This window comes from Manis javanica, unplaced genomic scaffold (genome assembly GCF_040802235.1).
Source record: "Manis javanica isolate MJ-LG unplaced genomic scaffold, MJ_LKY HiC_scaffold_25, whole genome shotgun sequence".
NCBI classification, from domain to species: Eukaryota; Metazoa; Chordata; class Mammalia; order Pholidota; family Manidae; genus Manis; species Manis javanica.
In genome coordinates this window covers 578,413-700,308 of record NW_027332171.1, presented here as the reverse complement: position 1 = coordinate 700,308, position 121,896 = coordinate 578,413, and the positions used below count along the sequence as shown (strand labels likewise).

The 121,896-nt window shown below is 39.9% G+C and overlaps 3 protein-coding genes and 1 long non-coding RNA gene across 5 annotated transcripts; all 4 read left to right on the top strand.

The window, feature by feature from the left end:
• The first annotated feature begins 2,588 nt into the window (after nt 1–2,588).
• LOC140847609 (uncharacterized) lies at nt 2,589–6,888 on the top strand. Its single transcript, XR_012127648.1, has 3 exons — nt 2,589–2,690; nt 5,903–6,089; nt 6,757–6,888. It is a non-coding gene; the product is annotated as an uncharacterized lncRNA (long non-coding RNA).
• Nucleotides 6,889–7,862: 974 nt separating this feature from the next.
• On the top strand, nt 7,863–14,225 carry LOC108384725 (membrane-spanning 4-domains subfamily A member 3-like). Its single transcript, XM_073228341.1, has 5 exons — nt 7,863–7,877; nt 9,303–9,425; nt 11,699–11,857; nt 13,128–13,222; nt 13,732–14,225. The coding sequence occupies exons 1-5, from the start codon at nt 7,863–7,865 to the stop codon at nt 13,775–13,777; spliced, it is 438 nt and encodes a 145-aa protein (XP_073084442.1). The 3' UTR covers nt 13,778–14,225.
• A 16,087-nt stretch (nt 14,226–30,312) lies between these two features.
• On the top strand, nt 30,313–67,662 carry LOC108407330 (membrane-spanning 4-domains subfamily A member 3-like). 2 transcript variants are annotated; one of them, XM_073228322.1, is made up of 8 exons: nt 30,313–30,417; nt 53,606–53,780; nt 56,996–57,062; nt 57,725–57,760; nt 60,346–60,402; nt 62,650–62,808; nt 64,120–64,221; nt 64,731–67,662. In XM_073228322.1, the coding sequence occupies exons 3-8, from the start codon at nt 57,012–57,014 to the stop codon at nt 64,782–64,784; spliced, it is 459 nt and encodes a 152-aa protein (XP_073084423.1). In that variant the 5' UTR covers nt 30,313–30,417; nt 53,606–53,780; nt 56,996–57,011; the 3' UTR covers nt 64,785–67,662. The 2 variants fall into 2 exon arrangements, with proteins under 2 accessions (XP_073084423.1, XP_073084422.1); XM_073228321.1 differs by having other exon boundaries at nt 57,725–57,862.
• LOC140847625 (membrane-spanning 4-domains subfamily A member 3-like) lies at nt 33,646–41,985 on the top strand. Its single transcript, XM_073228340.1, has 6 exons — nt 33,646–33,777; nt 34,436–34,573; nt 37,061–37,117; nt 39,398–39,556; nt 40,811–40,910; nt 41,414–41,985. Exons 1-6 carry the CDS (start codon nt 33,727–33,729, stop codon nt 41,431–41,433), a joined length of 525 nt encoding a protein of 174 aa, XP_073084441.1. The 5' UTR covers nt 33,646–33,726; the 3' UTR covers nt 41,434–41,985.
• Nucleotides 67,663–121,896: the final 54,234 nt, after the last annotated feature.

Here is a 121,896-nt window from a genome sequence, read left to right as displayed (position 1 = left end):
CACAAGCAGTTAGGGCTTTTAGAGGGGACATTGTGGAGAGAGGCTGTGCTGGTCACAGACACATAAAGTAGCAGATTGCAAGGATCTAAGCAGACATTCTTGCATGGATTCGATTGCTTTTTGTTTCTCTTATTGGTTCTTCCTCAGTGCTCTGAAACAGGATGGCTTGGGTTCTGCAAAATCAGCTTTCTGCTTTATCTCTGACCCTGGACTCAGAAAACTGCCACCCAATTTTGTTGCTTTATAGTTATACTAAATAATATCACTTCAGCAGGGTGTGGATTCAAAGCAGTGACTTCAAAACTTGCAAAGTTATAAACTACTAAGCCATGAATCAAACACATTCCATATGTTCCAAAGAGCTTAATGGTTAACTAATTATTTTTCTAAACTAGAATTTATACATATATTAAGCTATATAAATATACTTTCTCAAGGACAGCATGAATGTACAAAGTATGTGCACACATCACTGTGAGCATGAGTGCCGGGGAGAGAGCAACAAGGCAACAATGGCATTTAGTTACTGATGATCCAGATAAGCACTTCTTGACAAATACATCACTTTTCAAATAGTGAATGAACAGCTAGAATATTGACTTCATTCAAAAAAACATATATATTTTTTCCTTCTGGAAATTAGCAAGTTGAATATTGACCTTGATTATTCATTATGGTATTTTAGCACTGAAAGCTATCCAGTCTCCTTGAAAACATTTTGTCTTGTAACTGGGGAATATTGCAACACAACTAGAAGAAATTTCTCTGAATCTTCTCTTGAAAGCAATTTCTCATAATCACTGTCTCCCTGAAGACTTGAAGAGGCTTCCCATCTTATATATTTATTTTGAATGCACATAGAGGTCTTGACTGCTAAGACCTCTACGTGCATTCTATCATATATCTTTACATGCACTATATTCTAAAGTGGGTGCTATGATCTTAATTACAAATGAGAAAACTGAAGTCTTATGTTTAACTTCCTTTCAGAGCTTTTTCCTTCTTTGGCTCTTAATCTACAGCTATGCTGAGAGGGACCGTTCTGCCCACTTCCTCCTTGTTCTTCCTCTTGAGGTGGAGCAGGGACATGGGACAAGCATCATGATTAATTTCTCCTGCCTGTGATAAAAAAAAAGCTGAGATCTAAATAGCATTGTAAGAACAGGAGACTCCATCTTCAGGCTAAGATTCAATTCTAAAAACCAGGGAATTAGGAGGTAAGATTTTTAACGTATTTTATGATAATCATCCAATAACCTTTCCTGTCTATGGCAGAGCAAGTAGTCCTAAATGATAAGTCCCCACTGTTTGTTCTTCTCTACTATATTAGAGAAGAACAGGTTCAAGAAATTCCTTGTGTTGAGTTTATCTTACAGAATATCTAGAGGACAAACTATGGATGGTGACACAATGTCTGTCACCAGAGATAGACATCATGAGACCACAAGTCAAGCCTATGTTCCCTGGCCTTTACCCCATCCTTGAAATCCTTAAAAGACAGAATCCTAAGCCTTTAAGCACATTTCCTCTCTGAGGTTGCCAACACTCCCTTTTTTCGACTGTGTACTTAGCCTTAAACAAAGACTTCTTGCTGCTCAACTTACTATGTGTTGTCTCTGCACTCTTCCAAGCCTGTTGGGAGATGAATAAGAAACCTCCCAGTGGAAAATGTCTTTGTTACTTTGCTATTTCATTCAATTTTCTAGACTTAAGCACAAGTCTTCACTCTTTTTGTCCTACTTCAGGCAAGTAAGGAAGAGCTACTGAGATCTCTGACTTAGGCTTGCAAGTTCCTGCCACTTGGTGACCTGGACAGGACTGCAGCTGTCTGATCATGCTTTTTAGCAGCCTGCCCCCTTTCTTTGCTTTGGGAAGTTCTCAGAACATAATCTCGCTCCATCCAGTGCTCTGCGGCTCCCCCAAATCCTTGGGTAGTGGGGGCTTAGTTCCCATGCTGTGCAGATTCAAGTGGACACTGGACACCAGGTGACCCCGGCTTCAGGAGTTGGCCAAGGATCTGCCCTGTGCCGAGCAGGGATTCAGTGAACTTCCCTTCCTTCCCTCTGCTCGTCCTTGTTCTCTGCTGCCTGCAGGGCTGCTGCCATTCCCTACTGCTCTCACTTTAATGAATTCCTTCCTCACCTACGTTTGTCAGACTTGTTTGAGAATTTTTTCTCAATAAGAATCAAGCTCTCACTGTCAGACTGTCTCTTCCTGAGTACTCCGTTTGCGATGCAAATACTTTTGCCATCATCATTTTAGTCCACCTCTGCCTCTGCTCCATCCAGCACAGACCCTTTCCACCCCTCTGCCCATATTTTCTGTTCTTGGGTCCTGGTGTCTGACCCTGTATGTCTTGTCCACAACTCCACAACCAATGTGTTTGCTCTAGCAATGTCTCAGGGGCAGTTGGATCTCCCTCCCGATGCCAGTCTCCTAATCAGCGCTCAGCCTTCTGGAAGCCCGGGGATATCTGAGGCCTCAGAGGCACGTGTGGTTATCACTGTCCAGGCCACCAGGGGAGCATTTTTGCTCACTCATCCAATGTGCTGCATTGGGAAATGATACTGCAGACCTCAGTGAGAAGAGGCTGCTGTTTCCTGAAGACACTCATGGTCATTACTGGTGTCTCTTACTCAAAACAAGGGGGCTTGAGAGGAAAGAAGACTTCAAGGCCTGAAGCCTGCAAGGTAAACAGGGTAAATTCCCTTTGCACAGAAAGCCCCCTTTATTGTCTGTTAGAGGTGCCTCCCAGTGGGTCACTGAGGCCATTTGCAAACTGTTCCTCTTGGTTGCTATGTAGGGATATGCGACATTAGCTATGAGCATTGCTTCCCCTTAGAATCTGGCTGTTGGTAAAAATGCTAGATGTAATTATATAGTTATTTCTTTGGGTAACGTGGACATGGACACACACATACACAGCTTACACTTATTAAATCTAAGCTGCTGTCTCCATTTGGCTGCCAGGTCTGGTAATGAGGAATGGTGTGGACATCCCTAGGACATGGGGTGGGTAAGTGAGTTCTTCATGGGCTCAGAGGGACAGTAAGGACATCCTGGAACCAGATTACCAGGTTCTGATCCCTAATCCTCAAATCGCTGCCTGTGTGGCCCCGGAAAAGTTACTTAACTCCTCTGATGTTCTGCTTCATCATCTGTAAAATGGAAAGAAAGGATCTTAACAGTAGAACCCATTCATATAGATGTTGTGGGAGCTAAAGTGGGTTAATCTGATTGAAACACTAGAACAATGCCTGACACACACTAAAAGCTGGATAGATGAACTCAGTAGTGCCTTCTTAGGAAATCTGCATTCCTCCCATTAAAAAAAGCTAAGTTGACCAAATTATAGAACATATTTTATTTACCTGAAGGCTAAAAATTCTCCCTAATGGCTATGATTTTTTGAAAAAGCTAAATAATGTAGTTAGAATAGATGTCTTCCTCCCGTAACTGCTCTGGTGTTTCTCTGTATGAGAAGCTCCATGCTTGCAAACACATTTCCCATTATTATCCGTGAGGCATGGCTACATCAGGCTGGACTAAAAGTTCAATAACTTATTTATTAAGTGTGTATTCACTGAGTACCCCACATATGACAGTCACTGAGCCAGGGACCGGTGTTACTACAGTGAGAGACAGCGAGGTGCAGATGGGCATCCAGTCAGCGAGGCTCAGAGTGGTAAGTGGCAGGAAAAGGGAAGTGGAGGGCGACCTGAGGGCCACTAAGGGGGCCTCATCCAGCCTGGTGGGGACTGAGCAAAGGTCCTTCATGGAAGTGGGACCTGTGGGCTGAGATCAAGTCTGGGATAAAGCACAAGTTATCTCAGTGGAGCTTGAGGGGAAAGGGGCTTCAGGAGAGAATAGCGCTGGGAAGGGCTCAAGACTTTTGGGAACTTGACCCTTGGGAGGATTCAGAGAAATGAAACAAGGCTGGACTGAGCTCTGAGACAGGGAGGGGTGAGGAAGGAAGCTGGGGAGGCAGGCGAGTAATTACTGATCTTGAAGGAGCAATGTTCCCACATTTCATACATCCCAGCACATTAGATGTTTTATCTAAAATATGGACATAGTTTCCAAAGAATGGATTTTAAGCCTGGGCTTTGCAAGGTGATGCTCAATATGGAAAATGGGATTTAAAGGAGATTATTCTGCTTTTGACCATCTTGTAATTGTGCGTGTTGATCAGAATTCCATTAGGCCTTCATGAAAATAGAATTTGTTGTAAATGTTTTGATATTTCCTCATTTTTAGTATTGAGAATGGAATGTAAGGGATCCTATTCATTTCCCACTTCTCACTGTTTAAATGGAGCATGTACCTAAATGTTAGCATAAAAATCCATATTGACAGAGTGAAAATGAATTGTAAATCGTCACTGAAATGGCTTCAGGAGGCCAGCAGGGGGAGCTCTCAGGCCCTTCTGGTCTGTCAGTTGCGCCCCAGAGGGAAGGGCTGGACCTTGCAGGACACTAACTGCTTCTCACACCGCTTTCCCACCAGCAGGAGGAGGGGCTGTCTCCTCCTCCCGGGCACCGGCCCAGCCAATGAGAGACTCTCTCAGCTCAGGCAGTGAGCATCCACTGTACTTGAAACTCCGGTTTCCTTCAGGACTATGTATTTTTAAAGAACGCTCTCCAGCTCTGCCCTTTCTCCTGTAAAAGAGTTTTTCTCTGCTTTGTTCCCTGGACATGCCTGTTGTTTCTCAAAGTCTGCTTGTCCTGAACTACAGTTTTCTACTATTATGAATAAACCCATTTTTACTGATAAATTAACTGACAGTTTTATTTTTAAGATCAACAGTAGGGAACTTTTATTAGGAATTAAATAGCAGTTGTCTATGTGATAAAGTGAGAATGTGTTCTGCCCTTCACCTTCATAGTGTTTTACTGATTAAATATGCGTCATATTTACACCCTGGCAATATAGAACTGGGAAAACAAACATTATCTTCAAAGGAAGTGGCATGGATTTCTTTTGCCAAAGTGAGTAAAGTTATTTAAAAAATGGATCTGCCATATAATTTCCAAGAGAATGTAGGAATTAAGATAGTATTCTAAACTCAAAATTAATAGTCTTGGGAGAATTCAGCAGTATTTAATGGGCTTCTGGTTAATCTCATACCATCCACCTCAACATTTGAAAAAGCATGTAACACATTTCATAATCATCTTCTCTTGGAGGACTCTGCACACCAGGGAGCTATAGTGTTTAAGAGTAAACATACTGTGTATATTTTAATGATACATATTGTTTAGCTGTAATGATTGAGGTGGTTGTTTGGTGACACTTACATACAATACTCCAATTCCTCTTTGACACAAGGCAGAGTAAAGTTAAAAGCAAACATTTACCAACTGTTTATCAGGTTAGGGACTTCATACATTATCAAAGTTGCCCCTTGCAATGTTCATGTGAAATTAAAATGATTTACAGAAGTGAAAACTGAGGTTCTCTTTGCTAGATCATAAGCTAGTATGTGGACTAATTTGAATTTGAAATTGGCTATTCTATAGCACTTAAACTATTTGCACTGTGCTGTATTGTTACCCAGAAAGACATCTTCTATACAACACTATATGGTATAATGGCTACAAAATGTTAGACCTTATAATACAACGTCTCTAATAGAATCTGAAGTCACTTCTTAGCTGTTTAAATTTGGGTAAGTTATTCAACCTCTCTATGTCTCAGTTTTCTCATCTTTAGAATGGGTATGATAATATTGTTACATAGATTAGTTGCGAGGACAAATATGTTTACTGTTTGAATAGGTTTAGTCTTTACTGTTCCAAAGTGAAGTGAAGCACCCAGGCCTACTACAGTGATTCAAAGATGTCTGCTACTCCAAGACAAAATGGAATTAAACAATGAAAAATTCCTCATTATTCTACCCCAGGCCCTTATGGAGAGTAATTTTGATGTATGGGAAGAATCGAGCCCTTTTGTTGCACTGAAGATATATTATTAGCTGATGATAAAAGGAAAAACATCAAAGCTTTGTATTTCTCATCTATGAATTTCATTAACAACACCAAATGACCTATGTAACTCTTGGATTAGAGGAGAAACTCCTAGTCTTTGGGGTAAGTCAGCTCCTGGTTAAATATTTGGTTCAAGATGGGAGAAAATGTCATGTAGAAACCTTGTTTATGACCATAAGGAGGAATTTCTGAGTCACTCATCACTGAGTCTGTAACATAGCTCTCTTAAAAAACGAATGGGGCATCTTATAGACCCATGGGTAGAAATGCAGAGGCATAATCTCATGGTAGAAAACATCCTATCATGTAACACTGGAGAATGGACTCCAATTGGACCATGCACCTCAGGAGGCTGAGCTCTAGGAACTCACATTCCACATTTTAATTAAGAAATTGGGTCAAGGGAACGGTGAGTGGAATGCTGGTCACTGCCAGCCTGCCTCCATCATACTATGGCTCCAGAGCATGTGGGAGATAGTTTGACTCAATCTGTGTTATCAGCCTGATCTCCCTTCCGCTTCTGCCACTTCTGAAGGGAGTTGGTGAGAATGGACAGAAGTCCGGGGAGGTGAGATGAGGGGCAGCCATGGAATTGGTGGGAGCAGCATGAGACAAAACCTCCCAGGGAAGCTCTTGTCCCATTAATTTAGGCTTGAGTATTCCACCATTTCAAGCACTGAGAGCTCCTTTCTGAGAAAAATTAAAATGGTCTCTTCTTCAATGTCCACTAGTTTGTGACCATTGTGCTTTTTATTTCCCCTTCTCACAGGCCATCGAGATCCTGAGTGGAGCAATAATTCTGGTTCTGGGTGTTTTTCTGGGTTCCATGCAAGGCATATTTGATTTCTTCGGGTACTTCTCTTTCTTTACCTTCTACTCAGGCTACCCGATATGGGGCCCTTTGTCTGTGAGTATTCCAGTTCCCCTGAACATAGAGCATTTCTTAGTTACCACTGCTGGGAAAGTGCCTGACCATTAAAATGCTGTTCTTAGGATATTTCAAGGTTGCATACTGCATGTTTGATTTATAAATCTTGACACAAACAGGTTTTAAGAACAAAGTGCCATTCTTTCTGATTCAAAGAAATCACATTTGCTGAGTACAAACTAATTCCCAAACATTTCTTAATAACTATATACTAAATTTATTTATGCAGAGAAGACTGAATGAAGAATGAGTATTGGTGAATTGTCTTGTGGTGCAACCAAGAGAGACTTGGTCTGGGAGATAAGAGAGTCTCCTGTTCATTACTGTCTGATAATCAGAGGAGTAATTTTCCCTATTTGGGGTGAAATGCTATCTGTAAAAGTGGGATTTGGATCTAGATGATTTTTAAAATGTATTTATTGTGCTTTGTCATTTCACTATAATTCACCTGAAGGTTAATTTTGTAAAAAGTGGTTAATAGGAACTATTTGTTGATCAGTCACTTTTTTTTTCCTATTTAGTCTGTTATTAGATAGAACTTTGAGAATTTATACATGTTGAGTCTTGGACAAAACATAAAAACAAAATTGCTATCCTGAAATCTAAGATGGAAAAATTTAGTTGAAAATAGAGAATAGAACATTGTCAAATGAAGAAGAAAGAAATCTGTAATGTCTTCCTCTAATTTATTCATGCTTTTGTTTTTCCAAAGTGACTGACCTTCAGATCTCCTTTAAAAAGAAATTGTTCTTAATTTGGCCAAAATCTATTGGCCCAAATATGATTTCATATTCTGACAAAGATTATATTCTTTTTTCTGGATACAGTCCAAATCATGTAATTTGTATTTAACATTTCTGAAATCTTTAGGGAGTTAATATCATTTTGAGGGAATAATTAGATTCTGAATTTTTCTAGAAAACTGGTGTACATATGAACTCCGCATGATGAATCCTGACTACGTAAATGGAAAATCTCCATATTGTAGAAAAGGGAATAATGAAGTGTTTCAATTATTCAATTAATAAACTCTTCTTTTCTCAGGAAGTAAGGTCAATTTTTCAAAAAAAGACTCATGGACAGGGAGCCAGAGTTTATTATCCTCAGTACAAAGATTCCAATCTGGCCATTGGATTCCCTTTGCTGGAACCTTCTCTCTGGCTCTGTATCTCCTACTGAGCAAAGTCTAAGGTCCAGGACACGGCACAAAGCCTTCACGGCTGGCCTGACCTCCAAGGATACCCTCATCTCACCCCTTTCCTCTGATGCACACCCTGCTGTATTCTCACTCTGGGATTCCCCCTGTTTGCCCAATATTTCTCTGATTAATCCTTACTAACAGTATGAGTTTGGGAAAGATATTTGAAATCTCTTCCTTCAGATTCCTCACCAAGGTGGTAGAAATAATCTGAAGATCTTCTCTTGGGGTCACTGTGGAATTAAATTAAAAAAATTACATCAAAACCTTAGCTATGATTAATAATTTGAGTACTTTATGCTGGACACGTATCTAAGTCCCTTCTATATATTATTTCAATTTATCTCCATACAGCTATAAAGCAAGTAATATTAACATGGGCATACCCATGTCTCTAGGCAAAGAGGGTTTGATAATATGGCTTAGAATAAATATGAGCTGAGGATGGGACATTCACACAGAGCATGTGCTCTTAACTGTGAAGCTACTGTGACTCTGGAACTTCCGGTGGTAACCTCTTTGCTATTTGAAATAGATTCAAAGCCTGTTCCTTCTTGTTTAGCCAGAATTCAATAGTTGAATTTTATGTAGCAAGCCTTTGGTCTCCATGATTTGGGCAACTTTTTTCATAAACCATATGGTGGTGTGATAAATTGTTTTGAATTTTATGAGTTAAAAAACAGAATGAAGTTTTGAGAACACTGTGAACATGTAGAGAATTCAGTTTATCAAAATTTGCATCATGGAAAGAATAACATATTAAAATAATAATTTAAAAATTAGTGGATATGTTGATATAGACATTTAGAATTGTAAAAGTTCTTTTAGAACATCTATTCCAACGAATCAAACCTTTAACTAAAGCTAGGGTAAGAATGTCGGAATGATATTAAATATAGGTATAAGTATAAGTCCATTTTATTTACATTTAATATAAATATAAGTAAAATAATTATATTATATTAAGTATATGTATTTTATGTTTTTAAAGTGTGCACATTCACATAAACCTGCAAAAAGCCAGACATAAAACAAAATGAAAATATCATAAACTTACTCAATATTTGAGCTAATTGAAAATTTTATTTATATAAAATGATGAGTACATTGAGTACAATTTTGTGTGTTAGGATATGAATTTAAAAAACAAGTTTTGTTTATATCTGTTGCTAGATGTCTGTTAACCAAGGGAGGACCAAGAAAAACCATTGAGACTTATTATTCCTTTATTTGCTTCATTTTCTATTTCCAACAGTTTATTTTTACAGGATCCTCATCCATTGAAGCTGGAAGAATCCCTGAAAGATTATTGGTAAGATGGCAGTCCTCTTTTTCTATGATCATAGGTGTAAAAATAAGGTATCCATTAAAAGGAGAGTGGATGTTGGTGAATCCATCTGAGACATTGAATCTCATATAATCACAAGAAAATTAATTTTCTTTTCCAAGGCATTCAGGTGGTAGAGATCAAGAACCATAGAGATTGTGAAAATGATTAGTGGATGATTACTGAGTATTTGCTGAATCTGAAGCTTAGCAAAAGGCATCTTGATTTTTATGTGTTGTTAAATTTGACCAGTTCTAATTATTTTGAGTGTACACCCTCCCACCACTAGTTCCACATGGAAAGCCAAACATTCTATCCCTTTAGTGATTCATTAAACAATTACTAAGTCTCTGTTACGTGTGCTCTCTAAATCACCTACCCACTTATACTACGAGTTTATTCACTCCCCTCCTTCCTAGATGGGTATTTCACTTTATAATCTATCCTCACACACAAATTATTTTTCTCACATCTTTGCTCTCTGTTGATGATATTGATTCCTATTCTGAGAAACTCAAGGCATTGAACAGAATTTTCAGACCCCTGCTATAACATCTACTTATGAACTAGATTTGTTCCAATATTTATTTTTCCATTCTCACCTCTTACCACAGGGACCTCTCTGTGATTCTCATCAAAGCCAGACCTAATAAATACCAGACTCCATTCCTTTTTGCATCACTCCCATTCTCTTTCTAATACATCTTTTAAATTAGCCTATAAGCATCCACTTATACTCTCAAAAGGAAAAACTATCTTGACCTTATTTTCTCCTGCTGGCTAAAGGCACCAGGGATTTTCCCTTCTGCTGCTAAACTCCATAAGAAATTATCTATACCCCATCTCTGATTCCTGTCTACCCAGGTTTGACTAAACACACCCCAATAAGGCTTTCTCTCCTATCACTCCTCTGTATCTTTCTTTAAGGTCACTGAAGACTTACACATTGGAACACAGAGGTCAGCTGTCCATCCTCATTTACCTTGACCCACGAGCTGCTGTTAGCACACATCTGGTCACTTCTACCTCCTTCCAGTAATTTCTTCACTTGCCTCCCAGAACACCAAGATTGGCTGGTTTTCATCCTGTCTTTTTAGTTTCTCCTCCTCAACCTCATTTCCTTCTTCTTCTCTCTGGTCTTTCAATGTTCTGGTGCCCCCAACTCAGACTTTGTCAGCTGCTCTGCATGCTCCTTTGGTGAGCTCATTCATTCTCATGGCTTCAAATGACATCTGTAGGCCCGCAGCCCTGAAATAAACAAATGAATAAATAGCATCCTAGGTCTCTCTCCGTAGCATGAGATGGGCATATCGAATTGCTTCCACTTAGAGTTTTAAAAAGTCCAAAGCTCTACTCCCAATCTTCTTCCTCAGGCCTTCTCCAGTCTCTTGTCTTCCCCATGTCAGCTGATGGGAGCTCTGTCCTTCCAGATTCCAGGCCAAAACCCTTCGAGTTACCCCTGATTCTTCTTTGACAATCTTGAATCCAATTTCTCAGCAGATCTGGTTGGCACTATGTTCAAGCTGAATCTGAGTCTGACCTTCATCATCTTTGTGCTCATAGCCCCTCATCCAGTCTACCACTGTCTTTCTGCTTGTTTCCATCCCTGGTCCTCTCTTAACCTAGTCTCATTGAGCCATCAGAGTGTTTCCCTTAAAGACATAAATCTAAGTGTGTCGCCCCTTTGCTCAAAGTCCTCTAGGGGCTCTACATTCTCCTCAGAGTGAGAACCACAGTCCTTCCCGTGACCCGCCAGGCCCCCTGCTCACTCTGCAGCCTCACTTCCTAATACTGGTCCCTGCCCTCCAGCCACCTTACCCCCGCTTCCCTGGGACACCCCTGAACACTCTGGCCTCGGGGCTCTGAACTTAGTTTTGTGACAATAACTTCTCCCAGATGTGGAGTCCCCCAGCTCTTCCCTGACTCTCCCCACATGTCATTCCTATTTAATGTCTCAGGCCTCCCCTCCTCTCCCTGATTTATTCCCAGATCCTCCTCACCCCACTCATTATCCATAGTACTTGATCACCTTCAAAATATGTACAATTTACCCATTAGTGTGCTGAGTTGTTTCCTTTATCTTTGCTCCTGGAATGTAAGCTCCACAGGGGTGGGATCTTTGTTCATTGATGTTGGCCCAGCATCTGGGATATTGTGGGTGTGGAAACAACCTTCACTTGGTATTTATTAAAATGAATTTTAGCCAAAGATGAAGTATGTACTGCCTGTAGTAATTTAAAATTCTTGTTCTTTTTTAGGTAGAAGTCAAAATTGGAAGGTACCTTATCAGTGCTGTAATCACACTAGTTGGGGTTGTTTTGCTCTCAGTAAATTTATTCCTTACTAATGAGTGGTTGAAGAATTGCCCGTTGTCAGGATCGCCAGAGTTATGCCGTTACATGGGCACCTCAAACAACGTATGTTTTTGAAAATTGTATTTTATTATATGTTTAAAAATTATGTTTAATTATAAAATATTTCAAACAATTCAAAGTATACAGAAAATAATATATCAAGTGCCGTGGTGCATGGATTTGATTCTTGGCTTTGCCACTTGTTAGCTCTGTGCTGAAGGGCAAATTAGATAACTTCTCTGGGTTTCTCATCTTTGAAATGAGGAGGGTATAGAACCAAGCTCACAGGGTCGGTGTAAGGATTAAATAAGTTAATATATTGAAATATTGTGTTACATTATTATTAATATTGCTACTACTCCTGCCACTATTACACTCCCAAAAGAGATTCAATTTTTTAAGATTTTATTTCACATCTTGCTTAATAAAATTAATAAGGGAGATTTATAACTTTTCTGTGTTCTGGGATTTTCAAGTAATGATTCACTGAAGTTTGGAATGACTTCAATTTTGAATTTATTTGAGTGTGTGATTTTCAAAGGGAAGATCTTCAATAACCTTTCCAGATTATTTTTGTTGTTGTGTGTATAGGAATTCTCCCTCTTCTGACATCAGCTTAGTAATTAATATCTTCCTTTAACCTTGTCCACTTTCTCCACGATGATTTGAGCTGTTCTTACTGACTCCCTCCTCACCCTTCTGTTTGCTGACACTGCTCATGGAAGCTGCTGTCCTCATTTCTTTACTGTATTTTTAACTGTCTTAGTTTATATTTATATGGCTCTGATGTTTCCCTGGATTTGGGGTTTTTTCTTCCAGAGCCATTTTGTGTTTGCTTCTTCAAGGAGCCTCAGTGATAAGGGAAGGATCACCAGTGTAGTGAATTTGTGTTTAATATCTCAGTTCAGTCTTTTCATTTCCAGGGATATTTAAATGCTCAAGCACCATACAATATACCACTAATGAAATAGTGAGGGGTCATTTTTTTCCATTTTCCTGAACTGCCTACACATCTCCTTAGTTTACTGTTACTCAAATTAGTACATGTTAGTGTAAGGATCAGAATTTTGCTTCTATAGCTTCTTCCCACATGATTACTTCACATGGGTTGATAGAGAAATACAATGCGTCATTCTCTCCATGGACAATGTTTCCATGTTTTTAGATTGACATTGTGTCTCTTATGAAGTGTTGGTCTGTATCTGTATCTTCAACCTAATTTATGGTTCACTTTGCTCATTTTATGGAGAGGAGATATTTTAGTTCAGTTTCCTGGTGACATTTTTTCCTCTGAATTTGCACTGGGTCTGATATAAGGCATCTTATCCCCTAGGGCCTGCTGTCTCTAATGCTGATCTTTACTTTGTTGGAATTCTGCGTAACTATCTCTACAGCAACCACATGGCTGGCACCAACTTTACTGCACAGGTGAGTCTGTTTAAATGACTAACAATTCACACTGAGCCTCTCTCTAGGTTTTGAGGTTGTTTCTGACCCTTATAATTGTAAAAAAAATTTTTTTCTATGGTAATGATTCGTGAAATTTCTGGAATTCAAGATAGTATAAGTGTGAATGATGAAATGAAGACTGGAGAAGAATTCTGGTGTGAAAACACAAGAGGACACAGTGTATTTAATATCTAAGAGCATATATTTTTATACAGAGAGAATTGAGTTTAATTATTTTCTTGTAAGTTGTCACTTCCTACTTGTATACTCATAAAAAATCATGAACTTTGTAGGTAATTTAAAATTGTAGGTAATTTTACTGTAAAATGAGAATATTTTCATTCTCTTCTGATGTTTGCTCTGAGGACTATGTATATAATACTTTGCCACAGTAAGAATCACCAAATGAATATTATTAGTGGTGATCATGATGAAAATAGGAAGGGATCAGTGCTAATCTTGGAAATTGATGTTGTTTTATTTAACAGGGTATTTTGGCTCCGTCAAGCCAGGATATTCAGGGGTATCATCTGAAAGCAAGGAAATTCAACCTCGGATCTGCAATAGGTCGCAGCTCCATCCAAGAACTCAGGAGCCCATGAGCCCATGAAATGCAGTCCTACTCTCAGGGCATGAGAAACTGGGACATTTTACTCAATCCTTTCTCCTCTAACTATGATCCCACCGGTGTGTCCTGATTTGGAAGACAAACATCCTTCTTTAGGCATTATTGGTTTTGTAACTTCTGTATCACACTCCAAGTCTGTTTTGCAAATCAGTTCTCTTGCTTCTTAACCACCTTCTCCACTGCTTTATAAAACTTAAAGAAGGCAGACCGAACAAGCCCTGACCCGTGTGTTCTCTCTTCAATGCAACTTTTACTACCCACTGAGAAAGAAAATGGGTCAGATTTTTTTTCATTACAGAAAAATGCTTCTGGACTTTAGCTGACATCAGCATTGCAAAATCTGTCAAATAAAAATTCACCATTATCATTAAGATACATTTTGACTGTATCTGTGGTAAGAAGATCAAGCCTCAGAGGTTTTATTCCAATCAGCTCCTGAGATTCATGTGCGCCCTTCTTCATAATGATGATCTAGATTTGGGGTTTTAGAGCAGGACATTTTTTTTTCTTCAAAGGATAGTGAGAAGTAGAAGAGAGAAGGAGAGAATGAGGGCTCAGGAATCTCACAGATCTGAGTTTAGATACTGATACTGCCACATTGCCTGTGTGAATTTGAGCAAGTTAATTAACCTCTGACTTAGATGTAATGGGTATAATAATGACAACCTCCTCCTCAGGTGTCATGAGGGGTAAGTAGAGGCACAGTAAATGTGAGGGGCACCCCCCCTGCCTGCTGATGCTGACACTGCTGGTCTTACTGCAGCAGGTGAGGCTAAGGAGGGACATGTCCCGTGTGCAGGGAGGATGGCGGCCCCTCCCGCCTCTGTGGTGGCCCCTTCTACACCCTCCTGTGACGTCAGCGACTGTCTTTTCAAGGTGGTGATTTTGTTAAAGCTCCGTCTGATACATCTGGTTTGGGGTTTATAATTCAACTACTGAAATTCCTGTATTTCTAATTTGTAAGTTAATTTTGCTCTCTTGATACTAAACTGAGTCTCCACAATGTCCATAGTTCATCCCTGTAAATTATTCTTAGCTCCTTGTTGACCACAGAGACAAGATTCTTTCACACTCTTGTTTACTAATTCTTGCCTCTGTTTTTCAGGACACACACACACACACACACACACACACACACACACTCACAGATATTTTGTTTGTTAATCCATTTAGGGAGGGCCTCCTCTGTGCCATGTGATATGTGAGGAGTTGGCATATGACAGAGAATGATGTATAGTCTCTGCTCTCAAACTGCTCCTAGTGGGAGATGTATGTAGACCCACAGAAAACCTGTAATTAATATGGAGTAATAAGGGCTACAATAGAGTATAGGAATCTCTGGAGGCACATAGGAAGGGCTTCTAACACAGGTTACAGGGGATGTCAGTGACAATTTTTTAGAAGACTTTTCTTCTGTACTGACATCTTAAGGTGTGTGGGAGTCAGCACCATGAAGGGGAAAAGAAAAAGGGGAAGACATGCAAGTGTCTAATTGGGGGCTTTGGGGATGTTTGGGAAACTAACTAGAGAGTTTAGTGTGTTTCACTTTGATATATGAGGGGCACATCACAAGATACAAGTTTTGAGAGAGAAGTGTATGCATCACAGAAGATTGAAACAGAAAACTCTGAGAGTTAAGATACAATTGAAAATTTATGAGTGGTATTGACTTATACTAACTTATAAGAGCTGATTCTAAATTTTTAGGGAGCACAAGTCAACATATTCTTGGTCACTTGAAATTGGCTTAGGTGGGGAGTATTTATACCTCAGAGATTGGAAAAAACCACAGATCACATTCCCACCCTTACTCCCTCCCTCAAACTGTGGAAATCCAGTTGTTAAATATTTACCAACATTGCCACTGGAGAAGTATGGACAGGCCCTGTACTTATTTGAAATTTAGAAATATCATTATACTTGCAACATAGAGTGTATTGGAAGGAATAAATGGGGAGAAGGTTGATTAGGAGTCTGATAAAGTAAACCAAGGAAATGATAGATATATATTGACCTCAGGAGAAGAAAATGTATTTATGCTAATATTTGTTATTACCATCTTTCATTATTAAGTTCAAGTTTTCTCATCCTATTATTTTATAAATACATCAATTATTTCTTTGTATTTTTGAAAAGCTAATAGCAAATTTTGATCAAAACATACTGACGGCCTGCAGTAGACACTGTGATTGCCTCTCTAACATCCATTCTTTCTGTCCCCAGATTGATGGCAACCTTGAGTTTTTGGTGGAGTTAACCTCACCCTGTGCTTAGGGAGACACCATGATAGCTTGAAACCCATCAGCATAATTCCATTCATGATCGTGTTCGCCCATGAAATTACCCTTGACCAGGGCTTGACTCAGTTGTAGAGCCCTCCTTATTAAATTGGAGGATTTTTTTGGACAAATATGAAACATGATCTTCCCTTTGATCATATTTGTGAATTAAGATACAAGTAAAACTAGTAGCTATTAGCTACCATGACAAAAACCCACCTAAGTACTAAGCTGAAGGCAACAAAAGACCATTTCAGAAAGTAGAAATCAAACTCTAAGCTAGAGGAACTCAGAGAAATGATGGTGGAACAGGACAGCAAGGTGAAGACTTCCTCCCATATACACACCATGGAACCAACTATGGCAAATATAACTAACCCTTAAAATGACCTGAACACTGCAGAACAGATCATCTACTCCTGGTGAAAAAACAGGACTACATTAAGAAGGATAAGGGGGGAGAGCCATGATTGATCAGGATGTAAACCCTTCCCCTGTCCCCGCCCACAAGCAGGAGGGGGGAGATGATAAATGCTCAGGAATCTGGCACGCCTGGTCCTGGAGATATGCTCTGGGAACAGAAGTCTACACTGAATTGGACTTTGGTCATTAACAGGGCTGGAACCAGGGAGAGTTGCAGCACTCTGTGGGGCCAAGACTCCTGTTGCTCATGGAGGACAGGCACACTCTGTCAGTCCCACTGAGACCCAACACAGAGGTGGCAGTTTGAAAAATTTACCAGCAGTAGGAAGTGTACAGATGGTCGGGGGTCAGAGCGAACCCTCTCTGGAAGAGAAAGGGCAGGGGATGATGCCTTCCCAGCTCTCACTCAGACCAACTGTTCAGGTGCTTATGCGAACCAGCTTTAAATGTTCTATTTCCCTCATTGATGAACTTCACTGCACACCCGCTCCACCTGGTCCACTTGGCCCAGCAATAGTCTGATTTGCTGCCTGGCAAGTGGAGGGCAGAACATGCTTTCCCAGCTTCCTTGGCCCTCCCTAGGTCCACCTGGTCAGGTGCTTGTGGGAACCAGCTCTGAAACTTTCCAGAGTTTCAGAGTCTTCCTTGCTGGTCCTTTCCTGCTTATCCTCCTTGCCTGGTACTCTTGGCCCAGTAGCAGGCTGCCATTGCTGATTGTCAGGCGGAGGACAGCCCCACCCACAATGACTTGAGCAGAAGAACCTCACATCACATGAAGGGCATGCAGAGGGGGTCTGTGGAGATCAGTTACTCCTGACAGACAGAAAGGTGGGCTCCACCACAGCCCACCACCAGCCCCTGTTGCTCAGCTGCAAAGAGCACCAGGCACTGGTGAGCAGCGTCTTGCACTTCTGGGCACCATGGGATGTGCATTTTATAAAGCTATTACTTTCAAGAGTAGGAGGCATAGTTGATACATCTAATAAAAGGAAGAAACACAGGCAAAATGATGAGGCACATAATATGTTCCAAATAAAAGAACAAGATAAAATACCAAGACTAAATGAAGGAGATTAGCAATCTTCCTCATAAATAAGTAACAGTCATAAAGATGCTCGCTCATTCACCTGGGGAAAAGACTCATGATCTCAGCAAGAACTTCAGCAAAGAGAAAACATGAAAAGAGACACTCAGAGATGTAGAATATAATAACTAAAATGAAAAATAGAATAGAGGGAATGAAGAGCAGACTGCAGGAAGCAGAGGAAGGAATCAGTGTGATAGAAAATAAAGAACAGCAGAGTAACCAAGCTGAGAAACAGAGAAAAAATTTCGAAAAATGAGAAGACGTTAAGAGAGCTGTGTGACACCTCCAAGTGAAACAATATTCACATAACAGTGGTGCCAGAAGGAGAAGAGAGAGATAAAGGGGTAGAAAGTCTCTGAAGAAATGATAGCTGGAAACTTCCCATGATATAGACATGCAGGCCTTGGAAGTACAGAGAGCCCCTTAACAAGAGGAACCCCAGGAAGACACCACCAAGACATATGGTATTTCAAATGGCAAAGATCAAAGAAAAAGATAATATTTTTTTTAAGTAAAGTATCATTGATATACAATCTTATGATAGTTTCACATACACAACACAGTGGTTCAAAATTCACGCATATCATCAAGTCCTCACCCCGTCTATAGTGGTCACTGCCCATCAGTGTAGTGCGATGTGATAGCATCATTGGTTGTCTTCTCCGTGCTGTACTGTCTTCCCCGCGACCTACCTATATTGTGATTGTGAATTATAGTGCCCCTTAATCCCCTTCTCCCTCCCTATCCACCAAGCCAACCTCTCCCCTTTGGTAACCACTAGTCCCTTGCTGTCTGAGAGTCTGCTGCTATTTTTTCCTTCAGTTTGACTTTGTTTTTATACTCCACAAATAAGTGAAATCATTTGGTATTTGTGTTTCTCCACATGGCGTATTTCACTGAGCAAAATACCCTCTAGATACATCCATGTTGTTGCAAATGGAAGGATTTCTTTTCTTTTTATGGCTGAAGAATATTCCATTGTGTATATGCATCACATCTTTATCCATTCTTCTTTTGATGGACACTTAGGTTGTTTCCAAATTTTGGATATTGTAAACAATGCAGCAGTAAACATAGGGGTGCATATGTATTTTTAAATCAGGAATCTGTTTTCTTTGGGTAAATTCCTAGGAGTGGAATTACTGTGTCAAGTGGTATTTCCATTTCTGGTTATTTGAGGAGCCTCCATATGCTTTCCACAATGGTTGAACCAATTTACATTCCCAACAACAGTGTTGGAGGGTTCCCCTTTCTCCACATCCTCCCCAGCATTTGTTGTTTCTTGTCTTTTGGATAGTGGCCATCCTAACTGGTATGAAGTGATATCTCATTGTGGTTTTAATTTGCATTTCCCTGATATTTAGCGATTTGGAGCATCTTTTCATATACCTGTTGGCCATCTGAATTTCTTCTTTGGAGAAGTGTCTGTTCAGGTCCTCCCCCCATTTCTTAATTGGGTTATTTGTTTTTTGGGTGTTGAAGAGTATGAGTTATGTGTATGTTTTGAATGTTAAACCCTTATTGGATAAGTCATTTATGAATATATTCTCCCATATTGTAGGATGCCTTTTCATTCTGCTGATGGTGTCCTTGGCTGTACAGAAGTTTTTAGTTTCATTTAGTCCTATTTGTTCATTTTTGCTTTTATTTCCCTTGCCAAGGAGATGTGTTCAGGAAAAAGTTGCTGATGTTTATATCCAAGAGATTTTTACCTTTATTTTCTGCTAAGAGTTCATGGTTTCATGACTTATACCAGGTCTTTGATCCATTTCATGTTTACATTTGTGTATAGAATTAGACAATAATCCAGTTTCATTCCCTTACATGTATTTGTCCAGTTTGCCAACACCAGTTATTAAAGAGGCTGTCTTTTCCAAATTGTGTATTCATGGCTCCTTTTAACATATTAATTGATCATATATGTGTGGGTTTGTATTGGGCTCTCGATTCTGTTCCATTGATCTATTAGTCTATTCTTATGCCAGTATCAAACTGTTTTGATTACTGTGGCTTTGCAGTAGAACTTGAAGTCAGGGAGCGTAATCCCCGCAGTTTTGTTCTTCTCTCTCATCATTGCTTTGGCTGTTCGGGGTCTTTTGTGGTTCCATATGAATTTTAGAACTACTTGCTCTAGTTCATTGAAGAATGCTGTCAGTATTTTGATAGGGATTGCACTGAACTGTAGATTGCTTTAGGCAGAATGGCCATTTTGACAATATTAATTCTTACTATCCATGAGCATGGGATAGATCTCCATTTACTGGTGTCTTCTTTAATTTTTCTCTGAAGTGTCTTGTAGTTTTCAGAGTATAGATCTTTCACCTCCTTGATTAGGATTATTCCAAGGTATTTTATTTTTTTGGTAAAATTGTAAATGGGGTTGTTTTCCTGATTTCTCTTTATGCTAATTCATTGTTAATATATAGGAATGCCATAGATTTCTGTGTATTACTTTTGTATCCTGCAACTTTGCTGAATTCAGTTATTAGTTCTAATAGTTTTTTGGTGGAGTCTTTAAGGTTTTCTATGTATAATATCATGTCATCTGCAAACAGTGACAGCTTAACTTCTTCCTTACCAATCTGGATATCTGGATGTTTGTATTTCTTTGTGTTGCCTGATTGCCATGGCTAGGACCTCTAATACTATGTTGAATAAAAGTGGGGAGAGTGAGCATCCTTGTGTTGTTTCCAACCTAGAGGAAAAGCTTTCAGCTTTTCGCCATTAAGTATCCTGTTGGCTGTGCGTTTGCCATATATAGCCTCTATTATGTTGATGCACATACCCTCTATACCCATTTTGTTGAGATCTTATTTGTCATGAATGGATGTTGAATTGTGTCAAATGCTTTTCAGCATCTATTGAGATCATGTGGTTTTTGTCCTGCTTTTTGTGATGTATGATATTGCTTGATATACAAATATTGTACCATCCTTGCATCCCTGGAATAAATCCCACCTGATCATGATGGATGATCTTTTTAATGTATTTTTGAATTCTGTTTGCTAATATTTTATTGATAATTTTGCATCCATGTTCATCAGGGATATTGGTTTATAATTTTCTTTTTTTTGTGGTGTCTTTGCCTGGTTTTGGTATTAGAGTGATGCTGGCCTCATATAATGAGTTTGGAAGTATTCCCTCCTCTTCTACTTTTTGGAGTATTTTAAGAAGAATGGATATTAACTCTTCTTTAAATGCTTGGTAGAATTCAGCTGTGAAGCCATCTGGAACTGGTGTTCTGTTCTTAGGTAGTTTTTGATTACCAGTTCAATTTCATTGCTGCTAATTGGTGTTTCAGATTTTATGTTTCTTCCTGGGTCAGTCTTAGAAGGTTGTATTTTTCTAGAAAGTTGTCCATTTCTTCTAGGTTGTCCAATTTTTGGCATATAATTTTTCATGGTATTCTCTAATAATTCTTTGTATTTCCATGTTGTCCATTGTGATTATTCCTTTTTCATTTCTTATTCTGTTTATGTGTCTACACTCTCTTTTTTTCTCTGGCAAGGGGTTTATCTATTTTGTTTATTTTCTTAAAGAATGTCCCTCCTTCTACTGACTTTGGGCCTCATTTGTTCTTCTTTTTCTAGTTTCATTAATTGTGAGTTTAGACTGTTCATTTGGGATTGTTCTTCTTTCTTGAGGTTAGCCTGTATTGATATATACTTTGTTCTTAGAACTGCCTTCACTGCATCCCACAGTTTTGGGCTGTGGGGTTGTTGTTTTCATTTGTCTTCATATATTGCTTGATCTCTGTTTTAATTTGGTCATTGATCCATTGATTATTTAGGAGCGTGTTTTTAAGCCTTTTTTTGTTTTCTTTATGTGATTTATTTCTAGATTTATACTATTGTGGCCTGAGAAGCTGCTTGATACAATTTTAATCTTTTTGAATTTATTGAGGCTCTTTTTATGGCCCAGTATGTGGTCTATTCTGGAAAATGTTCCATGTACACTTGAGAAGAATGTGTATCCTGCTGCTTTTGGTTGGAGTGTTCTGTGGATATCTGTTAGGTCCATCTGTTCTAGTGTGTTGTTCAGTACCTCTATCTCCTTACTTATTTTCTGTTTGTTTGACCTGTCCTTTGGAATGAGTGGAGTGTTGAAGTCTCCTAGAATTAATGCATTGCATTCTATTTCCCATTTTAATTGTTTCACATATGTAGGTGCTCCTATGTTGAGTACCTAAATATTTATAATGGCTATATTCTGTTGTTGGATTGAGCCCTTTATCATTATATAATGTTCTTCCTTGTCTCTTGTTACTTTCTTTGTTTTGAAGTCTGTTTTGTATGATTCAAGTACTGCTTTTTTCTCCCTATTATTTGCATGAAATATCTTTTTCTATCCCTTCACTTTTAGTCTGTGTATGTCTTTGAGTTTGAAGTGAGTCTCCTGTAGGCAGCATATAGACATGTCTTGCTTTTTTATCCATTCAGTGACTGTATGCCTTTTGATTGGTGTGCATTCAGGCCATTTTCATTTAGGGTAATTTTCAATAGGTATGTACTTATTGCCATTTCAGGCTTTAGATTCATGGTTACTCAAGCTTCAAGGGTAACTTCCATACTATCTAACAGTGTAATATAACTCACTTAGTAAACTATTACAAACATAATCTAAATGTTGTTTTTTCCCTCCTTTCTCTTTCTCCTCCATTCTTTATATGTTAGGTATCATATTCTGTACTCTTTGTTTATTTGTTGACTGACTTTGGGGTTGGTTGATTTGATTTGCATCTGCTTAGTAATTAATGTAGGGATCCACATCTGGCCACTCTGGGACAATAAGTCATGGAGAGACATGGGCAAGCAGAAGTGGACAACTGATTGTAGGCAATAAACAGGTTTCTTCCACTTTAGTTCTCCCTTTGACTGATTTTGGCTTCAAAGGTAATTTTCCCTGGGCTGGGAATATATTTTCCCCCTGGAGTTACACCAGAGAAATTGACAATTGAGCCTGGACTTAAAATACCAGCCTCAGGAGTTTTCATTTGCTTACTTCTCCCTCAGTGAAAGCTGCTGGGAAAAGGCCTGAAGACACACCCATTTGTGGAGTTTCCTCAGAGTATATACTAGTTCATTGTGTGTGCAGCAAATAATTAGAAATTAGACTTCAGATTTAGATAGTAAACAGATTGAGGATGGTCTTTGGTATTTGGACACTTTGCCATTATTTGAGAATTTTCCATAGAAACATACAAAATACAAATGGGCAACTGAGATGTATGTATGACCTCCAAATTGTTTCATATCTTGTCACAAGCATCTTCATCCTGCCCATCTTTGAGATGCTCACCAGTCTTTCTGTCCACACCTTGTATCCTTAAAAGACATGTTCTTTCATCTTTCTCAATACTGAACATTCAACATATAACAAAATTACTTTTCTTTTGGTTGTAGCAATATAATACAGATGAGTTTAATTGTGCCTCTGCCTGAAAGAAAGAGAAAATGGAGGGACATTTTCTCCCACTGCATCTGTTTCCTCCCTGGCAGTGCATTTGCACATACTTTTCATCCACTCGCCATCCAGCTTCCTCTTTGACAAGGCAAGTGTCTTCTCTCAGTCTATCCACAAACTCAAAAGAAATTTGCTTTCCGAATCCATTTGAACAATTGTTGTTCTCTGAAACTGAATGCTCAGTTTCCTTAACACAATTATACACCTTCACATATTACAAATTAAAAATTGCTATCTCTTAGGGAGTATTTTCTGATACTCCCGAGGGACTCACAGTTGTTCTTTCTCTCTCTCTTTCCCTCTCTCTTTCTCTTTTTCTCTGTATTTCTTTCTTATTTCTACAACCTAGAACCAATATGGGTTCAATAAATACTGTTAAGAAGTTAAAAGAGCCTGAGACTGACATCAAGCTCCAATGTGCCATGGGACAATTGGTCATGGAAGAAATGGGTCTAGCTTCTAAAAGGCCTAGGTCAGAGTGTACACTTGAAGAAAAACCTTTGTCTCTTCATTCATCACTTCAGAAATGAAAAGATAAAGATTTAGACAGATGACCCAGCTGCTTGAAATCTCTCTGAATCCTCTCTGAAATTGGATTTCTCTGCTATTGCAGCCTCAGGCCACTTGACTGCCAAGGCCCAGCTCCTTCTAATTCTTGATCTGCTCACACACCTTCCACTTTCCCAAATGACATTTTTCACTTTTCACATGGAAAATTCTTTATTTATTTTATTAAAAATTTTATTTATTTATTATATATGTATTTGTTCTCTTGTGACCAAGAACATCTGCTCAGTGGGGAAAATTATGGGGCACATAGAATTGTAACTTGTTGAGTTTATTCTCCTCAGTTCTTGTCCCTACCAGGACAAAGAATTGAAAGGCACGCAGGGAAGCAGAGCAAGTTTTATTTGAGTGCACTCCAAGGGAGGAGCAGGCCAGAGTCAAGGGAGACAAAGGCCCTGAACTTTTCATGGAGGGGATATTTATCATGACCTAGCTGGGGAGACACTTCCTTTCATTGACATGGTGAGATAATTTGAAGGAAAACTCCAGTTATACACTCATTCTTCTTAGTGCTCATGTCTTTTTCCAAAATGCAGGTGTGGGGAAGCAACTGCAATTCTTTTTTCAGTTTTTTTATTTTGGTATCATTAATCTACAATTACATGCAGGACATTATGTTTACTAAGCTCCCCCCTTCAACAAGTCCTCCACCATATACCCCTTCACAGTCACTGTCCATCTGCGTAATCAGATGCTGTAGAATCACTACTTGTCTTCTCTGTGATGCACAGCCCTCCCCGTGCCCCCCACACACTATACATGCTGATCATAATGCCCTCTTTCTTTTTCCCCAACCTTATCCCTCCCTTCCCACCCATCCTCCCCAGTCCCTTTCCCTTTGGTAACTGTTAGTCCATTCTTGGGTTCTGTGATTCTGCTGCTGTTTTGTTCCTTCAGTTTTTCTTTGTTCTTATACTCCACATATGAGTGAAATCATTTGGTACTTGTCTTTCTCTGCCTGGCTTATTTCACTGAGCATAATACCCTCTAGCTCCATCCATGTTGTTGCAAATGGTAGGATCTGTTTTTTTCTTATGGCTGCGTGATATTCCATTGTGTATATGTACCACATCTTCTTTATCCATTCATCTATTGATGGACATTTAGGTTGTTTCCATATCTTGGCTATTGTAAATAGTGCAGTGATAAACATAGGGGTGCATCTGTCTTTTTCAAACTGGAGTGCTGAATTCTTAGGGTAAATTCCTAGAAGTGGAATTCCTGGGTCAAACGGTATTTCTATTTTGAGCATTCTGAGGAACCTCCATATTGTTTTCCACAATGGTTGAACTAATTTACATTCCCACCAGCAGTGTAGGAGGGTTCCGCTTTCTCCACAACCTCGCCAACATTTGTTGTTGTTTGTCTTTTGGATGGTGGCGATCCTTACTGGTGTGAGGTGATATCTCATTGTGGTTTTAATTTGCATTTCTCTGATGATTAGCGATGCAGAACATATTTTCATGTGCCTGTTGGCCATCTGAATTTCTTCTTTAGAGAACTGTCTATTCAGCTCCTCTGCCCATTTTTTAATTGGATTATTTGCTTTTTGTTTGTTGAGGTGTGTGAGCTCTTTATATATTTTGGATGTCAATCCTTTATCAGATCTGTCATTTATGAATATATTCTCCCATACTGTAGGATACCTTTTTGTTCTATTGATGGTGTCCTTTGCTGTACAGTAGCTTTTCAGCTTGATATAGTCCCACTTGTTCATTTTTGCCTTTGTTTCCCTTGCCCAGAGAGATATGTTCATGAAGAAGTCACTCATGTTTATGTCCATGACATTTTTGCCTATGTTTTTTTCTAAGAGTTTTATGGTTTCATGACTTACATTAAGGTCTTTGATCCATTTTGAATTTACTTTTGTGTATGGGGTTAGGCAGTGATCCAGTTTCATTCTCTTACATGTAGCTGTCCAGTTTTGCCAGCACCATCTGTTGAAGAGACTGTCATTTCCCCATTGTATGTCCATGGCCCCTTGATCAAATATTAGTTGACCATATACGTTTGGGTTAAAGTTTGGAGTCTCTATTCTGTTCCATTGGTCTGTGGCTCTGTTCTTGTGCCAGTACCAAATTGTCTTGATTACTGTGGCTTTGTAGTAGAGCTTGAAGTTGGGGAGTGAGATCCCCCCCACTTTATTCTTCCTTCTCAGGATTGCTTTAGCTATTCGAGGTCTTTGGTGTTTCCATATGAATTTTTGAACTATTTGTTCCAGTTCATTGAAGAATACTGTTGGTAATTTGATAGGGATTGCATCAAATCTGTATATTGCTTTGGGCAGGATGGCCATTTTGACAATATTAATTCTTCCTAGCCAGGAGCATGGAATGAGTTTCCATTTTTTAGTGACCTCTTTAATTTCTCCCAAGAGTGTCTTGTAGTTTTCAGGGTATAGGACTTTCACTTCCTTGGTTAGGTTCATTCCTAGGTATTGTATTCTTTTTAATGCTATTGTGAATGGAATTGTTTTCCTGATTTCTCTTTCTATTAGTTCATTGTTAGTGTATAGGAAAGCTACAGATTTCTGTGTGTTAATTTTGTATCCTGCAACTTTGCTGAATTCCGATATTAGCTCTGGTAGTTTCAGAGTGGAGTCCTTAGGGTTTTTTATGTACAATATCATGTCATCTGCAAATAGTGACAGTTTGACTTCTTCTTTACCAATCTGGATTCCTTGTATTTCTTTGTTTTGTCTGATTGCCATGGCTAGGATCTCCAGTACTATGTTGAATAACAGTGGGGAGAGTGAGCATCCCTATCTTGTTTCCAATCTCAGAGGAAAAGCTTTCAGCCTCTTGCTATTCAGTATGATGTTAGCTGTGGGTTTATCATATATGGCCTTTATTATGTTGAGGTACTTTCCCTCTAGACCCATTTTTTTTGAGAGTTTTTATCATGAATGAATGTTGAATTTAGTTGAATGCTTTTTCAGCATGTATGGAGATGATCATGTGGTTTTTGTCCTTCTTTTTGTTGATGTGGTGGATGATGGATTTTCGAATGTTATACCATCCTTGCATCCTTGGGATGAATCCCACATGGTCATGGTGCATGATCCTCTTGATGTATTTTTGAATTCAGTTTGCTAATATTTTGTTAAGTATTTTTGCATCTACATTCGTCAGGGATATTGGTCTGTAGTTTTCTTTTTTGGTAGGGTCTTTGCCTGGTTTTGGTATTAGGGTGATGTTGGCTTCATAGAATGAGTTCAGGAGTATTCCCTCTTCTTCTATTTTTGGGAAAACTTTAAGGAGAATGGGTATTATGTCTTCTCTGTATGTCTGATAAAATTCCGAGGTAAATCCATCTGGCCTGGGGGTTTTGTTCTTGGGTAGTTTTTTATATTTCTGATTCACTTTCATTGCTGGTAATTGGTCTGTTTAGATTTTCTGTTTCTTTCTGGGTCAGTCTTGGAAGGTTGTATTTTTCTAGGAAGTTGTCCATTTCTCCTAGGTTTTCCAGCTTGTTAGCACATAGGTTTTCATAGTATTCTCTAATAATTCTTTGTATTTCTGTGGGGTCTGTCGTGATTTTTCCTTTCTCATTTCTGATTCTGTTGATGTGTGTTGACTCTCTTTTTCTTTTAATAAGTCTAGCTAGGGGCTTATTTATTTTGTTTATTTTCTTGAAGTACCAGCTCTTGGTTTCATTGATTTTTTCTATTGTTTTATTCTTCTCAATTTTATTTATTTCTCCTCTGATATTTATTATGTCCCTCTGTCTGCTGACCTTAGGCCTCATTTGTTCTTCTTTTTCCAATTTTGATAACTGTGACATTAGACTATTCATTTGGGATTGTTCTTCTTTCTTTAAATATGCCTGGATTGCTATATATTTTCCTCTTAAGACTGCTTTTGCTGCATCCCACAGAAGTTGGGGCTTTGTGTTGTTGTTGTCATTTGTTTCCATATATTGCTGGATCTCCATTTTAATTTGGTCATTGATCAATTGATTATTTAGGAGCATGTTGTTAAGCCTCCATGTGTTTGTGAGCCTTTTTGCTTTCTTTGTACAATTTATTTCTAGTTTTATACCTTTGTGGTCTGAAAAGTTGGTTTGTAGGATCTCAATCTTTTGGAATTTACTGAGGCTCTTTTTGTGGCCTAGTATGTGGTCTATTCTGGAGAATGTTCCATGCAACTACAATTTTAATGAGATTATGAGGAAGTGTAGTTTGGGTGGTTCTTAGTTTTGTTCAATTGTGCCTGCTTTGGTACCTGGTTGGGACTGGTTTAGATGGATGTTCCCACAACCTCCTCCTTAGGATTGATTAATTTGCTAGAGTGACCCGCAGAACCCAGGAAAACACATTTTCAAGTTTAATAAAGGATATCATAAAGAATACAAGTTAACAGCCAGTTGAAGAGAGACATAGGGCAAGTTCCCAAATAAAGGAGCTTCTATCCTGGAGGGGCTTAGGGCCTGGCCTAGTTACAAATGGAAGCATTCTGGTTCCCCAAGCTTACAAGTTTTCTCCCCAACAGAAAAAACTGGATCCAGGAGAGCGGAGAAAGATAAGCTCTTCTCAAAGATTTTTGTGAGGGCTTCATTGCATAGTCATGACTGACTAAATTATCGGCCATTGGTTGATTCAACCTCTAGCCCCTGCCCCTGGGTGCGGGTCCAAAAGTCTCTCATTAACATGACAAGACACCCATTTAAGACTCTGCAGTGTTTTCAGAAACTGTGGATGAAGACCAAATATACCTGGAAAATAAATATTTGGTCATTCATATGACCAAATATGCATTTCTTATTATATCACAGCTATGTAACCACAATTTTATGAGAAGCCTGAGATTAATAAAAGTTGAAGGAACTGCCCAAGAGACATTTAGCTAATAAAAATTGAACCTAAGCTTTCAGAACCCAATTCCAGAAAAATGTCCCTAACACTGCACATCAATAAAATTATCTCAATGAAGGGAGGAGAAAGAGACTGCTAAGGAGAGGAGGGCAAAGTCAGTAGGCATCTGATGAACTTCCACTAGGCCTTGGAAGATATTGGATGCTCTCTTACTGCATCTCTCTTATTGTGCTGGGTAGAAACTAGGTGACTCGGTGAGGTCCTCAGTCTCTCTGCTCCTTGTCTCCCCATCCTCAAGCAATCACCAGTCTGCTTTCTGTCACTATAGATTAGTTTGCATCTCCTAGAATTTTATATAAGTGGAATTATACATCATGTTCTCTCTACTGTCTGACTCCCTTCATTAAGCAAAATTATTTTTTATTGATCCATGTTGGTGTTTTCATTTTTTACATATATTTCATTCACAAGGACATATTTTAAGTCTAAAAAATATCACATTGGCTTGGTACTCTGCTAGATACTTAGGACTCAGATAACTTGTTCAGGGCTCTCCTTGAACCTCTGCCATGTTATATATCACACGTCTCTCTACCGTCTTTCCATTGCAAACACTAAGCTTATTAGGTGACTCTCAACCCATCACGCAGTCTGAATCACTGAAGTTGTTTCAAATTTGTGCTATCTTTTGCACAATAAATCTTTTTTGATAAATTCAATAAATCTGTAGCCATGTACATTTTCATAATAACTATGTCTATGTGACATTTTTCAGAGTCCAGAAATATACATACATACATGCCATAAACATGTTTCTTGCCCAGTTGGGATTGACATTATCACACAGAATGCAGACAAAGGCAATAGACATAAGAGAATTGACCCTTTCCTGGCTGCTAGGCCCCTGCTCACTGTATATTCCCTGACCCAGAGAGCACAGTTTCTCCTCCCCAGGTATCCTTGGGTCCTGGTATCTGACCCTCTTTCTCCTTTGTGTGACCAGGTCCCCATGGGGGTTCCTGCCAAAGGATTGTAATCTGAATCATCATGTGTGGTCTAGCTCCTTATGCCTGTCTTTTTGGCTCTGATCTCTCCATCACTTAATTCAGGACACTTATTTATTAGGTAGATTATACAATTTATCCCCAAAGCTGGGTCACTTTTTAAGTGGAAGGAGGTGCTGTGACACTCACAGGGGTAAGATCCCTCCCGGATCCTGAGTTGCACACAGCCTGTCCAGTTCTCATGTGGCGCTGGGAAAGCTGGTTCCCGCCTCTACGCTGCAGGTCTGTCCTCTGTGAAACTGGATGACTAGTGTGCCTAGGCCCTGGGTCTGGTGAGGACAGTGAGTGAATGTGAGCAAAGCGTTTAGAACAGTGACCGGCACACAGTCATCACTCAGTGCACATCAACTGTATCTGTGATGTCGGTAAACTACTCACCTGTCTGAGCCTGTGAGACAGAGAGTGACACTGCACGCGGCCACCTGCCTCCTCCAGACATGGCTCTCACTGTCGGACTGTCTCTTCCTCCTGTGCAGATAGCTGTCCACCACCATCCCACAACCCTTTCCTACTAATCTACCCATATTTTCTGCCTGTATGTCTTGTTCCAACATGTGTTCAGTAGTATCTCAGAGGCAACTGCCTCTCCCTCCTGATGCCAGTCTCCTAATCAGCACTCAGCCTTCTGGAAGCCCAGGGAGATCTGAGGCCTCAGAGGCACATGTGGTTATCTCTCTCCAGGCCAAAGTATTTTTGCTGACTCATCTAACAAGTTGCATTGGGCAAAGATACTGTGAGCCTGAGTTAGAGGCTGCTGTTTCCTGAGGACACTCTTGGCCACTGCTGGTTTTCCTACTCACAACAAGGGGGTTTGAGAGGAAAGACGTCTTCAAGGCCTGAAGCCTCCAAGGTAAACCCTATAGATTCTCTCTGCCCAGAAAACCCCCTTTATTGTCTGTTAGAGGTGCTGCCCTGTGGGCCACTGAGGACGTCTGCAGAGTGTTTTGTGTGGTTGCTATGTAGGGATGTAGGACATTAGCTGTGAGGATGGCTTCCCCTTAGAATTTGATTATTAGTCTGGTGCTGTGCTAAAAAAGGTGAGGTATAGTTACATAGTTATTCCTTTGGATAATGTGTACATGGACACACACACACACACACACACACACACACACACACACATACACACACACTGCTTATGTATATTGAATCCAAGTGTATGTCCCCAAATTTCACTCTCAGCTCTGGTGATGAGGGATAGTCTGGTCATACATGGGGTATGGGATTTGGCGGGTGAGTTCTGCATAAGCTCAGAGGGACAATATTGCTTGTGTGGAAACTTAAATTGTTGGCTGTGTGGCCTTGGGGAAATTACTCAAGTTCTCTGATCTCTGCTTCCTCATCTGTAAAATGGAAAGGATCATAGCAGTAGAACCTATTCATATAATTCTGTGAGAGCTACACTGGTTAATCTGAGTAAAACAGGAGAATGATGCCTGACATACACTAAAAGTGAGATTTTTTTCTTAGGAAATCTGTTTTTTCCATTTAAAGAAAAGCAAATTGACCAAATTATGGAAGATAGTTTATTTTACCTGAAGGCTAAATATTCTCCCTGATATTTATGGTTATTTGAAAAAGTCAATTTAATAATGTACTTGGAATTCTTCCATAATTGCCATGGGGTTTCTGTCTGTATTAGAAGCTCCAATAGTTGCAAACACATTTCTCATTTTCTTCTGTTAGGCACAACCATGTCAGGCTGGAGCAAAAGTTCATTTATTTATTACACATATATTCACTGAGTGCCAGCCCATGACAGACACTGAGCCAGGCACTGGTGTTACAAGGATAAGAGGCAGTGAGGTGCAGATGGGCATCCAGTCAGTGAGGCTCAGACCGGTAAGTGGTAGGAGAGGGAAGTGGAGGGCGACCTGAGAGCCACTAAGGGGGCCTCATCCAGCCTGGTGGGGACTGAGCAAGGCTCCTTCATGCAAGTGTGACCTGTGGGCTGAGATCCCGTCTGGAAGAAAAGCAGAACTTACCTGGGTGGAGCTTGAGGGGAAGTGGGTTTCAAAACAGGAGAATAGTACTGGGAAGGGCTCATGACTTTTGAGAGCTTGACCCTTGGGAGGATTCAGAGAAATAAAACAAGGCTGGAATGCGCTCCGAGACAGGGAGGGATGAGGAAGGAAGCTGGATAGGCAGGCGAGTAACTCTCGGATCCTGACGGAGCAATGCTCCCATGTATGTGCGCGTTAACATATCAGATGTTTCTTCTAAAATACAGAGTTCCCAATGGATGAGTTTTAATTCTGCGGTGATATTCAACATGGATATGAGATGGGCTTAAAGGTTATTCTGCTTCGGCCATTCTTATTATTACACATCCTGAAGATTCCACTAGGCATTCATTAAAATAGAGTTCCTTGTAAACATTTTTTATCTTCTCCCTTTATTAGATTTTGTGTAGAGTATTGAGCAGGGGAGGTAATGGCTCCTAGCATTTCCTATTTATTAAATAGAGCATGTACCTTAACGCTAGCATGAAACTGTGTTGACAGAATGAAAATGAACAGGGAGAAGTCACTGGAATAGCGTCAGTATGCCAGCAGGGGGAGCTCTCAGACCCTTCCGCTGTCAACTGCAGCCCCAAAAAGAAGGGCTGGATCTTACAGGACAATATTCCTTCACCTACTGCTTTCCTACCAGCAGGAGGAGCAAGAGTCTCTTCCTCCAGGGAACTGGCCCAGCCAATAAGAGACTCTCTCAGCTCAGCCAGTGGGAAGCCACCGTACTTGGAGCTCCCAGCTTCCTCCAAAGAATTATAAAAGCCTCTATCAAGTACACCACTACCTATTTAAAACAGTGTTCCTCTCATTTGTTTTCTGCACTTCACTGTAGTTTTGTCATAGGCTGCTTGTTACAAATTGTAATTCTCTGCTATTCCTGAATAAACCCATATATGCTTGTAAAACAACTGACAGCTTCATTTTTAAGGTTAATGTTAGGGAACTTTTTTTTTAGGATTTAAATGCCAGTTGCTAATGTGATAAAATTAAAGTTGGAATATGTTCTGACCTTCATTGGCTTAGTGGTTTATTGATTAAATAAGCATGATATAAGCACCCTGCAATAGAGAAACAGAAAGGTAAACATTATTCTCAAAACAAGTGGCATGGATTTATTTGACAAAAGTGAATAAAGTTATTAGAAAAATGGAACTGCCATATAATACCCAACAAAAAGTAGAAATCAAGATACTATTCTAAACTCCAAATCAACAGTTTTGGCAGAAGTCAGCAATGTTTAATGAGTTTATGGTTAATTTAATACTGTCCATTAAATCAGCTGTAAAAGCATAGAAGCATTTGTAATCATTTTGCCTAGAGGACCCTATTTACCAGGAAGTTATATTGTTCAAGAGTGATCATACCATGTATATTTTAGTGATACAAATCTTTTAGCTTTAATGATTGAGGTAGTTGTTTAGTGACATATACAGTACATCAAGTCCTCTTTGACAGAAGGCAGAATATATGTTAAAAGTGAACATTCACCAACTATTTATCAGGTTATGGACTTCATACATTATCAAAGTTGCCTGTGCAATGTTCATATGAAGTTAAAATTATTTTACAGATGTGAAACTGAGGTTCTCATTACTAGATCATACAAGCAGGAAGTGGCCAAATTTGGAGTTGAACTTGGTTTTCCAAATGCATTGCACTGTGTTTTACTGCTAATGAGAAAGATACGTACACACTATCTAGTATATAATGGTTACAAAATGTTGGACCTTACAGTAGAATGTCTCTAATAGAATCTAAACTCCCTTATGAGCTGTATAAATTTGGTAAGTTGCTGAGCTCTTCTATGTCTTGATTTTCTCAGTTTTAAAATGGGAATGATAATATTGCTACATAGACTTGTTGGGAGGATCAATATATTTACTGTTTAAATAGATTTGGTCTTCACTGTTCCAAAGTGAAGTGAAGTGTCCAGGCCTTCTACAATGATCGGATGATGTCTGCTTCTCCAAGACAAAATGGAATTAAACAATGTAAAAACTCTTATTCTTCTTCAGAGCCACCTGCGGAGAGTAATTTTGATGTAGGGCAGAACTGAACTCTTCCATTGGACTCAAGACATATTATTAGCTAAGGACAACTTCAAAGTTTTGGATTTCTCTTTCTATGACAGTCATCAACAACTCCAAATGACCTCTTGGGAAGTTGAAAAATTACAGGAGAGACTACTAGCTCTTGGGGTAAGTCAGCCCTGGTTAAATGTTTGGTTCAAGATGGGAGAAAATACTGTGTAGAAAACATTGTTTAATAAGGAGGAATTTCTGAGTTGCTTATCACCAAGTCAATAATGTTGCTCCTTTAAGAAAAGACTGGAGCATCTTTAGATGGCGGGAGTGGAAATGCAGAGGCATAATCTCAGGGTAGAAAACATCCTACCATGTGACATTGGAGAATGGACTCCAACCTGCCCATGCATCCCAGGAGGCTGAGCTCTAGGACCTCAAATTCTGTATTTTAAATAAAGAAATTGGGTCGAGGGAAGGCTGAGGGGAATGCTGGTCACTGCCTGCCTGCCTCCATCATACTGTGGCCCCAAAGCATGTGGGAGATAGTTTGACTCAATCTGTGTTATCAGCCATATCTCCCTTCCCCTTCTGCCACTTCTGAGAGGAGTTGGTGAGAGTGGACAAATGTCGGGGGAGGTGAAGATGAGGGGTGGCCTCTGGAATTGATGGTAACAGCCTGAAACAAAATCTCCAGTCGCTCTTTTTTCATTAATTTAGGCTTGAAAATTTAACATTTCAAGCCCTGATATCTCCTTTCAGATGAAAATGAAAATAATCTCCTCTCAATGTCCTCTAGTTTATGACCATTGTGCCTTTTTTCCTCTTCTCACAGGCCATCGAGATCCTGAGTGGGGTGATAATTCTGGTTCTGGGTGTTTTTCTGGGTTCCCTACAAGGCATATTTGATTTCTTTGGAGAATTCTCTTTCTTTACCTTCTACTCAGGCTACACTATATGGGGCCCTGTATGTGTGAGTATTCCAATTCCTCTGAATAGAAATAATTTCTTAGATACCTTTGCTAGAAAAATGTTTGATTATTAAAATATTGCTCTTTGGCTATTTGAAGGGTGCATGCTGTAGGTTTGATTTCTAATTCTTGACACAAGTCTTCAGAAAAGAATGCCATTCTTCTGATTAAAAGAAATCACACTTGTTGAGTACAAATTAATTCCCAAACATTACTTAATATTGATGTAAAAATTTATGGATACTAAGAAAATTGAATGAAAAATGAGTACTTGTGAATTGCCTTGTGTGCAATGAAGAGAGTCCTGGTTTGGGATATAAGAGGCTTGCCTTTTGATTACTGCCTTAAAACCAGAATAGCAATTTCCCCTATTTGTGTTGAAATGTCATCAGTAAAAGTGGGATTTGGGTCTAGATGATTTTTAGAATTTATGTATTCAGCTTTATCTTATGATTATCACTTATCTGATGATTCATCATTTAAAAAGTGGTTAATAAGACTGCTTGTTAATCAGCCACTTTTTGTTTGTTCTGGTATTAGATAGATTTTTGAGAATTTAGACATGTTGAGTCTTGGACTGAACCTCAGAACAAAATTTATTCCATGATATATTTATTCCATGAGATGAGAAGGTTTAGTTGGAAATAGTGAATAGAACATAATTGACAAATGAAGAAGAAAGAAATCTACAGTAAGTCTTTGCCTCTAATTTATTCATACTTATATTTTCCCCAAAACACTGACCTTCAGATCTCCTTAAAAAAGAATTTATTTGGCCAAAATCTTTGGTCCAAATCAGATTTCCTATTCTCACAAAAGACTATATTCTGTCTCAGGATGCAGTCCAAAAAATGTAATTTGGATTTAACATTTCTGAATTTTTAGGTAGTTATATCATCCTTTTGAGCAAATAATTAGAATTAGAATTTTTCCAGAAAACTTTGATGCACATTTGCTGTGCATAATGGCTGCCTAAGGTAATCCTATTGTAAAAAAGAGAATAATGAAGTATTTCAATTATTTAATTAGAAAAGAGTTTTGTTTCCTCATAAAGTGAGATCAGTTTGTCAGAAAAAAAGAGCCACGGTCAGGGAGCCAGACCTTAGCATCCTCAACACTAAGATTCAAGTTTAACCATTTGATTCCACTTTCTGGAATCTTCTGGCTCTGTATCACCTACTGAGCAAGGTCTATGGTCCATGACATGGCACAAAAAGCCCTACACACCTGACCTTACCTACGGTGACACCCTCGTCTCCTCCCCCTCCCTCTGTATCCACGCCCTGCTGTATACTGGCTCTGTGACGTCCTCTCTTCGCCCAGTCTTCCTGTGACCGTTCCATATTAACTGTGTGACTTCGGAAAGCAAAGCTCTTGTACTTTGGTTTCTTCACTGAGATGGTCCAAATCATATGAAGACCTTCTCTCTGGGTCACTGTGAAATTAAAGGGGAAAATGTGTAAAAAACCTTAGGTATTGTTAATAATTTGAGTCCTTCCTGAATGCTGGGCACATATCTAAGTCCCATCCTTGTATTATTTCATTGGTTCCCATACGACTATAAGGCAAGTAATGGTAACATGGGGATATGCCCATCTTTATTTTACAAAAAAAGAAACTGAGGCAAACAGAGTTTGATAATATATTTAAAGTTACAGGATCAATATGAGCTGAAGCTGGGTTTAGAATACTGACCATATGCTCTCAACCATGAAGCTACAGGGACTCTGGAACTTCCTGTAATAACCTCTTTGCTATTGGAAGTAGAATTCAAAGCCTGTTCCTCTTGTCCAGCGAAAATTCAATCATTTAATTTTATGTAGCAAGCCTTTGCTCTCCATGCTTTTGGTATATTTTCTCTTAAACCACAGGAATGGCTTGGTAATGGTTTTGAGTTTTGTGAGTTAAAAAAGAAAAATGAAGTTTTGAGAACACTATGAACATTAGAGAATTCAATTAATTGAAATTAGAGTCATGAAAAGAATAGCATATCAAAATGTTTTAAAATTAGTGGATATATTGATATAGACACTTGAATTTGTAAAGTATTTTTTATAACATCTTATGTAATAAATCAAACCCTTATCTGAAGCTTGCATAAGAATATGAGAATGATACTATATATGTATATGTAGATCAGTTTTATTTACATTTAATATAAATACATAAAGGTGTAAGGTAATTATATTACATGAAATATATGCATTTTTTATGATTTGAGAATGTATACATTCACACAAACATATAAACAGCCAGACATAAAACAAACTAAAAATATTATATACTTACTCATTACTTAAACTAATTAAAAATTTTATTTACATGAAGTGGTGATCAACACCAACTAGAATTTTGTGTTCTAAGATGTGAATTTAAAAAAGAAATTTTGTATAAATATTGCTATATGTCTGCTAATCAAGGGAAGACCAAAGAAAACACTGTTGAGAGATAATATTCTTTTATCTGCTTCAATTTCTGCTTTCGAACAGTTCATTTCTACAGGATCTTTATCTATTGCAGTTGGTAGAAGACCCAGAAAGACATTGGTAAGGTGGCCATTCCTGTTTTTCTATGATCATAGGAATAAAAATAAGTTATCTGTTAATAGCGGGAGAGTATGGGTTGGTGAATCCAACTGAGACACTAAGTCTCATTTAATCAAAAGAAAATTAGTTCCTTTTTCTGAGACATTCAATGATAGATCATCAGAAAACCATATATTGGTTACTGGGATGGTGACTCTGAATATTTTCACTGAATGTGAAGTTGATCAAAAGGTTTTTGATTGTTACGTGTTGTTAAATTTGACCGATTTGAATTATTTTGAGTGTATACTCTCCCACCACTAGTTTCACAACTTCAAGCTAAAAATTCTATTCCTTTAGTGATTCATTAAACAGTGACTAAGCCTCTGTTATGTGCATTCTCTAAGTCATCTACCCATTTATACCCACTTTCCTCTTCCCTGGATGGCGATTTCCCCTTTATATTCTATCAAGCACATAGCTCTTTTCCCTCATCTTTCCTCTGTTGATGACCTTGCTTCCTACTCTGAGAAACCAAGCCAATCAGAATAGACTTTTCAGACCCCCTACTGTCACATCGACTTCATGAAAAAGACCTGTTCCAAATAGATTTTTTTCCATTCTGACCTCTAACATAAGTGACCTCTCTGATTACTGTCAAAGCCAGCATCCCTAATGAACACCAGATTCCATCCTTTTTCCTACACAGGTGCATTACTCCCATTCTCTACTAGATCTTATAAATCAGCCTATAAACATCCGGGTCTGCCTCTCAAAAGAAAACAATATCTTGACCTTATTTCTCCTGCTAGCCACAAAAACCATTCATTTCCTGTCTGTAGCTAAACTCCTTATATAAATTATATATATTCTGTCTTTAATACGTATTTCCCCATTTTCAAATAACTACTCCAGTAAGGCTTTTCTTCCCTATCACACCTCCATCTTTAGGTTCACTAAGACTCCCACGCTGGTAGCACAGAGGTCAGCTCTCCATCCGCACCGCCCCTGACCCATGAGCAGCAGTCAGCACACGGGGGTCACTCCTTCCTTCTTCCAGTAATTTCTTTACCTGCCTCCCAGGACACCAGGACTGGCTGGTTTTCCTTCTGTCTTTTCAGTCTCTCTTTCTCAATCTCCTTTCCTAGCTCTTCTCTCTGGACTTTTAATGTTGGGCTGCCCCAAACTCAAATCTTTCTCACCTGCTCTATGTACTCTGAGGACATCACCGATTCTCATGGCTTTGAATGACATCTGTATGCCCATAACCCTGAAATATCTATTTGCAGCCCAGATCTCTCTTTGGAAGTTGAGACAGGCACATCTAATAGCTTCCACTCAGAGTTTTGAAAGGTCCAAACTCTACTCCTAGTTTTCCTCAAGCCTTCTCCATCCACAATCGTCCTCATGTCAGTTGATGGGAGCTCCGTCTTTCCAGATTCCAGGACAAAGGCCTTGGAGTCATCCCTGATTCTTCTATGACAAAATCTTGCATCCAGGTTATCAGCAGATCCTGTGGGCCGTGCATTCAGGCTGAATCTGAGTCCGACCTTTTTCATCTTTGTGCTGATAGCCCCTCATCCCACTTGCCACCATCTTTCTTATTTGCGCTCCTTGCTTCCACCCCGGCCTCCTTAACCTAGTCTCATTGAGCCGTCAGTGTTCCCTTTAAGACATAAAAATCTAAGTGTGTCGCCCCTTTGCTCAGAGTCCTCTAGGGGCTCTACATTTTCCTCAGAGTGAGAAGCACAGTCCTTCCCGTGACCCGCCAGGCCTCCTGCTCACTCTGCAACTTCCTTTCCTAACACTGGTCACTCGGTCCCTGCCCTCCAGCCCCTTTGTCTCCTGCTTCCTTGGGACACCCCAGAACCCTTTGGCCTCGGTGCTCTGAACTGAGTTGTGTGACAGCAAGGACTTCCCCCAGACACCCTCATGGCTGGTCTCCCAGCTCTTCCCTGCCTCTCCCCATGTGTCATTTCTGTTTAATGTCACAAGCGTCCCCTCCTCTCCCTGATTTATTCCCAGATCCTTCTCACTCCACTCAATATCCCATAGCACTTAATCACTTTCAAATACCATACAATTTACCTGTTAGTGTGCTGAACTGTTTCCTTTGTCTTTGCTGCTGGAATGTAAGCTCCACGGGGATGGGCTCGTTGTTTAACGATGTTTGTCCAGTGTCTGGGATATTGTGGGTGTGAAAACAAAACCTTCAATTGATATTTATTTAAATGAATTGTAGCCAAGGATGAAGTATGCGCTAGCAGCCTGTATTAATTTAAAATCCTTTTTGTGTTTTAGGTTGACGTCAACTTTTGGAGGTACCTCTTCAGCGCTGTAATCGCACTGCTTGGGGTTATGGTGCTCTCAGCAAACTTAGCACTTAATAACGTGTGGTTGGAGGATTGCCTATATTCAGAATCACCAGACTTATGCCTCTACATGGGCACCTCAAACAATGTATGTTTTTAAAAATTGTGTTTATAAAATATTTCAAACAATTCAAAATATACAGAGAAAAACATATCAGGTTCCATGGTGCCTGGATGTGAATCTTGGCTTGCCACTTACCAGCTCTGGAATGAAGGGGAAACTAGATAACCTCTCCGGGTTGCAACTTTCTCATCTTTGAAATGAGGATGGTGGAGTACCAAGCTCACAGGGTTGGTGTAAGGACTAAATAAGTTATATTTATGAAGCAATTAAAAGAGTGCAAATTGTGTTACATTATTTTAATGTTACTACTACCACTACTACTATTATACTCCCTGAGAGATTAAAATTTTTAAAGATTTTATTTCACATCCTGCTTAATAAAATTAATGAGGGAGATTTGTAATTTTCTCAGTGTTCTGGGATTTTCAAGTAATGACTCACTGAAGTTTGAAATGACTTCACTTTTGTATTTATTTGAGTGTGTGATTTTCAAAGGGAAGTTCCTCAGTAACCTTCCCAAATTATTGCTGTTGTTGTGTATTCTCCCTCTTCTGAGGTCTACCTAGTAATTAACATCTTCCTTTATATTTGCCCACTTTCTCCACAATGATTTATGAGCTTTTCTTACTGACCCACTCCTAACCCTTCTGTTTGCTGACACTGCTTATGGAAGTTGCAGTCCTCATTTTCTTTATTATATTTGGAATCGTCTTAGTTTATATTTATATGACTCTGACTTTTCCCTGGATTTGGGGTTTTTCCCTCTGGAGAAATTTTGTATTTGCTTCTTCAAGAGGCCTCAGTGATGGAAGGATTACCAGTGTAGTGAATTTGTGTTTAATATCTCAGTTTAGTGTTTCATTTACAGAGATACTTAAATGCCCAAACACCATTCTATCTACTATAAATGAAATGGCAAGGCATCTTTTTCCCCCCATTTTCCCAAATGGCCTACACATTCCCTTAGTTTTTCTAGTACTCAATTTAGTAGATGTTACTGTTATAAAAATAACTTTGCCTCTATACCTTCTTCCCACCTGATTACTTCACATGGGTTAATAGAGAAACACAATGTGTCGTTCTCTCCAGGGACAATGTTCTATGTTTTTAATTTGACATTGGGTCTCTGTGAAGTGTTGGTGTGTATCTGTCTTCAAACTAATTTGTTCACTTTGCTCTGTTCTATAGAAAGGAAATATTGTAGTTTGCTTTTCTTGTGACTTTTTTTTCCCTCAAAGTGTTTCTACTGGGTTTGATATGAGCCGTCATATTCCCTAGGGCCTGATGTCTATAATGTTAATCTTCACCTTGCTGGAACTTTGCATGACCATCTCTATGACAATCAAGAAGTTAACAGCATTTCTAGTATATTGGCGAGGTGGGTTTGTTTAAATGACTAATAATTCACATGGTCTGCAACATCCCTCTTGGGTTTGAGGTTGTATCTGACTCTTAAAATTGTAAAAAAAAAAACCTTTTATGTGGTTATGATTTGTGGTATTCCTAGAATTTGATATGGTATGAGTATGAGAGATGAAATTAAATTTAGAGAAGAACTCTGGTGTGAAAATACAAGAGGAAACAGTGTATTTAATATCTAAGAGCATATTTTTATACACACAGACTGAGTTTAATTGTTTTCTTGTATTGTCACTTCTTAGTTGTGTATTTGAAAAGAAATCACAAACTCTTTCGAGATTGTAGGTAATTTAACAGTAAAATAAGAACACTTCCCTTCTCTTTGGTGTATATAATACCTCAGCACAATAAGAACTGGTGAATGAACATTATTGTTGATGATGCTGGTGATAATAGGAAGGGATAGAAGGTGAGGGAGGCAGTGAGCCTCACCTTGGAGGCTGATGTTGTTTTATTTTCCAGACCTTGTCTTCGCCTTCTAATCTTGGGAATGAGGAATGCCTCCTGAGGAAAGAAAATCTGAAAACCAGGAACTTCAACCTCAGACCTGCATTAGGTCAAAACTCCATCCAAGAACCAGGAGAACATGAGTCCATGAAATGCAGTCCTACCCTCAGGGCATCGGTCATGAAAACCTTGGACACTTGACTCAAGCTTTCTGTTCTAACTGTGAATCCATCAGGTCTCCTGATTTGGAAGGACAAACACACTTCTTTAGGCATTATTGATTGTGAAACTTCTAGGACGACACTCCCAAGTTGTTGCCAGAAATCTGTTCTCTCTCTTCTTCCCCATCTACTCCATTGCATTATAAGGTTTAAAGAGGGCAGGTAGAATATTCCCTATTTTACGTATTTGCTCTTAAATACAACTTCCTACCACCCAATGAACAAGAAAGTGGATCAGATTCTTTTTTATTACACACAAAAAAATGCTTCTTGACTTGTTCTGACATCAGCATTGTAAAATCTGTCAAAAAAGTCATTATCATTCTTAAGATAAATTTTCACTATATTAGAGGTATGAGGGTCAAACTTCACAAGTTTTATTTAAGTCAGCTGCTTAGATACATGCACACCCTGATTTATGATGGTCATCTAGATTGTGGATTTTGGAGCAAGACGAACATTTTTTCTTCAAAGGATGATGAGAAGAAGAGAGACGTAAAGCACAAGGGCTCAGAAATCTCACAGACCTGGGTTTAGATACCGTCACTTAGTACCTGTGTGAATTTGAGCAAGTTACTTAACCTCTGACTTATGTTTCCTCATCTGTAATGGGTGTAATAATGCCAGCCTCCTCCTCAGGTGTCATGAAGGGGTAAGTAGAGGCACAGCGAATGTGAGGGGCACCCTGCCCTGCTCGCTGATGCTGTCCTGCTGGTCCTGCTGCAGCAGGTGAGGCTGAGGCGGGATGTGTCCCCTGTGCAGGGAGGATGGCGGCCCTTTTCAAGGTGGTAATTTGATGTTAAAGCTCCTTCTGATAAATCTGGATTTTTATTTATCCATCTGCTGCTGAAGTTCCTATGTTTCTGATTTATGAGTTAACTTCTCTGTTTTGACACTAAACTGAGTCCTCCACAACCTCCATAGTTTGTCCCCATAAGTTACTCTTAGCTCTTTCTTGGCCATATGAACAAAGATTCTTCCACTGTATTCTCTATTAATTCTTGCCTCTCTTTTTCTTCAGGGCGTGAGTGCGCGCGCGCACACACACACACACACACACACACACACACACACACACACACACATATTTTATTTGTTTGTTGACCCATTTAGGGAGTGCCACCTCTGAGCCTTGTGCTGTGCTGGGCTTTGGCATATGATAAAAAAATCATGTATAGTCTCTGCTCTCAAGTTGTTCCTAGTGGGAAATACAGACCCCTTGAAAACCTGTAATTACAACATGGAGTGCTAAGGGCTCAAATAGGTAGAATAGGAATTTGGGAAGCGTATAGGTAGGGTTTCTAACCCAGGTTCGAGGGGACATCAGTGACAAGTTTTTAGAAGACTTTTCTTCTATACTGAGGTTTTAGAGATGCCTGGGAGTCAGCACCATGAAGGGGAAATGTAAGAAGGGGAAGACATGCAAATGTCCAATTTGGGGTGGGGTTTGGGATGTTCAGGGAACTAACTAGGGAGGTGAGTGTGTCTAAACACTTTGTTGTGTGAGGGGCACATGGCAAGGTAGAAGTTTGGAGGGAGCCAAGTACACACATCACAGGAGATTATATGGCAGAGCAATTCTGTAAGTCTTAAGAAGCTATTGAAAATTCATGCAGTGATGTTGAACTGACGTATACTGACTTGTGAGAGCTGATTTTAGATTTCCAGGAGGTCAATGTATTTTTTTACAAGTCAACATATTTTTGGTAGTCTGAAATTGGCTATGGTGGTAGTATTTACACCTCAGGGATAGGCAATAGCCACAATCACATTCCCAATCTCACCTCCCCCCGGCCCAGCTGTCAAAAGCCAGTTGTTAAGCATTTACCACCATTGCCACTCGATAAGGATGGACAGGCCATGGACTTACTTGAAATTTAGAAATATCATTGTAACTGCAATGTAGACTGTGTTGGAAAGAGTAAATAAAGGCAGAGAGAAGTTGGTTAGGAGTCTGATAGAGGAAACCAAGCAAATGATAGACATACATATAGACTTCAGTAGAAGGAAAAGTATTTACAGTAATATTAGTGTTATCATCTTTCATTATTAAGTTCTACTTTTCCTCTCCTATTATTATATAAATAAATAATTTATTTCTTTTTGTTTTCAAAAGGTATCTACTAACATATTTGATTAAAACATGTTGACAGCCTGTAGTGGACATGAGATTGCTGCCTGGCTTCCATTCCATCCTCAGACTGATGGCAACCTTGAGATTTTGGTTGCATTAACCCCACCCTGTGCCCTAGGGAGACCCCATAGTAGCTCTACATCCATCAGCATAGTTCCATTCATGATTGTGTTAGCCCATGGGGTTACCCTGGGCCAGGGTTCATGCAGTTGTGGAGCAATCCTTATTGGTGGTTTTTTTTTACAAATATGAAACATGACCTTCCCTTTGACCACACATGTAAACTGAGGTACAACTAGAAGTAGAAGCATCAGTGTCCATGACAAAAGTCAACCTAAGTATTAAGCTGAAGGCAACATAAGAGAATTTCTGAAAATGGAAATCAAACTCTAATCTAGCACCTGAAATTTAACCTATATCTGCAACTGGAATTCTCATGAACACATACATTTAGTTTTTATTACTAAAACATTATTTATTGCTAATATCTTCTCCCAGGCTGATTTTGTTTTTATTTTGGTTTGTTTTGGTTAACTTTATTATGCATCCACCCCATCCTGTTGCTATGGTCCTATTTATTTACATTTCATGATGATTTATGCCCTTTGCATTTTGTGCAAGAAATCTCTCCTTACCCCAAGGTCTTAGAGATATTATTATACTTTTTCTTACTGAAGTTTTAAAGGGTTTTTTATATGATGGGCTCTAATACATTCTCACTTTACTTTTTCTTTTGAACATGAAATTCTTTTTCTCTTTTTTGGAAAGCTAATAATTTCAGTAATTTTTATTCACTATCTCATTATTTACCCATTCAAGCTCACATACATGTGTGCATCTATTTAAAGCTTCCTATTCCAGAGACATTTTAGTTTAGAAAATACCACATTGTTTTAGATGCATGATATAACCATTTGGGGTGGTATGGAATGTAACAATATTAATTCTTCCAACCAATGAAAATGAAATTATCTTTCCATTTACTTGTGTCTCCAATTTCTTTCATTAATACCTCACAGTTCTCAATTGTTCTCTTTAATTGTAAAATTTTTCCTTCCAAGAGCTTGCTCATCTTCTGTTATATTAACATCTACCAGTGAAGGTAATTTTCTTTCTTTTTTAAAGATCAATGTCTATCATTAGTCTCTTCTCATCTGTGACAATTTCTCTGACTCGTTGTTTGTCATGGTTTGGGCAATTCTGGAAAGCATTGCTCAGGTATTCTGTAGAGTATCCTCTCAGTCTGGGTCTGTCTGATATTATCCGGTGACTGGCCTGGATTTACGTGTTTGGGGGAGGCTTCCACCCAGCTGAACTGCCCTTCTCATCACCTCGTATCAGGACGCCCAGTCCATCATGACATGAACGTGACATCTTTGGTGAAATTTACCGCGATTGCTTGGTTAAGGTGGTATCTGTGAAGGGGCTCAGAACACATCTCCCCAGAATGTGCCTGTTTGGCATGGGGTGTATTTGGAGTTGAAGTAATCAATACCCTGCAGGCTCAATAGGAACTTTTCCCCTTAACACATGGAAGAGTCTAAACTGGGGGTCTTTCCCACAGTGTTATTACTAGAGATAAATTTTGTCCGAGTGACCCAAATATACAGCAGGTCTAACATCTAGTCAGCAAACATCTGCTCTTCTAATTGCCCTCCTCCCTTGGAGCCCAAGGAGCCCATCCCCTTCCTTAGCTCAGGACGGCATATAGACCTCATTTTACATTTCTGTCTTTGAACCTCTCATGTATGTGGGTCCTATATGTATAAAGTTAAATTTTATTTTCTCCTGTTATTCTGTTTCATGTCAGTTTAAGCTAAGACCAGCTGGAAGAACCTTTGAAGGGTAGAAACATTTCTCCTCCCCAACACCTGCCACGTGTCTCAACTGAAAGTTATCTAGTTCTTCTTTTCTTTTATTCATTAGAAAATTAATAAATCCAGTCTGCATTCAGAGGGAGGAGAAATGCGCTCACTCCAGTTTCTGGAGAGTGGAACATCAAAACAAATGCAGACATTTGTTAAAACCATCACAGTAATAAATAGTTTAGAACAGATATTTTGAGGGTATGCAAATATCCTTTCTCTCCTCAAATCTTCTCCCTCTGATTTCAGCGTTCACATGTAGATTTAGCCTGCATCAACACTACTGTGATATTCAAAAAGTGATTTTCAATTTCCCTCACTTATTTATTTTTTTGAGTTCTTCTGTAACAATTTCTCCTTTGTCTATCACTTATTTATATCAGTATGGATTTATTAACCTTAAAAATAAAGGTCAGATAACATACCTGCAAAAATGCGTTTACTTGGGAATAGCAGAGAATCGCTATCTGAGACAAAGAAGCTACTGCAGAACCATAGGTAAGTCTGGAGAACAACAGAGATAAACAATCTCTTGTAGAAGAAAGGTCCAGTTGGGAGGAGGGTTTCTGTGAACCTGGGAGTCCTGTGTCATAGCTTCTAATTGACTGAGGTATGACAATGTCTTATTGGCTGGGCTTGCTGGGGCCTAAGATGGGATGCTTCTTTTCTTCTGCTGGGAAGTATGGTATCTAGAACAGTGTGCCCACCATGTCTTCAGGTGGAGTCTGAGGTTTAGGAGTGGTGGGCCTGAGAGCTCCCCCTGCTAGCCTCCTGATGCCATGTCAGTGAGTTTTCCTTTTCAGTAATTTTCAGATTCATGGATATTTTACCTTTCTCTTCGGGTTATGACCGATATTTGTTTTATTGCTCAAATTCTTCCTGCTTCAGTCATTGGGAGCTGAGTGGGCTCTTGTCTAGTTTTGTGTGTGTGTTTATTTTTTAATATTTTAAAGTATCATTAGTATACAATCTTAGGTTGGTTTCAAATGTACATCACAGTGGTTCAGTAGTTCCCGTGATCAGCTTATATTGTGACTGTGAATTATTGTGCCACTTTATCCTCCTTCCCTTACCCACCACATCCGCCCCAACCCCTCCCCCTTGGTAACCACTACTCATGTCTCTGAGTCTATGAAACTACTGCTGTTTTGTTCCTTCTGTTTTGCTTTGTTTTTGTATTCCACAAATAAGTGAAATTATATATGTTTGTCTTTTCCCACCTGGCTCGTTTCAATGAGCATAATACCCTCTAGACTATCCATGCGGTTGCAAATGGGAGCATTTCTTCTCTATTCCATCGTGTACATGTACCACATCTTTATCCATTCATCTATTGACAGACATTTAGGTTGCTTCCCTATCTTGGCTATTGAAAACAGTGTGGCAATAAACATAGGGGTGCATATATCTTTTTAAAACAAAGAGGACTTTGTTCTCTTCGGATAAATTCATTGGAGTGGAATTACTGGGTCAAATGGTATTTCTAAATTTAGGTTTTTGAGGAGCCTCCATACTGCTTTCCACAGTAGTTGCACCAATTTACATTCCCACCAACAGTATAGGAGGGTTACTATTTCTCTGCATCCTCTCCAGCATTTGTTGTTTCTTATCTTTTGGATAGTGGCCATTCTAACTGGTGTGAGGTGATATCCCACTATGGTTTTAATTTGTATTTCCCTAATGGTAAGTGATGTGGAGCATCTTTTCATGTGCCTGCTGGCCATTTGTATTTCTTCTTTGGAAAAGTGTCTGTTCAGGTCCTTTACCCATTTTTTAATTGGGTTATTTGTTCTTTCGGGTGTTGAGGCATATGAGTTCTTTATATGTTTTGGATGCTAACCCCTTGTCATATGAATCATTTATGAATATATTCTCCCATAGAATGATTTTTGTTCTGCTGATGTCCTTTGCTGTGCAGAAACTCTTTAATTTGATGTAGTTGCACTTGTTCATTTTTAATTTTGTTTCCCTTGCCTAAGGAGATGTCCAGGAATTGCTCATGCTTATTATACTTAAGAGATTTTTGCTTATGTTCTCTTCTAAGAGTTTTATGGTTTAAAGACTTACATTCAGGTTGTTGATCCATTTCAAGTTTACTTTTGTATATAAGGTTAGACAGTAATCCAGTTTCATTCTCTTACATGTAGCTGTCCAGTTTTGCCAACAGCAGTTGTTGAAAAGGCTGTCTTTTCCCCATTGTATATTCATGGCTTCTGTATCATATATTCGTTGACCATACATGCATGGGTTTATATCTGGGCTCTCTATACTGTTCCATTGATCTGTGGTTCTGTTCTTGTGCCAGTACCAAGCTATTTTGATTACTGTAGCTTTTTAGTAGAGCTTGAAAGCAGGGAATGTAATCCCCCCAGCTTTGTTTTTCTTTCTCAGGATTGTTTTGGCTATTCAGAGTCTTTGTGGATCCATATGAATTTTAGAACTATTTGTTCTGTTCATTGAAGAATGCTGTTGGTATTTTGATAAGCATTGCATTGAATTTGTAAATTGCTTTGAGTTGGATGACCATTTTGACAATATTGATTCTTCCTACCCATAAGTGCACAATAGATTTCCATTTAACTTTAATTCTTTAATTTCTCTCAGCATTTTATAGTTTTCAGAGTAAAGGTCTTTCATCTCCTTGATTAGGTTTATTCCTAGGTATTTTAATTTTTTTGATGAAATTTTAAGTGGAGTTGTTTTCTGGATTTTTCTTTTTGTTAGTTCGTCATTAGTATATAGGAATGCAAAAGATTTCTGTGTATTAATTTTGTATCCTGCAACTCTGCTGAACTCAGTTATTAGTTCTAGTAGTTTTTGGTGGAGTCTTTAGTGTTTTTTATGTACAACATCATGTCATCTGCAAATAGAGGCAGTTTAACTTCTTCCTTACCAATCTGAATGCCTTTTATTTCTTTGTGTTGTCCTATTGCTTGGCTAGGATCTCCAGTACTATGTGGAATAAAAGCGGGGAGAGTGGGCATCCTTGTGATGTTCACACTCTAGAGGAAAAGCTTTCAGCTTTTCACTATTAAGTATGCTGTTGGCTGTGGGCTTGTCATATATGGCCTTTATTATGTTGAGTTATGTACCCTGTATACCCTCTTTTTTGAGAATTTTTATTTTAAATAGATGTTGAATTTTGTCAAATGATTTTTCAGCATTTATTGAGATGATCATTTGGTTTATATCCTTCTTTTTGCTCATGTGACCTATGCTATTGATTGATTTACAAATATTGTACCATCCTTGCATCCCTGGAATAAATCCCACTTTGTCATGATGGATGACCTTTTTGATATGTTGTTCTATTTGGTTTGCTAATATTTTGTTGAGGATTTTTGCATCTATGTTCAATAGGGATATTGGTCTGTAGTTTTCATTTTTTTTTTTTTGTGGTGTCTTTGTCTGGTTTTGGTATTAGAAGATGGTGGTCTCATAGAATGAGTTTGGAAGTATTCCCTCCTCTTCTAGTTTTTGGAATACTTCAGGAAGGATGGATATTAGTTCTTATTTAAATGCTTGGTAAAATTCAGCTGTGAAGACATCTGTACCTGGAGTTTTGTTTTGGAGGAGTTTTATTTTTTATTACCAATTTGGTTTCATTGCTGGTAATTGGTCTGTTTGGATTTTCTGCTTCTTTCTGGGTCAGTCTTAGAAGGTTTTATTTTTCTAGGAAGTCGTCCATTTCTTCTAGGTTATCCAATTTATTGGCATATAATTTTTCATAGATTTTTCTAATGATTCTTTGTATTTCTGTGGTGTCCATAGTGATTATTCCTTCTTCATTTCTCATTCTATTTGTGTGTGTATGTTTTCTTTGCTTCTTTTAAGTCTGGCTAGGGGTTTACCTATTTTGTTTTTTTTCCTCAAAGAATTCATTTGTGGTTTTGTTGATTTTTTTGTTTTATTCTTCTCTATTTGATTTATTTCTGCTCTGATCTTTATTATGTCCCTCCTTCTACTAACTTTGGGCTTCGTTTGTTCTTCTTTTTCTAGTTTATTTAATTGTGATTTGAGTATGTATATTTGGGACTGTTCCTGTTTCTTGAGGTAAGCCTGTATTGCTATGTAATTTCCTCTAAGAACTGTCTTTGCTGCCTCCCACAGATTTTGGGCTGTTGTGTCTTTGTTTTCATTTGTCACCATGTATTGCTTAATTTCTGTTTTAATTTGTTCATTGATCCATTGATATTTTTTAAAAGCATGTTGTTTAGCCTCTGCATGTTTGTGGGGTTTTTTTTTCTGTGTGTGTAATTTAGTTCTAGTTTCATACCATAGAAGCTGCTTGATACAATTTCAATATCTTAAAATTTATGGAGGCTCTTCTTGTGCCTAGTATGTGATCTATTGTGGAGAACATTCCATATACACTTGAGAAAAATGTGTATACTGCTGCTTTTTGGTGGCGTGTTCTGTATATACCTGTTAAGTCCATTTTATCTAATGTATTGTTCAGTGCCTCTGTTTTCTTGTTTATTTACTGTCTGGTTGATCTGTCTATTGATGTGAGTGGTGTGTTAAAGTCTACTAAAAATAATGTGTTGCAATCTGTTTCACCTTTTAATTCTGTTAGCATTTGTTTTACATATTTAGGTGCTTCTGTGTTGGGTGCATAGATATTTGTAATGGTTATATCCTCTTGTTGGACTGACTGCTTTATTATCATGTAATGCCCTTCTTTGTCTCTTGTTACTTTCTTTGTTTTGAAATCAATTTTGTCTGATATAAGTACTGCTAATCCTGCTTTTTTCTCCCTATTATTTGCATGGGATATCTTTGTCCATCCCTTCACTTTTAGTATGTGTATGTTGTTGGGTCTGAGATGAGTCTCTTGTAGGCCGCATATAGATGGGTCTTGTCTTTCTTATCTGTTCTGCCACTCTATGTATTTTTATTGGTGTATTCAGTCCATTTACATTTAAAGTGATTCAATTGGTTTCTGGCTGTGTTTTATAGCTCATCTCTGTTCCTTTCTTCCTATCCTTTATACCTCTCTTGGTATTTATGGTTTTCTTTAGTGTTGTAATTGAATTTCTCTTTATTTATTTATTTGTATGTTTGTTTATTGTAGGCTTTAGTTTTGTGGTTACCAAACGTTCAAGGATAGCTTCCTTACTATATAATAGTCTAATTTATATTTCTGATTTCTCTATTTCAAACACAATCTAAAGGTATTTTTTCCTTCTTCCTCTTATTCCTCCACAGTTTTCATATTAGAGGTCATAATCTGCACTTTTTGTGCATCCCTTGACTGATTTTGTGTATAGTTGATTTGCTTCATTTGTTTTGTTTTAATTTCATACTTGCTTGGTAATTAATTGGTCTACTACCTTTACTGTGGGTTTGTTTTCACCGGTGAAAACTATTTAGCCTTTGGGTCATTTTGATCTACAGTGGTCCCTTTAACAAATTGTGTAAGGCTGTCTTAGTGGTGGTGAATTCCTTCAAATTTTGTTTATCTGGAAATTGTTTAATATCTGCTTCAAATTTAAATGATAATCTTTCCACATAGAGGATTCCTGGTTGGAGTTCTTTCTGTTTCAGTAGATTAAATATATCATGCTGCTAACTTCTGGCCTGTAGAGTTTCTGCTGAGAAGTCTGTTGATAGCCTAATGGGATTTCCTTTATAAGTAATCTTTTTCTTTCTCTGGCTGCTTTCAACACTATCTCCTTGTCCTTGATCTTTGCCATTTTAATTATTTTATGTCTTGTTGTTGTCTTCTTGGGGCTCCTTTTGTTAGGGAATCTCTGTGCTTCCATGACCTGCATATCTATTTCCTTCCCCAGATTGGGGAAGTTTTCAACAGTTATTTCCTTAAAGAGATTTTCTATTCCTTTGCCTTGCTTTTCTTCTGGTACCTGTATTTTGCCAATATTGTTTTTATTTTATTTTTTGGATTGGCCACATAGCATTCTTATCGTTCTTTTATTCCTAGAGATCTTTTTCTCTTATTCAGCTTCAACATTTTCCTGTTCTCTAATTTCCATGTCATTGACTGTCTCTTCCATCTGCACAAATTTACTCTTAAATCCCCCCATAGTACAGTTCATTTCAGACACTGTTTTCTTCAGCTCTGAGTGGCTCTTTTTCAGGTCTTCTACCTCTTTGTTGAAGTCCTTCCTGAGATCTTGAATATGTTTCTGTAAATCTGTGAGCATGTTTATGACTTTTATTTTGAAATCTTTATCAAGAAGATTGGTGATCTCCATTTCATTTAGCCTTCTTTCTGGGGTTCTATCCTACGGCTTTGTTTGGTTCATATTCCTCTGCCCTCTCATTTTGTCAGGATTTCTCTGCTTCTTCCTTTGTATTAGATGGATCTGCTTTGCTTCCTGGCCTATAGAGTAATAGGTTTATGAAGAAGGCTTCCTATGGTGCCCAGAAGCTCAAGATTCTTTACTCTCTAATGCATGATTCTATTTTGCAGGGTGTCCCAGCTGTTGGCATGCAGTGGGAGGGGTGTCTTAGCAATGTGAATTTTGGCCATGATTATTCATTATGATATTTCAACCTCAAAACTAATCACCAACCTTGAAAACGTTTTCACTTGTAATTAGGTGATATTGGAGGCAATTAGAAGAAATTTTTATGAATCTTCTCTTGAAAGCAGTTTCTCATAATCATTCTCACTCTAAAGAACTGAAGAGTCTTCATATTTTTATACATTTATTGGAACGCATGTAAATATTTTGCTTGCTAAGATCTCTGTGTGGATTCTGTTACTTAATCTTTGCAAGTGCTCTTCGCTAAGGAGGGTGCTGTGATCTTATTTACAAATGAGGTGACTGAAGTCTTAGGATTTACGCACCTTCCTTTCAGAGGTCTTCCCTCTACAGTCTGAATTTACAAATAGTTGGAAGTATATTTTCCCCCCACTTCCTCCTATTTCGTCTCCTTCCTCTTCAGTACTCCACGTGGGATGGCTCTGGCTAAGGGAGGCCCGGAGGGCCACAATGTTACCATCGTCCTTTTATCAATCTTCTCCTGGCTTCAGTTTAGTCTCTGCCATCAGCCCCTTGGCGCCTCTGCTCCAGGCTCAGGCGGCAGCCCTGGGCCCAGAGCCCCTGCACATGACCTCTTGCTGGCTGCTGTATATTCCCGCCACAGAGCTCACACTCTCCCCTCCCTGAGCATCCTTGTGCCCTACTATCTGGCCGTCTTTCTCTTCCTAAGACCAAATTCCCCCATGGGCTACAGTTCCCAGAAGTGCGACCTCACCTCTTGTGCTGGAAAACAGCCCTCCTTCCCCCAGATGCCCCACCTGCATTGGGGACTGGGCTCTGCACCGTCACGTGCTCCATCTCCTCACTACTTGGCTCTTGGCTCTGATCTCTCCATCCCCTGTGTCAGGACACATATTTATTAGGATGATTATACAATTTTCCTTGTAAACTGGGACACTTGTCCAGGGAAGGAGGTGTTGTCACAGTCGCAGGGGTAACAGGCACGACTGTGACCCCCTCCTGGATCCTGAGTTGCACACAGCCTGGCCGGTTCCCGTGTGACACTGGGAAAGCTGGCTCCCACCTCTATGCCGCAGGTCTGTCCTCTGTGAAACTGGGTGAGTAGGTGTGCCTAGGCCCTGGGTCTGGTGGGGATGATGAGTGAATGTGAGTGAAGCGTTTAGAACAGTGACCGGCACACAGTCATCACTCAGTGCACATCAACTCTATCTGTGATGTCGGTAAACTACTCACCTGGCTGAGCCTGTGAGAGTGAGTGTGACACTGCACGCGGCCACCTGCCTCCTCCAGATGCGACTCTTCCTACTGTGCAAATACTGTCCACCTCCATCCCACAACCCTTTCCACCCATCTGCCCATATTTTCTGCCTGTATGTCTTGTTCCAACAATCTGTTAAGTGGTATCTCAGAGGCAGCTGCCTTTCCCGCCTAATGCCAGCTTCCTAATCAGCACTCAGCCTTCTGGAAGCCCGGGGAGATCTGAGCGCTAAGAGGCACGTGTGGTTATCACTCTCCAGCCGCCAGGAAAGCATTTTTGCTGACTCATCTAACGTGGATCATGGGGCAAAGATACTGTGAGGCTCAGTGAAAAGATCCTGCCATTTCCCGAGGACACTCATTGTCAGCTGGTTTTTCTACTTGCAACAAGGGGACTTGAGAGGAAAGACGTCTTCAAGGCCTGAAGCCTCCAAGGTAAACCCTGTATATTCCCTCTGCACAGAAAGCCCCCTTTATTGTCTGTTAGAGGTGCCGCCCTGTGGGCCACTGAAGTCTGTATATTGCTCTGCCTGGTTGCTGTGCAGGCATATGGAACATTAGCTATGACGATGGCTTCTCCTTAGAATTTGATTATTATTCTGATGCAATGGTAAAAACGCTAGACTTAATTATATAGTTATTTCTTTGGATAATGTAGACATGGACACACACACTCCTTACATATATTAAATCCAAGTGACTGTCCCCAGATTTGGCTGTCAGCTCTGGCAATGAGGGATTGTATGGACATCCCTGGGACATGGGATTGGGGGAACGAGCTCTGCATGAGCTCAGAGGGACAGAAAGGATATTCTGGAGCAAGATTACCAGGTTCTGATCTCTACTCCTCAAATTGCTGGCTGTGTGGCCTTGCCAGGGTACTTAACTCCTCTGATGCTCTGCATCCTCATTTGCAAAATGGAAAGGACCGTAGCAGCAGTACCTACCTATATGGGTGCTGTGAAGGCTATAGTGGTTGACTTGGGTAATACACTGGAACAATGCCTGACACACACTTAAACCTAGGTAGGTGAACGTAACTGGTGGGTTCTTAGGAAATCTACATGTGTACCATTTTAAAAAAAGCGAAGTTCACTAAATTATAGAATACATTGTATTTTACCAGAAAGGTCAAAATTCTCCCTAATGGCTATGGTTTTTTGAAAAAGCGAAATAATGTAGTTAGAATAGATTTCTTCCTGCCATAACTGCTCTGGTGTTTCTAATATGTGAAGGTCCAACCTCTGCAAAAACATTTACCATTGTGATTCGTAAGGCATGGCTACATCAGGCTGGACTGAAAGTTCATTTATTTATTAAGCATGTATTCACTGAGTGCCTCCATATGACAGACACTGAGCCAGGAGCTGGTGTTACAAGGATGAGAGACAGTGAGGCACAGATAAGCATCCAGTCAGTTGAGGCTCAGACTGGTAAGTGGTGCAAGAGGGGAAGTGAATGGAGACCTGCAGCAGCTAAGGGGGCTTCATTCAGACTGGCCAGAAGTGAACAAGCCTCCTTCATGGAAGTGCGACATGTGCACGGAGATCCCATCTGGAAGAAAAGCAGAACTCATCTGGGTGGAGCTTGAGGGGAAATGAGTGTCAGGAGAGAATAGTACTCGGAAGGGCTCAAGACTTTTGAGAGCTTGACCCTTAGGAGGATTCAGAAAAATAAAATGAGGATAGACTGAGCCCTAAGACAGGGAGTGGTGAGGAATGAAGCTGGGGAAGCAGGCAAGTAAATATTGAAATTGAAGGAGCAATGTTCCTACATATTAATGAATTATATGTTTTATCTAAAATATAGACATAGTTATCAATGGATGAATCTTAAGCTTGGCTTTACAAGGTAATGCTCAACGTGAATAAAGAGGAATTTAAAGGAAACCCTTCTACTTTGTCCATTCTTAATAGTATGCATCTCAAGCAGAATTTCATTAGGGTTGTATGACAACAGAGTTTGTTATAAACTTTTATGATCTTCTCTGATTCTTAGATTTTGTGGACAGTATTGAGCATGGGGGGTGGGGGAGTCGAGAGGCCAGCAGGGGGAGCTCTCAGACCCTTCCACTGTCAGTTGCAGCCCCAAAGGGAAGGGCGGCACCTTGCAGGACAATATTCCTTCACCTACTGCTTTCCTACCAGCAGGAGGAGGAACAGTCTCCTCCTCCAGAGCACTGGCGCAGCCAATGAGAGACTCTCAGCTCAGCCAGTGGGCATCCACCACGCTTGGAACTCTCATTTTCCCCAACAGACTTTTCATTTATAAGAGCCCATTCCAATTCTGACAACTCCTCTACAGAGGAGCATTCCTGTCCTTTGATCTCTGGACTTGCCGGTGGTTTTGCCACAGCTTGCTTCTCCAGATTTGCAATTCTTGGCTGTTTCTGAATGAACCCATCTTTGCTGGTAAAATAACTGACAGTTTTATTTTTAAGGTTAATGGTAGGAAATTTTCATGCAGGGAAAAAAACAGGTGCCAATGTGATAAAGTGAATTTAGAATATGTTCTGACCTTCAGCTTCTTAGTGCTTTACTGATTAAGTGTGATACAAACATCTTGTGTTAGAGAACTAGATTGATTGATTTTATCCTCAAAATCCATGGATTTATTTTGAGAAAAAGAGTGAAGTTATTTAAAAAATGGATCTGTGATATAATTTCTAACAAAAGGTAAGAATTAAGATACTATTTTAAACTTAAAGTCAATAGTTTTGGAAGAATTCATCAGTATTTAATGGGTTTATGATAAATTTAATATTGTCCATAAAATCAGTTATAAAAGCATAAAAGTACTTGTAATCATTTTGTCTTGGACGTCCCTATGTACCAGGAATTTATAATGTTTAAGAGTGAATATGTGTATTTTTTAGTGATAAATAGTTTTTAATTGTAATGATTGAGGTGGTTGTTTGGTGACCCTTGTATATAATACTTAGGCCCCTTTTGACAGGAGACAGAATAAAGCTAAAAGTCAACACTTACCAACTGTTTTTCAGGTTAGGGGCTTCATACCTTATCAAACTTGCCCCTGCAATGTTCATATGAAATTAAAATTATTTTACAGATGTGAAAACTGAGATTCTCATTTTCCACAGACTAGATCATACATATAGGAAGTGGCCAAAATTGTATTTGACTGTGGCTCTGCCACAGTGCTTAAACTCTTTGGACTGCGCTCTACTGCTCCCCAGACAGACATTCCCATACAGTACTTTGTAGTATAATGGTTACAAAATGTTGGTCCTTAAAGCAGAATGTCTCTAAATGAATCTAAACTCTCTAAGGAGCTGTGTAAGTTTGGGTAAGTTGCTGAACCTATGTCTCAATTTTCTCATCTTTAAAATGGAAATTACAATATTACTACATAGATTTGCTGGGAGGGTCAATAGGTTTACTCTTTGAGTAGGTTTACTCTTCAATGTTCCAAAGTGAAGTGAAGCGCCCAGGCCTACCACAATGATCAGATGATGTCTGCTACTCCAAGACAAAATGGAATTAAACAATGTAAAAACTCATTATTCTGCCCCAGAGCCACCTGTGGAGAGTAATTTTGATGTAGGGCAGGACTGAACTCTTCTGTTGAACTCAAGACATATTATTAGCTAAGGACAACTTCAAAGCTTTGGATTTCTCTTTCTATGACAGTCATCAGCAATCCCAAATGACCTCTTGGGAAGTTGATAAATTACAGAAGAGACTACTAGCTCTTGGGGTAAGTCAGCCCTGGTTAAATGTTTGGTTCAAGATGGGAGAAAATACCATGTAGAAAAATTTGTTTATGCCTAAAAGGGGAATTTCTGAGTTGCTTAGCACCAAGTCAATAACGTTGCTCCTTTGAGAAAAGACTGGGGCATCTTTAGACGGCGGGAGTGGAAATGCAGAGGCATAATCTTAGCGTAGAAAACATCCTACCATGTGACACTGGGGAATCGGCTCCAACCTGACCGTGCACCTCAGGAGGCTGGGCTCTAGGAACTCATAGTCCACAGTTTACATAAAAAAATTGGGTCAAGGGAAGGCTGAGGGGAATGCTGGTCACTGCCTGCCTCCATCATACTGTGGCCCCAAAGCATGTGGAAGGTAGTTTGACTCCATCTGTTATCAGCCAGATCTCCCTTCCTCTTCTGCCAGTTCCCAAAGGAGTTGGTGAGAATGGAAAGATGTTGGGGGGAGGCGAAGATGAGGGGTGGCCTCTAGAATTGGTGGGAATAGCGTGAAACAAAACCTCCAGGGAGAGCTCCTGGCCCATAATTTAGGCTTGAAAATATAACTGTTTCAAGCACAAATATCTCCTTTCAGATGAAAATGAAAATAATCTCTTCTCAATGTCCACTCGTATATGACCACTGTGCTTTATTTTTGTCTCTTCTCAAGGCTCTGGAGATCCTGAGTGGAGCAACAATTCTGGTTGTGGGTGTTTTTCTGGGTGCCATACAAGGCATATTCCAACTCTTTGAGCAGTACTCTTACTTCACCTTGTACACAGGCTATCCGATATGGGGCCCTGTGTTCGTGAGTATTCCAGTTCCCCTGAATAGAGACCATTCCTTAGCTACCACTGCTAGAAAAGTGTTTGCTTATTTAAGTATTGTTCTCAGGGTATTTGAAAGTTGCCTGCTAGGGGTTTGATTGGTCATTCTTGACACAAACAAGTTTGAAAAAACGCCCTTCTTTCTGATTAAAAGAAATCACATTTGCTGCACACAGATTAAGTCTCAAACATTACTTAATGTTCATATATTAAATGTATGAATTCCAAGAAGACTGAATGAAAAATGAGCATTGGTGAATTGTCTTGTGGTGCAACCGAGAGTCCTGGTCGGGGAGATACGAGATTCGCCTGTTTTTACCGTCTGAAAATCAGGAGAGTGATTTCCCCTCGGTGGGAAGAAGTGTAGTAAGTTAAACGGGATTTTAGTCTAGGTGCTTTGAGAATATTTTGAGTTCATCTTTGTCATATGATATTACCTAGCTGACAAATCATTTTTTTAAAGTGGTTAATAGGAAGTATTTATTAATCAGACACTTTTTCTTGTTTATTCTGGGATTAGACTCTTGAGATTTTAGTCATGTTGAGTCTTGAACAGAATATGAAAACAAAGTTACTGCTATGAAATCTAAGATCAGGAATTTCAGTTGAAAATAGTGAATAAAACATGTACTGGCAAATGAAGAACGAAATCTATGACAAGTCTTGGGCTCTAATTTTTCAAGATTTTATTTTTCCAAAATCACTGGCCTTCAGATCTCCATGAAAAAGAATTTGCTCCTAATTTGGCCAAAATCTATTAGCCCAAATCAGATTTCATATTCTGATGAAAGATTATATTCCATCCCAGGATAACGCCAAGAATGTGTAATTTGGATTTAATATTTCTGAAATCTTTAGGGAGTTAGTGTCATCATTTTGATGGAATAGTTAGAATCTTCATTTTTCTGGAAAATCTTCAATATATATTTGCTCTGCATGATGAATTCTGACTACCTAAATGGGAAATTTCCATATTATAGAAAAGAATAAAGCAGTGTCTCAGTTATTCTATTTGAAAAGAGTTTTTTTTTCCTCAGAAAGTGAGGTCAATTTGTCAAAAAAGCAGCCATGCTCAGGGAGCTGGAGTTTAGTTTCCTCAACAGTAAAATTCTGATATAACCATTGAATTCCCTTTGCTGGAAGCTTCTCTCTGGCTCTGCATCACCCACTGAGCAAGGTCTAAGGTCCAGGACTGGCACAGAGCCTTCACATCTGGCCTTACCTCCAAGGGTACCCCCATCTCACCACTTCCCTCTGAATGCACGCCCTGCTGTATGCTGACCGGGAGGTTCCCTGTTTGCCCAGTCTTTCTCTGACTAACCCTTACTAACTGTGTGACTTTGGTAAAGATTTTTGAAGTGTCATCCTTCAGTTTCCTCACTGGCATAGTATAAATGATATCAGGACCTTCTCTTTGGGTCACTGTGAAATTAAATGGGATGATGTATATCAAAACCTTAACTATTGTTAATAATTTAAGTGCTTTCTGTATGCTGGGCATATATCTAAGCCCCATCCTTGTATTATTTCATTTTATCCCCATACGGTTACAAGGCAAATAATATTAACAAGGGGATATGCACATCTCTATTTTACAGAAGAAAAAAACCTGAGGCATGGAGGGTTTGATAATCTGTCTGAGGTTACAGAATCAATATGAGCTGAAGACAGGATCAGAACACAGAGCGAATGCTCTCAACCATGAAGTATCATGACTCTAGAGTTTCCTGCAATAAACTCCTTGTTGTTGGAGATAGAATTCAAAGCATGTCCCTTCATGTTTTGCCAGATTCAATAGATTCAATAACTGAATTTTAAGTAGCAAGCTTTTGTACTCCATGATTTTGGAAAATTTCCCCTCAGCCATTGTAGTGGCTTTGTAAATGTTTGTGAGGTTTATGAGGTAAAAAACAATGACATTTTTTAGAACACTGTGAACATGTAAAGAACTCAGCTTATCCAACTGGAGTAATGGAAAGAGTAATGTATCAAAATAATAAACTAAGAAGTAGTTGATATGTCAATGTAGACACTTAGATTTGTAAACTCTCTTTTAGAACGCCTAGTCCAAAAAAATCAAAAGGTTATGAACTATGAGAAGCTTGAGTAAAAATCACTGAATGATATTACATATGCATATATCCTTATGCATATATATATGCATAATAATAGTGCTTTAAAAATATGTGTTTGTTATGTTTTTAACGTATCCACACTCATGCAAACCTGTGAAGAGCCAGACATAAAAAAACTGTTATAAATTTACTAAATATTGAAATTAATTATGAATGTTATTTGCATAAAATCATGAGAAAACATCATGTTTGCAATTTTGTGTCCTAAGACGTGAGTTTTAAAAAGTGGTTTTGTATGATTATTGCTAGATGTCTGCTAATCAAGGAAGGACCAAGAAAAAATGGTTGAGACCTAATATTCCCTCCTCTGTTTCATTTTCTATTTTTAGTTTATTTTTTCCGGATCCTCATCTATTGCAGCTGGGAAACACCGTGAAATAGATTTGGTAAGGAGGCAATTTTTCCAGTTTTTCTATGATCATAGGACTAAAAATAAATTAACCATAAATAGTGGAATAATAGAGGTTGGTGAATCCAACTGAGACTCTGAGACTCATTTAGTCGCAAGAAAATGAACTTTTTTCTACCACATTCTGATAATAGATCATCAGAAAACCATATAGACTATGAAATGATTACTGAGATGGTGACTGTGAGTATTTTCTGAATCTGAAGCTTGCAAAGTCTTCTTGATTTTTATGTGTTGGTAAATTTGACCCACTGTAATTATTTTGAATGTACACTCTCCCACCACTAGTTCCACAACTGAAAGCCATAAATTCTATTTCTCTAGTAATTCATTAAACAATTACAAATTCTCCTTATGGGAGAATTATCTACCCATTCATACGATGAGTCTATTCATTCTCCTCCCGCCTAGACGGCTATTTCACCTTTATATTCTATCAAACACAAATCCCCTTTCTGTTATCTTTACTCTCTGTTGATGACCTTGATTCCCATTCTGAGAGACTCAAGCCACTGGAAGAGAACTTTCAGACCCCCACTATAGCATATACTTCATGAATCAGTTCTGTACCCGTATCTAATTTTGCATTCTGACCTCTTATCATAGGTCACCTCTCTGTGATTAACAACAAAGCCAACTTTCCTAATGAATACTAGATTCCATTCCTTTATGCCCACACAACTCTATCACTCCAATTCTCTTTCTAGTACATCTTTTAATTAGCCTATAAGCCTCCACTTATACTCTCAAACGAAAACCTATCTTGACCTTATTTTCTCCTGCAGGTACAGGCACAATTTGTTTCCCTTCTTTGGCTAAACTCCTTGAAGAAACGATATCTACTCTGATTCCTTTCTACTGAGTTTCAACTAAACCTACTCCAATAAGGCCTTTTCTTCCCTATCACTCCTCTGAATCTCTTTAAGACCCCTGAAGACTCCCACACTGGTGACACAGAGGTCAGCTCTCCATCCTCGTCTCCCCTGACCCATGAGCAGCGGTCAGCACACGGGGGTCACTCCCTCCTCCTTCCAGTAGTTTCTTCACTTGGCCTACAGGACACTCGGATTGGCTTTTTCTCCTGCCTTTGGTCTCTCCTTCTCGATTTCCTTCCTTGTTCTTTCTGGACTTTTAATGGTTGGGTGCTCCAAGGTCAATTCTTTCTCACCTGCTTTGCCTAATCTTTTGGTGATTTCATCCATTTTCATAACTTAAAGTAACATCTGTATGCCCACAACCCTGAATAAATACTTGCAGCCCAGATCTCTCTGCTGAAATGAGACGGGCATCTCTGTTTCCACTTAGAGTTCTAAAAGGTCCAAAGCTCTGCTCCTAGTCTTCGTCAGGCCTTCTCCACCCTCTGTCCTCCTCACGTCCGCTGATGGGAGCTCCGTCCTTCCAGATGCCAGGACAAGGCCTTAGAGTCACCCCTGATTCTTCTTTCTATGACAATCTTGAATCCAATTTGTCAGCAGATCCTGCTGGACAAATGGTCAAGCTAAACATCTTTGTGCTGATAACCCCTCATCCAATCTACCATCATCTTCCTGAATTGGACTCCCCTCTTCTATCCCTGGCCCTCTCTAAACTAGTCTCCCTGGGACCATCAGAGCGCTCCCTTTGAGGTATCTATTTAATCGTGCCACCCCTTTGCTCAGAACCCTCTAGTAAGAACCCCGGTCCTTCCCAGGACCCGCCAGGCCTCCTGCTCCCCTGCAGCTCACTTCCTCATCCTGGCTGTTTGGTCCCCGCCCTCCAGCCCCCTGGCCCCTCCTGCTTCCCGAGCTCTGTGGCCTCATCTCAGGGCTTCGAGCTGCACTGAATGTTTCATGTGACACGGACTTCCCTGCAGACACCCTCCTGGCTAGTCCCCCAGCTCTTCACTGCCTCTCCTCTTTTGCCATTCCCGTTAACAGCACAATCCTCCACCCCTCTCTCCAGATTTAATTCCAGAGCCTCCGCATTTTTCTCTATTATCCTACAGTACTTAATCGCTTGAAAAAATACTGTATAGTTTACCTATTTGCTTGTTTTCTTTGTCTTTACGGGTAGAATGTAAGCTCCATGATGACGGTGGGGATCTTTGTTTATTGATGTTTGCCCAGCATCTAGTATACTGTGGATGTGGAAACAATCTTCAACTGATATTAATTTTAAAAAACTGTAGCCAGAGGAAGGAACTATGTGCTGCCTGTAATAATTGAAAATTTGTATTCTTTTTTAGATCCGCAAGCATGTTTGGATAGACATCGTCAGTGCTATAATGGCAGTAGTTGGGTTTGTTTTGCTCGCAATAAATTTAGCACATAATAACGAGGTACTGAAGAATTGCTCACTCTCAGAATCAGCGGACTTATGCCTTTACATAACCACTTCAAACAATGTATGTTTAAAACTTATGTTTAATTACAAAATATTTCAAATAATCTTTAATGTACAGACAAATAATATATCAAGTGCCATGGTGCCTGGATTTGAATCTTGGCTTTGTTACTTATTAGCACTGTCTTCAAGGGTAGATTAGATAAGCTCTCTGGGTTTTAAATTAATCTTCTTTGAAACGGGGATAGTGTAGCACCAATCTCACAGGGTCAGTGTAAGGATTAAATAAGTTAATACTTGATAAACAATTAAGACAGTAAACATTGTGTTAAATTATTATTAATATTACTGACACTACTACCACTATTACACTCCCCAGACCAAAATATTAAAAAATTTTGTTTCACATATTGCTTAATAGAACTAACAAGGGAGATTTACAGTTTTCTCTGTGGTCTGGGATTGTCAAATAATTACTCACTGAAGTCTTGAATGACTTCAATTTTGAATTTGAGTGTGTTATTTTAAAAGGAAAGTTCTTCAATAACTTTCCCATATTATTTTTGTTGTTGTTTTTGGATAGGGATTCTCCCTTTTCTGAGGTCCAGTTAGAAATTAGTATCTTGTTTCATTCCTCCATTTTCCCCATGATGATTTATGAGCTGTACTTGCTGACTCACTCCTAACCCTTCTGTTTGCTGACTCAGCTGTCTGCTTCTCTAGCATTGAAAGATCTTATGGAATAATGATTTATGGGGTTTCTGGGGTTGGTGTTCTTATGTTCTTCCCCTAATTGTCTTTCTACTTACATGGGTCAAATTTTCCCTTTCTTTTTTTTTGCTGTTTTCCCTCCAGAGCAATTCTGTGCTTGGTTCCTCAAGGGGCCTCAGTGATAATGGAAGGATCACCAGCCTAGTGAATTTGTGTTTAACATCTCAGTTTAGTGTTTCATTTCCAGGGATGTTTAAATGCCCAAACACCTTACGAAGGTCTATTAATGAAATGGTGAGGGATCAATTTTTTCCATTTTCCTGAGATGCCAATTCATCTCCTTAGTTTACTGTTACTCAAATTAGTAGATGCTAGTATTAGGATCAGAATTTTGCCTCTATAGCTTCTTCCCCCATGATTACTTCATATGAGTTCATAGAGAAATACAATGTGTCATTCTGTCCAGGGAAATTGTGTGCATGTTTTTAGGTTGACAGTGTTTCTTCCATAGAGTCTGGTGTATATCAGTGCTTCTACTCAATTTATGGTTCACCTTTGCTCTTCTCTTTTATGGAGGGCAACTACTCTCATTTGGTTTTCTGATGACATTTTTCCTTCGGATTGTTTGCATGGGTTTGATCTGAGGCATCATATTCTCTAGGGCCTGTTGTCTATAATGCTGATCTTTACCTTGATGGAATCCTGTGTGGCCATCTCAATGACAATCATGTGGTGTAAAAGAAAACTATCGGAATCATCACAGGTGTGTTCGCTTAGATAACTAAGGAATCACATGGTCTCCAATCTCCTCTAGGGTTTAGCATTGTTTCTGACTCTTAGAATTGGAAATAAACTTTAATGTGGAAATGATTTGTGGGGTTCCTGGAATTAGAGATGTCACAGGTGTGAGAGATGAAGTCTGGAAAAGACTTCTGATGTGAAAATTCAAGAGGAAACTTAATGTCTAAGAGTATAGTTTTTTAAATATAAATAGAATCAAGGGTAATTACTTTCTTGCAAGTTTTCACTTTCTAGCTGTGTATCCAGGAAAAATCATGAACTCTTTTAGATTTTAGGTAACTTAACTGTAACATGGAAAAGTATTCATTCTCTTCTGATGTTTGCTGTGAGAACTAGGTACATAGTACCTCATCACAGTAAGAATCAGTGAATGAATATTATTGGTGATGATCCTGGTGAAAACAGGAAGGGTTGGAAGGTGAGGGAGGCACTGAGCCTCATCTTGGAGATTGAGGTTGTTTTATTTTCCAGGTGACTTCTTCACCTCCCAATCATGCGGAGTCAGGAACACCTACTGATGAATAGCTGAACGCCAGGAAAATCAATCTCCAACTTCCAGGGAGTAATAACGTCATCCATGAACTCAGGAGAGCATGGCCCAGGAAATGCAATCCTGGCACCAACCTTCAGAAACTTGGACATTTGACTGAATCCTTTCTGTTCTAACTCTTAGTCCCATTATCATGTCCTGGATATGGAAGGACAAACATGCTTCTTTAAGCATTACTGGTTTTGTAACTTCTAGAATCACACTTCAAAGTTGTCCCCAGAAATAGTTTCTCTTTCTTCCTACCCACTTACTTCTTTGTTCCATAAGGTTTAAAGAAGGTAGGCAGAACAATCCGTATCTTGTGTATTCTCCCTAAAATACCACTTCCAAATACCCACTGAGAAAGCAAATGGATCATTTTTCTTCATTAAAGAAAAATGCTTCTTGGCTGTAGCTGACAACAATGTTGCAAATACAGTCAAACAAAAAATCATCACCGTCAAGATGAATTTTCCCTCTATTTGAGGTAGGGGGTCAAGCCTCACAGGAGTGATTTCAATCAACTGCTCAGATTCACATGTGCCATAGATAATGATGTAGTGACGCATATTAATGTGTAGACTGGGGACTTTGGAGCAAGATCAACATTTGTTCTTTGAAGGATGATGAGCAGTAGAGAGAAGTACTGAATAAGGCGTTGGGACTATCACAGATATGGTTTTAGATTCTGATACTGTCACTTATTACCTGTGTGCATTTGAGCAAGTTACCCAACCTCTCTGACCTGTATTTGCTCATCTGCAAAATAGGTGTAATAATGTCAGCGTCCTCCTCAGGTGTCATGAAGGGTAAGTAGAGGCACAGTGAATGTGAGGGGCACCCACCCCACCTGCTCACTGATGCTGTCTTGCTGGTCCTGCTGGGGCAGGTGAGGCTGAGGTGGGACATGCCCGTGAGCAGGCAGAATGACAGCCCCTTCTGCCTCCGCAGTGGCCCCTTCTACACCCTCCTGTGACGTCAGTGGCCATCTTTTCATGGTGGTGATTTGATGTTAAACTCCTTCTGGTACATCCGGATTTATTTATAAATATACTGCTGTAGTTCTTATATTTCTGATTTATAACTCCCCCCTCCTGACACTAAACTGAGTCCTCCACAATGTCTAAAGTTCATCCCATAAGTTACTCTTAGTTCTTTGAGCACAGATTCTTCCACACTTCTCTCTAGTAATTCTTGCCTCTCTTCCTCCAAACACACACACACACACACACACACACACACACACACACACACACACACACACACATTTTATTTGTTTGCTCATCCATTCAGCATCATTCAGGGAGGGCCTCCCCTGTGCCATGGGCTCTGCTGGGAGTTGGCATATGACAGAGAACAAAGCCTCGCCTCTGCTCTCAAGCTGCTCCTTGTGGGAGACACAGACCCCCTGTCTACAGAAGTTACAGAAAACCTATAATAAGGGTTATGATAGGAAGAATAGAAATCTTTGGACACACACAGGAAGGGTTTCTATCCTAATTAGATGGGATGTCAATGAAATCCTTGGTTTTGTAACTTTTTTAGAAGACTTTTCTTCTGTACTGAGAGGTCTCAGAGTAGACTGGGAGTGAGATGATTAAGAAGAAAAGAAAGAAAGGGGGAGACATGCAAGTGTCTAACTAGGGGGTTTGGAATGTTCAGGAACTAATTAGAGAATTTAGTGTGTCTGACTTTGATATGTTGAGGATCAGATGGCAAGATATAATTTTGGAGAGAGAAGTGTACATATTACAGGAGATTATAGAACAGCAACTCAGTGAGTCTTAAGAAGCAATTGAAAATTTATGGAGTGGTGTTGAACTGACATTAGCTTGTGGGAGCTGATTTTAAATTTTACATGGAACACATGTCAATACATTGTTGGGAGCTTGAAATTGGCTATGGGGGGAGTATTTACACCTCAGAGATTGTCAAAAGAAACTATCACATTATCACTTTCTCTCCCTCCCTTCATCTGTGCAAAGTCTATTGTTAATTATCTACCAGCACTGCCACTGGAGAAGTAAGACAGGTCTATACTTTATGAAATTCAGAAATATCATTCCAGTTGCAATGTAGAGTGTGTTGGAAGGAATAAAGGCAAAGAAGAAAGTTAGTTATAAGTAGCATAGTAATATTTGTATTATCATCTTTCACTATTAAGCTCTACTTTTCCTATTATGTTATAAATAAATAAAATATTGCTTTGTATTTAAAAAAAATCTGCTAACAAATTTTGATCAAAACATTGACAGCCTGTAGTGGACACTGTGATCGCCTCTCCAGCATTCATTCTATCCTCAGATCATTGTCAACCATGAGACTCAGGTGGAGTTAACCCCACCCTGTGCTCTAGGGAGACACCGTGGTAGCTCTACATCCATCAGGACAATTCCATGTGTAACTGTGTTAGCCCATGAAATTCCCCTGGTCCAGGGCTTGATTCAGTTGTGGAGCCATCATGAGTAAGTTGGGGATTTTCTTTGACAAATCTGAAATACAGCCTTCCCTCTCACCATATCTGTGAATGGGGATTCACTGGGACAGGTAGCATTAGCAGCCATGACAAAAACCAACCTACTAAGCTGAAGGCAACACAAGAGAATTTCAGGAAATAGAAATCAAACTCCAATCTAACCACACCTGCAATTTAACCTATGTCTGCAATTGGCAGTCTCACTAACACATAAATTTGGTAATTATTATTTAAATAATATTTCTTGCAGTATCTTCTCCCATTCTGATGCTTGGTTTTATTTTGTTGTTTTTTTTCTTAACTCTTGTTATGCTTCTACCTATACTGTTGTTTTAGTCCTATTTATTCAGTTTTCATCATGGTTTGTGCATTTCAACAAGAAAATCATCCTTCTCTCAAGGCTATGGAGACATTATTTTATCTTTTCTTATTGAAGTTTTAAAGCTTTTCTTTTTACATTATGAGTTTAACACATGTGAATTTACTTTTTCTATCAAGCATGATGTCATCATTATTAGCAACAGCAGCCTTTTATAAAGTTAATAATTCTAGAACTTTTCCTTGACTATCCCATCATTTAAAATATCCAAGTTCACATACATGCCTGCACCTAAAGGAACTTCCTAGTCCAGAGATATTGTTATTGTAGATATTACACATTGTTTTAGATGCATAATATAATTTACTTAAATTATTTTGCAGCAATATGGATGAACTAGAGGACAGCATTTATGTACAATTCTTGTTATCTTTAGGCTTAAGATGCACTGTTGGGGAGATAAAAATTTTCCTCTATCCTTCAAGGTTCATCTGGTTGATCTAAGAATCAAATTGACATGAGACAGATAGACAGGAGAAAATGAAATCTAATTACGTACATTTGGGGAATCCACACAGACATGAGACTCCAGACTGTCAGGGATAATGAGGCATATATGTCATCCTGAACTAAGGAGAAGAGGGTAGGAGTCCCAGATTTCAAAGGAAAAGGGAAGCAATTCCCAGGAATATGACAGAGTAAATGTCAGATAAACACATGTTTGAGGAGCCACACAGAAACAGTGGAACACAGAGAGGAACGTTAGGAGACTTTGCCACCCCTCCCTGTCCACCACTACTCGTTCACATTATAATTATCTACGGTGAGAGCTCTCCTCCTGGAGCAGTTCTCAGCCTAGATTCTTTTCACTCAGTTGGTGGGGAGGAGGTCAGAGTTCATTCTGAGTCTTCTGGGCCTTGATTGTTTTCAGCTCACATGTCTCAGTGGCACACCTTGGGGCAGCCTGCCCTTGGCCCTATAAATGCAAGGCTTGTTTTGGGTGACCTCAAGACAAATAGATCTCCCCACCTGCCCATCTAATCTTAAAAGTTTATAAGGAAGCCTTAGCTGGGTTCAGTCACATATACCACCCAGTTGATCTCGATGCCACATCAGTATCTCAAGGCTGTGTCCTTGGGGGACCCTCTGGGAGCAAGGCGGGCGTGTGGAAGGCACATCCCAAGGACGGGGAAGGGAGTGAGGAGCTCTGACTGCTGGGGTCCAGCTCATGGGTCAATTGGCAACCAATCTTTTTGATCACCTTCCCCGACATAGCACCCTAATGACCGGCTCTTAGGTCTCATACGACCCTTCTTCTATAGTGTGCCCTATGTGGACGCAAGGGGTTTCACTAGGACAGAGACGGTTCCCTTGGCTGCTATCTGGCTGCTCTGGAGGCAAATGCCGCAGTAACAATACAGGTACATGTAAGAGAAAACACAGATTAGGACAATGATTTCCAAAATTGGTGGCAACTGTTTTCACCAAGATCCCTGATCCCATCCACTGTTCAAATCCCCTAGGCTGGGGGAGTGGATCACTCAGGGTGTTTACTTGTGTCTTCATGTGACGTTATAATGACACATTAGCAGGCTCACCTGGTATAATCACGTAGCATCCTGTTTGGATAATGGCTCAGGTGTCTCCTTGCAAAGCAGTAATAATGCTCAAGGCCATCCTATTCTGGAGGACAGCAGTTATCATTAGAGACATTTCAGTGTTCAGTAGGCACAGGCTTAGATGCTATCATTTAAGGCTTTGGGTGAATGTAGTAAGGGCTCTGTGTGCATTGCAAGGTCCTCCAGGCCGATGGAGGAGACAAAGAGGGCAGCCAAAAGATCATACCAGTGGAAAACAGAACATGCCCATGTGGCCTTGAGGACAAGAGGTTGGCAGCTTTAGGAACCTGACCTGGTGTGCATCCTGTACATGTTGGCCAGGGAGGCAGCACTGCCAGGTGTGAGGAGATGGACTGGGGGAGGGATATGCCAGACCAGGACCCCCACCTTCTCCCCTCTTTCAGTGGTGCCTGTTCCATTCCAGGCATGTTGTTTTCAATACATCCAGCTTGCAGCAGGACAGTGGGCTCCCGGTGGAGACTGAGTAGTTACTCCTCCCCCAGGGGTGTGAACTTATCCATCATGGAGGACATGACATTGCAAATTCCAGTAGATAACGCTTTTCCTAGGCATAATGGCACTTGGTGTTCTCAGCTGCAGAGCATGTTGATCCACTGTGATGGGGGGCAGTGGCTGTTTCCTGAGACTTCTATACTTCCGTGGTGTAAGGTGCCTATACTGTGGTCCCTGGTCTGGCATATGGGGCAACAGGCCCCACTAGTTGATACTTACAGTGAATTAAAGTCTGGGACAGTACTTCAGTTCACCAGGCCAAGGTGGTTTCACCTATTAATAATTGATGTCTGTTTAATGTTTATTTGTCATCAACTTTCATGCTTACAGGTTATAGAGGAATTAGAACCTCCAGTTAATGTTATGTTTTTTTGCCTACTCTTGTGTATCATGACTTTGGAATGTGACTTCCAATAACTGTCCAGTAAATGAGGGCACCTATGCATGATAGTCTGTTTCTCTAATTCCCTGACTGTGGCAGCCTGGTTTGCACAGTGACTGCAGAAACCTTCATGCTAGATGCAGCCTCCACACAAACCAAGGCATGTTTAGAGGGGAGAGTGTAATACATTTGCCAAACCTCACTGGTTGGGAGCTCCAGTGGATGGCCTCAGACGCCTTGTCTGTTGCCTTGGGCATGTTGAGAACACACAGGACATGTTGTTACTGCATTAACTAGGTCACTGTATTTTTAGGGCAATCTGGCATCCTTGGCAACATACCATCCTGCCTGGGTGCAACATTGGCTGCTCTTTATATGCTCCCAGTCTGCAATCTACTGAAGGTCACTCAAAGAATTTGTTATCAAGTTCATGGCCCTTCATGTCTTCATTGTTGCATTCTTGAAATCATCGCATCCCTGTTAGTCATTGTGCTGTTTAGAAACTAGATGACTCAGTGAGGTCATCATTCTCTCTGCTCCCTGTCTTCCCATCCTCAAGCAATCATGATCTGTTTACAGTCACTGTAGATTAGTTTGCATTTTATAGAATTTTCTTTTATTGGATTTATACAGCATGTTCTCTCTACTGTCTAGCTCCCTTCACTCAGCACAATTATTTGACTAATCAATGTTGTTGTTTTATCAAAACTTCATTCATAGAGAGATAGTTTGTCTCTGAAAAATATCATATAGGCTTGGCACTGCTAAATACTTAGAACTCAGATGGCCTGTTGAGGACTCTCTTTGAACCTCTGCCATATTATTTTTGAAACTGCTCTCTACCACCTTCATTTCAAACACTTATTAGGTGTCTCTCAACACATCATGCAATCTGAATCTTTGAAGTTGTCTTGAATTTGTGATATTGATTTAAATTTTCAATAATTGTTTCACCACGTACATTTTCATAATTACTCTATGTTATATGACATTTTTCAGAGTCTGGAGATATACATGCCATGGACAAATATTTCTTGTCCAAAGGCACATACACTATCACAAAGATGCAGACAAAGGCAAAAAACATGAAGAGAGAGAGAGAGAATTAGTGAACTGTATCTTCACTTAGTGCCCACCCAGCACCACAGAGGGCTTACCTATCAGTATGAAGTCCTACAAAATTGACTGCCAATGACTGAAATTTGCTTAACAGTAAGCTAAGATTCAATTTTCTTCCCTGAAATAAAGTATGTGAGCCACCTTGGCAGAAGGGACAACATTTATTGGAAATTATTTTTTCCTTGCTGTCTCATTTCCAGCCATCTGATTTTAAAGATCTTTCCAGTTTACCCAGTGGATCCCCAATCTGGCTTCACATTGGAAGTACTCTGGGCCTGTTTAAAAAACTCTTTCTGAATCAATCTTCTCCAGGAATACTGGTTTAATGCTTTATAAACTCCCAAGAAGATTCCACTAAATAGGTGGAAGTTGAGAGCTATTGTACAAATGTTTTCTATCTAAGCTATTTTTCTGTTTACCAAAGAATATGATAAATCTTCCTGCTTTTATAGGGAATTCTAAAAGTGCAATGCTTTCCTTCAAATTCAAAGACTAAACCTCCACAATGTATTTTTCCCCATTTCTCTAAAAAACAGCATAAGGTCATGACAGAAAAGAACTAAGGCTCTGATCAATTTCTGATCATTGGTTTCATTTGCTTTGAAGGTTCACTATTTCATGCCACAGGCAATAATTCCTGTCTATCATGACACAATTTTATTATCTTACAATTACAGTAAATAATGTCACCTCTGGCATGGCATAGTTTCAAAGCAGTGGTTCAAAAACTTGCAAAATTATAAACTAGTAGGCAATGAGTCAGACACATTTCACATATTCCAAAGGGCTTAGAGGGTTAACTGATTATTTTTTCGACAGGAGTTTAAACATACATTAAGTTATATAAAGATACTGCCCCAAGAGGAACATAATTGTGGTAAATATGTCCAGATCAGTGTGGGCGTGAGTGCAGGGGTGAGACAAACACTGCAAACAATGCTATTTAGTAACTGAATTAAGACAAGCACATCTTGAAAAATACACTTTTCCAATAGTCTCTTGGGTCTTTTGTGAGCAAAAAACTCGAATACTGACTTCATTAAAAAAATTAATTTTTTCCTTTTGGAAATTGCCAATTTAAATTTTGACCTTGATTATTCATTATGATATTTCAGTACAAGAACTAGTCACGCATATTGGAAACATTTTCTCTTGTAATTTGGAGATATTGCAATACAATTTGAAGAAATTTAAAAAATCTTCTCTTGAAAGCAATGTCTCATAAACATTCTTTCTCAAAAGAATTGAAGAATCTTCCCATTTTTATTAATCTTCCAATTTTTAATCATTTATTTTGAACGCATGTAAAGATCTTGCTTGCTAAGATCCCTATGTGCGTTCTGTCATTTAACCTTTATACCTGTGCTTCTCTAAGGCGGGTGCTGTGGTCTTAGTTACAAATGAGGTAACTGACCTTAGAGCTTAAGTAACTTCCTTTCGGAGGTCTTCCCTCTACGGCTCTACATTTACAAGTAGGTTAAAAGGAAAGGGAATTTTTGTCCTCCCTTCCCCCTGTTCCTTCCTCTCCTTCCCTTCCTCAGTACTCCCTGCGGGATGGCTCTGGCTAAGGCATGCGGGGAGGGTCACAATGTTACCATCGTCCTTTTAACAACTTCCTCCTGACTTTGGTTTAGTCTCTGTCATCGGTCCCCTGACGCCTCTGCTCCAGGCCCAGGTGGCAGCCCTGGGCCCAGAGCCCCTGCACATGACCTCTTCCTGGCTGCTGGGCCCCTGCTCACGGTATATTCCCGCCCAGGGCTCACACTCTCCTGTCCCTGAGCATCCTTGGGCCCTGGTGTCTGGCCCTCTTTCTCTTCCTGTGACCAAGTCCCCCCATGGGCTCCAGTTTCTAGAAGAGGAACCTCGCCTATTTGCTGGGAACAGCCCTCCTTCCCACAGACGCCCCCCTGCACTCGGGGCTGGTTCCATCCTCCAGGCCCTGCCCGGGACCTGCCTCGGGACTGTGCTCTGCACCGTCACGTGAGTTCCGTCTCCTCACTGCCTGGCTCTTGGCTCCCATCTCTCCATCCCCTGAGTCAGGACACCTATTGGTTTGGATGCTTTTCCAATTTTCCTTCTAAACTGGACCACTTGTTCAGGGAAGGAGGTGCTGTGATAGTTTCAGGGGTAACAGGCACGACTCTGACCCCCCTCCCGGGTACTGAGTTGCAGACATCTGGGCCGGTTCCTGTGTGACGCTGGGAGAGCTGGCTCCCACCTCTACGCCGCAGGTCTGTCCTCTGTGAAACTGGGTGAGTAGGTGTGCCTAGGCCCTGGGTCTGGTGAGGACCATGAGTGAATGCGAGCGAAGTGTTTAGAACAGTGACTGTGACTGGCACATAGTCATCACTCAGTGCACATCAACTCCATCTGTGATGTTGGTAAACTATCCACCTGTCTGAGCCTGTGAGACCAAGTGTGATACTGCACGTGGCCACCTGCTTCCTCCAGACATGGCTCTCACTGTCGGACTGTCTCTTCTTACAGTGCAAATACTGTCCACCTACATCCCACAAGCTTTTCCCACTATCTACCCATATTTTCTGCCTGTATGTCTCGTTCCACCAATGTGTTAAGCAGTATCTCGGAAGCAAATGCCTCTCTCTCCTAGTGCCAACTTCCTAATCAGCACTCAGCCTTCTGGAACCCCGGGGAGATCTCAAGCCTCAGATGCACGTGTGGTTATTGCTCTCCAGCCCGCCAAAATAAAGCAGTTTTGCTGACTCATCTAATGTGTTGCTTTGGGCAAGGAGACGATTCCTGAGTTAGAAGAGGCTGCTGTTTCCTGACCACACTCACGGTCATTGCTGGTTTTCCTACTCACAACTAGGGGGCTTAAGAGGAAAGACATCTTCAAGGCCTGAGGCCTGCAAGGTAAACCCTGTACATTCCCTCTGCACAGAAAGCTCCTTTTCTTTATTGTCTGTTAGAGGTGCCGCCCTGTGGGCCGCTGAGGACGTCTGCAGTGTACTCTGCCTGATTGCTATGCAGGGATGTGGGACATTGAGCTATGACGATGGCTTCCCCTTAGAATCTGATTGTTCTGATTGTTGCTCTGGTGCCATGGTAATTACTAGACATAATTAGATAGTTATTTCTTTGGATAACGTGCACATGGACACACACACAGCTTGCATGTATTAAATCTAAGCTGCTGTCTCCATTTGGCTGCCAGGTCTGGTAATGAGCGATGGTCTGGACATCCCTGGGGCATGGGGTTGGGTGAGTGAGTTATTCCTGAGCTCAAAGGGAGCTAGACCACCAGATTCTGATCCCTATTCCTCAAATTGCTGGCTGTGTGGCCTCAGGCAAATTACTTAACTCCTCTGATGTTCTGCTTCATCATCTGTAAAATGGAAAGGATCTTAACAGTAGAACCTATTCATATAGATGTGTGGGAGCTAAAGTGGGTTAATCTGAGTAAAACACACACTAAAAGCTAGGTAAGAACTCAGTAGTGCCTTCTTAGGAAATCTGCATTCCTCCCATTTAAAAAAAAGCAAAATTGACCAATCTAGGACATAGTTTATTTTACCTGAAGGCTAAAAATTCACCCTGATATTTATGATTATTTGAAAAAGTGAAATGAAATAATGTTCTTACAACAGATTTCCTACCTCCTAACTGCCATGGGGTTTCTCTGTATGAGAAGCTCCAATACTTGCAAAGGTATTTTCTGTTATCATCCATGAGGCAGGGCTATGTCAGGCTCCACCAAAAGTTCGTTCATTTATTAAGCCTGCATTCACTGAGTGCTGCACATGACAGACACTGAGCCAGGCCCCGGTGTTACAGGGATGAGAGACAGCGAGGTGCAGATGGGCATCCAGTCAGTGAGGCTCAGAGGGGTAAGTGGCTGGAAAGGGGACGTGGAGGGCGACCTGAGAGCCACTAAGGGGGCCTCATCCAGCCTGGTGGGGACTGAACACGGGTCCTTCATGGAAGTGTGACCTGTGGGCTGAGATCCCATCTGGAAGAGAAGCAGAAATTATCTGGGTGGAGCTTGAGGGAAAATGGGTTTCAGGAGAGAATAGTCCTGGGAAGGGCTCAAGACTTTTGGGAACTTGACCCTTGGGAGGATTCAGAGAAATGAAACAAGGCTGGACTGAATTCTGAGACAGGCTGGGGTGAGGAATGAAGCCGGGGAGACAAGCGAGGAACTGGTGATGATGAAGCAGCAATGTTCCCGCTTCATGTGCGTCCCAGCATATTAGATGTTTTATCTAAAATATAGCCATAGTTTCCAATGGATTAATTTAATTCTGGCCCTTGCAAGGTGATGCTCCACATAGAAAAGAGGGGATTTAAATGATTATTGTACTCTTGACTGTTCTTATAATGGTGCATGTTGATCAGAATTCCATTGGACACTTATGAAAATAGTTTTTTGTAAATTTTTTTTATTAAGGTGTCATTTATATACGATCTTATGAAGGTTTCACAGCAACATTGTGGTTACTGCATTCACCCATATTATCAAGTCCCCCCCCCACATACCCCGTTGCAGTCACTTTCCATCAGCATAGTAAGATGCTGTAAAGTCAGTCACTAGTCTTCTCTGTGCTGTACTGCCTTTCCCTTGAACCCCTCTACATTATGTGTGCTAATCATAATGCCCTTTAATTCCCTTCATCCTCCCTCCCCACCCACCCTCCTCATCCCTTTCCCTTCGGTAACCACTAGTCCCTTCTTGGAGTCTGTGAGTCTGCTGCTGTTTTGTTCCTTCAGTTTTGCTTTGTTATACTCCACAAATGAGTGAAATCATTTGGTACTTGTCTTTCTCCGCCTGGCTTAGTTCACTGAGCATAATACACTCTAGCTCCAACCAGGTTGTTGCAAAAGGTAGGATTTTTTTTCTTATGACTGAATAATATTCCATTGTGTATATGTACCACATCTTCTTTATCCATTCATCTGCTGATGGACACTTAGGTTGCTTCCATATCTTGGCTATTGTAAATAGTGCTGCAGTAAACACAGGGTGCATATGTCTTTTTCAAACTGGGATCCTGTTTTCTTTGGGTAAATTCCTAGAAGCAGAAATCCTGGGTCAAATGGTATTTCCATTTTGAGTTTTTTTAGGAACCTCTATACTGCTTTCCACAATGGTTGAACTAATTTACATTCCTGCCAACAGTGTAGGAGGGTCCTCCTTTCTCCACAACCTCACCAGCTTTTATTGTTCCTTGTCTTTTGAATATTGGCCATCCTAACTGGTGTGAGGTGATATCTCATTGTGGTTTTAATTTGCATTTCCATAATAATTACTGATCTGGAGCATTTTTTCATGTGCCTGTTAGCTATCTGAAATTCTTCATTGGAGAAATGCCTGTTCAGATCCTCCGTCCATTTTTTAATCAGGTTATTTGCTTTTGGGGTGTTGAGGTGTGTGAGTTCTTTAAATATTTTTGATGTTAACCCCTTGTTGGATATGTTTTTTATGAAAATATTCTTTAATATTCTAGGATGCCTTTTTGTTCTACTAATGGTGTCCTTTGCTGTACAGAGGCTTTTTAGTTTGATGTAGTCCCATTTGTTCATTTTTGCTTTTGTTTCCCTTGCCCAAGGAGATGTGTTCAGAAAAGAAGTTGCTCATGCTTATATTCAAGAGATTTTTGCCAATGTTTACTTCTAAGAGTTTTATGGTTTCGTAACTTACATTCAGTTCTTTGATCCATTTCGAGTTTACTTTTGTGCATGGAGTTAGACAATAATCCACTTTCATTCTCTCACATGTAGCTGTCCAGTTTTCCCAACACAGTTGTTGAAGAGGTTGTCATTTCCCCATTGTGTATACCTGGCTCCTTTGTCATATATTAATTCACCATATATGCTTGGGTTTATATCTGGACTTTCTATTCTGTTCCATTGGTCTATGGGTCTGTTTTTGTGCCAGTACCAAATTGTCTTGATTACTGTGGCTTTGTAGTAGAGTTTGAAGTCAGGGAGCGTAATTCCCCCTGCTTTATTCTTCCTTCTCAAGATTGCTTTGGCTATTCGGGGTCTTTTGTGGTTCCATATGAATTTTAGAACTGTTTGCTCTAGTTCATTGAAAAATGCTGTTGGTATTTTGATAGGGTTTGCATAGAATATATAGATTGCTTTAGGCAGGATGACCATTTTGACAATTTTAATTTTTCCTATCCATGAGCACAGGATGTATTTCCATTTATTGGTGTCTTCTTTAATTTCTCTCATGAGTGTCTTACAGTTTTCAGGGTATATAGGTCTTTCACCTCCTTGTTTAGGTTTATTCTTGGGTATTTTATTCTTTTTGATGCAATTGCAAATGGATTTGTTTTCCTGATTTCTCTTTCTGCTAGTTCATTGTTAGTGTATATGAATGCAACCAGTTTCTGTGTATTAATTTTGTATCATGCACCTTTGCTGAATTCAGTTATTAGTTCTAGTAGTTTTGGGGTGTAATCTTTAGGGTATTTTTATGTATAACATCATGTCACCTGCAAACAGTGACAGTTTAACTTCTTCCTTACCAATCTGGATGCCTTTTATTTCTTTTTGTTGTCTTATTGCCATGGCTAGGACCTCCAAAACTATGTTGAATAAAAGTGGGGAGGAGGTTTCTGTGTCACATTTCACGTCACCATCTTTTTCCCTCCCAGACTAGATATTCTATAGGACCTTGTCATGTTCTTTTTTTCCCTTCCAGTAACAGCAGTCTTTATCTTCATCTATTTATTGCTTCCTATCTTGCCTTCTATATGCATGGTGTTACAGGTTGAGTTTATTCTCCTCAGTTCTTGCAGTTTGAGACTCTGGTGGCTGGATGCTGAGATGCTGAGTGTGGTTCCCAGAGGAGGAGCCTGGAGGTGCTCTCACTGCTCAGGATGTCCGCTGCCTCTGTGACATCTCCCTGGCAGTCCCAAGACTCCTGGTTGGCTCGTGAGCTCCTTGAGAGAGTCCCAGGTGTAATGTGAAACAGGCCCCGGAAAGTGGAAGGCGGGGAGAGACTAAAGAAAGAGGCAGGCACTGCAGCTGTTGTAAATTTTTTTTATCATTACTCATTCTTAGGATTGAGATTGGGATGTAAAGGCTTCTATTCATTTCGCATTTATCAAAGTTTAAAAGGAGCATGTACCTTCATGTAGCGTAAAAATCAATACTTACAGTGAAAATGAATCATGTATCATCATTGACATGGTGTCAGGAGGCCAGCAGGGGGAGCTCTCAGACCCTTCCTTTCAGTCAATTGCAGCCACAAAGGGAAGGGCTGGACCTTGCAGGACAATACTGCTTCACCAGGGCTTTACTACCAGCAGGAGGAGGAAGAGTCTCCTCCTCCAGGGCACTGGCCCAGCCAATGAGAGACTCTTCCTATCAATGAGCACAGGATCCCTGGGCTCTGCCAGGGAGGATTCACCATACTTGGAACTCCCAGTTTCCTCCAAAGGACTATTTATTTATAAGAACCCTATCCAATTCCACCCTTTCTCTTATAAAAGAGTGTTCCCCTCCTCTGTTCCTGGGACATGCCTGTTGTTTTCCCACAGCTTGCTTGTCCCAAATTGCAATTTTCTATTATTATGAATAAACTCATTTTTGCTGATAAATTAACTGACAGTTTTATTTTTAAGATCAAGAGTAGAAAATTTCTATTAGGAATGAAACATCAGTTGCCAATGTGATAAAGTTAGACTATGGTCTAACCTTCAGCATCTTAGCATTTTACTGATTAAGTAAATGTGATATACCCCATACAATATAGAACTGGAAATATAAACATTATCTTCAAAGGAAGTGGCATGGATATCTTTTGGCAGAAATGAGTAAAGTTATTAGAAAAATAGATCTTTCATATAGTTTCCAGCAAAAACTAGGAATTAGGATAGTATTCTAAACTCAAAGTCAGTAGTCTTGGAAGAATTCAGTAGTACTTAATAGACTTATGGTTAATTGGTTAATCTCATACCATCCACCTCATCAATTGGAAAAGCACATAACATATTATGTTATTTTTTCTTAGAGGACTCTGCATACCAGGAAGCTATATTGTTCAAGAGTAAACATACTGTGTATATTTTAATGATACGTATATTTTGGCTGTAATGATTTAGGTGGTTGTTTGGTGACTCTTACATATAATACAATTCCTCTTTGACACAAGGCAGAATAAAATTAAAAGTAAACATTTACCAACTGTGTATCAGATTAGGGGCTTCATACATTATCAAAGTTGCCCCTTGCAATGTTCATATGAAATTAAAATGATTTTACAGAAGTGAAAACTGGGTTCTCATCACTAGATCATAAGCCAGTAAGTGACCTAATCTGAATTTGAACTTGGCTCTTCCTTAGTGCTTAAGCTCTTCGCACTGTGCTATCTTGTTACCCAGAAAGACATCTTCCTTACAACACCGTGTAGTGTAATGGTTACAAAATGCTGGACCTTAAAGTAGAATGTCTCTAATAGAATTTGAACTCTCTTATCAGCTATATAAGTAGTTTGGGTATGTTGCTGAACCCCTACATGTCTCAATTTTCTTATTCTTACAATGGGAATGATAATATTGCAACACAGACTAGTTGAAATGATCAATATGTTTACTCTTTGAATACATTTAGTTTTTACTGTAACAAAGTGAAGTGAAACATCCAGGCCTACTACAGTGATCCGAAGAGGTCTACTACTCCAAGACAGAATGGAATTAAACAGTGTAAAATCTCTCATTATTCTTCCCCCACCCCTTGTGGAGAGTAATTTTGATGTATGGCCAGAATCGAAGCCCCCTGTTGCACTGAAGAAATTCTATTAGCTGGTGGTAAAAGGGAAAACATCAAAGCTTTTATTTCTTTTCTATGACAGTCGTCAACACCAAATGGACTACAAAGATGATGAACTACGGAGAAACCTACTAGCCTTTGGGGTAAGTCGGCCCTGGTTAAATATTCAGTTCAAGATGGGAGAACGTGTCATGTAGAAACCCTGTTAATGATCATAAGGAGGAATTTCTGCATCACTCATCACTGAATCCATGCTCTCTTAAGAAAACACTGGGCATCTTTTAGATCCATGGGTAGAAATGCAGAGGCATAATCTCACAGTAGAAAACACCCTATCATGTAGCACTGGAGAATGGACTCCAATCTGACCATGCACCTGAGGCTGAGCTCTGGGAACTCATATTCAACATTTGAAATTAAGAAATTGGGTCAAGGGAAGGCTGAGTGGAATGCTGGTCACTGCCTGCCTGCCTCCATCATACTATGACCCCAAAGCATGTGGAAGACAGTTCGACTCAATCTGTTATCAGCCAGATCTCCCTTCCTCTTCTGCCACTTCTGAAGGGAGCTGGTGAGAATGAACAGAAGTCAGGGGGAGGTGAGATGAGGGGCAGCCATGGAATTGGTGGGAACAGCATGAAACAAAACCTGCAGCAGAAGCTCTTGCCCCATTAATTTATGCTTGAATATTCTACCACTTCAAGCACTGATAGCTCCTTTATGAGAAAAATAATAATGGTCTCTTCTTCAATGTCCACTAGTTTGTGACCATTGTGCTTTTTATTTCCCCTTCTCACCCACAGGCCATCGAGATCCTGAGTGGAACAGTAATTCTGGTTCTCGGTGTTTTTCTGGGTTCCCTACAAGGCATATTTGATTTCTTCGGGTACTTCTCTTTCTTTCTTTTCTACACAGGGTATGTGATATGGGGTCCTATATATGTGAGTATTCCAATTCCCCTGACCATATATCATTTCTTAGTTACCACTGCTGGAAAAGTGCCTGATTATTAAAGTGTTGTTCTTAGGATATTTCAAGGTTGCATACTATATGTTTGAGTTATAATTCTTGACACAAACAGGTTTTAAAAAGAAAAAGCCATTCTTTCTGATTAAAAGAAATCACATTTGCTGAGTATAAAATAATTCCCAAACATTTCTTAATAATCAAGTATTAAATTTATTCATACAAAGAAAATTGAATGAACAATGACTATTGGTGAATTTCCTTGTGGTGCAACCAAGAGACTCTTGGTCTGCAAGTTAAGAGATTTGCTTGTTGATTACTGTCTGAAAATCAGAAGAACAATTTTCCCTATTTGGGGTGAAATGTAATCTGTAAAAATGGGATTTGGATCTAGGTAATTAAAAAAATTATTTATTTTGCTTTGTCATTTCATTATAGCTTACCTGAAGGTTAATTTTTTTAAAAGTGGTTAATAGGAACTATTTGTTGATCAGCCACTTTTTTATGGTTGTTTATTCTATTAGCTAGACCTCTGAGAATTTATACATGTTGAGTCTTAAACAGAACATGAAAACAAAATTGCTACCCTGAAATCTAGGATGAAAGTATTTAGTTGAAAATAGTGAATAGAACTTTTAATTGTCAAATGAAGAAAAATCAATAATAAGTCTTTTTCTCTAATTTCTTCATGCTTTTCTTTTTCCAGAATGACTGACCCTCCAATCTCCTTTAAAAAGAAATTGTACTAATGTCGCCAAAATCTCTTGGCCAAAATCAGATTTCATATTCTGACAAAAGATTATGTTCTGTTTCTGAACACTGTCCAAAACATGTAATTTGGCTTTAACACTTCTGAAATCTTCAGGGAGTTAATATCATCATTTTGAGGGAGTAATTAGATTCTGAATTTTTCTAGACAACTGAGGTACATATTAACTTTGCATAATGAATCCTGACTAGCTAAGTGGAAAATTTCCATATTGTAGAAAATAAAATAATGAAGCATTTCAATTATTCAATTAGTAAAGTTTTCTTTTCTCAGTATGTGAGGTCAGTTTGTCCAAAGAAGAGCCATGGTCATGGAGCCAGAGGTTACTATCCACACACTAAGATTCAAGTCTGACCACTGGATTCCCATTGCTGGAAGCTTCTCTCTGGCTCTGCATCACCCACTGAGCAAGGTCTAAGGCCCAGGACTGGCACAGAGCCTTCACATCCGGCCTTACCTCCAAGGATACCCCCAGCTCCCTGCTTCCCTCTGTATGCACACCCTGCTGTGTACTCACTGTGTGATTCCATTTGCCCATTCATTCTCTGACTACTCCTTACTAACTGTGTGACTTTGGGAAAGATGTTTGAACTCCTGTCTTTCAGTTTCTTAACCGAGATTAAAAGGTCATATGAGGATCTCTCCCTGAGTCACTGTGAAATTAAATGGAAAGAAAAACCTAGGAATTATTAATAACTTGAGTGCTTTCTGTATGCTGGACACAAATCTAAGCCCTTTTTATACATTATTTCATTTTATCCCCATACAGCTACAAGAAAAATAATATTAACATGGGGATATGTACATCTCTATTTTACAGAAAAAGAAACTGAGGCAAAAAGGGTTTAATAATCTAAGGTTACCGACTGAATATGAGTTGAAGATGGGGTTTGAACACAGAACATATGCTCTCAACCATAAAGCTATAGTGACTGTTCCTTTATGTTCAGCCAGAAATGAGTAATTGAACTTCACATAGCAAGCCTTTGCTCTCCATGATTTTGGCCACTTTTCCCTCAAACCGTAGGAGTGGCTTGGTAAATGGTTTTGAGTTTTATGAGGTAAAAAGCAAAATGATATTTTGAGAACACTGTGAACATATAGAGATTTCAATTTATCCCACTTAGAGTCATGGAAAGAATAACATCTCAAACTAATAATTTAAACATTAGAAGAAATATCGATACAGACACTTAGATTTGTAAAGGTCTCTTTAGAGCATCTAGTCCAAAAAATCAAAAAGCTACACAATACAAGGAGCTTTAGTAAGAATGTGATGATGATATTTCATATATATATATATATGTATATATATATGTAAGTCAATTTTACTTACATTTGGTAGTAATATAAGCATGTTAATAGTTATATTACATTGAATACATTTATTTAGTACATGTTTTAATATACATTCACTCACACAAACATTCAAAAACACATATACAAAACAAAATGAAAGCATTATAAATTTACTCAGAATTTGAGCCAATTAAAAATGTTATTTGTATAAAATGATGAGCAACACCAAGTAAAATTTTGTGTCCTTGGATGTGAATTTTTAAAAGAAGTTTGGTCTGACTATTGCTAGATGTCTGCTAATCAAGGAAGGACTAAGAATAAATGGTTGAGAATGAATATTCCTTTATCTGCTTCATTTTCCATTTTCAAACAGTGCATTTTTACAGGATCTTCATCTCTTGCAGCTGGGAAAAACCTCCGCAGAATACTGGTAAGGTGAAAGTTTTTCTATGACCGTAGGAGTAAAAACTAGGTTATCTCTTACTAGTAGGGGAATAGGGTTTGGTGAATCCATTTGAGGCTCTGAGTCTCATGTAATCACAAGAAAATTAATTATCCTTCCTTAAGGCATTCAGATGGATAATAAGAAAACCACATAGATTGTGAAAATGTTTACTGGGATGGTGACCATGAATATTTGCTAAATCTAAAGCTGAACAAAAGGCTTCTTGACTTTTATGTGTTGTTAAATTTGACCCATTCTTATTATTTTGAGTCTACACTCTCCCACCACTAGTTCCACAACTGAAAGCCAAAAATTCTAAACCTTAGTGATTCATTAAACAGTTAATAAGCCTGTGTTATGTATGCTCTCTAAATCTACCCATTTATACTGAGTGTATTCTCTCCCCTCCTCCTTACATGTCTATTCCACCTTTAGATTCTAATCTCAAACACAAATCCCTTTTCTCTCATCTTTACCCTCTGTTGATGACCTTGCTTCCTGTTCTGAGAAACAAAAGCCATCAGAAGAGAATTTTCAGATCTCCACTATATCATCATGGGCCATATCTGTACCCATATCTATTTATTCATTCTTACCTCCTACCATAGGTTACCTTTCTGTGATTACCATCAAAGCCAGGATCTCTTTCTACTGCATCTTTTAAATCAACTTATGAGCATCCAGTTATGCTCTCAACACAAAACAATATCTTGACCTTATTTTCTCCTGCCAGTGACAGGCACAATTCATTTTTCCTTCCTTAGCTAAACTCTGTAAAAAAATTATCTATACTCCATCTCCAATTCCTATCTACCACCTTCACTAAACCCTTTCCGCCAAAGCCTTTCTTTACTATCACACCTCTGCGTCTCTCTTTAAGACCCCTGAAGACTCGCACACTGGTAGCACAGAGGTCAGCTCTCCATCCTCACCTACCCTGACCCATGAGCAGCTGTTAGCACACGGGAGTCACTCCCTCCTCCCTCCAGTATTTCTTCAAGTGGCTCCCAGGACACCTGGATTGGCTTTTTCTCCTGTCTTGGCCTCTCCTTCTCAATCTCATTTCCCAGCTCTTCTCTCTGGCCTTTTCATGTTGGGGTGCCCCAACTCAAATCTTTCTCCCCTGCTCTGCCTAATCCTTTGGGGAGCTCACCCATTCTCAGGGCTTTGAATGATATCTGTATGCCCACAGCCCTGAAGTGAGTACTTTCAGCCCAGATCTCTCCTGAGGATGAGATGGGCACATCTAATAGCTTCTGCCTAGAGCTCTAACAGGTCTGGACTCTGCTCCTAACCTTCATCAGGCCTTCTCCACCCTCTGTCTTCCTCTCAGGAAGAGTCATGAGGTCCATGCCATTTAAATCTTTCTTGGGAGTTACATTAATTTTACTCTCCACCAGGTTCCTTTGGCGTTTCATATTTGTGTATGGCGCCCTCTAGTGTCCAGAAGCTCTATTCTGGAGCTGCTCAGTCCCTGAAGCAATGTCGGGGTTCGCAGGGGAGTGGATTGGTGCCTGTGGGGAGGAAAGAGCTATTTCCCGCTTCCTGGCTGCTTTGCCTGCCTCCACTGCCTGAATAAGTGCACTGAGCACACAGGTATAAGCTTTTGTCCAGAGCAGCTGGATATGGATCCCTGCTTTCCACAAGCAGCTGGAATCTCAGTCTCTCCAGGAATTCTACCTGTCTTAGCTTTCCAACCCCATAATCACAAGAGTATCATGAAAGCAGCATGAAATGTAGGTTTGTGCTTCCAGAGCAGGTCTCTGGAGTTAGGTATTCAGTAGTCCCAGGCCTCCACTCCCTCCCTGCTCAGTTTCTCTTCCTCCCGCTGGTGAGCTGAGGTGGGGGAAGGGCTTGGGACCCACTGTGCCATGACTTTGATACGTTACCCCATTCCATGAGGTCCTCCTCATGTCAGCTGATGGGAGCCCCGTCCTTCCAGGTTCCAGCACAAGGCCTTAGAGTCACCCCCGATTCTTCTTTCTATGACAATGTTCAAGTTTTCAGCAGATTCTGTTGGCCCTACATTCAAGCTAAATCTGAACTAGACCTTTTTCATCTTTGTGCTGAGCCCTTTATCCAATCTGCAGTCATCTTTCATACCTGGGCTTCTTGCTTCCACCCCTGGTCCTAAACTAGTCTCACTGGAAACATTTTCGGAGTGTTCCCTTTAAGATGTAAATCTAATCATTGCCACCTCGTTGCTCAGAAATCCTCTGGGGGCTCTACATTCTCCTCAGAGTGAGAACCACAGTCCTTCCCGTGACCCGCCAGGCCCCCTGCTCACTCTGCAGCCTCACTTCCTAATACTGGTTATTCGGTCCCTGCCCTCCTGTCCCCTTACCCCCTGCTTCCCTAGGACCCCCCGGAACCCTCTGGCCTCAGGTCTTTGAACTGAGTTGTGTGACAAGGACTTTCCCCCAGACAACCTCATGGCTAGTCCCTCAGCTACTCACCACCTCTCCCCATGTGTCATTCCCATTTAATGTCACAAGCCTCCCCTCCTCTCCCTGATTCATGCCCAGGTCCTCCTCACTCCCCTCATTACCCCACAGGACTCGATCACTTTCAAGGTACTGTACAACCTGTTAGGGTGCTGAGTTGTTTCCTTTGTCTTTGCTGCTGGAATGTAATCTCCACGGGGATGGGCTCGTGGTTCACTGATGTTTGCCCAGCATCTGGGATGTTCTGGCTGTGGAAACAACCTTGAATTGGTATTTACTTAAATGAATTGAAGCCAGAGATGACGTACGTGTTGCCTGTATTAACTGAAAATTCTTATGTTTTTTTAGCATCACGGCATGGTTGGGAGGTACATTGTCAGTGTTATAATCGCACTGGTTGGAGTTATTTCGCTTTCGGCAAATTTAGCATTTAATAACGTGTGGTTGGAGGATTGCCCGTTATCACCATCACCGGACTTGTGCTTTTACATGGGCACCTCGAACAATGTATGTTTTAAAAATTATGTTTAACTATAAAGGTAGTTCAAACAGTCCAAAATGTACCAAAAAATAATACATCAGATTCTTGGCTTTGCCACTTACCAGCTCTGCCATGAAAGGCAAATTAGGTAACCTCTCTGGGTTGTGACTTTCTCATCTTTGGAATGAGAGTGGTGGAGTACCAAGCTCACAGGGGCCGTGTAGGATTAAATAAGTTAATATTTGATAAGCAATTAAAACACAGTGTCAACATTATTATTAGTACTGCTACTACCACTACCCCTAATACTCCCCAGAGATATTAAAATTCCAGATTTTATTTCACATCTTGCTTAATAAAACTAACAAGGGAGATTTATAATTTTCTCTGTGTTCTGGGATTTTCAAATAATGACTCATTGAAGACAGAATGACTTCACTTTGAATTTATTTGAGTGTGTTGTTTTGAAAGGGAAATTCTTCAGGAACCTTTCCAAATTATTTTTGTTGTAGTTGCTTTTTTGTTAAGGATTCTTCCTCTTCTGAGGTCCAGTTAGTTATTAATATTTTCCTTCAAATTTGTCCATTTTCTCCAGGATGCTTTATGAGCTGTTCTTACTGACTCCCTCCTAACTCTTCTGTTTGCTGACACTGCTCATGGAAGTTGCTGTCCTCATTTTATTATATTTATAACTGTCTTAGTTTATATTCAAAAGGGTTGGATTTTCCCCTGGATTTTGTGGTATTTTCCCTCCAGAACAGTTTTGAATTTGCTACTTCTAAATGCCTCAGTGATAATGGAAGGATCACCAGCCTAGTGAATTTGTGTTTAACGTCTCAGTTTAGTGTTTCATTTCCAGGGATATTAAATGGTCAAACACCTTATGAAGTCCTATTAAAGAAATAGTGAGGAATCAATTTTTTCCATTTTCCTGAACTGCCTACACATCTCCTTAGTTTACTGTTACTCAAATTAGTAGATGTTCTTGTTAGGACTAGAATTTTGCTTCTATAGCTTCTTCCCTCATGATTACTTCACATGGGTTGGTAGAGAATTACAGTGTTATTCTGTCCAGGGAAAATGTTTCCATGTTTTTAGATTGACACTGTGTCTTTCATGGTGTGTATCTGTGTCTTCAATCTAATCTGTGGTTCACTTCACTCTGTTTCATGGAAAGAAAATATTGTAGTTTGGTTTTCTGATGACATTTTTTTCCCTCTGATTGTTTATTCTGGGTTTGATATAAGCCATCATATCCCCTAGGGCCTGATGTCTCTAATGCTGATCTTTACCTCACTGGAATTGGGCATAACCATCTCTACCATAGTTATATGCTGGAGAAAATATTTACATTTTTGGCCAGGTGGGTTTGTTTAAATGACTAAAAATTCACGTGGTCTACAACCTCCCTCTAGGGTTTGAGGTTGTCTCTGACTCTTGAAACTGTAAAAAAAAGAAAAGCATTTATGTGGTTATGACTTGTCAGGTTCCTAGAATTTGAGATGTTATGAGTGTGAGAGATGAAATGAAGTTTGGAGAAGAATTCTGGTGTGAAAATACAAGAAAGAAATAGTGTATTTAATATCTAAGAGCACATTTTATATAGATAGAGTGAGTTTATTTTCTTGTATTGTCACTTCTTAGTTGTGTATTGAGGAAAAAAATCACGAAGTCTTTCTAGATCGTGGGTAATTTAACAGTAAAATAAGAACACTTTCCTTCTCTTCTGCATATGTAATACCTCAACACAGTAAGAATCAAGGAATGAATGTTATTGGTGACGATCCTGCTGATGACAGGAAGGGATGGAAGGCGAGGGAGGCAGTGAGCCTCACCTTGGAGGTCAACACTGTTTTGTTTTCCAGGCTATTTCATCAACTTGTAATCTTGGGAATCAGGAATGCCTCCTGATGAAAGAAAACCTGAAAGCAAGGAACTTCAACCTAAGATCTGCAGCAAATTACAGCTCCATCCAAGAACCAGGAGAACATGAGCCCATGAAATGCAATCTTTCTCTCAGGGCATCGATGAGAACCATGGACACTTGACTCAACCTTTCTGTTCTAACCATGAATCCATTGTTGTGTTCTGATTGGAAGGACAAACACGCTTCTTTAGGCATTATTGGCTGTGTAACTTCTAGGATCACACTCCCATGCTATTGCCAGAAATCTGTTCTCTCTCTTCTTTCCCATCTACTCCATTGCTTCATAAGGCTTAAAGAGGGCGGGTAAAACATTCCCTATCTCATGTATTCACTCTTAAATACAACCTCCAACCGCCCAATGAGAAAGTGGGTCAGATTTTTTTTATTACAGAAAAATGCTTCTTGACTTGACATGACATCAGCATTGCAAAATCTGTCAAATAAAAAAACGTCATCATCCTTAAGATAAATTTTCCCTGTATTTGCGGTAGGAGAGTGAAGCTTCACAGGTTTCATTTAAGTCAGCTCCTGAGATACATGCACACCCTGATTTATGATGATCATCTAAATTGGGGATTTTGGACCAAGACCAACATTTGTTCTTCAAAGGATGATGAGAAGAAGAGAGAAGTAAAGAATAAGGGCTCAGGAATCTCACAGGGCTGGGTTTAGAATCTGATACTGTCACTTATTACATATGCGAATTTGAACATGTTACTTAACCTCTAACTTTTGTTTTCTCAGCTATATAATGAGTGTAATAATATCAATTACCCTCTCAGGTAATATGAGGAGTAAATAAAGGTATAGCGTTTATGAAGACCACCCTTCCTGCACGCTGATGCTGTCGCTGCCGGTCCTGCTGTGGCAGGTGAGGCTGAGGAGGGACGTGTCCCATGTGCAGGGAGGACGGCGGCCCCTCCCGCCTCCTCGGTGGCTCCATCTACACCCTCCTGTGATGTCAGTGGCTGTCTTTTGAAGGTGATAATTTGACGTTAAGTCTCCTTCTGACACATCTCGATTTTGATTTATCCATCTACTGCTAAAGTTCTTATGTTCCTGATTCATGAGTTAATTTCCCTGTCTGACAGTAAACTGAGTCCTCCACAATGTCCTTAGTTTATTCCCATAACTTACTCTCAGCTCCTTCTTGGCCATATGAACAAAGATTCTTCCACAGTCTTTGCTAGTAATTTTTACTCTATTATCCTTCAGGACACCCACACAGACTCATATTTTATTAGTTTGTTAATCCATTTAGGGAGCGCCTCCTCTGTGCCATGTGCTGTGCTGGGATTTGGCATATGATACAGAATGATGTATAATCTCTGTTTTCAAGTTGCTCCTAGTGGGAGATACAGACGCACAGAAAACCTGTAATTACAACATGGAGTGCTAAGGGCTGTGATAGGAGGAATGGGAACCTTGGAAAGCACATAGGTAGGGTTTCTAACCCACGTTAGAGGGGACGTCAGTGACAATTTTTTAGAAGGCTTTTCTTCCATACTGAGGTCTTAGAGATGCCTGGGAGTCAGCACCATGAAGGGGAAAAGAAAGAAGGGGGAGACATGCAAGTGTCTAACTGGGGGCTTGGGGGATGGTCAGGGAACTAACTAGAGAGGTGAGTGTGTCTAATCACTTTGTTGTGTGACGGGCACATGGCAAGGTAGAAGTTCTGAGGGAGAGAAGAGTACACATCACAGGAGATTATAAGACAGAGCAACTCTTTGAGTCTTAAGAAGCATTGAAAATTCATGCAGTGGTGTTGAACTGACTTATGCTGACTTGTGAGAGCTGATTTTAAATTTCCAGGGGTACAAGCCAACATGTTTTCAGTAGCTTGAAACTGGCTATGGTGGGAGTAATTACACCTCAGAGACTGGCAATAGCCACAATCATATTCCCACCCTCACCACTTCCCTCCATCTGTGGAAAGCCAGGTGTTAATTTTCCCCCATTGCCACTGAAAAAGTATGGACAGGCCATGTACTTGCTTAAAATTTAGAGCTATCATTGTAATTGCAATGTAGAGTGTGTTGGAAGGTGTGAAGGCAGAGAGAAGATTGGTGAGGAGTCTGATAGAGGAAACCAAGCAAATGATGGATATATATAGACTTCAGTGGAAGAAAAGGTATTTCTAGTAATATTTGTGTTATCATCTTTCATTATTAAGTTCTACTGCTCCTCTCTCCTACTATTATATAAATAAATAAGTTATTTCTTTTTGTTTTCAAAAGATATCTACTAACAGATTTTGATTCAAACATATTGACAGCCTGTAGTGGACATGTGATTACTTCCCCCACCCCCATTGTCCATTCCATCCTCAGACTGATGGCAACCTTGGGATTCTGGTGGTGTTAACCCCACCCTGTGCCCTAGGGAGACCCCATGGTAGATGTACATCCATCAGCACAGTTCCATTCATGATCGTGTTAGCCCATGGAGTTACTCTGGCCCAGGGTCCATGCAGTTGTGGAGCCCTCCTTATTAAGTTGGAGGGTTTTTTTTTTAACAAATATGAAATATGACCTTCCCTTTGATCACATTTGTGAATTAAGATACAATTAGAACTAGTAGCTATTAGTCACCATGTATTAAGATGAAGGCAACATAATTTCATAAAATAGAAATCAAACTCTAATCTAGCAAGAAATGAAATTTAACCTACATCTGCAATTGGAATTCTCATAACATACATTTTGTTTTTATTACTTAACAATTATTTGTTGCTAATATCTTCTTCTCACATGCTGATTTTGTATTGTGTTATTTTGATTTGTTTTGGTTAGCTTTTATAATGCATCTACCCCATCCTGTTGCTATAGTCCTATTTATTCACTTTTTAGTATGATTTATGCATTTTGCATTTTGTGCAAGAAAGATCTCCTCACCTCAAGGTCTTGGAGACATTATTATACCTTTTCTTATTGAAATTTTGAAGTTTTTTAAAAATCAGAAGCTCAAATACATCTGTAATTTACTTTTTCTACCTCGTGTGACATCCTACTCCTCTTCCTCCTTTGGAAAGCCAATAATTCCACTCATTTTTATTGAGTATCCCATCATTTACCTATTCAAGTTCACATACATGTGTGCATCTATATGAAGCTTGCTATTCCAGGGATATTTTTGTTGTTGTGAAAATATCACATTGTTGTAGATGCATGATAATCATTTGGGTGGTATGGAATGTTAACAATATTAATTCTTCCAGACACTGAAAATGAAATATCTTTCCATTTATTCATATCTTTAGTTTCTTTCATTATGCCTCACAGTTCTCCATTATTCTCTTTTAAGTATATAGTTTGTCCTTTCAATAGTTTTTTTATCTTCTGTTATATTTACATGTACCAGTGAAGGTAATTTTCTTCCTTTTTTAAAGATCAATTGCTGTCATTAGTCTCTTGTCATCTGTGACAATTCCTCAGACTATCCTTGTTTGTCATGGCTTTGACAATTCTGGAAAGCATTGCTCAGGCGTTCTGTAGAACATCCTCTCAGTCTGGGTCTGTCTGATATTATCCCGTGTCTGGCCTCGGTTTACATGTTTGGGGGAGGCTTCCACCCAGCTGAACTGCCCTTCTCATCACCTCGTATCAGGACGCCCAGTCCATCATGACATGAACATGACATCTTTGGTGAAATTTACCGCGATTGCTTGGTTAAGGTGGTATCTGTGAAGGGGCTCAGAACACGTCTCCCCAGAATGTGCCTCTGGCATGTGGAGTATTTGGAGTTGAGCAATCAGTACCCTGCAGGCTCAGTAGGAACTTTTTCCCTTAACGCATGGAAGACTCTAAACTGGGGGTCTTTCCCACTGTAAGTGTAATTACCAAAAATAAATTTTATCTGAGTGACCCAATTATACAGCAGGGCCAACATCTAGTTAACAAACATCTGCTCCTCTAATTGCCCTGTGAATTGCCCTCCTCCCTGGAGCCCCAGGAGCCCATCCCCTTCCTTAGCTCAGGACGGCATATAGACCTCATTTTACGTTTCTGTCTTTGAACCTCTCGTGTGTGTGGGTTCCTCTATGTACAAAGTTAAATTTGATTCTCTCGTGTTACTCTGTCTCATGCCAGTTCAGCTAAGACCAGCTAGAAGAACCTTATAACCTCCCCAACATCTGCCACATGTCTCAACTGAAAGTTACTATTTTTGCTTTTTTTCTATTCATTTTAGGAATGAGTTAATAAATCTAGACCAGATTCAGGGGGAGAAAGGAGCTCCACTTTCTGGAGAGGGGAGTGTCAAAACAAATGTGGACATTTGTTAAAACCACCACCATAATAAGTAGTTTAGAAAAGATATTTTGAGGTTATTCAAATACCCTGTCTCTCCTCAAATCTTCTCCTTCTGATTTCAGCGTTCATAAGTTTGCATCAGTTACTACTGCAGTGTTCAAAAGGTGATTTTCCATTTCTCTCATTTGTTTATTTTTTGAGTTCTTTTGTAAAAATTTCTCCTTTTTCTCTCACTTACTTATTAATTCATTTATTAATATCAGTATGGACTTATTAATCTTAAAAATAAAGGTCAAAAAATTTACCTGCAAAAATGGGTTTACTTGGAAATAGTAGAGAATCACCATCTGGGACAAACGAGCTACCGCAGAACGATAGGTAAGGCTGACAAACAACGGAGATAAACAATCTCTTATAGAGGAAGGGCCCAGTTGGGAGGAGGGTTTCTATGATCCTGGGAGTCCTGCGTCATAGCTTCTAATTGGCTGAGTTGGTGACAATGTCTTATTGGCTGGGCTGTTGCTGGGGCCTAAGGTGGGAAACTACCTTTCTTCTGCTGGAGAGTATGGTAGCTAGAACAGTGTGCCCACCATGTCTTCAGGTGGGATCTGAGGTTTAGGAGTGGTGGGCCTTAGTGCTCCCCCTGTTGGCTTCCTGATGTCATGTGAATGAGATTATCTTTTAGTAATTTTCAGATTCATGGATATTTATTCACCTTACTCTTTGGCTTATGACCAATTTTTGTTTTATTGCTCTACTTGTTCTAGCTTTACTCATTGGGAGCTGAGTGGACTCGTGTAGTTGTGTGTGTATGTGTTGTCTTTATTTTTTAATTTTTAAAATTAAAGTATTGTTAGTATACAATCATAGGTTGGTTTCAAATGTATATCACAGTGGTTCAACAGTTCCCGTGATCAGCTTATAATGTGATTGTGAATTATTGTGCTACTTTATCCCCCTTCCCCTCCCCACCACATCTGCCCAAACCTCTCCCCCTTTGTAACCACTATTCAGTTCTTCATGTCTATGAGTATACTGCTGTTGTGTTCTGTTTTGCTTTGTTTTTCTATTCCACAAATAGGTGAGATCATATGGTATTTCCGTTTTCCTGCCTGGCTTATATCACTGAGCATAATACCCTCTACATCCATCCATATTGTTGCAAATGGGAGGATTTTTTTTCTTTTTAAGGCTGAAGAATATTTCATTGTATATATGTACCGCATCTTTATCCATTCGTCTATTGATGGACACTTAGGTTGCTTCTATATCTTGGCTATTGCAAACAGAGTGGCAATTAAAATAGGGGTACATATATGTTTTTTAATTAGGGATTTTGTTCTGTTTGGGTAAATTCTTAGGAGTGGAATTACTGGGTCAAATGGTGTTTCTAAATTTAATTTTTTGAGGAACCTCCATACTGCTTTCCACAGCAGTTACACCAGTTGACATTCCCACCAACGGTGTAGGAGGGTTCCCCTTTCTGCACATCCTTGCCAGCATTTGTTCTCTCTTACCTCTTGGATAGTTGCCATTCTAACTTGTGTGAGATGATATCTCATTGTGGTTTTAATTTGCATTTCTTTGATGATGAGTGATATGGAGTATCTTTTCATGTGCCTGCTGGCCATTTGTATTTCTTCTTTGGAAAAGTGTCTGTTCAGGTCCTTTGCCCATTTTAATTGGGTTATTTGTTTTTTGGGTGTTGAAGTGTATGAATTCTTTATATATTTTGGATGTTAACCCCTTATCAGATGAGTCATTTCTGAATATATTCTCCCATACTATAGGACGCTTTTTGTTCTGCTGATGGTGTCCTTAGCTTGTACAGAAACCTTTTTAATTTGATGTAGTTATGCTTGTTCATTTTAATTTTGTTTCCCTAGCCTAGGAGATGTGCTCATGAAAAAATTGCTCATGCTTACACTCAAGAGATTTTGCCTATGTTTTCTTCTCAGAGTTTTATAGTTTCATGACTTACATTCAGTTCATTGATCCATTTCAAGTTTACTTTTGTATACGAGGTGAGAAAATAATCCAGTTTCATTCTCTTACATGTGGCAGTTTTGCCAAAATCAACTGTTGAAAAGGCTTTCTTTTCCCCATTGCATATTCATGGCTTCTTTAGCATATATTAATTGACCATATATGCATGGATTTATATTTGGGCTCTCTATTCTGTTCCTTTGATCAGTGAGTCTATTCTTGTGCCAGTATCAATCTGTTTTGATTACTGTAGCTTTGTAGTAGAGCTTGAAGTCAGGGCACATAATCCCTCAAGCTTTGTTCTTCTTTCTCAGGATTGGTTTGGCTATTCAGGATCTTTTGTGGTTTCATATGAGTTTTAGAAGTATTTGTTCTAGTTCGTTGAAGAATGCTGTTGGTATTTTGATAGCAATTGCATTGAATCTGTAAATTGCTTTGGGCTGGATGACCATTTTGACAATATTAATTCTTCTATCCATAAGCAAAGAGTAGATTCCCATTTAATTTTAATTTGTTAATTTCTCTCATGAGTGTCTTCTAGTTTTCAGAGTATAGGTCTTTTATCTCCTTGGTTATGCTTATTCCTAGGTATTTTATTCTTTTCAATGAAATTGTAAATGGAGTTGTTTTCCTGATTTCTCTTTCTGCTAGTTCATTGTTAGTATATAGAAATGCAGCAGATTTCTGTGTATTGATTTTGTATCCTGCAACTTTGCTGAATTGTTATTAGTTCTAGTACTTTTTGGTGGAGTCTTTTGGGTCTTTTATGTACAACATCATCTTATCTGCAAATAAAGATGATTTAACCTCTTCCTTACCAATTTGGATGCATTTTTTTTGTGTGTGTGTTTTCTAATTGCTGTGGCTAGGACCTCCAGTACTATGTGCAATAAAAGTGGAGACAGTGGGCATCCTTATCTTGTTCCCAATCTAGCAGAAAAGCTTTCTATTTTTCACTATTACATATGCTGTTGGCTGGAGGTTCGTCTCATATGGCCTTTATTATGTTGAGGTATGTACCCGCTGTACCCATTTTGTTGAGAATTTTTATCACGAATGGATGTTGAATTTTGTCAAATGCTTTTTCAGCATCTGTTGAGATGATCATGTGATTTTTGTCCTTCTTTTTTTTGATGTGACATATGATATTGATTAGTTTATGAATATTATACCATGCTTGCATCCCTGGAATAAATCTCACTTGGTCATGATGGTTGATTTTTTGAAGTATTTTTGAATTTGGTTTGCAAGTATTTTGTTGAGGATTTTTGCATCTATGTTCATCAGGGATATTGGCCTGTAATTTTCTTTTTTTGTGGTGTCTGTCTGGTTTTGGTTTAAGAGTGATGCTGGCCTCACCAAATGAGTTTGGAGGTATTCCCTCCTCTTCTACTTTTTGGAATACTTCAAGAAGAATGGATATTAAATCTTCTTTAAATGCTTTGTAGAATTCAGCTGTGAAGACATCTGGATGAGGAGTTTTGTTTTGGGGGAATTTTTTTTTATTACCAGTTTGGTTTGATTTCTGGTAATTGATCTGTTCAGATTTTCTGTTTCCTCCTGGGTCATTCTTGGAAGGTTGTATTTTTAATAAATTGGTTGTCCAATTTATTGGTATATAATTTTTCATAGTCTTCTCTAATGATTTTTTGTATTTCTGTGATATCCATTTTGATTATTCCTCCTTTATTTCTCATTCTATTTGTGTGTGTACATTCTCTTTTTTTCTTTTAAGTCTGGCTAGGGGTTTATCTATTTTGTTTCCTTTCTCAAAGAACCCATTCATGGTTTTGTTGATTTTTTTTATTGTTCTATTCTTCCCTATTTTATTTATTTCTGCTCTGATATTTATTAAGTCCCTCCTTCTACTAACATTGGGCTTCATTTGTTCTTCTTTTTCTAGTTCATTTAATTGTGATTTTAGTTTGTTTATTTGGGATTGTTCTTGTTTTTAGAGGTAAGCCTGTATTGCTATGTACTGTCCTCTTAGTACTGTCTTTGCTGCGTCCCACAGATTTTGGGCTGTTGTGTTTTTGTTTTCATTTGTCTCTATGTATTGCTTAATTTCTGTTTTAATTTGTTCATTGATCCATTGATTATTTAGAAGTATGTTGTTTATCCTCTTTGTGTTTGTGGGTTTTTTTTGGGTCTGTGTGTAATTTATTTCTAGTTTCATACCATAGAAGCTGCTTGATACAATTTCAATCTTTTAAAATTTACTGAGGCTCTTCTTGTAGCCTAGTATGTGATCTATTGTGGAGAACATTCCATGTACATTTGAGAAAATGTGTATCCTGCTGCTTTGGGGTGGAGTGTTCTGTAGATACCTGTTAAATCCATTTGATCTAATATATTTTTCAGTGCCTCTGTTTCCTTGTTTATTTTCTGTCTGGTTGATATGTCTATTGATGTGAGTGGTGTGTTAAAGTGTACTAAAATGAATATGTTGCAATCTATTTCACTCTTTAAAATTAGTATTTATTTTACATATTTAGGTGCTCCTGTGGTGGGTGCATAGATATTTATAATGGTTATATCCTCTTGTTGGACTGAGCCCTTTATCATCATGTAATGCTCTTCTTTGTCTCTTGTGACTTTCTTTGTTTTGAAGTCAATTTTGTCTGAAATAAGTACTGCTAATCCTGCTTTTTTCTCCCTATTATTCGCATGGGATAACTTTTTCTATCCCTTCACTTTTAGTCTGTGTATGTCATTGGGTCTGAGATGAGTCTCATGTAGGCAGCATATAGATGGGTCTTGTTTCCTTATCCATTCTGCCACTCTATGTCTTTGGATTGGAGCATTCAGTCCATTTACACCTAAGGTGAGTATTGATAGATATGTACTTACTGCCATTTTATTAATTGGTTTCTAGCTGTGTTTTATAGCTCATCTCTGTTGCTTTCTTTCTCTCTTATACTCTTCTCTTGTTATTGATGGTTTTTTAAGTGTTTTACTTGGATGTGTATTTCTTTCTTTCTTTCTTTCTTTCTTTCTTTCTTTCTTTCTCTCTCTCTCTCTCTCTTTCTTTCTTTCTTTCTTTCCTTCCTTCCTTCCTTCCTTCTTTCTTTCCTTCCTTCCCTCCCTCTTTTTCTTTCTTTCTTCCTTTCTTTCTTCCTTCCTTCCTTCCTTTCTTTCTTTCTCTTTCTTCTTTCTTTCTTTCTTCCTTCCTTCTTTCCTTTTTTCCTTCCTTCCTTCCTTCCTTCTTTCCTTCCTTCCTTCCTTCCTTCCTTTCTTTCTCTCTCTCTCTTTCTTTCTTTCTTTCTTTCTTTCTTTCTTTCTTTCTTTCTTTCTTTCTTTCTTTCTTTCTTTCTTTCTTTCTTTCTTTCTTTCTTTCTTTCTTTCTTTCTTCCTTTCTTTCTTTCCTTCTTTCCTTCCTTCCTTCTTTCTTTCCTTCCTTCCCTCCTTTCTTTCTTTCTTTCTTTCATGTGTCTGTGTGTATTGATTCTAAGGTTTAGGTTTGTTGTTACCAAAGATTCAGTGATAGCTTCCTTACTATACAATAGTCTATCTTAAATTGCTGATTACTCTCTTTCAAATACAATCTTAAGCTGTTCTTTCTTTCTCCTTCTTACTCCTCCATATTTTTCATATTAGATGTTCCCATCTGCATTTTTTGTATATCCCCTGACTGATTTTCTGTATAGTTTATTTTGCTTCTTTTGTTTTGTTTTAATTTCATACTTGCTTGGTAATTAATTGGTCTACTGCCTTTACTGTGGGTTTGTTTTTACTGATGAAAATTATTTATCCTTATGGTCATTTCCATCTACAGCAGTCTATTTAACAAATTTTGTAAAGTTGGCTTAGTGGTGACAAATTCCTTCAAATTTTGTTTATCTGGAAATTCTGATTCAAATTTAAATGATAATCTTGCCAAGTAGACAATCTCTGGTTGGAGGTCTTTCTGTTTCAGTATATTAAATATATCATTGCCACTCCCTTCTGGCCTGTAAAGTTTCTGCTGAGAAGTCTCCTGATAGTCTGATAGGATTTCTTTTATAAATAATCTTTATTTCTCTCTCTCTGGGTGCTTTCAGCACTATCTTCTTATCCTTGATCTTGTCATTTTAATTATTGTATGTCTTGTTTTTTTGTGTTTTTGGGGTTCCTTTTGTTAGGGGATCTCTGTGCTTCCATGACCTAAGTATCTATTTCCTTCTCCAGATTGAGAACGTTTTCAACAATTATTTCCTTAAAGAGACTTTCTATCTCTCTGTCTCTCTCCTCTCCTTTTGGTACCTCTATTATGTGAATACTGCATTTTTCTTTTTTGGGGATTGGTTGCATAGCTCTCTTATCATTTTTTCATTCCTAGAGATCATTTTTGCTCTCTGTTCCTCAGCTTCAACATTTTCCTGTTCTCTAATTTCAATTTCATTTACTGTCTCCTTTACCTGCCTCTTAAATCTACCTTTACCTCTTAAATCTGTCCATTGCATGTTTCATTTCAGAATGTGTTCTTCAGCTCTGAGTGGCTCTTTTTCAAGTCTTCTATCTCTTTGTTGAAGTCCTCCCTGAGATCTTGAATACTTTTATGTAAATCAATGAGCACGTTTATGACTTTTATTTTGAAATCTTTATCAAGAAGATTGGTGATCTCCATTTCATTTAGCCGTCTTCTGGGGTTCTGTCCTGTAATTTGTTTGGTTCATATTCTTCTGCCTTCTCATTTTGTCAGGATTTCTCTTTTTCTTCCTTTGTATTAGATGGACTGCTATACCTCCTGGCCTATAGAGTAGTAGGATTATAAGGAAGGCTTCCTATGGTGCCCAGAAGCTCAAGATACTTTACTCTCTAGTGCCTGGTTCTATTTTGCAGGGCCCCAGCTGTTGTCATGTAGTGGGTGGGATGTTTTTCTGTCTGTGCTGGTAGTTTGCTTCATCTGCTACCTTGTGATCAGCTCAGGAGTCTCTGTTGATCTCTCTGTGGACAGGGCTGCCCTCTGCCAGGCCTGCAGCAATGGTGGGGCTGCAGGAATAATGGGGTGGGCCAGCTGATGTGTGGCATTGTCCAGGCTGATCTACAGCACTGGGCTTGGACACCCACAGGGAGGAAGGATCTCTTGGGCCTGGCTTCTCCAGACACCTCCTCAGTTGGGCTGAAACAGAGCCAAGGAAGCTGGAGAGTCTCCCTCTGCCTGCCAGGCAGCAAAGTCTGCTGCTGCTGCTGAACCAAGTAGGTTGGTTCTCAGCAGTGTGTGCAGGGAGGGGCCTCAGGGCTGCATTGCCAGCAATGGGGATGGAACATCTGGGGCACCCAAGAGTTTCTGATATTTTGGGCTGAGGAAGGGCTGGGAGTGGGAGGTATCATCCACCTGCCCTTTCTCCTGAGGAGAGAGCACCACCCAAACCTCACCCCTCTTGCTCCCACCCCACTGCTGGCAAATCTTTCAAACTGCTGCCTCTGCTTTGGGTCTCAGGACTGGAAGAGTGTGCCTGCTCTCCACACTGGCTAGAGTCTCAGCCTCCCAGAGTGTTCCACCTGCCTCTGGGGTGCAACCCCACCAATCACCAGAATCCAATGGACTGTGGGCTTGTGCTCCCACAGCAGATCTTCAGGGCCAGGTGTGCAGAAGTCCTGGGATCCTACCCCATTCCTGCTCTGTTCCTCTTTCTCCTGCCTGTAGACTGAGCTTAGGGAAGGGCTTGGGCCCTGCCCAACCTTGGCTCTGCCACTTTACCCTTTCCTGTATGACTATACAGGTGTAGGTGATCTGTTCTGTAGTCTTAAGGTCATTTTCAAGTCAAGTTGTATTTGCTGTATTTTCTTTTCATATGTGTTTTTGGGAGGAGTTTTTTGCCTTGCCTTCCTACTCCATCATCTTTTTCCAGAAACTGGCTCCTGTGTAGTTTTGACATGCCTCCAACTTATTATGTATGTCCCAAAACTTCAGAAGGGACAGTTAGCCTCCTCTGAGGATAATAACAGGAATAGAGATCAATTGATCCTTCAAAACCATTCCTTTCTGCACAGAAAATTTAGTGTGTCATTAGCTAAATATATTTGGATACACTTCTATGTTAAAAAGACTGGAGGTAAACAGGTCTGTTTTGTTTGTTTTGTTTGTATTTTTACTCCAGTATAAATTAATGTGAAAGGACTGGGTGATAACTTTGGATTAAGAGGAAGAGAATTTGGCATGGTTTTTGTCCCATATAACCACTGATTAGATGGTGATCCTGGTCACTAACTTGGACTCTGTGAACCTCAGAATCTATAATAAGGGCTAATTAGAGGATTGCTTTGAAAACACAAACCATCAAAATTCCCTTTCTGTCAGTTCAGAGCTTTGCACAGAGAGGTTTTTTTCTTTTCATGCCTGAATTTCTGTTTACATCTCACAGTCAGCCTTAAATTGAAATTTCAGAAGTTTCTCTCTGTCACACCCACTTACTGGAGAAGGTGGCCCCATCCCCACCCCACCATACATGGCGGACACTTTGGAAGAGGGAGCTGGAATTCCTGAGGATGAGTGAACCTCCTCCAACCTCAGCTGGCATAAGACAGGCTCTGGGAGAAAGTGTCTGGTGGCATCAACATAGTTTCCCCACTTGGAATCATGAGGAGTGAAAAAACTGGTAGATGAAGGGTTAACATTCTTCCTGTTGGGTATAGGGAAGCATTTCCTCATGAAGACCAGGATGCAACTGGCAAAGAGGATCCACCCACTCTGGTCGGTGCTGGTGGGTTAATATAAGATCTTGTGTGAAGGATTTGTAATTTTTATTTTCACATAGATGGAACAATGTCAACATGACTATGTAAATAAAGGCAAATGAGAAATATATTGGTCATCCCTGCATTAGATCACACATGAATCAATTCCTGGAGTGGTCAGTGGATTCAGGAAAATGTTCAGTTCAGATCCTTACTCAGGCACTCCTAACACCAAAGTAATTTCTCACACTTGGCCTCCTGTATAAGAAAATTGATGCAATTTTGGGAAAATATCCTCTTATTCTACAAAACATATGTATTTTTCTACAGGTAATACAAATTTTGGCTGGTTTGATATGCCTTTGTTTTAGAAGACTTGTTACCTCCATGCTCTGTATTTCAGAATTTAAAGAAGACTTTAACTCATCTTTTTCAAGCAGGCTACCCATTCTCAGATGCAGTATTCATGAGTATGTACCTACAATGGTCTCTGAAATAACACTGCACATAATTTTTTCTTGTTCAGATCAGATCTAATCAATTGCTAATTTTATGGAACAAAATATATACATGCACATGCACACACAAAATATATGTTCACTAGTTTAACATTAGGAAGCATTATAAAGCATTTTAGGTAGACCATATTACGACTTTTTATCAAATGAGAAACCAGAGATTAATAAACCTTAAAGGAATTCCCAAGAGACATCTGGCTAATAAAAACTGAATCTAAGTCTTCAAAGTCCAATTCCAGAAAAATGTTCCTAAAGCTGCACATCAGTAAAGTTGTACTGGTGAAGGGAGGGGACAGAGACTGTTAAGGAGAGGAGAGCAAGGTCAGTGGGCATCTGATGAGCTTCTACTATGTTCTGGAAACATTCGGATGCTCTCCCACCGCATCTCTGTTAGTCAGTGTGCCGTTTAGGAACCAGGTGACCCAGGGAGGTCCTCAGTCTCTCTGCTCCCTGCCTTCCTGTCCTCAGGCCATCACTGATCTACTTTCTGTCGCTATAGTTTGCAGTTTCTATTATTGGATTCATGCAGCATGTTCTCCCTACTGTCTGTCTCTGTTCACTCAGCAGTTTTTTTTTAAATTTTTTATTAAGGCATGATTGATATACACTCTTATGAAGGTTTCACATGAAAAAACAATGTGGTTACTGTATTTACCCATATTATCAAGTCCCCACCCATACCCCAATGCAGTCACTGTCCATCAGTGCAGCAAGTTGCCAGAGATCCACTATGTCCCTTCTCTGTGATACACTGCTCTCCCCGCGGTCCCCCACACCATGTGTACTAAACATAATACCCCTCAATCCCCTTCTCCCTCCCTCCCCACCCACCATCTCACAACCCTTCTCTTTGGTAACCACTAGTTCATTCTTGGAGTCTGTGAGTCTGCTGTCATTTTGTTCCTTCATTGTTATACTCCACAAATGAGGGAAATCATTTGGCATTTGTCTTTCTATGCCTGGCTTATTTCACTGAGCGTAATACCCTCTAGCTCCATCCATGTTGTTGCAAATGGTAGGATTTGTTTCTTTCTTATGGCTGCATAATATTCCATTGTGTATATGTACCACATCTTTATCCATTCATCTACTGATGGACACTTAGGTCGCTTCCATTTCTTGGCTATTGTAAATAGTGCTGTGATAAACATAGGGGTGCATATGTCTTTTTGAATCTGAGAGGTCGTATTCTTTGGGTATTTTCCAAGAAGTGGGATTCTAGGGTCAAATGGTATTTCTATTTTTAGTTTTTTGAGGAACCTCCATATTGCTTTCCACAATGGTTGAACTAGCTTACACTCCCACCAGCAGTGTAGGAGGGTTCCCCTTTCTCCACAACCTCACCAACATTTGTTGTTGTTTGTCTTTTGGATGGTGGCCATCCTAACTGGTGTGAGGTGATATCTCATTGTGGTTTTAATTTGCATTTCTCTGATGACAAGCGATGTGGAGCATCTTTTCATGTGTCTGTTGACCATCTGAATTTCTTCTTTGGAGAATTGTCTCTTCATATCCTCTGCCCATTTGTTGTTTTTTTTTTTTTTTACTGCTTATGTGTGCATTTATGATTCTTCCCCAAGTAACAATTTGCATGGTTTCAAAATCATTTTCTTATATTTTCTTTTCCCTTCAACTCTTTCTTCCTCCTCTTTTCTATAATGTGGATTTGCCCATATTTTCTTTTTTTTCTTTTTTTTTCTTTTGGTATCATTAATATACACTTACATGAGCAACATTGTGGTTACTAGATTCCCCCATTATCAAGTCCCCACCACATACCCATTACAGTCACTGTCCAGCGTAGTAAGATGCTATACAGTCACTACTTCTCTTCTCAGTGCTATACTGCCTTCCCCGTGCCCCACCCCCTACATTATGTGTGCTAATTGTAATGCTCCTTTTTCTCCCTTATCCCTCCCTTCCCACCCATCCTCCCCAGTCCCTTTCCCTTTGGTAACCATTAGTCCATTCTTGGGTTCTGTGATTCTTCTGCTGTTTTGTTCCTTCAGTTTTTCTTTGTTCTTATACTCCACATATGAGTGAAATCATTTGGTACTTGTCTTTCTCCACCTGGCTTATTTCACTGAGCATAATACCCTCTAGCTCCATCCATGTTGTTGCAAATGGTAGGATCTGTTTTTTTTCTTATGGCTGAATAGTATTTCATTGTATATATGTACCATATCTTCTTTATCCATTCATCCACTGATGGACATTTAGGTTGCTTCCATTTCTTGGCTATTGTAAATGGTGCTGTGATAAACATAGGGGTGCATCTGTCTTTTTTAAACTGGAGTGCTGCATTCTTTTTTTTTGTACACAATAAGGGTTTATTTAGGTCTCCTATTAAAGAAGATGAGTGGGGATGGACCTGTAGGTTATCAACACTATGTCCATCTCCTGGTTTCTGTTTTGTCATCCTTGGTGCACAGCTTCCATCTTTAAATTTGTCTTATGATGCTGGAGCTCTAACCATATACTTGAGTTCCAAGATGAAAGAATGTAGAATGGGTCCATGGCAAAAGATTTCCTGGAAGTCCCAACCACTTCTGCTTAAATCTCATAGTCTGAAACAGACATGTGGCCCACTTGGTTCCAAGGGAGGCCAGGAAAAGGAAGCTGGATATATTATCTTCTTGACTAAATCTGCTTTTGTTAAAGGAATAGCAAATGAGTATTTGGTTAGCAACTAGAAGTGTCTGCCAGAATTACAAAGAGCTAATAACTGGAAATATGTTTCCTGTAGTTTTGATATGTACATGATAACCAGAACAATAATATGAAGGCCTTTAAAGATACGTATCAGAAGAGATGCAAACCCCCCCAAAATACTGGTTTGGTTCAGATAATATTGTGATGTTCTGGATCAACTATTTTAGAAAAAATTGGTTCAGTTCTAGTTCATATTAGGTTAAAGGATTTTATTGGTTTTCATAGAACTCTTTTTGAGTGAGTCCACAATTTAGAAAAAAAATGTTTGGTTTCAGTTCAGTACTGGGTTTCACAAAGTAGTGTGATCCTTCTGATTTTGAGTTCACTGCGTGGATTCACCTGCAGTTCCTGGTTATGATGTATCCACACTAGGAATTTTGTAATTATGGTTTATAATAGCAGACATAGACCAAAAACCGATTTCCACTTAACAATCTTGATTTTCCTATGTGAGAACTAAAAATCCTAATTGCTTTGAGCGATTCTAAATTTATCTCTGTGAATTGGTATGGCTAAAGGTCCCACTTGTAATAGATGTGCCAAAATTAGCACAGTCTGTCTCTTCCTTGTTTATATAGAAACATAAATACACCCAATTTACAATTTCTCTTTACTTTACTTCTCTTTAAGTCTTTCATTTCCATGGTTTGAGATTTCTATTATCAGGTTAGTTTTAGAACACTGCTCTGGATTTGGCTTTGTATGGTGCCTCATAAAAATCACTTCAAATTAGAGATTGCAAGTTCAATTTTTAAAAAAATGGGAACTAGGGAGATGTAAATTTCAGAAGCAAACCATGTGATGGGAGGGATAGAACTCCTGCTAAAGGAAATCCAGCTGATCAGGGCCTCCAAGGAACTGTGGCTCAACATGGCCACAGAGCATAACATTTTAATGAGGAGTTGGAGATCTGAGTTCATATGAACTATCTCAATTTTTACATAATTTAAAATATTAAAATCAGTGAATGGATCATTACTGTATAGGACAAACAATACATGTCTACAGTCAGAATTTTCTTCTGCTGGTCTTTAGGGTCTGATTTAAATGCTGCACATTTCTCAATGTCTTTCTTATTCTATTCTATGCTTTACTTGATGATTGTGCATTTATTCTTTTGAATAAAAATGTTGATAAAATATTTGAAAATATCTTTTATTGATAAAACATGGCCTAAGATTAAAAATATATTGCTTAAGATTCAAACTATGTGTTTTTTCTCATTATCTAGGAAAGAATGATTCAAAGAAAAGGTGATGTTAACAAGGTCAGGATTTCAGTTTTCTGGGTGTGACCATATGCTTCCCATAGCCATTGGCCTTCCCTGTAAAATTCATCTGGTAACTTTGTACATATGGGCACTGATCATAAAGTAGAAAAGGCAAGAGAATGTAAGTGGTGCAATACAATCCATGCCACAAAATCGATCAAGTAACAGGTTTGCATGTTTATGTGACATTTATTTTCCAAAATGGATTCAGTAAGGGCCACTATATGGCTGTGGTAGGATGGCAAAAGGGATGTAGTCTATGCCTTTCTCTGGGTTTTATTTAATTATTTTGAAGGAGAATGAAAGGAAGGAGGCCTTTGCCTTCTGGTCCTGAGTGGTGAATATGTGAGCCCTGAAGTGGCCAGCAGACATTGTGTCTTCATTGGAGTGCTGCATTCTTAGGGTAAATTCCTAGAAGTGGAAATCCTGGGTCAAATGGTATTTCTATGTTGAGCTTTTTGAGGAACCTCCATACTGCTTTCCACAATGGTTGAACTAATTTGCATTCCCACCAGCTGTCTAGGAGGCTTCCCCTTTCTCCACATCCTCGCCAAAATTTGTTGTTGTTTGTCTTTTGGATGGTAGCCATCCTTACTGGTGTGAGGTGATATCTAATTGTGGTTTTAATTTGCATCTCTCTGATGACAAGCGATGTGGAGCATCTTTTCATGTGTCTGTTGGCCATCTGAATTTCTTCTTTAGAGAACTGTCTGTTCAGCTCCTCTGCCCATTTTTTAATTGGATTATTTGCTTTTTGTTTGTTGAGGTGAGGGAGCTCTTTATATATTTTGGATGTCAACCCTTTATCGGATCTGTCATTTATGAATATATTCTCCCATACTGTAGGGTACCTTTTTGTTCTATTGATGGTGTCCATTGCTGTACAGAAGATTTTCAGCTTAATATAGTCCCACTTGCTCATTTTTGCTTTTATTTCCCTTGCCCGGGGAGATATGTTCATGAAGAAGTCACTCATGGTTATGTCCAAGAGATTTTTGCCTATGTTTTTTTCTAAGAGTTTTATGGTTTTATGACTTACATTCAGGTCTTTGATCCATTTCGAATTTACTTTTGTGTATGGGGTTAGACAGTGATCCAGTTTCATTCTCTTACATGTAGCTGTCCAGTTTTGCCAACACCAGCTTGTTGAAGAGACTGTCATTTCCCCATTGTATGTCCATGGCTCCTTTATCATATATTAATTGACCATAAATGTTTGGGTTAGTATCCGGGGTCTCTATTCTGTTCCACTGGTCTGTGGCTCTGTTCTTGTGCCAGTACAAAATTGTCTTGATTACTGTGGCTGTGTAGTAGAGATTGAAGTTGGGGAGCGAGATCCCCCCAACTTTATTCTTCCTTCTCAGGATTGTTTGGCTATTCAGGGACTTTGGTGTTTCCACATGAATTTTTGAACTGTTTGTTCTAGTTCGTTGAAGAATGTTGTTGCTAATTTGATAGGGATTGCATCAAATCTGTATATTGCTTTGGGCAGGATGGCCATTTTGACTTTATTAATTCTTCCTAGCCAAGGGCATGGGATGAGTTTCCATTTGATAGTGTCCTCTTTAATTTCTCTTAAGAGTGTCTTATAGTTTTCAGGGTATAGGTCTTTCACTTCCTTGGTTAAGTTTATTCCTAGGTATTTTATTCTTTTTGATGAAATTTTGAATGGAATTGTTTTCCTGATTTCTCTTTCTATTAGTTCATTGTTAGAATATAGGAAAGCCACAGATTTCTGTGTGTTAATTTTGTATCCTGCAACTTTGCTCTATTCCGATATCAGTTCTAGTAGTTTTGGAGTGGAGTCTTTAGGGTTTTTATGTACAATATCATGTCATCTGCAAATAGAGACAGTTTGACTTCTTCTTTACCAATTTGGATTCCTTGTATTTCTTTGTTTTGTCTGATTGCCGTGGCTAGGACCTCCAGTACTATGTTAAATAACAGTGGGGATAGTGGGCATCCCTGTCTTGTTCCCCATCTCAAAGGAAAAGCTTTCAGCTTTTTAAGGTTCAGTATGATGTTGGCTGTGGGTTTATCATATATGGTCTTTATTATGTTGAGGTACCTCCCCTCTATACCCATTTTGTTGAGAGTTTTTTATCATGAATGGATGTTGAATTTTGTCAAATGCTTTTTCAGCATCTGTGGAGATGATCTTCTGGTTTTTGTCCTTCTTTTTGTTTATGTGGTGGATGATGTTGATGGATTTTCGGATGTTGTACCATCCTTGCACCCCTGGGATGAATCCCACATGGTCATGGTGCATGATCCTTTTGATGTATTTCTGAATTCTGTTTGCTAATATTTTGTTGAGTATTTTTGCATCTACGTTTATCAGGGATATTGGTCTGTAATTTTCTTTTTTGGTGGGGCCTTTGCCTGGTTTTGGTATTAGGGTGATGCTGGCTTCATAGAATGAGTTTGGGAGTATTCCCTCTTCTACTTTTTGGAAAACTTTAAGGAGAATGGGAATTATATCTTCTCTGTATGTCTGATAAAATTCCAAGGTAAATCCATCTGGCCCGGGTTTTTTTTTCTTGGGTAGTTTTTTTATTACTGCTTCAATTTCTTTGCTGGTAATTGGTTTGTTTAGATTTTGTGTTTCTTCTTTGGTCAGTCTTGGAAGGTCGTATTTTTCTAGGAAGTTGTCCATCTCTTCTAGGTTTTCCAGCTTTTTAGCATATAGGTTTTCATAGTAGTCTCTAATGATTCTTTGTATTTCTGTTGGGTCCGTTGTGATGTTTCCTTTCTCGTTTCTGATTCTGTTGATGTGTATTGATTCTCTTTTTCTCTTAATAAGTCTGGCTAGAGGCTTATCTATTTTGTTTATTTTCTCAAAGTACCAGCTCTTGGTTTCATTGATTTTTTTCTATTGTTTTATTCTTCTCAATTTTTTTTATTTCTTCTCTGATCTTTATTATGTCCCTCCTTCTGCTGACTTTAGGCCTCTTTTGTTCTTCTTTTTCCAATTTTGATAATTGTGATGTTAGATATTCATTTGGGTTTGTTCTTCTTTAAATATGCCTGGATTGGTATATACTTCCCTCTTAAGACTGCTTTCGCTGCATCCCACAGAAGTTGGGGCTTTGTGTTGTTGTTGTCATTTATTTCCATATATTGCTGGATCTCCATTTTAATTTGGTCATTGATCCATTGACTATTTAGGAGTGTGTTGTTAAGCCTCCATGTGTTTGTAAGCCTTTTTGCTTTCTTTCTACAATTTATTTCTAGTTTTATACCTTTGTGGTCTGAAAAGTTGATTGGTAGAATTTCAATGTTTTTGAATTTACTGAGGCTCTTTTTTGTGGCCTAGTATGTGGTCTATTCTGGAGAATGTTCCATGTACACTTGAGAAGAATGTGTATCCTGTTGCTTTTGGATGTAGAGTTCTATAGATGTCTGTTAGGTCCATCTGTTCTAGGGTGTTGTTCAGTGCCTCTTTGTCCTTACTTATTTTTTGTCTGGTGGATCTGTTCTTTGGAGTGAATGTTGTATTGAAGTCTCCTAAAATGAATGCATTGCATTCTATTTCCTCTTTTAGTTCTGTTAATATTTGTTTCACATATGCTGGTGCTCCTGTGTTGGGTGCATATATGTTTATAATGGTTATATCCTCTTGTTGGACTGAGCCCTTTATCATTATGTAATGTCCTTCTTTATCTCTTGTAATTTTCTTTGTTTTGAAGTCTATTTTGTCTCATACTAGTACTGTAACACCTGCTTTTTTCTCCCTATTGTTTGCATGAAATATCTTTTTCCATCCCTTGACTTTTATTCTGTGCATGTCTTTGGGCTTAAGGTGAGTCTCTTGTAAGCAGCATATAGATGGGTCTTGTTTTTTTTATCCATTCAGTGACTCTATTTCTTTTGATTGGTGCATTCAGTCCATTTACATTTAGGGTGATTATCGATAGGTATGTACTTATGGCCATTTCAGGCTTTAGATTCGTGGTTACCAAAGGTTCCAGTTTGCTTTCCTTACTATCTAAGAGTCTAACTTAACTCACTTAGTATGCTGTTACAAACACAATCTAAAGGTTCTTTTCTATTTCTCTTCCTTTTTCTTCCTCCTTCATTCTTTATATATCAGGTATCAAATTCTGTACTTTGTGTCTATCCCTTGATTGACTTTGAGGATAGTTAATTTAATTTTGCATTTGCTTCGTAATTAGCTGTTCTACTTCCTTTACTGTGGTTATTACCTCTGGTGACAGCTATTCAACCTTAGGAAGACTTCCATCTATAGCAGTCCCTCCAAATTAGACTGTAGAGATGGTTTGTGGGAGGTAAATTCTCTCAGCTTTTACTTATCTGGAAATTGTTTAATCCCTCCTTCAAATGTAAATGATAATCTTGCCTGATAAAGTAATCTTGGTTCCAGGCCGTTCTGCTTCATGGCATTAAATACATCATGGTTCTCCTTTCTGGCCTGTAAGGTTTCTGCTGAGAAGTCTGATGTTAACTTGATGGGCTTTCCTTTGTGTGTGATCTTATTTCTCTCTCTGGCTGCTTTTAGCAGTCTCTCCTTATCCTTGATCTTTCCCATTTTAATTACTATGTGTCTTGGTGTTGTCTTCCTTGGGTCCCTTGTGTTGGGAGATCTGTGGATCTCCATGGCCTGAGAGACTATGTCCTTCCCCAGATTGTGGAAGTTTTCAGCAACTACCTCCTCAAAGAGACTTTCTATCCCTTTCTCTCTCTTTTCTTCTTCTGGTAGCCCTGTAATGTGAATATTGTTCCACTTGGTTGGTCACACTGTTCTCTCAATATTCCTTCATTCTTAGAGATCCTTTTTCCTCTCTGTGCCTCAGTTTCTTTGTATTTCTCTTCCCTAGTTTCTGTTTCATTTATTGTCTCCTCCACCGTATCCAACCTGCTTTTAATACCCTCCATCGTGCTCTTCAGTGATTAGATTTCCGACCTGAATTCATTCCTGAGTTCTTGGATATCTTTCCATACCTCTATTAGAATGTTGATGATTTTTATTTTGAACTCCCTTTCAGGAAGAGTCACAAGGTCCATATCATTTAAGTCTCTTTTGGGAGTTGTATTAATAATTTTACTCTGGACAAGGTTCCTTTGGCATGTCATGTTTGTATATGGCACCCTCTCATGTCCAGAAGCTCTAGTTTCTGGAGCTGCTCAGCCTCTGAAGCAATGTCGGGGGTTGCAGGGGAGCGGTCCTGGTGCCTGGGGGTAGGAAAGAGCTGTTTCCTGCTTCTCGGCTGCTGTGCCTGTCTCCACTGCTTGAGCCAGTGGGCCGGTCACACAGGTATAAGTTTTTTGTCCCAGAGCAGCTGGATATGGATCCCTGCTTTCCACAAGCGGCCAGAATCCCAGTCTCCCCAGGAACTCTGCCTGTATTAAGTTTCCAACCCAGTAGTCATGCGAGTCTCATGAAAGCACCATGAAATGTAGGTTTGTGCTCCTAGAGCAGATCTCCTGAGCTAGGTATTCAGCAGTCCCAAGCCTTCCACACCCTCCCTGCTCCATTTCTCTTCTTGCTGCTGGTGAGCTGGGGTGGGGGAGGGGCTCGGGTCCCACGGAGCCACAGCTCTGGTACGTTACCCTGTTCGCTGAGGTCTGCTCTTTTCTCCAGGTATGTGCAGTCTGGCACCTTCCTCTTTCCTGTTGCTCTTTCAGGATTAGTTGTGCCAATTAAATTTTCTAATTATATCCATTTTAGGAGGAAGCCTCTGTCTCTCCTCTCACGCAGCCATCTTTACTTACTTCAGCATTGTTTTTGATTAATCAGTGTTGTTTTCTATCAACATTCGGTTCATAGAGATATATTTCATCTCTGAAAAATATCACATTGGTTGGGCACTCTGCTAAATACTTAGGACTCTCCTTGAACTTCTGCATATTATTTTAGAAACTGGTCTCTACCATCTTCATTTCAAACTCTTATTAGGTGTCTCTCAGCACATCAGGCAATCGGATTCTTTGAAGTTCATTTGAATTTATGCTATTGGTTTACAGTTTCTATAAATATTTCACCATGTGTGTTTTCCTAAGTATTCTATGTATATATGACATTTTTCATATTCTGGAGATATGCTTGCCACAAACAAATGTTTCTTGCCCAAAGGCACCTACACTATCACAAGGATGCAAACAAAGGCAATAAACATGAAAGAGAGAGAGAGGGAATTAAAGAACTGTATCTTCACTTAATACCCACCCAGCACCACAGAGGATACACTTATCAGCATGAAGTCCTATCAAGTTGACTTCCAATAACTGAAATTTGCATAATACCTGCAAGCTAATATTCAGTTTCCTTCCCTGAAAAACGTATGTGAGCCACCTTGGCAGAAGGACATTTCTTGGAAATTATTTTTTCCTTGCTGTCTCATTTCCAGCCATCTGATTTTAAAGAACTTTCCAACATACCCAGTGGTTCTCCAGTCTAGCTTCACATTGAAATACCTTGGACCTGTTTAAAAAACTGTCCTGTTGAGTGGATCTTCTCCAGGGATACTGGTTTAATGCCTTATAAACTCTCTACAGGATTCCACTAAGTAGTTGAAAGTTAAGAGCTATTGTACAAATGTTTTCTATCTAGGCTATTTTTCTTTTTACCAACAAATATGATAAATCTTCCTGGTTTCATCAGCAATTCTCAAAATGCAATGCTTTCCTTTAAATTCAAAGACTAGACCTGTACCAAATGTATTTTTCCTCATTTCCCTAAAAACAGCATGAGGTCATGATAGGAAAGAATCAAGGCTAATTTCTGATCATATCATAGGTTTCATTTGATTTGATGGTTCACTATTTCTTGCCACAGTGACAATAATTCTTGTCTATCAAAATGCAATTTTATTATCTTACAATTATAGTAAATAATGTCCCTCCTGGCAGGGCATGGTTTCAAAGCAGTGACTTAAAAACTTGCAAAGTTATAAACTAGCAGACAATGAATTGAACACATTCCACATATGCCAAACAGCTTAGAGGGTTAACTGATTATTTTTCTCAATAAGAGTTTGCATATATATTAAGAATGTAAAAATACTACCCCAAGAAGAGCATAACTGTAGTATGTAGTGGGTGTGAGTGCAGGACTAAGGCCAAAGCTACAAGCAATGATATTTAGTAACTGAATTAAGACCAGCACATCTTGAGAAATACAACAATTTTCCAATAAACTCTTGGGTCTCTTGTGAGTGAACAGCTCAAATATTGACTTCATTAAAAAAAATTATTTTTTCCTTTTGGCAACTGCCAAGTTGAATTTTGACCTTGATTTTTCATTATGGTATTTCAGCACCAAAACTATTCAGCATGCTTGAAAATATTTTCTCTTGTATTTAGGGCTAGTGTATGCAACTGGAGGACATTTCTATGAGTCTGTTTCTCCTGGGTTTTCTATGAAGCAGTTTCTCATAATCATTCCCTCTCAAAAGAACTGAAGAGGGTTCCCATTCTTATTTATTTTGAACACTAAAGGTCTTGGTTGCTAACTCGTCTAAATGCATTCTATCATTAATCTTTATATGTACTGTTCTCTAAGGTGGGTGCTATGATCTTATTTACTAAAGTGATAACTGAAATCTTAGAGTTTAAGGAACTTCCTTTCTGAGCATTTTCCTTTTACAGTTAAATTTACCACATGAAGGTTGAAAGGAAAATTTTCCTCCACTTCCTCTTACCATCTCTCCTTTTCTACTTCAATATTCCATCTGCGGTGACTCTGGCTAAAGGCAGAAGAGAGGGTCACAGTTTACCATCATCCTTTTGGAATTTCCTCCTGACATCACATTAGTGTCTGTCATCAGTCCCTTGGCACCTCTGCTCCAGGCCCAGGTGGCAGCCCTGGGCACAGAGCCCCTGCAAATGACCTCTTCCTGGCTGCTGGGCCACCATATTTTCCTGGCTCCTGGCTGCTGCTCACCCTATATTCCAACCCAGAGCTCACACTCTCCCGTCCCTGAGCATCCTTGGGCCCTGGTGTCTGGCCCTCTTCCTCTTCCTCTGACCAAGTCCCCCCATGGGCTCCAGCTTCTAGAAGTGGGACCTCACCTCATTTGCTGGGAATAGCCCTCCTTCTCCCAGATGCCCCACCTGCACTCAGGGCTGGGCTGCACTCCAGGCCTTCCTCTAGGCCCTGCCCGGGACCTGCCTCGGGATTGGGCTCTGTGCTGTCACGTGGGCTCCGTCTCCTCACTGCCTGGCTCTTGGCTCTGATCTCTCCATCACCTATCTTAGGACACTTATTTATTAGAATGATTATACAATTTTTCTTTTAAAGTGTGACGCTTGTACAGGGAAGGAGGTGTGGCGACAGTCGCAGGGGTAATGGGCACGACTCTGAACCCCTCCCAGATCCTGAGTTGCACACAGCCGGGCCGGTTCCCGTGTGACGCTGGGAGAGCTGGCTCCCGCCTCTATGCCGCAGGTCTGTCCTCTGTGAAACTGGGTGAGTAGGTGTGCCTAGGCCTTGGGTCTGGTGGGGATGGTGAGTGAATGTGAGTGGAGCGTTTAGAACAGTGACCGGCACACAGTCATCATTCAGTGCACATCAACTCTATCTGTTATGTTGGTAAACTGTCCACCTGTCTGAGCCTGTGAGACCAAGTGTGACACTGCACGCGGCCACCTGCCTCCTCCAGATACAGGCCTCACTATCGGACTGTCTCTTCTTACTATGCAGATAGCTGTCCACCTCTATCCCACAACCTTTTCCTACCCTTCTACCCATATTTTCTGCCTGTATGTCTTGTTCCAACAATATGTTAAGTGATATCTGAGAGGCAGACACCTCTCCTCTCAGATCTTTATTATAATATTTATTTATTATAATATAATAAAATATTTATTTATTATTCACTGAGTTCCTGTGTATGACAAACAGTGAGCCAGGCCCCGGTGTTACAGGGATGAGAGACAGTGAGGTGCAGCCAGGTGCAGATAAGCATCCAGTCAGTGAGGCTCAGAGTGGTAAGTGGCTGGAGAGGGGAAGTGGATGGAGACCCAAGATCCACTAAGGGGGCCTCATCCAGCCTGGTGGGGACTGAACACGAGTCCTTCATGGAAGTGTGACATGTGGGCTCAGACCCAGTCTGGAAGAAAAGCATAACTTACGTGAGTGGGGGTTGATGGGAAATGGCTCTTGAAAATAAGAAGGTACTGGAAAGGGGAGGAAAGGTTGGGGGCATCTCAAAACTACACAAGAGCCCACTTAGCTCCCAGCAAGCACAACTGAAACCATTTGAGCAATAAGATAAATGGTTATTGTTCATAACTCGATGAGTAAAGTAAATAATCCATGAATCTGAAAATTATTACTGAAAGGAAATCTCACTTACGTGGCATCAGGAGGGCAGCAGGGGGAACTCTCATGCCCACCACTCCTGCTTGCCCATTCGACAGGCAGGCAGTAGCTGAACAGGTAGGGAGTTCAGAACAATCATCAAGCGGGAGCTACAGCCAGGTGGGGCATCCAGGCCACAAGGACTGTAGAAGAAAATAACCTTAAGGGCATTAAGATACATGTTTCAATGACAGCAGTTTAGACAAATCTTGTCCATCAGGAGGATGCATGCAAGAGAGTGGTCCCGTGACAGGACAGTGGCAGAAAAGGGACCTCGTCCTGGTCTAGTACACCAGACTTACACCCCCCTCCCTGTGGGAGTTACAGATGGGTCACTATACAGGCCTCTGGGAGGTGCATGGACTGGGCATGAAGATAAAACAAAACTTCTGCATAAGATGCTCTTACCTCCTGGCTGTTTTTGGTGCACTACCATGACCTTTGGGGGCCTTTCAGCTGTTATTCCAGTAATACACAGGAGACCAGCTTCCAAGCCATTTCACCAAGGTGCCAGAAGGGCCAGCCATCGCTGGTCCATGTGTTGAAATGTCCAGGGCCACATCCATTCAACAGTGTCTGCAGGGTTTAGTGCAGTAGGGATGGCAGCAAGATGTTGCTCTGCCGGCCATATCCTGGCTTCACTCCTCTTTGGTTTGCACATACAGTTGTACAGGAGAGGCAGCAATGTGAGTTAGCATGTCCACAGGGCTCAAGGCTCCTTTTCAGGGCTTCTCATTCAAACCCCATAGCACCATCCATAAGCAAACTGACCAGCTCCATAGACTATTGGTGTTTGACTTCAGGCCAGAAATCAACAAACCATTGTAGCCCTCTATCATTCCTCACCCCAGTAGGCTTAAATGGTACATGAAACTTCCGCTTTATTCCTAATTGCTGCACCCATTCTTGTAACACATATCCAGTAAAGTGGATGTCTTGATCAGTCTCAATCACCTGTGGCCAGCCAAAGGCTGCAGAGAGATGCTCTAGGCCCCTCTTGGTGGTTTGCTGATCTTCACGACATGCAGCTAAAGTGGCCAACAGGCCAGTTGCTGTGTCCACACAGTCATGGCATACGGATATCCTTCTGATATGGGCAGAGGCCAATATAGTCTATCTGTCACCTGACAAGGGGTATCAGCCCCTTTACTATTGCCCCACGTTGCTGCAGGATCAGTGTAAGTCCCTCTTGAGCACACAAGGCACTCCTTCTGGGCTCTGCTGACTTCTTCAAAGGTCAACAGCAAGCCCCACTGACAGTCTACAGCCCACATTGTCTTTTGATCTGCACACAACAAATGTTGATGTATCCATTGGGCCACATCAGAGGCAGGCTTTCCTTCTAGCCAGTACACCTGGGCCAGTGTATCTGCTTCATCATTCCCTGGGGATGCCAAAGGCAGATGGTCACATGATACATGGTAACAGTCTTAGTCTGACCAGAGGCACATAGATCTTGCCACAGCTCTGCCTCAAAGGGGCCGGTGACCAACCATCCAGGTGGCATGGTACCATGTTGGTAGCCATAGGGTCAAGCCCCTATAGACGGCCCAGCTGTCAGTGCAGACAACTATGGCAGGGGGGCTCCTGGGTGATCAAGAGCCATACTGCCCACAATTTAGCCCATTGGCTGCTCTTCTCTTCTCCATCCTCCATCCATATTGTCTCAGTCTTAGGATGGAAAGCCATAGGCCTCCACTTCAGGGACTGCCCATGACTGAAGCCATCTGTGTACCAAGCATCTTCAGGTATGGGGGCTTTTCCCTCTTCATAAGGACTCTCATCTACCAATGGCTCAAAAGCAAATTCATCCTGCTTTCCACTGGTATACGTCACTGGCCCCAATAAGTGTTGTAGTTTTCTACTTAAGGGGCTAGTAGAAAGGGTGCTATACTGCTGTAAATAGGCACCCCATTTGTCCAGTGTGGGCATCTGTGCCATGCCACTTCATGGTACACCCACACCCACCCCACAATGGGATAGGGGGTTATTACCTTGGCCAGAGTTGTTCCAGTGATGAGCTCCGTAGCCAGCAAGGCATGGTACAGAGCAGCCAGTTGCTTCTCTGTCAAGATGTACCAGACCTCTGCTCCTTTCCATAGCTTTAACCAGAATCCAATGGGTTGGTATGTCTTTTCAAGCCACTTCCAAAGGCCCCATCCATAGCCATCTTCAGTTCCATGAACATCTAGCTCACAGGGCCTTGATGAGTCCATTACACTCAAGGCCTGTATGGCCTTGACTGCCTGCTTGGCAGCAGTAAAAGCAGCTGCACATGTCGCATCACAGACTCACCTGATGTGTTTTAATAACAACAGGTATAAGGGCTTCAGAATTTGTGCCCAGTGCGGGATAAACACTCTCCAGTAGCCCAAAAGACCCAAAAACTCTTGTAATACTGCCACAGTGGTAGGGATGGGAAATCCAGGACCTTGTCTATGATTGCTTCAGCAACAACTTTAGTTCTACCTGACCAGACAACCCCCAAGAATTTCACAGACAAACCAGGTCCCTGAACCTTGGTGCTGTTCACAGCCCATCCTTTCTCCTGCAGATGATGCAGACATCTAGGAACTGCCCCTTCTAAATCTTCAAGAGAATCAGATGTGAGCATAATATCATCAATGTAGTGATATAGCCTCACCATTTGCAGTTTCTTCCATGTGGCCAAGTCCTGGGCTACATACAAGTCCATAACAAATGGGGCTGTGGAGGTATCCCTGTGGAAGGATGGTGAATGTCCACTGCCAACCTTCCTATGTGAAGGCAAACTGTTCCTGGCTTCCTGGGCTATGCCAATGGATAAGAAAGCATTAGCAAGGTCCACAACATAATGATACATCCCCAGCTCATGACTTACAGAGTCCATAAGAGCTGCTACTGAGGGGACAGCAGCATGCAAAGGGGATGTGACTTTATTCAGTTCCCTGTAGTTCACGGTCATATGCCAGGAGCCGTCTGGCTTTTTTCACTGGCCACAGTGGGGGAATTAAAAGGACTATGAATGGGTTTTATGATGCCCATCTTCTCCAACTCCTGTAGAGTTACTCCAATTTCCTTGTGCCCCCCAGGCAATTTATATTGCTGGGGCAAATTATATTTGTCACTTTCCAAGGTACAGGTAGAGTTACAGGTGGGTGCTTAGCATGTCCCCTTAGAACTGCCTTTATTATACATATCCTCAGTCTGAGCTGGCCTGCAGTAGTCTGTAACCACAGCTCATGCAGGATATCCCCCCACCAAATATATTCAGGGATGGGAGAAATGTACATAGTATAATCCTTTAGGGGTAAATGACCTATCTCCAATGAGATTTGGGTCTTCTTCACTCTAACTGCCTTACCCTCATAGCCATCTATCACAGCCAGGTGTCACAGGAAAACACTCAGGGTTGCCATAAATCAGAGAACATTCAGCTCTTGTGTCCACCAGTGCCAGGACACATTGTACATTCTCAGGGGACCAATGAATTACTAATTCTACATGTGGCCTCTGGTCCCCACAAGGTCCCCCAATGTGGGGGCCTTGACCCTCTCCTCAGTTGAACCATGATGCCTTATCATCATCCTGTGGGGATGAGGGCCCAGGCAGAGCCTGAGTACTTTCCCCCAGCATGTCTTGCAAGGACCCAGGCCAGACGTGGGGCTTTGCCTCTGGCTTCCGTGTCCTGGACCTCAGCGGCTGGAACTGCTGCTCTGGCTTTAATTGGTGCTACAGTTCTAGCAAGCTCCTATTGGGCTTCCCATCAAGTTTTTCTTTCACTACCCCAGCTTTTATCAAATCAACCCACATCTGGTTCCTTGAGACCTTCATGAGGCCTTTTGCACTTCTCCTTTCAGTCGTGGTCTGTACTTCCCTCCATGCCCTTATTGTTCCAACCTCCCCCAGATCTGCTGAAGTACGAGTAGCCCCACTTATGGGTTGCCCTAGGTGTAGGGCAAGAATAGTCACTAGGGACCCAAAGAGAGATAGGGGAGCTGTATGGAGCACCAGATGTCTCATTCCTACAGTAAACAACTCCTCATCAGGGCCCTGGGAGTCCATATTATAGATGATATTTTTCATGCCCAATTCCCACAACACCTGCTGGAGCTCTGCATGTTTTCCAGCTAGTGGGTAAGTATGGTAAATTACCCTGATTGGGCCAAATGCCCTGGTGGCTTCTGTCAGCCAATCCAGAAGTGCCTGATTCCCTGAGATGTGACGGGCACTTTGCAACCACTGCTGGAGGGAAGGGTGAGTCATCAGGGAAGCCAGTCTACCCATTTCAGAACCCGACGTAACAATGTGTACCACCCCCATATCCCAGAGATGCAAAAGCCATGTAGGCAGAGGTTGGAGAAAAGAAAGAATGGGTTTAGGAAGGTTAACTACTCATTATCCACACTAGGAATAAAACACCTTGCCTGTGATTCTAGGTGCCTCATAATTTTCCCTGCTGAGCAGATGTTCTTGGTCACTACAGAACAAATGTATTCCACACTTATTATTTTCCCTGTGGAAATTGTCATTTGGGAAGATGGAAGGTGGGTGAGCAGATCAAGAATTAGCAGAAGCTGGACCTTGGCAGTTAAGTGGCCAGAGGATGCAAAAGCAAAGAAATCCGATTTCAGAAAGGATTCAGTGAGATTTTAAGCACGTAGGTAGTCTGTCTAAATCTTTCTCTTTGCATTTCTGGAGTCATGAAAATGAAACAGCATTGATGTCAAGACAAGAAATAATCAAAGCTGATTTCTGATCTTTGGTTTCATTTTATTGGATGATTCATTATTTCATGCCCCCAGTGACAACAACCTTTCATAACCCAATTTTGTTGTCTTTCAGTTATACTAAACAACATCACTTCAGGCAGGGTGTGGATTCAAAGCAGTGACTTCAAAACTTGCAAAGTTATAAACTAGTAAGCCATGAATCAAACACATTCCATGTGATCCAAATGTTTTAAATGCCAAATGGTTTAATTATTTTTCTAAACTAGAATTTATACAGATATTAAGATATATAAATATACTGCTTCAAGAGCAGCATAAATGTAGAAAGTATGTGTGCCCATCAGTGTGAGCATGAGTGCAGGAGTAACACCAACAATGTAAACATGGTATTTAGTTACTGGATGAAGACACTCACTCCTTGAGAAAAACATCACTTTTCAAATAGTCTCTGTGAATGAACAGCTAGAATATTGACTTCATTCAAAAATATGTGTATTTTTTACTTCTGGAAATTAGCAAGTTGAATATTGACCTTGATCATTCATTATGGTATTTTAGCTCCAAAAGCCAGCCAGTCTCCTTGAAAACATTTGTCTTGTAATTTGGGAATATTGCAATATAACTAGAAGAAATTTCTATAAATCTTCTCTTGAAAACAATTTCTCATAATCACTGTCTCCCTGAAGACTTGAAGAGGCTTCCCATCTTACATATTTATTTTGAATGCATGTAGAGGTCTTGACTGCTAAGACCTCTACATGCATTCTATCATATATCTTTACATGCACTATATTCTAAAGTCGGTGTTATAATCTTAATTACAAATAAGATAACTGAAGTCTTATATTTAAGTAACTTCCTTTCAGAACTTTTTCCTTCTTCAGCTCTAAATCTACAGCTATGCTGAGAGGAACTTTTTGGCCCACTTCCTCCTAGTTCTTTCTTGAGGTGGAGCAGGGACATGAAGGTCAAGCATCATGATTAATTTTCCTGCCTATGCTGAAATATGCTGAGATATAAACAGTATAGTAAGAACAATGGACTCCATCTTAAGGGTAAGGTTCAATTTTATGAACCAGGGAATTAGGTCGTAAGATTCCTAACATATTTTATGGTTACCATCCAATAACTTTTCCTATCTAAGGTGGACAAGTAGTCCTAAATGATAAGTCCCCACTGTTTGAGGGTAACTACTATCTTAGAGAAGAACAGGTTCAAGAAATTCCTTGTGTTGAGTTTATCTTACAGAATATCTAGAGGACAGACTACAGATGGTGACACAATGTCTGTCACCAGAGATAGACATGATGAGACCACAAGTCAAGCCTATGTTCCCTGGCCTTTACCCCATCCTTGAAATCCTTAAAAGACAGAATCCTAAGCCTTTAAGCACATTTCCTCTCTGAGGTTGCCAACACTCCCTTTTTTCGACTGTGTACTTTGCCTTAAACAAAGCCTTCTTGCTGCTCAACTTACTATGTGTTGTCTCTGCACTCTTCCAAGCCTGTTGGGAGATGAATAAGAAACCTCCCAGTGGAAAATGTCTTTGTTACTTTGCTATTTCATTCAAGTTTCTAGACTTAAGCACAAGTCCTCACTCTTGATGTCCTACTTCAGGCAAGTAAGGAAGAGCTACTAAGATCTCTGGTTTGGGCTTGCAGGTTCCCGCCACCTGGGTGACCTGGACAGGATTGCAGCTGCATGATCCTGCTCTTTAGCAGCCTGCCCCCTTTCTTTGCTTTGGGAAGTTCTCAGAACATAATCTTGCTCCATCCAGTGCTCTGCGGCTCCCCCAAATCCTTGGGTGGTGGGGGCTTAGTTGCCATGCTGTGCAGATTCAAGTGGACACTGGACACCAGGTGACCCCGGCTTCAGGAGTTGGCCAAGGATCTGCCCTGTGCCGAGCAGGGGTTCAGTGAACTTCCCTTCCTTCCCTCTGCTCGTCCTTGGTCTCTGCTGCCTGCAGGGCTGCTGCCATTCCCTGCTGCTCTCGCTTTAATGAATTCCTTCCTTACCTTCGTTTGTCAGATGTGTTTGAGAATTTTTCTCAATAAGTATCAAGAAGCCTTCCCTGTCAGGTTGAGATTTCACCAAGTGCACAGGGAGAGACCTACCCAGATGCAGCTGCGTGACAGCACTCTGTCCTTTCTTCCTGAGTACTCCGTTTGCGATGGCTC

Coding starts and splice junctions, on each gene's coding strand:
- LOC108384725 (XM_073228341.1), top strand. Junction 11,858..13,127: donor ACATGGGCACCTCAAACAAC/GTATGTTTTTGA, acceptor CTTATCCCCTAG/GGCCTGCTGTCTCTAATGCT. Junction 13,223..13,731: donor GCACCAACTTTACTGCACAG/GTGAGTCTGTTT, acceptor TTTATTTAACAG/GGTATTTTGGCTCCGTCAAG.
- LOC140847625 (XM_073228340.1), top strand. CDS start 33,727: ATGACCTCTTGGGAAGTTGAAAAATTACAGGAGAGACTACTAGCTCTT. Junction 34,574..37,060: donor CTATATGGGGCCCTGTATGT/GTGAGTATTCCA, acceptor GCTTTCGAACAG/TTCATTTCTACAGGATCTTT. Junction 37,118..39,397: donor GAAGACCCAGAAAGACATTG/GTAAGGTGGCCA, acceptor TTTGTGTTTTAG/GTTGACGTCAACTTTTGGAG.
- LOC108407330 (XM_073228321.1), top strand. CDS start 57,012: ATGACCTCTTGGGAAGTTGATAAATTACAGAAGAGACTACTAGCTCTT. Junction 62,809..64,119: donor ACATAACCACTTCAAACAAT/GTATGTTTAAAA, acceptor CATATTCTCTAG/GGCCTGTTGTCTATAATGCT. Junction 64,222..64,730: donor AACTATCGGAATCATCACAG/GTGTGTTCGCTT, acceptor TTTATTTTCCAG/GTGACTTCTTCACCTCCCAA.